The 121,896-nt window shown below is 41.2% G+C and overlaps 3 protein-coding genes across 4 annotated transcripts; 1 reads left to right on the top strand and 2 right to left on the bottom strand.

The window, feature by feature from the left end:
- The first annotated feature begins 7,719 nt into the window (after positions 1 to 7,719).
- C3H6orf58 (chromosome 3 C6orf58 homolog) lies at positions 7,720 to 22,065 on the top strand. The gene is made up of 6 exons (XM_075148090.1): positions 7,720 to 8,041; positions 12,301 to 12,387; positions 16,908 to 17,092; positions 18,265 to 18,398; positions 18,848 to 19,086; positions 21,617 to 22,065. The coding sequence occupies exons 1-6, from the start codon at positions 7,720 to 7,722 to the stop codon at positions 21,802 to 21,804; spliced, it is 1,155 nt and encodes a 384-aa protein (XP_075004191.1). The 3' UTR covers positions 21,805 to 22,065.
- A 5,075-nt stretch (positions 22,066 to 27,140) lies between these two features.
- On the bottom strand, positions 27,141 to 30,749 carry LOC142081372 (protein NYNRIN-like). Its single transcript, XM_075148091.1, has 2 exons — positions 28,740 to 30,749; positions 27,141 to 27,327 (listed from the first exon to the last, which is right to left on the bottom strand). Exons 1-2 carry the CDS (start codon positions 30,470 to 30,472, stop codon positions 27,306 to 27,308), a joined length of 1,755 nt encoding a protein of 584 aa, XP_075004192.1. The 5' UTR covers positions 30,473 to 30,749; the 3' UTR covers positions 27,141 to 27,305.
- Positions 30,750 to 38,065: 7,316 nt separating this feature from the next.
- THEMIS (thymocyte selection associated) lies at positions 38,066 to 120,939 on the bottom strand. 2 transcript variants are annotated; one of them, XM_075145808.1, is made up of 7 exons: positions 120,758 to 120,939; positions 104,715 to 104,873; positions 96,281 to 96,739; positions 92,238 to 93,283; positions 53,730 to 53,883; positions 44,224 to 44,380; positions 38,066 to 39,817 (listed from the first exon to the last, which is right to left on the bottom strand). In XM_075145808.1, the coding sequence occupies exons 1-7, from the start codon at positions 120,846 to 120,848 to the stop codon at positions 39,808 to 39,810; spliced, it is 2,076 nt and encodes a 691-aa protein (XP_075001909.1). In that variant the 5' UTR covers positions 120,849 to 120,939; the 3' UTR covers positions 38,066 to 39,807. The 2 variants fall into 2 exon arrangements, with proteins under 2 accessions (XP_075001909.1, XP_075001910.1); XM_075145809.1 differs by lacking the exon at positions 38,066 to 39,817 and having other exon boundaries at positions 44,220 to 44,380.
- Between the last annotated feature and the right edge of the window lie 957 nt (positions 120,940 to 121,896).

Below are 121,896 nucleotides of genomic sequence, written 5' to 3' on the forward strand. Positions count from 1 at the left end.
CACAGGGTTTTCATTGTGGTCCCAAGCTTGGGAGCCTTTGTGGCACTTAGTCATGTTTATGTTTGCTGTGTAATAGCAGCAGATAGCTGTCAGCTACAGGAAATGTATTTCACATGAATCTTTATGCATTGGACACTTGTATTATGGAATTTATATTGGTGTGTATGAAATCATGTCATGTGAGAAATCTCAGAAGCAGAGTCCTTGGGAGCATCCAGGTATTGGAGTTTGGGGTGCAATCTAAAAAGAAATAAAAGTGAAGTGAAACAAAAGCATGAAAAAATGGATAATGGAAATATTTATCATGTTTTCCGGAAAAATATGCTGTTTTAAAAAATGTCATCTCTCAACTTGGTGATGTGACATCTCTCCGTATACTATCATTAGGTCTCATTTCAAAATAATGTTAGCTTTGTTGTGCAAGTATCTGCCAATACCCAGTCATTTCTCTCTTTTAATATCTGTCCATGCATATGTTTGCTCCTTACATACCTTTCCTAGGTCTATAGTACCACGATTATGTTTCAGAAATGACTGATTTGGTGTAGGAAATATATGTTAAATATACATCCTAATTTAATCAAATAGGTTTGGAATTTGTTTCTAGTGAGTTATTCACACTTCTCTAAACAAGACTGAAATCTGTTTTTCTTGAAAATCACCCTTATTTCCTCTGTCATTGTGAAGGAAACAGCAGAACCAAATTACTGTGTTGTATACCAACACAGAATATCAATTAGAAACAACAAGAGTGTTATTCTTTCCCATGACAGAAGCAAAATTAGGCACTAAATGTAAGGATGATTTATACCTCCTGTCTTTTATTTTACTACATATCTTTTGAGATGCCTTGTACCAAAATTTATTTTTCCTGCTTACAAAATAAAGACTAATTTATCTCTTTAAGAAATATTTTTGCTAGCTCTCCTTTCCTTTCTTGCAAGGAAGCTTCTCCCCTCCCCCTCCCTTTTATTTTTTTCAGTCTAAGGAAAATGGCTGCAGCTGGAAGAAGATGGATCACAGTCCTCTGAAAATTTTCTCTGCAGTCTCTGAGTTTCAAGAGGTGAAAATATCTCCTGATGTAAATTTCTGAATTAAAAAGCTGTTTTGGTCCAAGTTTCTAATTGATGCTGTCATTTTACATACTTCACATCAGTTAATCTGGGCGCTAGCATCTAGCTACAGATTACTGCTTTGGATGTTCATGCCTTTTTTTAATGAATCTTTGCCATTATGCTGCTTTTTTTCTAATTAGTTATTCCCACTTATTCTCATTTTCATCTAATTAAAATGCCATGCTAAAAATATAAGTGAAGATTCAGTTAATTTGTCTTATAAATGGATGCATAATTAATGAAAGATTGAAAAAAAGCCAACTCACAATGTGATTCTGGTACTTTCTTCTGCAGTTTGCTCTTTCCCTAGTGATATACAAACAAACAGCCAAAATATTTCCTTAAATTTATAAGCAGACTTAGGGCTGTGTTTGAGTAACTATCTCTGAGACAAAATGGACATGTTATATTAAAAATTTACTATCATCTTCCTGCATTAGACAATTGTTTACAACCCTGTTGCTCTCAGGAATATATCTATCTATTTTGGTTTCACCAAATTTTATATATGTTTCAGTGAGTGGGGGTTTTGCATGGTCTGACTCAAAGGAATGAATTCCATCATGTTATGAAAATAAGGCTGATGTCTTTTATCATAAGTGTTGTTGAAGAGGTGATGATGAAGACCATATACCTGTAGGTGCTAAGTACTACAGATATCTAACTCCATGATCAGTTTAACCTTCACCTGCTGAGCTGAAGATAACAAAAAGATGTGAAGGTTATGGTACCATCTGAACTAATATATAAGGTAAATACACCTTCATAATACCATTATGAAAATGAAAAATATAGGTTAATTCAAGTTTTCCTGTTTCAGTTCTGATAGAGGGGGGTTTGTTTGGGGTTTTTATATATATATACACCTTAACATTGGTCCTGCAAGCAAGCCTGCTCAGGAAATTTAAGTATTGCCTGTACTCCTCCTCTGGAGCACTCTGATCTGAAAGAGTACATCTGGGACAGCATCAGGTACCCATTACACATCTTGTGTGTGGGTTTGCTCCTAAATCAATATTTTTACCTTGCTGGTAGTTCATCTTCTTTTAATTTTAGGAATTGGAACTCTGGAAACAATGGATTTACACTTATCTTTGCAGCCATTTATCCAGCCAGTTGATCACCCAGCCAGCCTCATGAAAAAATGACTGCTTCATCTGGGAAAGAAAAACTGCATATGGTAAATATCCCACCACAGCTATGAATCTGGTATTTCCTAAAATAGGAGCAATTGGATTGGATTTGGAACATTATTCATTATTAGTTTATTTAAATTTAATTTTAATTTTTTTTTGGTGCTACTGTGGATGCCCAATTCGGTAGATTCTTCTTCTTTGACACTGTCTCCCATGGCATTCTCCTAGAGAAGCTGGCAGCTCATGGCTTAGACAGATACACTCTTCGCTGGGCAAAAAACTGGCTGGTCGGCCAAGCCCAGAGAGCTGTGGTGAACGGAATTAAATCCAGTTGGCGGCCGGTCACGAGCGGTGTTCCCCAGGGCTCAGTACTGGGGCCGGTCCTGTTCAATATCTTTATCAATGATCTGGATGAGGGGATCGAGTGCTCCCTCAGTAAGTTTGCAGATGACACCAAGTTGGGCGGGAGTGTTGATCTGCTCGAGGGTAGGAAGGCTCTGCAGAGGGACCTGGACAGGCTGGATCGATGGACTGAGGCCAATTGTATGAGGTTCAACAAGGCCAAGTGCTGGGTCCTGCACTTTGGCCCCAACAACCCCAGGCAACGCTACAGGCTTGGGGAGGAGTGGCTGGAAAGCTGCCCGGAGGAAAAGGACCTGGGGGTGCTGATTGACAGCCGGCTGAACATGAGCCGGCAGTGTGCCCAGGTGGCCAAGAAGGCCAACGGCATCCTAGCCTGTATCAGAAATAGTGTGGCCAGCAGGAGTAGGGAGGTGATCGTGCCCCCATACTCAGCACTGGTGAGGCCGCACTGCGACAGTTTTGGGCCCCTCACTACAAGAAGGACATGGAAGTGCTGGAGCGTGTCCAGAGAAGGGCAATGAAGCTGGTGAAGGGCCTGGAGCACAAGTCTTATGAGGAGCGGCTGAGGGAACTGGGGTTGTTTAGTCTGGAGAAGAGGAGGCTGAGGGGAGACCTCATCGCGCTCTACAACTACCTGAAAGGAGGTTGTAGCGAGGTGGGTGTTGGTCTCTTCTCCCAAGTAACTAGCAATAGGACGAGAGGAAATGGCCTCAAGTTGCACCAAGGGAGGTTTAGATTGGATATTAGGAAAAATTTCTTTACTGAAAGAGTGGTCAGACCTTGGAACAGGCTGCCCAGGGAAGTGGTTGAGTCACCATCCCTGGGAGTATTTAAAAGACGTGTAGATGTGGTGCTTAGGGACATGGTTTAGTGGGCATGGTGGTGTTGGGTTGATGGTTGGACTCGATGACCTTAAAGGTCTTTTCCAACCTTAATGATTCTATGATTCTATGTTAAAAAAAAAAAAAAAAAAAGACAAAGTGACTATTTTATTATGACCATCCTTCAACAACAGGATTTATCAGGACAATTTAAAGCCTGAATTGTCACGATCTGCAGCATAGGTTACTCCTTCTGGTGAGGCAAGGTCAGCAGATAACATAGGAAGGCTTTTGCAGAGGGGAGAACAGGATTAATAGATAACACGAGAATGATGTTTTCCAAAGAAGGAGAAATTTTAGATCCAAGGATGTATGGAGGAGCCAGGATATGAGGACGCAGCACCTCCTGCTAGCTCCACCTCACACATAATGTAACTTCCCCTCGGATGCCTGATGCTCTTACCACAACATGCGTTGCTGCATTAGTGGTAGAGTCCATTCATGTGGCCATGGGCTTTGGCTGATGATCTTTACTCACAACCACTCCTAAGAGAAGTGAAGTAGCAATTTAAAATTCCATTTATAGCCCTGTCATGGGGTTTTGCTGGAGGACACTGGAGCCAGAGAGATCCTCCCTGCCAAATATCAAAGGCCTGTGACAAAAAGAAATAGAAAGTCTGTTCAAAGCAATAGCTGCAGACAATAGCAACAGAGATTGGTAAGCAACCTAAATATATTCACTGCTAAAGTTTATCCAGTGAAATACATGAAGAATACCTTTAGCTACAGTGTGGTCTTGTTCTCCCTGGAACGGTTTGCAGTCAAGCAGCACTCACAATCACTGGTGGAAGTGTCAAGGCATGAAAAAAGGGTGCCAGCTGACAGGGAGGCTCATCCAGACCAATATCCCATCTAAACGAAAACTCATTCTTCTTCCCCTTAGGACATTTGCCCTAAAAGAAAGTAGGTGAACCCTTCCTTTCAGTGCTGTTTTACATGACTGAAGGATAGTGACATCTCCAGGTTACCTGAAGGTTTTCTCACCTGCAAAGCTCTGCGTCAGTTCTGAGTTCATTCCAGTGAGGGCACTGATGCCTCTTCCTCACTGGCTTGCCAGTTCCTTCTCCATTGCGTCCCATCAGGACTGAGGAACTTTATGTTTTGATAGTTTTGGGACTTAAACATGGGCTGTCGTTTCTTCTTACTGTCATCTCAACTAATCTAATTGATGCTTATCAGCTTTTCTGCGGTTATCTTGAAGCAAACTCTGCAGCCCAGCTGAAAACTACAGTGTTCGCTCTTGAAACTTGACAACAATTACATATCACACCTGAATTTATCATCTATCACTGTCTACAATCTTTTCCAGGACTTGCTTCTGTTAAAATGTCTGTAAGAGCACAGCCATACTGAGTAACTGGTAGAGGACTTAAAGAGCGGAGAATAGAATAGTGATGCTGACATTACTAATAGTCTTCCTTAATCTTCCACTTATTTAAAATAAGTGGCATTTAAAAATTTATTTTTAAAATATATTTAATATATTTAATAAAATATATTTAATATTTAATTAAAAATATTTAATATAAAATAAAAAATTTAATAAAAAATATTTAATAAAATATATTTAATATATATTTAAAATAAGCTGGCATCTCTGAAGGGATGCTATGACTCAAGATCCTGTTGATGTCAGATAAATCCTCCCCTGGCCCCACTCAGGGCAGCAAACCAAGAGGACTGGATTCCAACACCAGCACAGAGACTTCTCGAAGGAAAAATATTGTCCTTAAAGTCTTAAAGAAACTTCAGCAACTTATTTGCCCACACAGACAACTGGGAAAATGGTATAAGAGCTATAAAATGAATTATAATATTTTGCAGGAAGAATATTTTTATTATATTAATTTTAAAAATTATTCTAGACTCTTTAAGGATTAACTGCATTGTTGAAGCCCTTTTGTTACTGCAATAAAGCAAAAGGCTCAAACTTCAAAAAGTGAGGGAATTCAGCAGAGTCTGTCTAGTAGGCATATTCTTGTTTTACTTTATTTAGTTATTATTATTTACTTTATTTACCATTTAGTGTTTAGCACAAACTTTTTTTTTTATCAAATAGCTTAAAAATTGATATAGGGTAAGCATTATGTCATTAATTTATCTTAATTCTTTATTATAAGCCTTTTGAGAAAGTATGTTTTTGCATCCAGACTAGTAATTCATGTTTGTATGCCTGCCCAGACTGGTGTTAATAGGGTCTGCCTTTCTAGAAGGCAGAGCAGGAGGACAGTTTTTCATGCATGATAAAGTTCCACACAAAAATGGAACCAGTCAATTTACTACATATAATCTGCCATGAGGATGTAAATATATGGTATCTCTGTAAAAATGAAGGTGTTTATTCTCTTTACCTTAGGCACCTAAAGTGAAATCACTCAGTGATGGTAAAAATAACCCCCACCATTACTCACTCCTTCATGTTCCCAACTAAAATTGCTGCCCTAGTGCGATTATGACCTTTGTGCCTTTTATTTCATAGAATCACAGGTTTCCTCCATATATCTTATGCGCTAGCTAATGCCTTTCAGCATCCTTGCTTTTCAAGGCCTTGTTGCCCATTACCTCAATTAGAGCCTTATATATATATACATATAAAAAACCAACACAGTTCTTGACATTTATCCTCAGAATTATTTTATAGAAGGTCTTCTTTCAAAAAAAAACAAGTACCTTGGAAAACATTTCTGAAAATATTATGTAAAAGTAGGTAAAAGCAATACTGATTTTATTTAATCTAAAAGTATTTTTCTATGTCTAAAGCTAAACTTGTAATGTCAACTTCCTCTACAGTCAGTCAAGAGCAATACAGTTCTCAGTGGTGTATTTGAACGAGTTACATTCTGGACATGCCTGATTCTCTGCTTTGGCTATCGAGGGAATCTACATAGCTAGGTTAATGTTTAAATGTCCACAGTTAGGTTAGATAAATCCCATCCATAGAAACTTAATGAAAGAACAACTTGATTATTTGAAAAATCTGTGAGGCAGTATGATTAGGAAAAGTGTTCTCAGATCTGTGCTAATATCTGTTGAACGCTGTTTTTCAAAAGCCTTTAGTTTCTTTCTCAGTAGTGGAGCCAAAAATTATGCTATTTACTAGAAAGTCTCCTTAATAAATAGAAAGGATGGAAAAATTTTGAATTGAACTGATACATTTCTTTTAAATTTACTGTCAAAAGTTTGCAGTCAATTTTGACTTGCTCTCATCCAGGGTTTAAGGTACTTTAAGCACACAAAGCCCAACCAAAACTCACAGAATTACTTCAAAGAAAATGGGCATTTGCAATTTTTCTCATGCGAAAGAAAGACTACAAAGATACGAAATGATGTGTGTGTTTGCTGAGTGCTCTTTTGTAACCATTGCTTATCTGAGAAAAAGCAGCTGAAGATTATAAAGTCCTAGAAGTAGGTGAGGTGAAGGTAGCTTGGACAGTTTCATTTTTGTTGGAGTGTAACTTAGTCAGACACCAATTTTATCAGTGGAGGGGTGGCCTTTGTATTCCCTTGGGAGTCTACAAGATCATGGAGGTTTAGTAAGAGACTTTAGGTCTTTATAATGACCATTTCCACACAAGACAAACAAACACTAAAAATACAGCTAACCAGGTGCTGCACGGCCTGCAACCAGGCTGATTTGGCTACTTCCAATGCTTTTAGGATCTGAAGGCTGCAGGCAGTTGTCCCAAGGCCAAAAGACAAAGGTGCCAACGGCAGCACCTGCCTTATGTCACTGCTGCTCCTCGGTCGGTGCCTGGACCCCTCCTCAGAGGGGTCCTCAGCCCTAACCTAACCCTGCCTGTGCCTGTTTTGGGGTGAGCTCTGTGGCATTGCTGTCCCTTCTTTACCCGAAGGAAATAGGCAGGGAAAGGGAAGGTGACAGTTAGTAAGAAACACAGGGACAAAAAGGTTGATAACACGACTGTACAATCAGTACTGTAGCACCTCAGCCTTTTGGGAGGGTGGGTATATGTCATGGGCAGCACAGATTTGGACATTTTCTGGTCAGACTGGTCCCTCTTAAACATCTGTTGCTGCTCCCTAGATCCCACAGGGAGGATAGAGCATTACTCACAGCTTGCTAATCTGGCAACTCCATGTCAGGGTCACTGGAAAGAGGGAAGGGAAACGGAGACCTCTGCGTCTGAGTCACCCTTTTTTGCCCAGCCCTCACCTTTCCTGATAAAAGCCCTGCAGCCACAAACACCTGGGTCACAAACCTTCACAATGCGGCCTTACTTTGGCATACCTGCTCTTCTTATAGTGACTGTTACCCTGAGTCCAGCAACTGCTGCAGCACAGAGCGAAAAAGATGCCACTGGAGAAGATGTCTATCCCCCTCTGTGGGACCTTGCCCCTGAAAACCTGCTGGATTTCCTAGTAAAGGACAACAAAATTGTCATCAATGCTTGGAACTATCAAGAACGACTGGGAGTGTATAAGAACTTGCTAAACTCTTCAGCCAAATATTTTACTGCCTTTGGACCCCAAAATTTTGGCAATATTCTCTGGGGATTACCGCTGCAGCATGGGTGGCAATTTCGTACAGGTATGAGTTATGTCCTTAAGCTGCTGGAACAGCTAAGTGTTTACCAGACCCACTTTGGGTCATCCTTTGCAAGGTTTCTGCCTTGCAAGCCCAGTATAGCCTCAGACGGTGTAAATTTTGACATACTGAGCTCAGCTGCCGATTTGAAAGAGAAATCCTGAATGAAGGGAACACCCTTGCCTTGCTCAGCAATAGCTGTTAAACTTCCCAATAGGAAACAGGACTGGTCAGAATCCAGAAGATCTGTGGTTTATATGGGCAATATTTCAGTTACCTGAAAATCTTTGAAAAGATATTCCCAGTCGCTCCAATTTACAGTAGGTAAATTTTAGGTCTTGCACTCTGCAGTGCTGTTCTTAAATTGTTAACTGATAGACTTTTTTTGGTTGTTAATGTTATGATCTTTTATCAGTGGTTTGAGTTTCATTTCTAATACAGATAGTCGAAAGTCCACCTCTCCCTCTGAGAATTTGTTTCCATTTGCCATTTTTGATCAGTTTAGGAGTAGCCTCATTATTTTCTAAATATGTTTTTTACAAGAATTAAAGTTTGTTCTGTTTGTTGGGGTTTGTTTTGTTTTGTTTTGTTTTGTTTTGTTTAAATTATGTCCGAATTCTAATGGCTTATTCCCCAAAAGCTGGTTGTTATCTGGGACGGTCACTCTTGTTTGCTTGTTGGCCACGCCAGGGAAGCAGACACAGAAACATGTGTGAAAGGTCCTTTGAGGCTAAGGCTGCAGTATCTTATCGAGGGCTTTATCAGAGGACGTGTTCTCCCACACTCTGCTTCACACGCAGCTTGCAGTGAAGCTTTCCGTTCAAAGCTGGAGTTGACTTGCCTTGTTCTACCAACTGGGAGAGGTGGGAAGAAAGGAATAATAGTCAATGATGTTTTCAGAAACTTGTGCCTGGTGGTAACCAGGCGTAAGCAAAGGCATCTATCTGCCTGTTGTTTTCTTTATTGGTTGCAATCTGCAGTTTCGTGAGGTGGTGGATGGCTGAAGCTGTATGTTTGGAAGAAGCAGAGGTGCTGCAGCTGGTGGTGAAGGAAGGCTGCCAGCATTTAGACACACCTAATGGAAAATTAACTGCTAAGTCAAAATGAGGAAAAGGAGGAAAAGGAGGTAGAATAAGCAAAATCCAAGAAGGCAACTAGCTGGCAAACAGACAGCAGCAAGAAGAATTTGGTTGGAATTTAGGCAACCTTTTTCCTCTTTCCATTCTTTATGAAGAGGATGGCTGGTGCAGCAGGAGAGCTGACCCAATGTGTGGCAGAGGCAAAGATGACCGGATGCAGAAGCTACACTTGAGTGGTGAGCTGCTGGAAACGGTCTAGTAATGTACTACATCCACAAAGTGAAGATGTGCCTAGTTGCAGTGACAGTTCCCAAACAGATATGGCGGGTGAGAGGAAGATTTGCACCCAGTTGCACAGACAGGTAAAGACCTACTGCCACCGGCCAAAGAGTCATAGACTGGTCCTTAGGCAAGGAGATATATTTTTGAAATTACATGATCAGAAATTTGAAAAAATAGTAGAAGGAGAAATATCACATGTCTGGAAAGAGTTTAACAGTAAAAAATGTGAGAAATTGAAAGATGAGTGGATAAGGGGGAAAGAAAGACATAATTTTGGTGCGTACAGTAGTAAGGCTAGCAACTGGCTAAACCTAATGCAGATGAGCAGCTCAGCTAGGTTAGTGAGGAATGACTGAAGCATTTGTGTATCAACATAATAAACTTGGGCAAGCAAAAGCAGGATTTGAATTCATGGTGCAGGACAGCAGATCCCTGAAAACGCTACAAAATTTTTTGCATGAACAATCCTTTCTGGTCATGAAAGTTATGTTGCTTGAGAAAATATTTTTATGGATATGGTCCTATACAAACCATAAAGAGCAAGTGAAGCTACTATTTAATAAAAGTGGTACAAAGATTTGCAATAGTCTACTCATGGACATAAAATCAGTAGTTTGCCTAAATTTACAGTAGAGAGAATGATGTTGAGACAGCATGCCTGATAGGAATGAGATTGTGGATATAAAAATTGTCACTTGGGAAATGGAGCTAAACTGAGAGTCCTACCTACACAGACAGAGGAAACTGGATAGTCTTTACTCCCACTTGGAAGACCTGACATACAGAAGTACAAATCCTGGAGCAAGAACTTTAAGAAAGATTCAGGTGGTATTGTATGTCCAAAGAGTAGGAAAGGTCATACCTGTGTTTAAGAAGAAGGAAAAATGGGATGAAGACACAAAAATATCTATTTCTCTTACATCAGCAGCAGATGAGACATCAGAATCAGTATAGAGGAAGGAGTATTTAAAGACATGGAGCTAAATAGAAAAAGGGATAGAGCACAGCTTACGTGAATTGAAGGTAGATTGTGTCAGACTAACTAGATATTTTCTTTTATGGTATAATTGATGTTTTACCATAAGTCCAGAAATACATTTCCTCCCTTTGTATAATCAAAGGATAGAATGAAAGTTTTTAATGACACTTTACAAAAAAATGAAAAGGGGAATTTCAAATCTGGTAAGGGAACACCTAAAGGAGAGTTTAGTGATGAGTCTTGCTAAGGGAAGTTTACAGCTAAATGGAAGATATGCTCAGAGTTCTTCAATTATTGTTCTTGAGAACAACTGCTTTTAGCTTTTTCATTAACAACCTTGCCACAAAATATAGCAGAGAAATCTTGCTGACGAGGTTGCACATAGTTGCTAATGACATACAGCTGGGAAGCACTGTCAATACAGAGAAAGACTGAGATAGCTTGGGCAGACCTGAAGACTGAAATAACAATCATGTTAAGCAGAGGGAATAGGAGGGAGCAGAGAGGACAAACTTCGGGTGTAGACTTGGAAGTAGGGTTAGTGCTTCCAGCTCCAAGTAATTTATACATATCTTATAATTATCATCGATACTGCCCGGGACTCTTCATTTTCCCAGAGCACCTAGGTAACAATCTCCAGTAAATCTCATGTGCAATTCTTCTGCAACACTTTGTCTTCTTTTTGTCCTTTTCCTTTATCCTTCCCATTCATCCCCTTTGCACACCAGTGAACTACTGTTGCCTATTTCTGATGCCCTGTGTCAAAGTAGAATATTGAAAAAATAATGTTTTTGTAAATATTAAAAAATACCATTTTTCATTTAAAAAATCCTGTTGAACTGCATTCGTCACCACTGCAAGTTCATGCTCTCAGTGCTCTGCTACTGAAAGATACAGGCAGGAGCAGCCAGCATGCCCCAAAGCACAAGCTCTGTCCAGTCAGGTCTAGAGGATAATTAGGATAATCTGTATGCACAAGGTTCATGATCATCTCTTCTTCTCAAGTAAAAAGTATCAGAAAATTTGGTTTATTTTTTAAAGAATGTAATGAGGCTTAGTTCTAATCTGACAGAAATGACAATGTTGGCATTCAACTGACTCGTCAGAGAGTAAGTGTTCTGCAGGGCAGGGTTTGGGAGCTTCTGGAATAGCTCAAGTCATTGGACCTGACCATGGTAATTTCACGTCATACACTTAAAGCAGACTTCCTGACTCACTATGTGACTAATTACCACATAATGTACATGTACATTATGCTTTCAGGAATTAGGCTATTTCTCCACATCACATGCTTAAAGTAAAATATGCCTTATGTGCTGTCACAAATAATTGTGAAATGTCTTGCATGTTTGCTACAGCACAGATGCTTGAAAACCCTGTTAATTAGATACAACAACGTTTGCATGCTTAGCTTCACAGTAAGGCCATGTTTGTATGCATCATTAAACTGGAAGGGATTCTGTATCACACAACCCAATTAGGTGAGACAATTACTAGCACATTTAATTTGTGCTATTCTGCTCGTTAAGTAGCTCTCCTACACTAGCTGCCCTGCATCTATTCAAAATGATGCATCAGCTATGCATATGTTTATGTCTGTATGTGCATGTATATTTATATCTCCATAAAAATACTGTGATGTCCTACTTGCAGACAGTTCCATAAATTCTCAAAATACATTTACAGTGAGGAATAAATTGAACTGTAAAACACAATCAAATTACTATGCACTGCATGAAGTATTGACTGAGAAATTCAACTACTCTAGGAACAGTAGTTTATGAAGCAAAACAACAGTAATTGTTCTGCTTCTCTGAGCAAAATTCTGCATGCTTTACTCCTGTATATTTTTTTCATCTCAGTGGGATTTCTTGTGTGAAAAAGATTGAGAAGTATTTGGTGTATTATTTCATTTGATTCAGGCAGATTAGCAGATCCTTCCAGTGTGACTTCCTGTGGCTATGAAGATGGAGACCTCCTGTGCATATCTGTAAGAAGCTGGTGGTCCTGTAAGTATACGCTATTCCACTGTTCTTCTCTGAAATATGATTAGTGTCCTAGAAGGCAATTTAGAATCTTTCTTCCCCTTAGACTTCTGTATTACAAAGTAATTCCAGTGCTACGTAATTCTCCATTGAAAACTTGCAGCAAGACAGCTGAGTGTGAGTGAGTAAATAAAAGTTAATTGACTTTGATAACTTATTTGAGGAAGGAAAAAAATGCAAATTTGCAGCCTTAAAAATGTTTTCACTGCAAAAATGCATGTAAAAACACGTGGGAAACACCATGATGGGTATCTGTATCGGTAGACGTTTGTAGAAATTACAGTTTTCAATTACTGCAGAGCAGATATGTTCAGTTCAGATGCTAGTACTTCAAACTAAAACTTAGTGTGAGAATGTCAAGCAGGAATCTTTGTGGTTCATGCATCACCCTCAGTGATACAAATCTGACAGGACTTTTCTGCCTTCAGTTGCACCTCCACAACTTCACTGTGGTCAGTAGAATGAAATAAAGGGAGACTTTGTGCCCACGATATCCAGATAACTTCATTACCTTCATTGTACTGGCAACATTTATCCAGCAAGGCTTTTAAGTACCCAGCTGAAACTCAGTTAATACTTTGATCTGGTGTACATGAGCTATCAGACAATTTCTGTTCTCTTTAATATTGGCTTTGGAGTTCTAGTAGGCTGAGATTCTGGGGTTTTTTTCATTATTCCAATAAGTAGCAACAAACTGAAAACAGAGAGAAGTGTAAAGATCTGAATTTCCAGTGTCAATGCCACTGACATTTTCAACGTTTTCCTCAATATCTCTAAAAATACACATCAAGATAATTCAGTCTTCCCAAAAATGGAAACATCCAAAATTCCTGGATACCTTTGATAATTCAGGCCATTCATATGTTGCCCTGTTGAACTGGAGGGATCAAGTTAATACATGGTTTCTCTTAGCCTGAGAGACACAAGAATTTCATTTTTAAAAATGTATATCATAGGTGTAATGGGAAAATGGGTCTATCTATTACACTTAAGTAAATATGCATTGCAGGAAGCAATGATGGTGGTATCAAATTTGGAACCACCTTTGCACTTGGCAGTGCAGAGAAAAGGCAAAGTGACAAACCCTACTGAAGGACCAGCTGTGAGATAACTCAGCCATATGTGCTGTTGGCATCACTGCTGGTAGATGTGGCAGAGGACCTTATCCTCTTGTGGGACATACGGGTAAGTCCACTGCCGGGATCATGGGAGAAATAATAATGTGTGAGACAGGATACTATAACCAGGTTTTTACATAGAAAGGAAAAAAACAGTTGTTTCCACTTTTAGCTAAGAGCTTAGCAGAAAAGGAGAGGAAGTGAGAAGGGCAACAAAGCTGGTGAAGGGCCTGGAGCACAAGTCTTATGAGGAGCGGCTGAGGGAACTGGGACCGTTTAGTCTGGAGAAGAGGAGGCTGAGGGGAGACCTTATCATGCTCTACAACTACCTGGAAGGAGGTTGTAGCGAGGTGGGTGTTGGTCTCTTCTCCCAAGTAACTAGCGATAGGACGAGAGGAAACGGCCTCAAGTTGCCCCAGGGGAGGTTTAGATTGGACATTAGGAAAAATTTCTTTACTGAAAGAGTGGTCAGGCCTTGGAACAGGCTCCCCAGGGAAGTGGTTGAGTCACTATCCCTGGAAGTATTTAAAAGACGTGTAGATGTGGTGCTTAGGGACATGGTTTAGTGGGCATGGTGGTGTTGGGTTGACGGTTGAACTCGATGACCTTAGAGGTCTTTTCCAACCTTAATGATTCTATGATTCTATATTATCTGGAATGCCACATGCAACTCAAGGGTATCCATTTATTGTTGCACAGGGCAGCCCAATGAATAACACTTGTAGCATCAATAGAAAAAGCACTGATACTACAGTGCTCACTGTCTCAAGTGCAAGAACATGTGTAGCCCATTTCCCTCTGTCCGTCTTTTTACAGTCAGTGTCTATACGGAAATAGACTCTTCAAACAACAGTGCATACCTACATTTCCACAGAGTTCATCTTGCAAAACAATTTTTTTCTGAGCCCATGAAAAAACATAAACAACAGTTAAATTTTCTCATTTGATAAATCAAAAACATTTAATTAATTTGCCTACACCCAAACTGAGTAATATATTCCACCTAGTCCAATAGAATCCCCCAAAGGATGTTTTTGTTTCCATTATTCAAAAGCTGAATGAACACATTATTTTTAAAAAACTAAAATTTACTTTTTATCTGATCTGGCTCAAAGTCAATATTTTTAGACTCCCGTTTTTTTTTCTGAAACTGGAACTCTGACTCTGGGAAAGTTTGTCTTCTATTTTTTCAGAAACAGAACTGAGAGATAGGATGGGGCGGGGAGAAGACAAGCCTGACTTATAGATTACTTGCATCTAAAGGCAATAAAATGATGGAATTTTTTTTTAAGGAGGTAAAAGGCCTTGTAAGTCCTCGAGTTTAAACCTTCTTTCCCTTCCTCGGGAAGGGAAAGCCTCACGTTATTTTTCCTGTAGCACATTTTCCCTCCATCGCTTCTGTCCGTCAATCCTTCAGCTTCCCTGTTGACCTGTCACAAGTCACCTTTCCACCAGACCTGCTGGCAGGCTGCAGCGAGCAGCTCTGCCCCTTCCCTGCCACACGAGCGCTTTCTTGTAGAGGTCCTTGGAATGAAGCTTCTGGCTGTAAGCCAGCAATTAAATGTATATATCTTCAAATGATCCAAGACGTAAGCATAGAGTAAATTCAAAATGTAATTTTAGAGTAAAACCAAAGCTCACTGTGATACTCACTACTAAGTTCAGTTTCTTGTCTCTGTGGGTGACTGGCACTAGGTGGTCCATGGAAAGGTGTCCCGTGCAGTGACAAGTAAGAAGGGTCATTGCATAGCCCTGTGCAAGCAGGGGACCTTCCTGGAACAGAAACCACCACCTTTACTTTCTCAGTGTTTGCATTCCTGCTCTTCACTTCTAAACACTGCATGTTTGCATGATACCAATTTTGTTGCCTCCAGAAAATGTATAAACTCAGCCTTGATTTACCCTATTGCAGCAGGAACATGCAAGAAGTCTTTCAGACTGCACAGAAATGTCTCTTATATCTTACATCTGAGGATGTAAGTGGTTTCAGGTGGCCTTCAGGGCTGCCCTCTCTGGCAGGAGTAGTCATACGAAGCCAGGAATGAGCTTAAACCAGAAACTCACATTTAATACACCCCAAGATGTATGAGACACTCCCTGCTTAAGAAGTTCAGTCCTTTTTGCCTAGAATAATATTCAGTATAGTCCTTTCCTGCATTGTTTTCTGCCCTCTGAGTCCCCCAGGCAGGTACAAATATGTAATATATGCAAGTCCATTTAAAAGAATGTAAGTACTTTCTGATGTGAAATCAGAAATGAGAAGGTTTCAACACTTCTCGGGAAAATAGTGAACAAGAAGCAAGAACCCAGCTTAGCAGTGACTCCCAGTGCAACACTGTCTTCTCGTCACTCAGGACTTTTCCTTTGCTCTTCTGACTGGCCATATATTTCCTCCTGAATTCCCAGCCAGGCCCACATACAGGAGGTGGAACAATGGTTTCCCATGAGTAGGACAGGGATACATGGTAGGTGGTCAGGTTTTGATGACTTTGGTCCTCACTGCTGGGACTGTGTACGAAATACCTACGCAGTCTGTGGCCCTGAGCAAATGACTTCTCAGCGCAACGGCTCAGGAGTACCCACCCAAGAGGGAGAACAGCTGGTCTCCAGGCTCTTCTTCACGGAAAGTTATTAAACTTTATTTCTACAAAGAGGACACAATTAAGAGGAGAATTTAAAATCCTCCTTTTGTATCAATATATATCAAATAGCCCTATGGGCACTCTCACTGGAGATGTGGTCTGGCACAGGTGAGAACTGAACCTGGGTTTCCTACATGCTGGGTCTGACTGCTCCAACTTATGCATCAGACCAAAGGAAGCCATCATCCTAAAATAAATCTAAGCAAACAAACTGAAGTAATTTCCAAGAAGTTTTCAGTGAACAAAATATTTTTTAAAAGCAAAATCGGTATTTTCCAGTAAAATATCACATATTCCTTTCTTATATGCCTAAGATGCATAGAAGAGGTTTTTTTAATGAAAACAATATTCATGGAGTACCCCTTTGTCTTTCTGTACTTAGTTTGCAATTAGTATTTGAAAGACTTTTGATGTCCTGTCTGTGACAACCTAGAAAGATCTAACTTTTTTCAGTTGTTTGTCCTTTCCTGCAAAGTATAGCACACTGTCAGCTCATGCAAGGCTATTAAAGGAAAATATATAAATGAATATTACAAATCATACCTAAATCAATGCAGATATCATCATTAGTGCATTTCAGTATATATGTCCCACTGCTGAACACAGTTGTATCAGTGGCAATTTGAAATGGTTGCATTTGCTGTGGGAGAGTTTTCATTTTTCTATGCAGGAATTTTCCGTTTGCTTGTGGTTAACACCTCCACCTTTTTAACTATTGCTACAGGTATGAACTACTACCTGGCTGTCATACCCTTTCTGGGGGCAGTGGAGGCTGGCCTCTTTGGGCAGCTGCAGTACGAGATAGAAATATTGCCGCCAGAGGAGCAAAAAGCTGATTTCTGCTATAGTGTTGCTGACTGCCGGTCTCGCATTCCCAAGCTCATGGATGAGTGGAAGGCCTATTTTGAAGTAAATAATTTTACTTTTTTTTTCATATTTTCTAAGAAATGATACCAGAATATTACTTTTTAAAACTATTATTACTGTTATTTGTAAGATTCAGAGAGCTTGGTTTGCTTTCAATAACAGCTTGATATAAAAGTAACAAGCAGAAAAAATGAAAAGCATGACATAAAGTGAGTCAGAGATAAGAAGGACAGGATTTTTACAGGTTATGGATTTTTTTCCTTCCTTTAAGGTAATTCTGTATTTTGGAGTCTGTCCCAAGAGACTGTTTTGTTAACAGTTATATTTGTATTCTTGCTATAATGCTTATGCTAGCAATGCAAAGTAAACATGCGAGATAGAACATTACCCTTGAGAAATGGCCTTGCGTTGGTTTTATATGGTTCATTTATTCCTCTGAACATCTAAAAAACTGAAAATGCTGAAACTACATTCAGAAGGAATGCAAGTAGATATTCTCTTTCCTCCTCATTCAGCTGTTCCCTAATCCTAAAGATGACAGTATTTCTTACTTCATAGATTCAATAACTATTTTAATAGATATTCTATATTCAACATTTTTGTTGGTAGTCAAATAATTGATAATGATCAGAAAATTTAAACCATAAGTCCCCCTTGGCAACTGTGAGTGAAGGTAGGGGTTTTAGGAGCAAGACTGGATTTGTTTTCTTAAGATTATTTTTCCTAAGCAGTATGTTTCAGAAGTTATTATAAAAGATCTACTCCTCAAACAGCCATAATGATAATCATTAAGAATAATTTTCTTATTTTCTGAAAATCTCCAGCAAGTTGTGGCTGAAAGAGTATAAACAGGATTTCAAGGAATCCAGTATTTTAGCACGGAAGCTTCCATGGCACTCAGATACAAAAGTCCACTGAATTATTGTGACAGAATACCTAGATTATGTGGGTAAAACCCTCACTCTGTTGAAGTCAAAGAACAGTTAACTTCCGTGGGGATACGTATTCACTTTATAAATCTGTATCAGTCATCTTTTTCTCCCTATGTCAGACATTATAGTTACTTACAAAGCAGCACATTCTAACTATCCAAAAGCAATTTCCCTTAGCTTGCAAACTTACTATTTTGTGAGGTATGTGCATAAATCTGAGAAATTAATTGGGTTTAAACCACCACCCCATTTCTCTGCCTTTTTTCCTCCCTGTTGCTGCAGTATCTGTTGTCTACAGAACACAGAGCCGTGAGCCCTGCAGCCTTCTCCTCCTTCAAACTGGATGATGCCCTCCATCTCATGTGGCGGGCGCACGTCGCCTCCATTGCTTACGCGCTGCCCAAGTTCCAGGACGGGTACGGGGACGAGAGAGGTGGCCGAGGGGGATCTTCCCACCTGCATGCCTCTTTGGAAGGATAGTATCTGAACGAAGTCCGTGTGAGCTTTCCTACTTTAGGCCTCTAGTCTTTAGGCTCTGCTCTTACTTCTGCTCTCTCGGAGCATGGGATGACCAGCGAGAGATGGCTGCCCAGGTTGCAATGGGTGGGCAGGCTGTGGGCTTAACAGGAGACGCTGATTCCTCTCTGGGAGCCAGGGCCCGAATCAGGAGCTGCTTCGTCTGGCCAGAGGCAGTGGTGCCAGGAGAGATTACGTGTAAAGTGCTGAAGGCGGCTTTAAGTCACTGTGGCACTGAGACCGTTCAGGATTTGATACCGAACAAAACATCTCCAGGAAAAATGATAGACTAATGTATTCTACAGTGGATTTCAATTATCTGTTACATTTTTATTTTAATCTCTTTCAGCTTAAAATATCTCTCTGATCCCGAAGCAAATTTCGGTGAAGACTGGGCTAATGCTGTAGATTTCATTGCAGCCACACACTTCTCTACAGATTTACAGACCACAAACAACTTCCAGGCTTTCCTGCCCCAGAGGATGCTCGTTGAAGGGGATGTCCTCCCATCCATTAGTGATTTCAGTCCACAGCAAAATAGCGTCCTGCTTTCACTGAGAGCTCTTCACAAAGCAAATCAATTAACAGGTACAAGCCCGACTACAAATGTCTGTAATCCATACATATTTAATATCTGGTTCTCTGTTTCTACACATTTCTCCACATGAACACACTGATTTTTGATATACAATAGGATAAACATTTCCTAGAGACTAACAATAAAGCAGTACAGCTAAAAATACAGCCATAAGTAAACAAAACACCAGAGAGCAAACGCAGCAGTGGGATACTGACAATACACAGTGAGGATTTCACATGATGCATCGTTTGTTGGAGCAGATGATCTTACTTTTTTATGTCCAGTTTTCACAGTAACTTTAAAAACGCAGACACTAGTTTGTGTTTCACCAGTTAAATCTGAAACCATTAAAGCTGTAAATGAAATTATTAGATCAGTTGAGGTCATTACAAAAAAATGGTCAAATGATCGTGAACAACAGTTTGTGTGTCCGCAAGTGCTCTGGTTTTGTTTTTTAGTTTTGCCGCAATCTTTGGTTCAAGAGAGAATATCATCTGTCCCAGCAAAACTGTATCCTTAGGCAATGCTGGCTTCATCACGTTCACTAAAATAAGTTGTGCATCACCATCCAGTGGTGAGACACAGAATTACACTCTGCTGAGGTTTCAGTTCACTCGTAGGTCTTGCTGGGTTGGACATATTTGTTTGTCCTTTGTGAAGGAAAGTTATTTTGAATCTTTAAATGAAAATACAGTATAAAAATACACTAAATAACTAACATCCAGAGCTATGGCATTTGTTTTGTGATCTTCTTCTGTCTATTTATTTCAGTGAAAATTCTCTCACTAGCTGTATTTTTAGCTGAAAAAGGCTGTTTAATGAAGCTATTCAGTGTTACAAAAGAGCATCCTCACATCACAGAGTGTTTCCTTTACACCTTCCACATAGCACGAGGGGTGCCTCGTAGTCTGAGTAAGGATCTTAACAGCTCTATCCCATGCCTGGTAGTCTATGACACAGTTCAGGGTGTCCTGACCTACCTCCAGGAGGGGAGGGGGGCACAGCAAGGAAAAGCACGACCAGCAGGGCGGCAAGGAGGGAGCAGAGCACCAGGGCAGCAGAGCAGATGAGGGCAGCACTGCAGGGAGAGAGGGAAAGCAGCACGGATGCTGAACACGGTAGAGGGAAGGAAAGAGAGGGATGAAGAAGTTTCATGCAGGTGCAGCCATAATGAAGTCCATAGCTGAAATCCCTTGCTTTGCAGGCAGGACATTTCCCTGACTCTGCTTTGAAGGGATGGGCTTTGCATTCATCTGAGAGTTAAATGCCAGCTACCTTGACCTGGTGACTGCTTTGAAGATCAGAAAAGGAGCTTTAAACTAAATTTGACCTGGGTCTGGATCCACAGCCTCAGCGGGGACCTGAAACACTAGATCTTATTGCTACAAAACTCAGATGACAAAATGTGACATGCTGTTTTTGTAGAGTCAGATTTCTCAAACTTTTAAGTACATCCTGTGAGATGTGGAGTCCTCTTCTGATGCTGCAAACTTCAGCTGCAGATAGAGGGTCTCAGCACCTCTTAGGACACAACCCTGTCCAACCCAGAGTGAGATTTGATTTCTTGATTCAGAGTTTGATTACTATCTATTTTCCTCTAGCTGCCTCTGCCAGTCCAGCAGGGACCTGTATTGAGAGAGTGCTGTGCTACCTCTACAGCTTCTCGACTCATGGACAGTCAGAAGCTTTACTTTTTATGCTCTGTCCCTCGCCGATATCCAAAGGCAGAACAGCAGATGCCTTGTTATTCAAAACCTTTCCTGCTGTCCTCACCTTTCCTGCGGTCCTCCTAGGCAAGAGGACCGTTTGCTGCCTTCTCCTCTTAACTCCTCATCTCCCGTGTACAATACTGTGCAAATTCAGTTCTTCACTCTTGCCAGTTTTATGCAAAAGCATGTTTTGCAGCACAATAAACTCTTCTTGGTTTTCTAGTAGACTTTTTTTGACCCTCAGATTTCCTCTGTGGACCCTTTATCCACCATAAAGATCAGCACTGAGAGGAGTGGGGAGCAGGCAATGACTATCTTGCAAACTGGTGCTAATACTGGACTGGTCAGGCACGCTTCCTAGCGAGCCACTGCTCATTGCTTGGATAAAAGTATCAGGATCATTTGCTTCTTTAACTTGAGGCCTTAGCTGGCAGAAGTGCAAATGCTTGGTTGATTTAGAGTAAAAACAAAGACGTGTATGATTATAACTACCAGGCCACTGCTTCATAAGCCATGAAGCTATGTGCAATTGCGGAACAAGACCTTAACATGCATCTTCAATCATTTTGACTTGTAACACTGGTGACAAGAGAACAAGTCTGGTTGTCTATCAATACAAAGGATCCTGAGCTGAATGAATGGCCCGTGTCTCCCTACAGAGTTGTAGGCAATTATTACCCCATCGGCACGCTCCACCTTTGTCTACATTTCACTGTCCACAGGAGAGTGGTGGGTGTTTGTTGCCAGACATGCGCTTCATCCCTTGTGTGCCGTGAGCTGCGTGTGTTCCATGTTAATTTGACAATGTCACGTTGTGTTTCTTTCCAAGGAGGATTGCTGCTAAAGCTCTGGCAAAAGGCTATGTCTACTGAAGCAGGAAGAAAATTGGGCCGAAAACTGATTGAAGACTTGGTTTCAAGCCAGAATTTTGACCCAGTGGGAATATATAATGATTTGAAAGGAGCGGATTTGACAGCCCCCAGCTTCTTGAGAAAAAGCAGTTCCAACATTGATTGATTTAATCTTTTAGCAGATATGTGTCTGGTAATCTGGCCTTGCTAATTTCTTACAGCAGGATTTCCTGAGTAGCCATGTGTGCATCTCTCTCACACTGAATCAATATTTTTATCCTTAACTTTCCTAATTAGCTCATTTGTTTAACTCATTTCCTTATAAATAAAATGCCTCACAGAAAATCTTACTTTATTACTTCTTTTTACTTTATAAATAATATATCATTATTGGAGACAAAATTAAATAAAGGCAAATTATATTCTGTTTCAGACTGTTTTTTTCCCCGTATACAGGGATCCCACCAGATGTGTAATTACTCAGGTCCTTGATGGTCTAACAGATGATCATCTGAAACTTTCTTTGAAGTTCTGATCCAAAACCAATTCTTCGACTGTTTCCCACCAAAGTCGTTATTTTGCAGAACAGCTGCAATCAAATTTGAAGCTTTCAGGCTTATCAGATTAAATACTTGAGTACAGATGGATGCCCTCGGTATGCTGCTTTGCAACAAGTACGTGCTCATGTGGTACTGTGGAGCCAGTCCTGAGAAGTTCTGAAACAAATGAGCTTATTTTGTAGTAGCTCTTACGTGGCCAACAGAGATTTCTGGTATTTGACTCATTTCACTTACCTCAAGAAAACATTGATCTATCTATGTATTTATGCGATTACATAGTCTGTATAGCCACAGGTTGTTTTTCTATTCCCCCATGTCTAACCCTTCTTGTTGCAGCTCGTCATACATTAGATTTGGTTACTGATGAAGAGATGCATTCATACTTTGTGTCCTCCCAGCACCTGGCACACTCAGACCCAAGTGCTGGTCCTGGTCTTCTGGGTGATAACACATACTGGGAATTAATTACAACAACTTGGCATCGGAGGTCGTGAGGAAGTGGAACAAGGCACGCGCAGGTAGCCAGGGGTTGAAGTTTCTTAGGAAATCTGCTGACTTGGATCCTCCATCCTTACGAAAACTTCCCCAGAGAGTAGGCATGGCTGGAGGTCTGTTTGCATGGTGGAGAGCAGAGGATGGCAGTACAGCCAGTGCCTGCTGCATCCGATCAGATTATAGCTTGCACTACAGTGTAGTTAAGAATAACACAAGCCTTAGACTCGTAAGTCAAAACAAGGGAAAGCAGCTTTGCTTTGCCACCATTTTAGGTCTGCCGCACAGTTTTGGCTGTACCTAGCATCTCAGTTGGTAACTCTGTCCCAACTCCTCACTCGGAAGGAGAGATGCCTGTGCCGCTTGCTCTTTTGCTGGAGCACATGCTTTCACTCTGATGCACTCACGTACTACATTGCATTTGTAGCCATCATAGCGATAGCCTTCCTGACACACGTACAAAGGTATGCCATGGATGTTAGGGTGAGATTTGGCCTCCCAGCTTTTCCCCCAGCACCAGAGTGGTGGAGAGAAGCTCTCGCAGCCTCGGTAGCCGCTTGAGCAAGGGCCCTTCCAGCAGGGCCCCTCCGGCAGACACCTTCCGAGGCTGCCCTGAGCAGCCCACCCTCCCGCCGAGGCAGGAGCGCGGTGCCGGGGAGCGGCCCCCGAGGCTGCGGCTGCGGCAGGGTGTCCCCGCGGCTGCGGCAGGGTGTCCGCTGCGAGGGAGCCATGCGAGGGACCCCGTCGGCAGCCTGAAAGGTGATGCTACCCCCGGCGGCGCTTTCCATCCGAAATGGCCAGCCGCTGTGTGCCGGCCGGGCACAAGCCCGCGGTGCCTCTTTGTGCTGCTGGTCCAGCTCCAGGCAGCGGGAGAAGCATGAGCTTCTCGGGAGTCTCCACACCTCCTGATTTATTAGCCGGATACCAAGTAAACAAAGGAAAAGAAACTTATTTGTGTCTTTCCGTGCCGCTTTGCCAGTTTGGTTGGTCCTTTCTCCCCAAACTTGCACGATATTTGCATGCAAATTAAGAAATAATTACCGAGACATTGAGCAGTTAAACACTATTCTGTCCTTTAATGTCCCGGGACAAAGGTTTTAATTATTCATTGTCATTTTATGGATAAACTCTTAATGTACCATCATTAGCTAACAATTTTCAAAGGAAATACATTAATGAAGTCTAAGAAAATGTGGGAGTTTTTACCTTAATTACCTGGTTCATAGATCAGAGTAATTAGATTCCAACAGACTTTAGGTATAATCTAAAAGTAATTACCACAGCTGCCAGCTGTTAAAATATTAAGTTAATTGTTCTCCAGAAGTTTGGAAAAAAAATTTGACCTTTTCTGTGGTTAACTTAAATTTAACCTAAGGTGCACTTCGAGAAAATAAAAACAGCCATTAATACAAATAGGGAAAACAAACTTACGAATTGCAAACTGCTGCACGACAGGGGATATTTGTAAAACACATTTTTAAAAAGCAAATATCGCCTTATCTGAATTTATGATAAAATTAGGAAATACTTTGGTATTTTGAAGAAAAGCCATCTTTCTTAATACAGCATTGGGCATTTATGTATTTCAGACACTTTTTCCTAATCCAGCATGCCAACCAGTTAGGTAAAGGCTTTAGAAATTGGCCAGTGGTTGCACTTTGGGTGTTGAAGCACACGTAAAAGTTTAGACAAAACACGGGATGGTGGATTCTTACAAGTAGAGCAGATCCAGGTATTTTGAAACAGAATAGACGCACCCTAGTAAGAAAACACACAGGTGTCAGAAAATAAGCAGAGAGGAAAGTATCAAGAGAAGGCAGTACTGGTATGGTAGGATGTCTCTAGAGAAGGATGGGAGAGCACTGGAGGAGTCTGATTGCTAGTTAGTGCTACAACTACCAAAGCAGGGGTTTGCCCAGCAAGGAAGATTAGAAAGCAGAGGGAGTTTTCTTACTCAGCATTAATCTGGGGTTTGCAGTCCTGTTTTCATGCCTTTGAACACGTATAATCTTTGCTGAGGATTGCTTGGCATTAAGCAGGGCCAGTTTCTCTTTCACAGAGGTGCTGTTAAAAGAAAGCATAACACAACTGACTGCAGCTCCGGAAAGCCAGGAAGTTAAACTTCTGTACACGCTTGCAAATAATGAACCTAAGGGTATTGAAACAAACAACGTTCATGAGGGAAGGTTAGAAATGGTAAAGAAAGAATTTAGCAGAATAAAAATCCACCAGGGAAGAGCCTGACCATCCCCAAAGCTTGGGCAATAGTGCTGAACCCTGCAGCCCTCCCACAGCTCTGCGGGGCTGATGGGGAACCACCGCCTTCCTCTCCCGGATCTACTTTACGCAGATCCCTAATCTGTGCAGATTATTTGGGCTCTCTTCCTTTCCAGCCTATGATCTCTAATGCATAATTAGTGCCTTTTGTTGGTGGAAAAAAACACTCTCCTCTACACCTGTCAGGTATGGAGGGACAGCAAAGACATTCTTGCCCAGGGCAGCTAGGAGGTTTTGCTGGGAAGCAGAAGATGTAGATTTGGACCCTCCCAGTGGGGCAGGTGCACCCGCCCTGATAAAAGAGCAGGGGCATCAGCACCGCTGCGTCCTTACTTTTCGCGCCCTTACTTTTGCGTCTTTACGGTGGCGAGTGCCGACCATCATTACACACTTTCGGTCAGTGATTATGGTCACGTATATGCCTCAGGTGAGGAGTAAGAAAGTCAAGGCCCTCAACCAGTTAGAGTTGACCACAGGTCAGATTCAACTAGGGTATAAATGGAGCCCCGCTGGAGGGCAAGTTGAGTCCGTCCTCCTCGGAGCAGCGGGTCTGCCATCGAGGACTCTCCCCTTGGGTCGGGACGCCGCCCAGGGAAACTCCTCGAGGTTGAATAGGTGAGTGATTGTGCACATTTTGGATCCTCATTTCTAAAGACAGCTGTGCAGAATTAATCCCTCATACACCATCCTGAACCTGTGGTCTACTGATGTTGTTGGAGTGTTGAACGATTTTGATGAGCCTCATTTCTAGTTAGTTTTCTGCTAAACAATTTTGATTTAAATAAAGTTTTTTTTTTTAATCTATCACCTGCCTAATTTAATTTTGTGATCCTCCATGACACCCAGATAGAATATGAAACTGAACCTAGTATAAGTACTTTAACTGTTGGTGCACAACATTAAAAAAACCCTGCATTTCCCAAAACCAAACTGCTCAGCTACTTTTCCAGACCAGAGCATGTTGCCTGCCCCCCTTGGCAGGGTATTTTGAGCTGTGGACCTCCAGTTCCCACTACTGAAGGTGGTGAGATTCAAGATGATACACTATTTTTACAACATTTCCCTCACCCTAAACTTGGTGGCTCCAGGAGGAGCACGTTGCTTTTTTCAGAGTGTCACCGAAATCGGGAAGGAACCTCGTAACACCAATGTAGTGTTAAAAGGCAGGCATTCTTTATTAGCAGCGCTGGGGACACGGGGGATCGCTCCACCACAGCGTGTCCAATTTGTTGCACCTTTCACCATAAATTTATACAACAAAATCATAAATATACATAGCATTACATCATTTACTAATACATATGCATGACTAGTCTTCGCTTCGTATTAAAATGAGCTCTCCTCCCATTTGCGCCTGCGCACTGTTGCTTGGTGGTGGTCGTCAGGGGTCTTGGAGATGAAGGCTAGTGACTCCTCTTCGTCACTGTTGGCTGACCCTTTTACTTTGCGCAGACGCAGTGGCCTTTTGGCTTCTATCCGACCTAGGTGATTTGCTTCAACTGGTTTCTTCTAAGCATCAGTTGCTTCTTACAATAGTATACTAAATTATCTTCTAATATTTAACAAACCAACAGTCCCTCATGTTCCTAAATTTATTTGTACTGTACTGTACTATAGAAACATGAACAGAACACTCTACCTGAATTTATAATAACTATTTGTTTCAAACATCTACTCCTAGCAACTAGTGATTTCTTTTGATCATTAGTTTGATTGGAATTTAACCCAATCATGGTTTGGGGCTTTACAGAGAAATTTAAAGTAGCAGCACTGCTTGGTAACTGTATGGTAACATTTCCCCCCTTTGGAAGTCTTGAAATTTTAGTTAATTTCAATACTTCCACAATATTAACTATTTACAAAGGCAGGATTCGTGTTTGCTAGATTGTAATTGTCACCACTATTTCCTACTAGTGCGAGAGTGATCTTTCGATCAACGGCAGCCTTTCTTGTGAACTCTCTTTTCAAGCAATAATAGATAAGCAATATCACTAGGGAAATAATTAACAAACACAATACAGTACTAATTAAAGATTTTACCCAGGAACTTAGGTTCCATCCCAGTCCACTAAAGATTTTATCAAACCAATTTTCTTGCATGTCTGTTTAAATTTCTTGAGTGTTCTTTTCTATTTGTCCTAACAAATCCAAATCATGTTCCACATCTTGTGTAACATTTGGGATATGTATGCAACAATGATCAATTCTATCTTTCAAATATCCACAAACTCCATGTTCTTTTAACAGAAGCATATCTAGAGCCATTCTATTTTGCAAAGTCATTTTTGAGGTGGCTTGGAGTTGTAAATTTAATTGTTTAAACCCTTTTCTTGTCACATTAGCTAATTTTTCTACTTGTCCTGTTAATTTATATAACCAAGCCCTATTCCTATACGTTGATAGGGGAGCTAACAAGGACTCTAAGGCCCAGCCAATTTTCACTCCTACTGAGGGTTCATTCCATTTTTCTTCCTCAACTTGTGACCTCTTTGCACGAACCAATCTTAAATTTTCAAGAGCACCCTTAAAAGGAGCCTTTTTCCAAATTGGGCATAATGTTGGCATTCCTAAAGTAATTTGCCTCACCTTTTTATCCATGGATAAATGGGTGGTCCAGGTTCCATCACTCATTGCCCAAACTAAATGTCCTGGACTTTGAATAGTGGATTTCTTGCAACTAAAAACTGCATCTCTTTCAAGCTTATATGGATCATTGAGAATCAAATCATTTTAAGACCTCTACACCAACACCCATATTTCAATGCAGCTGCCAAAGGGGGAATATTTTGAATTGTTTTGTCTATTGTACTACAATTATATATTTTTTACAACTCCACCAAGATACTATATTTTCCTTTTCTCGGGAAGCGGCTTCTTTATCATTAATAACTGATAGAGCTTGAAAAACTGTTCCATCCCCATTTTTGTTTTGGACTTTGTTCACAATGAAGCCCATCTTTATTCAAATTTGTCGTTAAAATTCCCCATGGAATCGACTCACCTACTGCTCTCGGAATTGGGAGGCATGCCGTTATTTGGGTGACATTTTGCAATTTAGCAAACTCCTTTATCAATCCTATCATTAGATTTCTTCCGGAGTCCTTTTGGGAATGTGTATCAATTGCTCTGATGAATCTTCAATTTCTGTTTTGTTCATTTGATTTCCTTCTTCTCCAAATAAAGTTCCCACCAATATTAATTGCCAGATTAACATACATTTTCTTACAATCAGACACATTTTAGAGTCAATTTTGCAGTTTCTGGATCCCTATTAATAATTTTCCACGACGGGGCCTTCTTTACTCGAGTGTAATGTATCCACGGCTCCACTCCTTCTACTTTGATTGCAGTGTAAGTTGTTAACAGTACCTGGAAGGGTCCCTTCCACTTCTCCTGCAGTGGTTCAGAGTTCCAGGTTCTTACATATACAAGATCACCTGGCTGATACTGATGTACAGGCGTATCCAAGGCAAGTGATCTAGTCAATACCACATATCTTCGGAGTGCTCCAAGGACTTTCCCTAAAGAAATCAAATATCTTTTCAAATCAGTTTCCCCAGTTACCTTAATAACCCCTGGGATTAAAGGAATTTGGTATGCCTTACCATACAAAATTTCATATGGACTTACACCGTCTTTTGATCTTGGTTGAATTCTAATTCTTAAAAGAGCCAACGGTAAGGCCTGTGGCCACCTCAAAGATGTTTCCTGGCAAATTTTACTTATCTGTCTTTTCAATGTTTGATTCATTCTCTCTATTTTTCCACTTGACTGTGGTCTCCAGGGGGTATGTAGGTCCCACTTGATGCCTAAAATTTTGCTAATTTGCTGGACCATTTCTGCCACGAAATGCGGTCCCCTATCAGAAGACATTCCTATCGGTACTCCAAATCTAGGTATTATTTCTTTCAATAATATTTTGACTACCTCTTTGGCTTTGTTGGTGCGGCAAGGAAAGGCCTCCGGCCATCCAGAAAATGTGTCAATCAACACTAACAAATATCTACACCCATTTTGCCTGGGTAACTCAGAAAAATCAATTTGCCAATAATCTCCAGGAGAATTTCCTTGCTTTATTACTCCTAACGGTGGCTTCTTTTGGTTCAAAGGATTATTCTTATGACAAATTAGACACTTAGCTACTATTGATTTAACTATTCCTGTCATTCCCACGCAAACTGCAAATGTTTTCAAATTAGATATCATTGCATCTATTCCCCAATGTGTCTGCTCATGCTTTTCTCTTGCAAGTTCTATCATAACCTGCGGGGTCACTATTACTTGTTTTTCCGGTGTTACCCACCATCCTTCGACATTTTGGGATGCCTTTAATTGCTCTGCCAATTGGTTATCCAATTTACTATATTTTGGTTTTGAATCAGGGAGTTTTATGTGTTTTACTGGTACTAGTGCAAGGATGCCTTGTTTTGCTGCCTCTTTCGCAGCTTTATCTGCCAATCGATTACCTATGTTTACTACTGTTTGACCAAATTGGTGGGCTTTGCAATGCATTACTGCTACTTCTTTCGGTTTCTGTACGTCTTCTAGAAGTTGGAGAATTTCTTCCTTGTATCTTATAGATGTTCCTTGAGCTGATAACAATCCTCTCTCTTTCCAAATAGCTCCATGAGCATGGATCACACCAAACGCATATTTAGAATCAGTCCAAATGTTTACCCTTTTTCCCTCGGCAATTTGCAGAGCTCGCCTTAATGCAACCAGTTCTGCTTTCTGTGCTGAGGTATTTGTAGGCAGCATCCTTGATTCCAGTACCTCGGTGGTGGTGACAACAGCATACCCGGCCATTCGCTTTCCTTCCTGGACAAAGCTGCTTCCATCAGTAAACAGTTCCAAGTCAGGATGTTCCAGAGGTTCATCTCTCAAATCCAATCTACTGGAATAGACTTGTTCAATGGTTAGCAAACAATCATGTTCTAAACTTCCTGCTGGATTCTCTGCTGTTAGAAATATTGCTGGATTGACAATTGGTGTGGTTTTCAATTCCACATCATCTTGTTCCAATAGGACAACCTGGTATTTTAGCATTCTGCTAGGGGACAACCAATGACCCCCCTTTTGCTCTAGAACAGTTATCACCATGTGTGGGGCATATACCACCATCTTCTGTCCCATAGTCAACTTTCGAGCCTCTTGGATCAACAACACTGTTGCTGCTACAGCGCGCAAACATCCCGGCCATCCTTTACTCACATTATCAAGTTGTTTGGAGAAATACCCAACCGGTCTTTTCCAGGATCCCAGTCTTTGTGTCAGTACTCCCAGAGCCAGATGTTGTCTCTCGTGCACAAACAGCTCGAACGGCTTAGTCACATCAGGTAGTCCTAAAGCAGGAGCCATCATCAATGCTTTCTTTAGTTCTTTAAATGACTTTCGGCATTCAGGTGTCCAGGTCAAATACCGGTCTTTGGATTCTTTCAAAGCCTCGTATAGTGGCTTTACATATAGTCCATAGTCCACAATCCAAAGTCGGCACCATCCAACCATTCCCAAAAAGGCTCTCAATTCCTTTGGGCTATTGGGTTCAGGGGTCTGACAAATTGCTTCCTTTCTTTCATTCCCCAATTGTCTTTGTCCCTGGGATATTTCAAAACCCAGGTAAATCACAGTTTCTTTTCCTATTTGGGCCTTAGTCTTAGAGACTCTATATCCACCTTGGCCCAGGAAGTTCAATAAACTAATAGTACTCTCGAGGCACTCCTTTTTGTTTTCTGCCGCTATCAAGATGTCATCCACATACTGTAACAATGTGCCTTTCCCTTGATTCTGTCTCTTCCATATTTCCAATTCTTTTGCCAATTGGTTTCCAAATATTGTAGGGCTATTTTTAAACCCTTGTGGAAGTACAGTCCATGTCAATTGTGTCTTCCGTCCTGTGGTAGGGCTTTCCCATTCAAAAGCAAATATGCTTTGGCTTTTTGCATCCAGGGGTATGCAAAAGAAGGCATCCTTTAAATCCAATACCGTAAACCATTTATGTTCCTCTTTTAAAGAGGTCAATAAAGTATATGGGTTAGCTACAACTGGATGCATGTCTTGCACTATTTGATTTATAGCTCTCAAATCTTGGACTAATCGATATTCTTTTCCTCCAGATTTCTTTACTGGCAATATGGGAGTGTTATATTCTGATTCACATTCTACCAAGAGCCCATATTCTAAAAATTTTGTAATCAATTCTTCTAATCCTTTCCGAGCCTCCCACTTAATGGGGTATTGTTTTTGTCTTACCGGCTTGGCTCCAGGTTTCAGGTTTACTTTTACCGGTTCTGCCAACTTAGATCGTCCTGGTTTTCCACTCGCCCAAACCAATGGAATTACTGCATTTTCCAGTTCTTCTGGAATTTGTTCTTCCTTGGGGAAATCCTGCAACATAAACGCCTTTGCCTCTATAATTTTTGACTCCGGTACTAACAATTTAATTTCCCCATCTCTAAAAGTTATCTGTGCATTTAACTTACTCAACAAATCTCGCCCTAATAAGGGCAATGGGCATTCTGGCATATATAAAAACTGATGAGTTACCCACCGCTTTCCCAATTTAAACTTTAATGGTTCTAAAAAGGGTCGGTTCTCTCTTTGCCCTGTCGCACCAACAACATTAACTGATTTACTACTAAGTCCCCCCTTACACATATTTAGTACTGAATAGGTAGCTCCTGTATCTACTAAAAATTCTATTTCTTCATCCCCTAGCCTTAACATTACCAGAGGTTCAGCTAGGGTTGATTCCTCCGGTCCCCTTCATAAATCTTCGTCCAAGGTCATCAATTCAAGCAAAGCATCCAATATCACTTGTAAATCACTCCAATCTGGATCCTGGGTTCTAATTATTGTTTCGATCACTTTAGCCACTCTTTCAGGATCCTCTCGATAAGTACCCGCAAGCTCTTTCCATGATCTCAATTCAGTGATAGAAAATGGAACTTTAACCAAAACCGGTCCTTCATTTCCTACTGCTTCTCGAAGAGGAGCTTGGAGGGAAGTAGGTCTTACTTCTCCTTGTTTTCCCCGTGTTCTACCCGAAATTGGGCTGAATCCCCCTATCCCTCCTTCTACTGGAGGAACAGGGAGTTCATCATCTTCTAAATCCTAATCTTCCCCTCCCCTCCTTCGGCGGGGAGCGATCATTAATTCAATGTCTTCTCCCTCAGTTCCATTTTCTATCCATTTCTTTTTACCACTTTTGTTTGATCCCTTCTTACTTTCCTCATCACTCAATACCATCATAGAATGATATGATCACATTCCACATCGTTTCTGCCACTCCGGATGGTTTCGCAATGCGAAAAACAAATCAACATATGCCATTTCATCCCATTTACCTTCCCTCTTACAAAATAACATCAGTTGTAGGATGGTATTATATTGCAATGTTCCATTCTCTGGCCATTTTTCCCATCTTCCAATTTATACATGGGCCACCAATTATTACAATATTCAATTAGCTGTTTCCGAGTCAAAGGATCACCCCCCAGATCTTTCCAATACTTCAAAATACATCCCAAGGGTGTTCTTTGTGGGACTGCTTTCTTGCTCGGAAAAGTACCCATCCTCCAAAGACTAGTTGAGTGTGATTGTGCACTATCACCAGTCACTAGTCAGAGGGACCCCAACCCCTGGTGGAGCTCCCTCTCCGGGGCCTCTTACCCCTTCCTTTACCCGGGTCTCTAGCCCAACCCTGCGAAGCTTTCACCGCGACTTATGGGCAGGCGTTATTACTAGGTACCTCTCAGCCCAACTCTGCGTAGCTTTCGCCGCGCCTTACGAGCAGACCGCGGGGACTCTACCCCTTTCCTTTTTAGAAAAGAATGCCTTTTTACCTGTTCCAGGGGACTTGCTTTGAATTCTTCGGTCCGGGGATCAGAGGTTCTCCCCGAGAATCCCTCGGTGCCGGCTGGAGGTCCTGTGATCCCACGGATCCGTCGAGATTCACAAGCAGGGTCCCATCTGGGTCGCCAAAACTGTCACCGAAATCGGGAAGGAACCTCGTAACACCAATGTAGTGTTAAAAGGCAGGCATTCTTTATTAGCAGCGCTGGGGACACGGGGGATCGCTCCACCACAGCGTGTCCAATTTGTTGCACCTTTCACCATAAATTTATACAACAAAATCATAAATATACATAGCATTACATCATTTACTAATACATATGCATGACTAGTCTTCGCTTCGTATTAAAATGAGCTCTCCTCCCATTTGCGCCTGCGCACTGTTGCTTGGTGGTGGTCGTCAGGGGTCTTGGAGATGAAGGCTAGTGACTCCTCTTCGTCACTGTTGGCTGACCCTTTTACTTTGCGCAGACGCAGTGGCCTTTTGGCTTCTATCCGACCTAGGTGATTTGCTTCAACTGGTTTCTTCTAAGCATCAGTTGCTTCTTACAATAGTATACTAAATTATCTTCTAATATTTAACAAACCAACAGTCCCTCATGTTCCTAAATTTATTTGTACTGTACTGTACTATAGAAACATGAACAGAACACTCTACCTGAATTTATAATAACTATTTGTTTCAAACATCTACTCCTAGCAACTAGTGATTTCTTTTGATCATTAGTTTGATTGGAATTTAACCCAATCATGGTTTGGGGCTTTACAGAGAAATTTAAAGTAGCAGCACTGCTTGGTAACTGTATGGTAACAAGAGCTCGTGTTGAGCTTTCATGTACAGAGTGTAAAGACCTGGCACCTGAAAAAGGGCTGGTATTTCCTTCAGTTTAACTTTTGAAGAAAAATCCCAGCTTGATACCACCTCTCCCACTGCCATTTCATTTTTGCAGTGATGCTGGACATCAGAGCACTTGCTGGGCTCTGTTCTATTTAAGTTTGAAGTGTTTACAGCCCATATCCACAGAGGCATTTGGGCTCCTAACACTCAATAGGATGTTTTCGATACGATTTAAGAATTCGAATATGCTTGTAAATCTGAACCTAAGCTCATTTTGGATCTAATCTTCTGTACTACAGATGAGACAAAATGGGCCATGAGGTGTCTTAAGAACAACTTGCACGGCGTGAAGTGCAGCCCTGCCCCAGGCAGGCGCTCGTAAGGATCTCTAGGAGAGCCCAGAGGCTGCAGACTTGCCAGACTGCACCAGCTGGAAAGGGCTGCTCCTGCTGGGAAGCACAGGCAGTGACTGGAAATGGGGTTCAGAGGATGAGGAATGGAGGCAGAATCACATGAAGATTTGTTACAAGGCATTTATACCTACTTAAAAAATTACTCTATTTAGGTAACATTTTTATCTAGAAAAAACATGATAATTTTTAAATGTTTTTTAACTGATTCATGCCTAACCAAACTTCCCAGGACAGAAGACGCAATGAAATAAAATCCTTAATGTCTCTCACTTCCTTCTGCAAACCATTTGTAGCTGTGGGAAAGAGCTGCACGAACTGTTTGTGCATATGTTTGCAGGAAAGGACTGCAGCAGGTATAGCGGGACAGATAGCGGCAGTATAAACCAGCGGACAGGAGAAAAACATCATTTCAGAAAGAAAGGCTGTTTCTACCTCTCCTTTCGTACAATGTTAGGCCCCAAAATACTAACAGATGTGATCACGGAACCTAAGGAGAACAGGCAGCTGGAATAGGGTGGAAAAAGGAAAAGAGTCTTTTTGCTGACAACGTAGCTGCCGTACCCCATGGGGCAACCCCCTAAGCCCCGCTCAAAGCCGCCTTCTGTGCCGTGAGGACCAGGGGGGTTATGAAGGAGCCAGCGTATTTGCAAGAAAGAAAGATCATAACTTCTGAGGCTGCCCTAGGAAGAGCTAAGCAAGCCCTGCCGCTTTCTGAGGCTGGCCTGAGCCGCCGGCTGCCGGCACTGCTGCGCCCAGAGCCTCAGCGACAACGTCACGGAGAGCACAGGGATAAGGCACTTGTAGGTACAGGCATTTCTTAAATCCTGGCGGGATCAGGCCCTCAAGGGTCCTTGTAGCCGTTTCCACATACTCCCAAGTCTTAACACACATGAGGAATTTAAAGTTACATGAGAACACAAAAATGGCCGGACTGGGCTATCCATCCCGGTACCCCCTCTCTGGCAGTGGCCGGCAGCAGCGGACTGGGGCAAGAGCAGCAGCGGCAAGGCAAAGGCAGGGTAAGCCCCCCTCCCGCCCAGCCTGCCAGCGGCTGACACTTAGGTCAGACCTGTAGGGTTTATCAGTCCCAAAGAAAGAGTCGTAAAAGGCTATCTTGGAAAATACAAAAACCCAAGAGAAGAGATGGGAAGCTCGTCAAAGGGATGTATTATTGCAAAGCATAAGAACACTCCCAGCACACAGGCACATTAAAAAAAGGAGGGAGGAAAATTAAAAAAAAAAAAAACAGCAACATCCTGCCAGTAATACGTGAAGCATAAGCAAGAAAACTCTTTCTCTTCGGAGACTATCAGTTTTAATATGGTGTCAAGGAGTCGAAAGTTAACATGGCACAGGCGCATCAAAGTGAAAAAATGTTAGGAAAACACTTGGGCAGCCTTAGAAGAGGTAGAAAAAGTATCAAATGCGTTAAGTGAAGAGATAGCAAGAATAAACAGCGGCTTCTTATTGGGAAGAGTGTGGTAGATAAGCGTTTGTTTGACAGGTTGTATTTAAACAAAAGAGCTTTTGGCATTTAAAGAAGAATGCAGGGAGAAGATTCTTCTTATCTTCTGAGGCACAAAGGCTGGATATATAAAAAATGTGCATGTTGATCATCCAAACAGAAAATGCCATCTCACTAAGGGCTTATGCACACATGGAGTGCTGCGCAGCAGCTGCTCCTGAGCAGGTCTTCAGTGAGAACACGCTGGAAATACTTCTTAGCATTAAAAGAGATAAGCCTTTAAGCTAACAAGTCTGTGCAAAAGCTTATGCCAATCTTTTGCAAAGCAAATATCTTATTATTTAAATACACTTGTATTCTCTTCAGGCATAGCGATCGTGGTCTATGTTCAGCTGAAAATGGCTTTCCCCTCTCGAATGCAGTCTTCTTGAGCAGTAATGTCTGGGATTGATAACCAGGTCCCTCAAGGATCGTGGTGACATTATAGCTTTGTCAAACATGTATTAGCAAACAGTACGAAATCACTGTGGTCATCTGTACAGCATAAGGGAATCGCAATACTTATTGAGTCTTAAATATCGAACACGAGCCTTTTACTAGGATCTTACTTCATGCCTCCTCCCTCTGCTCCACTTTCCCCAGCAAGACTGGATGTCCTTTACTCGCAGCACAGCACCACGGCCTCTCTTCCATGCCATGAACTGAATGCAAACGCCACTGTCCTTCTGCGCCATGTAAACTCAACAGCCAGGCTAGTTCTCATTTCTGTGATAGGATACGATGTTGGCTCATGTGCCTGAGTGTCCTGGTCGGGATAGAGTTAATTTTCTTCCTAGTAGCTGGTATAGTGCTGTGTTTTGGATTTAGTATGAGAATAATGTTGATAACACACTGATGTTTTAGTTGTTGCTAAGTAGTGCTTGACACTAGTCAAGGACTTTTCAGCTTCCTGTGCTCTGCCAGGTGCACAAGAAGCTGGGAGGGAGAACAGCCAGGACACCTGACCCAAACTGGCCAACAGGGTATTCCATACCATGTGATGTCATGCTCAGTATATAAGCTGGGGGCAGTTGGCCAGGGAGCAGTGACCGCTGCTCGGGAACTGGGTGGGCATCGGTCGGTGGGTGGTGAGCAATTGCATTGTGCATCACTTATTTTGTGTATTCTATCATCATCATCATCATTATTATTATTATTATTATTATTATTATTATTATTATTATTTTCCCTTCCTTTTCTGTTCTATTAAACTGTCTTTATTTCAATCCACAAACTCCACTTATTTTTTTCCAATTCTTTCCCCCATCCCACTGGGGGGGAGGAGTGAGTGAGTGGCTGTGTGGTGTTTGGCTGCCTGCTGAAAAGATACCGGCGACAGCTCTGCTACTAATATATTTACAACGTTCATAAAATCTGCCACCTTTACTCAGGTGAATAAAACTCATTGAACTCAATGAGGTAGAATATACAAGACAGGATTGTTGCATGTTACAAGGATGGCAGAACCAGACTCCTTATGTGACAGGACCTATGCAAAGAAGAGAAATTACTTCTTTGGAAGCATTTTAAAGGGAAGAAGTTGCAAAACGGCTGATAAGTCGGGTTTGTTCACGAACTAGTTCACAAATGCTTTTATAGAATGTCTGAAAGAAGCTTAGGTTTGTTGGGAAAGTTACTGCATCCCACCCTGTTCACACCCACCCTAGGGCACACCTACGGCAAATAATGAGAGCCTTGTTTTTTCTAGGCTCTCTCAGCCTCTTCTATGTCAGATGCTCCAGGTCCTTAATCATCTTCATGGCCCTTTGTTGGACTGGCTCCAGTACGTCCATGTCCTTGTACTGGGGAGCCAGAACAGGACATGGTAGTCCAGATGTGGCCTCGCCAGTGCTGAGCAGAAGGGAAGAGTCACCTCCCTCAACCTGCTGGCACCACTCTGCCAATGCAGCCCAGGAGGCTGTTGGCGTCCCTCTCCTCCTTTCTAGCTGCAGAAGTCAGGCTTCTGGTACTTTAGTGAAGGAAAATTGTGATAGTAACGTATCATATCTTTCAGACATCCAGCAGAGGACACCACCACATTCAGCAGAAAAAGAAAAAAAAGTCAGTAAAATACACAACAAATTTCATTTATTCAAATACCAGACTGCATTTGCTGGCATAACAAACTGGCTTGTTTTGAGCTGCTACAAGGAGAAATAGAGATTTTTGTGAAAAATGCTTAAAATCTATTTCAAATACCCACAGGTGATGTGTCAGCCAGTTACAAGTTTTGTATACACCTGCAAGCCTCCGTATTAACAAGTGATATGCAAAATGCTGCATGCTACATATGCGTGGAACCAAAGCACTCTGAGCGATATTCTTAATACTTCAGTTGTAACTGATTTTAATGAGGATGAACATTTATCTTGAATAAATTAATGTGAGGCAATATTGAGAAATTCTAAATTAATTTGCATTAGTGAAAATTAATCATTCAGTAGAATTTTAATAGGCAATTCTGAAGATACTATACTGTCTGCTTGAAAAGACTTTAAAGTATTTAAGATATTTTTGTGAGCATTTGCTTTTTAACTCCTCAGTAGGACTGAAAATATGGTATGTCTAGGCTCTCTAAACATGTTCCCTTTCTCCACCCTAAAACTGTCTGGGAAGTTTGACTATTTTGTGCAGCTGTCTGAGATTTCTGGATATGCCACTCTGATCAAGCTGCTGTGAGTCTGGAAACTCTTGGCACATCAACTGTGTATTGACACATCAGCTCTCGATAGTTTTCCCTGAGAGTCAAAGCACTGCCAGAGGGATATGCACTTGCCCTAGATCTAACACTTCAAGATACACAGCACTTGCTATGCACGTGCTGCCCGTTCTTATTCTTATATGCCATAAATGATGGTTTGCTCTGCCAGAACACCGGGACTAGGTCCAGTACCACCCAAAGATCTTAAGGACACTCTACCCGTGCAGCTCGTGTGTTTGCACATAGCGATCACAGGAATACAGCAGCTCTAATATCAGCACTGATGACGTGCTCACTGCCAAGCCCACTGAGATGCTCATCTGTGTAAGCAGAGGCTCTCCCTGCCGCTGCTCGGCACTCGCAGGGTAGGGGCAGGGCACAAAGGGAAGTCCCTCTGTCTGGGCCAAGGAGGCCTTGTATCCCTTTCAGATACCATGTAACCATTTGGCTTTCATTTTTCATTTTCAGAAGTATAAAGTAAAAGGAAATCCTTCAAAGCAAACACTTCTTTTGTTTAAAAAAGGAGAAGAGGTTGTGCTGCTCTCCCTGTGCCCTCTCTCCAGTGGGGCAGCGTTGGCCATTCCCACGCGATGCAGAGGCACCTGGGGCTGCCTCTTCCCCCAGACATTTGTGTGGGAATACGAGGTACCACAAGGTGCAGGTGAAGCTCTTCAGCCCTGCTTTTCCCAGACCTCTTAGAGGGAAGCGTGTGCCTTTTTCTCAGTTGGGAGGGCTGGCACGAACACTACTCTTTCAGCTCCAGCTTCTGTCCTTCCTTCCTGGCTGTGTTTTCAGCAAATTGCTGAACATAGTAGCAAAATATACCACTCACTCTAGTGTGATTCTAGATAACTTAAGCTGTGCAAGGGGTTATGGAGATGGCAATGCTATCTAATTTAGGTACCCCTGGTCTTTCTGAATAGCACTGCCCTCTAAGGAGAGTGGCATTGCTTTCCAGGGTGAATTACTTGTGGTGCAACAGTACTACTTGTGCAATAAAGCATTGCTCATCGTCTGAAAGAGTGGCAGAATCTGATCAGTTTTGAGCCTTAACCTGAAGCGTTTGTGACTGGCTAAAGAAATGGAAGTTCACCTTAGACAACCCTTCATTCCCCTCTCTACCCTTCCCTCCTCCAAAAACCAAAGGAAACGACCATATAGCTGTTTCGGAAAGGGATGTTCCTTTTGCATATGCCCTACAGTGGTTCAGAAAATCAACTGGTATTTCAGGTGCAATAAGAATGAAAGATTGGACTTGGCACCATTATCTGAATTCATGAATAAATATGTACAGAAGAACTTTGTCCCTTCAAAGGGTCATGAGACATTAGCTGGTTTGACTTCTTATTTAGGACGAGTAAGCAGTTTAGTTTCTCAGGGGATTATTATAGTTAAATTACAGCCTCATATGCTCTTCATGAGACAAGAAGGACACTTTTCATGAGCAGCTTTTTCTTACAGTTGCGGTCAATCTTAGTATGTGAAGGACACAGATTCCTATTTGTTTCCAGTTAATTTCAGAATTATTTTGCTTCAGATGTCTCTGAAAACAAACAAAACAAAATGACAGGGTGAAACAGGAAACCTTTACATCTGGATTTAAAAATTACACAGAGAGTGCAGGTGAATGAGCTCTTGAGTCAAATTAATGGCTGCCAGCTAGGGCTCATCTGTGCCGTAAAATGGTTTGTCAGTACAATTATACCAGCAATCCCAAGACTACAGCAAAAAATAAAGCTAATATATGACTCTGACACAGCTATGCCAGCAACTTTGCCTAAATGCGTGAAACTCATACGAGTAAATTTTTCTTTTACTAGTATAGCTTATGCAGTTTAGGGAAATATTTGACCTACACAGGGCAAAAGAGCTCATTTATTCAGTCTAAGCTGTGACTCCAGCAAAAAGTTTTCCCGGTGTTTCTCCAGTATGACTACGCCCATGATGCCTGTCATGTTGCTGGTGTGGCAGACATGGGAGAAGAGATAACCCCGTCTTGGAGAGAGGCTTCCAACGGGTGTGCCCTGGGGCTGAGGTAAGAGAGATGCAGGCCTGGAGGGAAGTTAATTAATAACTTAATTAATATTTAATGGCAATATGCCAGCCTGCTAAGACTTCACCAGTGGGCTCTGTTCCCAGCTCTGCCACACTACAAAAACGCATCTTTAATGCGTTTAATCTGCCCTCCAGGGGAACAGCAAGACCTGTGCATGTAGGAAGAACATCTAGATAATCATGGTAGTCTGGTGGTCTCCCCTGCCCTTAGGGTCTCTGAACCTACAACTGCTTTTAGACAGGCTGCTTGTGTCAAAGCTAAGAACTGAATTGCAGCTCTCGGAAAAACACATTATTTATTTGCTCCCTCTCGACTCTTCCTTCCTTCTGTAATCACCATTGATTGCACCCTGGGAAAAAAGCTTTAGTTTGCACATTAGGGAAAAGTGAAAACATCAGGCAGTAGAAAAATTACCTAACAATGAAAATTAGCAAAGTAGGTGATGACCCCAAATCTGCATTGAAAACTACTTAAGAGGAGAGGGACTTTCAAAAGTGCTGAGAAGCTATGACTCCAGTCAGGGATTTGGGTTCCTCACTTCAATATCCCTGAGGCTGTGAAGTTTGCCTCAGCCTTTCAGCCAAAGGCAAGGGGAGCTATGAAAGGAACAGCTAGCTTAGAGGGTCAATGCTATGAAAGCTCCAGAGAGATGTCAGAAAAACAGTACAAAAGGATTAATGAAGATGCAGTGGGGCCAGAAAGGTTGGTTTTCATTTATAGCACTGTCTGCAGCCTACTGTTATGCAGGAACCTACATCTCAGCACAACCAAGGTAAAAGAAAAAGTTCCACCTCAATCTGTTTCATACTATTACTTCTAAAAAAAGCAGTACAAATTGAAAATAGAGAAAAGTACTTTGTTCAAACAAAACCACCTCAACTGTTGAGTTCATGACAAGAGGAAAACACAGCTGTGTAGTTCTTTCATTCCCTATTGCATTTCTCTTTCTTTTCTACTTTCTAGTCCTATTTAATAAGCTTAGTCAGCTGAGACCATTCCTTTTCCAGCACTTGTGTGAGAGTTCAAGTCCAGGAAGCAATGTCCTGAAACAGCCTGACACCAGTACTTGTGCCGGGACCATGTTGTTTCTGTCCTTTTCCAGCCATGAGGTTACAAGCAGCTATCAGCGCTGGAGACAGAAGCTGCCTTCTCTGGTTTTGCTGTTGTTGTTTGTTGTTGTTGCTGCTCTTGCATGCCTCCATCTCATTTTTGTTTGCAGGGACATGGGATGAGACATTATAGCAGCACCAGAGCTATTCCAGTTCATTGCAATGAACCTTCTCTCTCCCCATTTTTCTCACACCCAGGAAAAAAACACTATTGACATCTTTAATGCCTTCTAAAAGACTGTCAGGGCTTTCCTCATAAAGAAAAAAATCCTCCCAAAAACGAACTCATGGCAGTAAAAGGAAAGAAACTTGGTTAAAAAAGAAAGCCGTGCATTTTAAATGCTTTCAGGGTTTTTTCCTACTTTCTCTTGAATCTTTAATGAAAGGTTAAAATATGTTAATGGTAGTTGTTGCTATAGCAAGCTCAGGCATCTGTAGTCAAGTCCCTTGTTTAATTGCTTATTGTTCTGGAGTGATGAGGTCATGTTAACATCATTGACCCTCTGGGCACATTTATTCTATCAAAATTAACATAGCCTCAATGACCTGAGGCAAATCTCTGTTCGTTCTTTCTTTCTCCCTCCTACTTAGGGTGAGATCTAGCTTTTGATAGTATCATCCTGGCATGCTTTGGCCCTTATTGTGGAAAGATTTTTTTGGGGCACGGATGAAACACTGCAAATAATAAATACTGATTTTCTCAAAGTACACCTGACTGTTGAGGTTTACTTCTGTATTTCATTAAAACATTTTTTTTTCCCCTTAATGACTCTATTTAAAAGTAATTTAGATCAATAGATTTAATTTTGATAGATCATATACACCAAATAATTAAAAGCGGATATTCATAAATAGCATAAATGTCCTGAGGAAGGGAGGGACCATGGGTAGGAAATGGTTGACTGATGAATTCTTGAAGTAGAACTAACATGATCGGATGTTAGGCATTTGGCACAGATGCAAGAGACAACTCATTTTTGTGTATTGTTTGCCTGTAAGTAAGCCTAAAACAGCTAATTTGGTTATTTTTAATAGCCCTTTCAGCCCTCTGTGTAGCATACATGCTTAAAAGCTGATTTTTTTAAGCTCCATCAATCATTTTACCTGGCTAGATATTTTATAGGGCTTTTGCCCACATTAAAGGTTAATTTCATATGCCCTTTATCATATGCCCATATCAAATCCATATTTCTCAAAATGCTCACAAGTGCAAGTGCAGAAGCTTGATAGAAATTTTAAGTGCTAGATAAAAGCCACAATGGAGGATTTCTGATGGTCGGGGGGAGACCAGCAGGCTGGAGGAGCTTCGTGCTCCTTGGCTAGCTAATGATTTCAGAGGGTGGATACTTCTGTCATCCACCAAGGATGGTAATTTATGGGATCGCTTCATAATCCAAGACAGACAGTGATCTCCCTCAAGGCAGCAAAGGTCCTTTCTTTCATGTTTTGCTAGAGCCCTCAAAGAAGACAACTAATAAAGTGAAACCTTGCCTCTATTGATAGGGAGTTTAAAGGGCAGGTGGATAAAGACTTAAAGGAGCTGATGCCATGACAGTAAGTAGTATAATTAGAGGCTGATCCTCTAGGCTGGCATTGCTTCTTGAAACTGTGCTTTTCCCTTAGTGCCTATAGTCAAAAGGATTATTTTAGTCAAAAGAGAGTTTCATTCTTTCTCGACTTCTGTACGTGATAGCGTAAGTCCCCATCCTCAGCAGCTGGACTGAGCTGGTGAACTGAGGAAGCAATGTATTAGGTTTCATTTTTCAGTCTTTCCCATAACTTTTGAGTTTCTGTGGCTGTGAGCAGGGGAAGAGATGGCTGCACAGATACCACACACTGCCCTGGATGTCATGTTTCTGAGGGATTTGAGCATTTCAGAAACAAATAAGAGCTTATTTCAGATTCAATGCCCTGCTTAACCCAAATAGAGTAGAAATGTTGCATGCCATTTTAAAATAAATACAAAGTACATTTTGAAATAAAATACCACTTCGTAATAAAATCATTTTTTAAATTTCTGAAACACAACATTTCAAGTTTTGCTGGATTTTCAGGGGTTTCTCTTAACAGGAGAAACAATTCAGCCAAATCAAGTGAAGCTCGAAGAAGGTTCAGCCGTGAGTGAAAAGAGTTGGCACTACACAGTTTCACTCAGACCTAGAAAAAAAGTCTAATCTGTGTTTAGCTGGAGATGATGCTTGGAGCTTTTCAGAAGCAAAGGCCCTCTTCACTAGCACTTCAAGTCTCTGCAGACTGCCAGAGCAGAACCTCGAGGATTTAGTGGAAACACAGATAATTCCTGAAAGCTTTTTAAGAGACAAACCTTAGTCATGCACAACAAGGCATCCACTTCTAAAAAGAGGAAAAGGATTCCATTTAGAGTACTATAACTTGTTACAGCAAACTGGCACAAATCAGTAAAATCAGACAGGCTTTCGGATACAAAGCCTTTCTCTGGGTTTCTGTGTGTTTTTGTAAGGATAACTGTTGGGCTGGTTATGGTTTTGTCTCTATCTGTAAACCTGGTCTTGCCTGTGCACTTCTATCACCAGAACGACAATAGCTACCGCTTTGACAAAGGTGACATCGCTAAGTGTGACAGGGTGTCACAGGCGGCAGCTCAGAGGTGCCCTTCTTGCGTTATTCACAGGACATTGGGGGCAACAGCGGCAGCTCCCAGGTGAAACCCTCCCTCGTTTTGGGGAGTGAAGGTTACCAGCCAGTCTGAAAAATCACTCTGCCCACACTTGTTTGTATCCATAAGTGATCATGAGTTACACTCACCTTCTTCCTTCAGAGAGTGCATGCTTATTTCTAATGGTGGTGTCTTGAAATACTTTTCTTATGTTTTCAATTATGTTTTCATCCACATAGTCATAGTTGTGCTCTTCTTCCTCTTCCTTTTCCGCCTCACACTTTCCAAGTGCCTTATCTGTTAGACCTGAGCAATTAGCAAAAAATAACTGTAAGGAAATGGAAGATTCTGCCCTTGCCCTGAAAAAAACATACAATTCATACAGACAACCACAAATGCAAAAAACAAAGCAAGCAGTGTTCTCCTCACTTTTCTCATTTTCACAGAGATCTTAAATGACTTGCTCAAGTTCCTGAACAATATCTGTGGTGGATCAAGAATGAAACCCAGCTGAGCATTTTATAAGAGAGTCTTCATTCTTAAGAATTCCTATTTCAGTTTTTGAATAATACTTGTACCTCGAAGTCTGCGGGCAAAGAGGATAATCTGTTGTCCACTCCCTGCTAGCTGTCCACAGATAACTCCAAGGTTTATTAAAGTGGTTAAAAAGTGTGATCACTGACAGCATAAAAGCAGGCAGATAAAATTGTCTGACCATATCAAGAGAAGAGCAGTCCACTTGCCATGCGCAGCACGTACCACCCCTATTGCAGATGTGCCCCCATGCTCTTGCGTTTCATTGCCTGAAGAGATGAGTCTCTGCAGCTAGGAAACTGTGGTGTTACTTTGGGGTTTCCTAGAGCCAAAACACCCAGTTTCTTCCTATTCAGAAGGCGATACAACAAAGATAGATGCAGGCTTGAAAGTAGCTTGAGGTTAAAACGAAAGGTTTTGAAGTACATTTCTTTATGTCCACCTAGACCAGCCTGGGGCAATACTGAGGACAAACCTTCCAAAAAGCAGTAGTCTTTTCCCACAAGGGCAGAGACCATCACGGGAGGCCTCTTTGCAGCTCCAGTGCTGGAGCGGGCTCTGCTCTGGCTCTTGGCACAGCGACAGCTTCACATTACAGCTCACACCAGTGAGCTACAGGCTGCTGCCAGAAGGCCCCAGGGTCTCCTCCCTTGCCCAGGTGGTCCTACTGCTTCCCTGGAGCTAGAGGTAGCTCCACAAGATGCATGGGACCACTGGCCCCATGGAGCAGGACCCCACAAGGATCAGTCACTGAGTGCCCCACATCCCCCCTCGGCCCAGGCTGTGGTGGAGAAGAAGCAGAGGCAGGAACCAGGAGCGGCTCATCCTTGGGGTTTATCAGGAAGCCTCAGGTATAATGGAGCTGAGAGGATACTGTGTTTCTAAAGCAAAAAGTTTCACCTGAAATGGCAAAACAGTGTGAAACTGCTTTTGGTACAGCTGTTCCTGCTTGGTTAATTTGCTGTGACATAACCTGAAACAACCTGCAAATGTGCACAAGACCTCACAGCTTATCGTACCTCCCAGCAAGGCCGTGCTTGTCAAACAGGTCCTTCTTTATGGGACTGAGCTTCTCAAACAAGAATTCTCCCAAGCTTATCCTTGCGACCACTGCGTTCCCTCCCCTTCACTAAGAAAACAGCTGAATATTCCCTCCATGGTCTCCAAACCCCACTTGTGTTCCTCCTGAGACTCTGCATGGCTGAGGAGTCTCTCCCTGAAAAACTGGGCAGGACTCATTTCTTTCTGAAGTTGTGATCCTCTCCTTTATAGATTGTTTAAGGCCAGAAATAACCATTAAGTTAATCAAGCAGCTGTCCGGCTACACCAGCACAGAGTTTATCACAGACCAATTTACTCACAAGTCCCGCTGCTACTTTTTAGGAATGAGTAAATTAGCAAAGTATTTCCAGATCTAGGCATCAAAAGGGAAAAAAAAAACCAAAAACCCAAACCTATGATGAGAAATTTAATTAAGATCTCACTCACACATGTGGCCACTATCTTGTTTAATAAGCATTTCCAGGTTTGTAGTTCATTTGCAAGTTGGCTGTGTTTGATATCAGTAAAAGTAAACTAATGAATAAAGCAGGCACTGAAAGAATAAGCTAATCCCTGTAATTCAGCAAGGGAAATATTGTTTGTGCGCTTAGACTTGCTAATACGGATATAAAGTACAGATTGCTCACGGATGGCATAGCTAGACTTTCTTCTTCGCCAAACACACGCAAATAAAATGATACGCTTCTAAGCAAGACAGCTCAAGGAGAAAGGAAATTAATGTCATCAGGCCAGACTAAATCACAGCTGTCCCCAGTCCCAAACCTGTATAGGATGCCTTCTGAAATGTATATATTTACACTTCAATAAAGCATTAAGCAATGAATGGGACAAGCTGAATGGTCCCAAGGGAATTCTGAACAGTGAAATCAATGCAATTTTCTTCCCTGTTTGAAAAAAATATCTACTAGCCTCAGCACTGAATTACTGAGTCAGATATGCCATCTCTGCCTGCTAAGAAAACAAGGCTTATGTCATCATGCTGCCTGTCCATCCATCTGTCAATCTCTTCAGTATTTCTAAAAGTTTTTTTGCCAATTTCAGTCAGATTTGAAAAGGGGGCAGAGTCTGAACATGGTTACAAAAGTGAGAGTTGAATTAGTTCCTCTACCAAAAGAAAAGCATGCAGAACACAGCTGTTATACACTCCATTTGGCAGCAGACAGCAGGATAAATCAGCGTGTGCATATTGGCTGGCCACTCAACACACACACAGCTCCAGACCTGCTCTTTTTCATTTGATAGGAGTGCCATAAGGAGAGTTTTGGTTATTATCAGGGAAGGGGGAGAGGAGCAGTAGGGGACAACAGACGTGAATACTTATTAAACCAAATTTCATTAATTCTGTTCTTCCTGGAACAATTTGTATAATTATGTCTGCCTTTATAATGGAAGGGTAATGCTCTGCAGACTAAAAATTTCCGTTTATCTCCCTTGTATCCTCAAGTGGGTAGGATTTGGGGTTTTTTTCCTTGGAATATACTTGCTGTTTTTTCACAAATTTTAAGGTCACAAACAGTTGTCATAACTCTCCATTCTGCCCTCCTTCAAAATGTAGGCAACAGAAGTAACCCAACCCATCAGGACCCTTGCTTGAATGCAACCAGTGCTAGAAACGCCAACTCATGTACATACAAGGCTGTACACCTAAACGCCCCTGGCCGTGACCATAACACAGTTTTATACCTGTGGTAAATATCTCAGTTCAGGATTTATGCTGTGTAAATTAACGTTCAACCACATAATAACATTTAGTGTTTATTTATGCCTAACTTGAAAACAATAGTTGTGAATTATTATGTGCAATAATATTGTGAACTAAACACAGTAGAACCACATCTTTATTTCTGCACATCACTTAAGTGAAAATACACAGAATTGAAGGCATTTGCATAAGCCAAATCTATTTATTTGCTGTGGGCCTGCTTCTGATGCTCCTCAGTGCTAATGAGAACTAATTCCTTAGGGAGTGCTACCGAAAGCTATTGAGTGATAGCAGAATCAGAGCCCATAAAACTAATGGACTGTTCCTTGAGCTGGTATCCATCAACCATTCTTTCACGTGATGATGAAGCATATCTTTAAAAACTGTTAAGTGCCACAGTCAAAATATTTCGTATGCACTGTAGGGTTGCAATTCATGTATGGTTAATGTTTATCTCCCTCTGGAATCTACTAACCCGTTGTTTGGAAAAGTTTAATCTTAAATTTAATTTCTTAAAAAATCTTAAATTTCCTGAAAGCGACATCTGTTGACCTCTTTCACTGTCCTTTTATTTTTAATTTTCTTCTTTGCCACTTCTTTTCTAGTCTATCTTCCTAGTTTTATTGAGTTCTTAGAGACACTAATTTCCACTGTTGCACTACTGCCTCCTTTTGTAAAATAAATCCTCAGTGTATCAACAGCTCTTGCAGATGAGAAACGGTTGCCACAATTTTTAAACAACCGCATATTTCAGGCCCCATCATACCTTCCTGCAAGAGGGTAAGGAGAAGGGCTCGGGGCACGGTCACGCACCCCACCAGGCTCCCAGGTGCTGCCCTGCGCAGGGCTGGAGGAGCGGAGCCAGGAGCACCGCCAGAGAGAGGGAGAGTGACTCATGTGAAGGCCCCTTTAGTTACCCTACACAGAACACTCCTCCTTGCAACCACTTCTAAAAGCTCCTGCCTGGAACCTCTGCCCATTACTGCAATTAAAATCAGTCAGATCTAATAAATGAGGGAAATATGTAAGGATTCAGAGCCTATGCTTTCTTTCCCCTGCTGTACAACAAGTTAGAGTTTAGTTAAGAAGAAAGTTGATTGAAAATGTTTAAATATGACTTACTAAAGTGTACTTACCATTCTACGAAATGATGTGATCTCCTTATTTTAAGTCACTTTCCTACCTCTTTTTTAAACTTATCTCAGAAGATGTGTCAGCCAAGAATAAGTTTTGTGTTCACAGCCCAAAAACTAGTAAAAAGAGCCCAATGATTTTTTTAAGAATAGTTACAGGACCATAGGAGCCAAAGGATCTAATAACAGTTTTGCCCTAATCAAAGACTGAGCTAAAGTGTGGAAAGCTGGAAAGAATTGTCGTACATGCATACAGTAAAGGATTCTTAATTCATATTGCTTATCCCTGTGAGCCTAATTCAGAACGCTAGTATGAAATCGTCACGTCACCAAAGAAGGAAGAGCTTTTTTCAAAATAATTCAGAATTCTATGTTTTGGGGGATATTATGTTTAATTCGTTTTAGTATTTGGTTTAGAGCAGAGCCCCATAACCAAATGTATTGTCCTAACTGATGGAACAGCAAGCTACAGCACAGGGGCAGAAATTTCTTAAACCATCTTCGTTGCCAAATTTAGTAGACGTTATATGTGCATCCTAAACTGCAATCAGAAGGCCCCTTCCTTTTTTAATTTCTCCAGCCTACTGGCCACCTAAATCAAGTGCCTAAAGTCAGAATATATAAATACCTTTCCTAAAATGTCCTGACATCAACAAACAAAATCAACATAAACACTTTTTTATTGCGGACTGTAACAATTCCAGAAACCTGAGCCATGACAAGAGGATTAGGTAATGTTTTAGAAACTCCACTTAGAATAAATTTCAAGGTTAAAGAAAAACTGATACAACAGATTTCTGATGAGAGCTATTATCCTGCAGATATTGCTACTATTTCTAATGAATTCAAACTCAGTCAAATATAAGAAAATAAGATCATATCTTCAGTGGCCAATTCACGTTTAATTGCAACAGAGGAAAAGGGTTCAATTTCTTAGAAACAAAGATAATAAATCCTATCTTTATTAACATGAACTCTGCAAGGAAAGACAATAGAGGCCTTAAAACTGAAAGAAAAACATGTTGCTTTTCTTTTCAGAACTATCTGGCCTTTGGTAAGAAATAGTAATTGTCTCTGTAACTGTTTTTTTTGAGAGCACAGATTCAACATCCTTATTAGGAATTTGAAACAGGTTGGTGCTTTGGAGCGTGGCTTAACATTCACCAGTAGAAGTTTAAAGATTAGTCAGTGAATGGTGCATTTCCTCCCACTCAAAACCCACAGGAGTGTGTCTGTGTTATTAGTCTTGGTATATTTTCTAATCCATTATCTTGTGAATTAGCAGAGCAGAGTATACTCTCTGGAACAGGCAAGCTTGCCGCACGCAACAGTGGACTCATGGGGATCCCTTGGCTGGCCAGGAAGAACTGCTGTATCATCTAATCCAATCTCCTGTATAATTCTCCAGTTATCTTTGAATTAAGCCCAATAATTTTCAGCTATACTAACACACATCTTTCAGAAAAACCCTTAGGTTTGATTTGGGTATGTCGGCGTACAATCCATCACTGCTCTTTGGTCTAGGTTAAATTTGCCTAGCTCAAACTCACACTATACTGAAATTTAGTCAAAGTTTGTACAGGGATATACTCCAAGGCAATTAAACAAGAAGCAATTTCCTAGCCTTGCAAAAGAAGAAACATTGTGATACCACCACTTGATTTTCTATGTGGGTACTAAACAGAGGTATTAAGAGTCTGTTTGAAAACCCTCAGTAACAAAGGCTATTCTTTATCTGATCTTCTGTGAGTAGTCTAAGCTAATACAGTATATAGGATGAACTTAAAACTAACTAATTGCAGCTTTCATGAGGAATGAGGCAGGAGACATATGATCGATGAGCTTTGAAATCAGAAACACTGCTAAAAACTGGGCCAGCTGGGAAGAGTTAGTGCTGTGAATCTTTGCAGGACCAGAGGCAAGCAAGCCTTCAGCAGCCCTAACATCATTTTTTCTCTAATACTCTTGGCCATACACCTAGGGCTACTTGCAAAGCACAGGTCTCTAGCCATAAACTCAGAGAAATAGGTAGGAAAAAAACGAACCTGATTGATACCTGAAGTTTAAAAGAAATGCATGTTGTGAAAGCAGGAAGAAGTCAGTCAGTAATCTACTGTTATGATTGATGCGTGGGTCACAACCAGCAGATAAGAAAACTCTGCTTTCACAGAAGGGATACCACAACAAAGGTTGGGATTTTAATGGAATGAAGGTCAAAGGAAATAGAGCAAAAACAGCTAAGAAAAGATAATTTAAAACTTGAAAAAGTCCCTAGAAAAAGCTTTATTCTCATTTAGAGTGTTTCAGAATTAAAACCAAATGAAGAATTGGCTGAGAAAAATAGACTTGTGCTAGAATGTGAAAAATAGTAAATAAAAAATCAAGTGCTCTTGGTGATTATGAAAAAAAGTTTATCAAGGACATATAAATAAGGCTCAATGGGATGGACAAAAGACTAATGCTACTGGCCCGGAAAGAATAGAGAGAAGGCAGGCAGACTCCAACCGAGGCAGATGAGACAGTCAGCAACATTGCCTTGTTTCACTGCAGTGCTGAAACATGTTCAGTAGAAGGTCCAAATCAAGAACATCTGCAAAAAGTCCAAGTCTGTTTTCTAGTGTCCAAAACCGCAAACTGTGTGAGCTAAAAAGAAGAGTGAGCAGAATGAAGAAGGAGGCAGAAACTTTGCTGGTAGCATGGCTAACAGAGGCAGTCCTCTGCCTAGGAGCAGGTGAAGAGCCTGCTGAGAGCTTCTGGGTCAGCATTAGCAGACAAACCAACATGGGCAGTATTGTGGGTGTCTGCTATAGACATTGTGATTCATTAATGACATGGATGATGGGACAGAGTGTACCCTCAGTAAGTCTGCAGATGGTACAAAACTGGGAAGAGTGTCTGATAATGATTGTGCTGCTATTCAGAGGGACCTGGACAGGTTGGAGGACTGGACAGAAAGGAATCTCGTGAAGGAAAATGCAAGGTCCTGCACTTGGGGAAGAATAATCCCATGCACCAGCACAAGCTGGGGCTGACTGGCTGGAAAGCAGCTTTGCAGAGAAAAACATGGGGGTCCTGGTAGACAAGCTGACCATGAGCCAGGCATGTGCCCATGTGGCAAAGAAGTCCAACAACCTCCTGGGCTGCATTAGGCAAGGCGGTGCCAGCAGAGATCCTTACCCTTCTGCTCAGCACCAGTGAGAGCACACCTGGAGTTCTGGGTCTAGGTCTGGGCTCCCCAGTACAAGAGGGACATGGAGATTCTGGAGTGAGTCCAGCAAAGGGCCATGAAGATGATTAAGAGATTGGAGCATCTGAAATAGAAGGGGAGGCTGAGAGGGCTAGGACTGTTCAGCCTGGTGAAGAGAAGGCTCAGGGAGGATCTTATCACTGGGTATAAATGCCTGATGGAAAGATGTGATGAAGATGGAGCCAAGCTTTTCTCAGTGGTGACCAGTGACAGAAGAAACATAAGCGGTAACAAATACTCTCACAGTAGGAGGATGGTTCCAATAAAAGGAATGGAAAGACTTGGACACCTCCCAGTCCTGTTATTCAGCTGAAGCCTTAGTAACGGTAGCTCCTAACTTCTTTTCGCAGCCAAGGGATCTCAGTTTAGAAACTACTGCAGAGTTCCTGTAAGAGGCACAGGAAGTGACTGTACGACACTGCTTCTCGCTGCACGAACTGAGCAGCTGCATTGAGAAAAATCTTTGAAAAATCTCGACTGTAAAACCATTACGTGACTTTAGCCTGTGTGGCTTTCCCTGTCTGTGAGGAGTCTAAACCCATCAAGTAAAGCACCTACACGAGCACTGACTCCTGTGCTTGTGAATAAACCAGCATAAACTTTAAGCCTGGCTTACTTCAGTAAGGATGCTTTGGTCAGGTTTTCTTCAGGTGCATCCCTCCTGCTTCCCATGCCTGCCTCACCCCACAGAGACTAACCCATGCAACTGGTCCAACTGATCCCTGTAACATGGACCACAGTTTTCAAAGTCACGCCCCAGTGATTTGCAGGTGGTTCCCTTGGCACAAAAGAGTACAACATTAACCCATTTTGGATTCACTTTTTTCTGCGGTTTAAACAGAGGATACAGTCCTTTGTAGCTGCCAATATGGAAGCTTCACCATTAACCCCCTATAAAATCTAATCAAATCATTAAGCAGTGGCAAAATGGAGCCTGCAGGGAGATTTTTCAAAGCCACAAAATAACAAATTGGAGATTATCTTTCAAAGCAGCAAGATACCAAAGTACCTTTCAAAAACCAGTCCCCAAATAATCAACTTCCATAGCAATAAAGATTAGTGAATGTTCAACACGCCACAGTAATTCTTCACTCTAAAAGTTGTTTATGATGCATTTGGAAGTTTCAGTATGTGTAGTTTCAAATAGGCAGTCCTTTTCAGGAGTCTCATACACTGAATGACAAGACAATAAAGAGAAACTTCACGGGAAGTTCTTATATTGATATCAATTATCAGTTAAGAAATACTGTGAGGATAAGTATTTGTGCTTTAGTCTTCCAAATGTTCCAGTGTTGTAATTAATGTGATGTGTTCATATTTCAGATATAACCTGTGACTGACAGATTAATGAAATCACTTGAATTTTTTATATTAACTGCAAAGTCTTTTGGATTTGTCCTCTTATCATCTAGCTTTTCAACTTCAATACATTTCCTTTCTGAAAAAGGAAAAACTTGAAAGATAAGTAGAAAAACTAACCAGCTATCAAAAATGCTTGGGAAATCCAAGCAAATAGTGACTTTAAAAACAATTATCGGTCAATTAATTTGCTCAATATTATTTTTTTCTTCAAAATACAAAAACGTGAGTTGAAGACATCTTCATATCTTTAATGTAAATTGCTTGCTTGTCTTTAATACCTGTTGGAATCAGCATTTTTTGTAACAGATGATGTGTAAGCATTATCCTAAAGCAAAAGGAAAGCGCATCTTTTCCACACATCTGTTCCTAAAAACTACTGAATATTCATGCTGCAGTGTCAAACAGAGTTTAATACCATGCTACTGGTGAGAGTTTGGATGAATTTGCCTTACGGCATTTATGGAGGAAGAACAGAAATATTCGCTTTTCATCTCTTTTGACTAAGCCACAGATTCCAAGTGAAATCACGCAAGATAATCCTGTATGTAAATTATTTATCAGGGCTGGGGTTAAGCTTTGTTACATTAATAACTCAAACCATAAAGTTTAACTGACCTTTAATCACACTGGTTTCCACTAATGTAGCTTTCCCAGTCATGTCCTTCTTATTTTCACGATGCACCAAATCATTTTGACAACTAACTTGTAAATCCAAAACGTCGGCAGCTTGATTTGAGCACAATTTCTTGGTGGCGTCTACACAGAAATTCTGAAATTACATAGAAGAGCACATTGACTTTATATGTAAATTGTTACTCCAAACAGAATGCTTTCAGAGATGTGACACGTAAAACCAACATTCTTTGGGTTACTTCTGTGAATTTTAACCACAAATCTTCTGTTTGTCAAAGCAAGTCATCAATTACGTTTACCATAATGCTTGTCTTTGAGGCATGTACATCACAAAATAACATGACCAGAAGGCACTCTAGGTAAAGAAATTACCTTTAAAACATATCTCCAGTCTTTCTTTTCTTTTTTTTGGGTGTGTGGAGTCATGCAAACCCAAGGAGGGAGATTTATGTATCCCTTTTCGTTGATACAGATTTCTTTCTGATTAACTATTTTTATTGTATCGATCGTTCATTTAATGAGTTCTGTTACATATAACATCACAAATTCATATAAAGTCTGACATTTCAATTACGTTTATCCAGTAACATTCATAGTGAGTATAGTTAGATGATAGGAACAGGCAATTATGGAGTCATTAATTATAGTGTTATTACATTGCAGAAAGTAAGTTCTATGGCTGCATACTTGCATTCCTTGAAGTTCAGGCTTGATATGTACATTTCCATAATTCTGTTTTTTTTTTTAATTCTGAGGTATTTATGTCATAAATACTTTCAGTCAAATACATATTTTTCATCTGTGTAAATAAGAGTCAATTAAAAATGTCAAAAAGTATATCTTAAGTGAAGCTATACAGTAGCTGCATTGTAGGTACAGTTCAATTGCAAACTTATACCAGAGTGTGTATATTTCAAAAAATAATCAGTATAGATTTTCCATTCAAAATCAAATGCAGAATTTCCTCAGCAATCAAAAAGCCCATCCTATTCAGAGAGAGAAGGTTGTGTTGGTAAAACTGACAGTAGCTACACAGTAATAGTGTCTGATCTTTTCAGAATCAACCCACAATTTGTGAAAGCACAACACGAGCCTACATTTTATGACAATCTGCCCCTTTTGAAAAAAGATATCAGCTAGCGACAAGAAAGTCACTGGTAATTGAAATAGAAAATTTGAGAGAGTATGTTAAGAAGAACAGATGAGGATGAAATATGTAAAATGTATGGACTATTTTCCTCAGTGGGTGGGTCACGATGTGACATAAGTGGAAGACCCTCATTTTTCAGTTAGAGGAATCTACAGTAGTTTTCTCCATTTTCTAAAATAAACACTGCAAGCTCGATCTGCAGGGGTTGACTGAGTTACAATATTCAATGCATGTTTGTGCAGTACTGGCTGTACAATGCTGGCTAGTGCTCTCCTTGATTGCAAAATAGCCTCTGAGGTCAAGCAAAGCTTTAAGCAGTGATATAATTCACAAAAACCTCGGGGATTTGTACAAAAAGAAATATAGCTGAGAAATATTTTGCAAAGAGGACAGAAATGTCAGAAGTTCTTCACAGCAGAGAATTAAAATAATCCAATGGAAAAGGCACCATTCAATCTAGGACGATGCTCGGCTGGTGTATTGTGGAATAACTTCACTGAGGTTACAGGCCCTTCGTCTTTCTTTCACCAACAGAGCGTGGCCTTTCTTTGATCTCCAGTTCTTTTCTCGATCATCTGCACCTAAACATGCCTATATGCACCACCTGTTTGTGGCCAATCTGGCCCGGCAATATGAACACACACTTTGCAGGTAGTTACTGAGAAATGTCCATCTTCTGCTCACTTAAATAACAATTTTTCAAAGCTGTCACTAAACTTGTCCTATCCTCAGTATCAGCCATACCTGTTTATCACAAATGGAAGGTCTTGGGAAGGGCAGGGAAACATTACTATTCATAGGTAGATTCTTCCTGTGTTCAAGTTATTTGGCAGACAGAAAGCTTTCACTTAGAAGTCAGCTTTCAGGTAACTAGAGAACCCTAATTTAAATAGTAGACTTCTTTTTTTTTTAATCATGAATTCTCTTACTTTCAACTCAGCTCCTTATTTAACATATTAATCCTAGGAATCAATACCATGAATAAGTATGTTCAGATTATTTATTTTGCATTGTCTTACCTAACTGAAAACAAACCCTGGTATCAAAACAGAAAGAACCCATCATTAACAAGAATGTAACTGAAGTTTTGTGTTAATCTTATCAGTCACCAGCAAAACCACACACAGTGATACAATGGTTACCTGGGGCACCCTGCAAACAAATTAAAATATTCAGAACTTAAATATTTAAAAACAAACAAGATTTGTCTCTTCACTATATGTTGAAATCTGATATTGCTTTAACTTTCTTGATAGCACTACAGATAACAATTATACCAGACAGCAACAGAGATAAGATGCTTTTTTAAACTATACAAGAGTGAAGTCTTACAGTTGTCTTTCAAATACTGGGCAGGCTTAACAGCACAGGGTTTCCATCTGCATGGAGTCATTGTTCCACTAATTTAAAGAAGTCAGTATATCAGCCATGGTTTTCAGTACTGTTACTGCCAGAAGAAACACTAATTCAGTTAAAAACCCATGACCTGAATCACACTCATTTGTTATAATAGCCTACTCGTGAAGAAACCCCAAATCTCAGCATTTGGAAAATCCAACCAACAGCTACAGGTGCGTAAACTAAAAATTTTACCCCAATGGCTAAGCATTGCCCATTACGTCTCTAGGTTCGCTTATTGTCCAGAAATAACTCAAAAGGCAAAGCATAAAGCCATAAAGGTAAGGTAGCGTAAGACTGCGCGCTCCGCCTCAGGAAATAGGAGGTGTTATATTGAACAGGGTACAAAAAAGTGTGAGAGCTAAGGTGAGAACTAAAGGGCTGGAGACGCATCACTTTAGTAAGAACAGAAGTTTCAGCATTCTGCAGAAGTTGTAAGTGAGTGCAGAGTTTACCTAAAATGCACAAACTGAAAACACTGCAGTACTTTCAGAGTTAACAGTTTGAATTAATTTCCCTTGATTACCTGAAGAGCTTAAAGCACTGCATTGGTGTGTGCGTGTGCATGAGCTCACTTTGACAAGCAAGGCTTCCCTCCGCTTACCCGCGCCAGAAGCAGTGAAATGTGACAGCAGTTCTTATTCTTAGGAGTGGCACTGCACTATAGCATTGCCTATATACAACCCCAGTCACACAAAACCTGTTCCAAAAATGCCAATTTTGCCTGCAATTTAAGTGTATGCTAGCATCCCCTTCTCACACCTCCAAGGTGCATTCTCCTCTGACTTGAAAAATTCTGGCTATTAACAGTTGTCTCTCTGTGAACATTTCTTTCATTGCTGTGTCTAATTGCTTTTTGAACTCATTTGCATTTCTGATATCAACATCATGTGGCAATGAGTTCCAGAGTTTACTTCTACATTGTGTAAAATTTCCTTTGGATTGTTTTTTTTTTTCACTGTCCTATCTCATAATTTCATGCTGCTGCTGTAATCCCTCTCAATTCATTTGCTCCCTGCATTCAGGTTTTTACTCTTTTTCCTGAGTCACTTATTCTTCAAGCTGGAGATTTCTAGTCTATTTAATCTTTCCTCTTACAGGAGCCAAACTGTAATCCATGATGCATCAGCTCCTGAAATTCCTGCTTCTTTGCAAGGTACAACCCAAACTACTGAAGGCAGTGCATATACCACACATACTTCAGACAGCAGTATTTGGTCACAACTACTCAGTAAGGTAAGCCAAGAAGATAGCACAGGAGTTCTTACAATTAAAAAAAAAAAACTTTGGAGGAGCCCAGCAAAACTAGTGTAACCTCTGAGATATAGAATAGCAGAAAGAGAAGCTCTTAAAGCAAGCAAGAAAAAAAAAAGGCTGTTAAATCTGTTTACAAAAAAAGAAAATAATACATGTGTTTATAATACACATTATTGTTTTGGTTGCTTTTCTTTTTTTTTTTAAAAAAAGGAAAAAAAGCCTCAGCAGCATCTAGAACATTCAGAGTAAAGAAGGAGAAACAAAATTTGTTTAAAGTACAGAACAATGTGGGAGTAAATATGAAACCAACAGCTGTCATAGTCTCTGAAAATGCTGTGAGAGATGTAGTGGCATAAACCAATCTGACAAAACTATGCTTTTCCAGACAGAAAGTCAAGCTGTTATATGATTACAAATGACTCTAGTGAAGAGGAGTACTCATTTGTCAGGGCAATCAGTGCTGGACATGGCACTACACCTTTGGAGTACATTTATTATAAATCACCCATGCTAGTAGATACAGATCATAAACCTTTTACTGCAATCTTTAGAGATAGCTTGGAGTGGCCCTCTTTGCTGCCTTCAGAAAGTCAAGCCAAAGCTCTAGATATATATCTTTGCTTTGGCATATACTGCACAAGTATATTTATCTGTAAAATGCTTAATTGCTGCACGCACCTTTCCACCAGAAAAAAAGCTCTATACGTAGAATGAAAGTGTGATGAATGATTTTGCAGTCCAAACACATTTCACTGTTTCCAGACAAAAAAGGCAATTTATGCCCACAAGCTACAAATGAAGATTCTGTAAGAGAGTCACACCGCTCTTTACTCATGGGGAAGCCCAAACCAGGCTGAACGAAGTTTTGGCTTTTAATATTTTGGAGAATATTTTAAGGAAATTATGAGAGAGGGATAGAGAGAGACATATCAGTCTAAGTGAGACAGGGTATTCATAGCTGCTGATTTATAGAGAAGAGTTCATGAGTTTCAGAGCAACCTACAGAATGATGACCTACCTATATCATTTTGTTCCAACCTTCATTGTATCTGCATGACTTTCTGCAAGGACAGTTTGAAACTGCAGTGAATCAGAGAAGAATCACAGGTTTTGATTCCCATATTGTATCAATACAGAATAAGTGCTATCACAATCAGAGCCTTCGACCATCCCGAAACACAGATCTGAATTCTTTTCCGGTTTGCAAGAGCATAAGCTGGAGTAACTACATTCTGGAGTAACTACATCGGTCAGATTTACACCAATGTTAGTCAAAATAAAAATTCACCCACTGTATGACTAGAAGTAGGAATGGGTACTTCCACCTAACAGATGGGAAACACAAATTCAAATAATGGGAATACACACATGGAAACTGCTGACACCTCTCAGAAAATTTGCATTATTATGGCAGACAGTTAGGACTGATTTATTCCACTTGAAAGGAAACAATTACCTTTAGGTTATTAGTCATTTGTATCCCAAGGTAGCCTTCTTGCATGATCTATTGGCAAGTCAACTTGTCTTACACATCAAGGTAATTTTTGCAAGGGCACAGTGTACCCATAGTTAAGGGTACTGACAAGGGTCTATGATTTTGTCGTAAAGAATTTTAACAGTCATCCCCATTGCACTGATTCCAGTACATGATATCAAGTCTTCATTTTCTACAGTCCATTGGAGTGTGGAAAAGGAGAAGAGCTAGTTAGAAGATGCTTCAGAAAGGCCATGGGCAATAAAGAGGATCCTCATTTAACCTCATTAACATACAGGACGGGAGCACTTTGGAGAATTATTATTTGCCTGCAGAACTCATAAGGTACTATAAGCGACAGATGAACTATTTTTGCCAAAGAAAGGGTCAAGGTTATATCATTTCAAAGACAGGAACAAAATTGCATTAGTTTGTGATTTCTTCTCTGCCTAAAAGGGACATGAAACATCTGATCAAATTACGTTTTTTTGATCAGGGTTCAAACTCTTAACACGTTTCTCCCTCACAAGGTACTTTTTGTACATGCCTACAATATCACAATTAATTTGACTTTCATTGTCAGCAGTCTGGGTTTTCCCCAGAATTAAAAAGGGGGAGGCTATGTAGTAAAATCATGATAGGTTGTAGGCAGACGCCACTGCAGGCTCATTCTTAGGGTTCAAACAATGTATTTAGAAAGTGGTATTTTCCTAACAGTGGGGACGGAATTAGTTAATCCTTGTTCAGAGCTTGGAGAAGAATACTTGGATTTAAAAAACAAAACAGAGCAGAAAGTCATGTTCTAGCTATACCCATTTCCACAAAAATAAAAGCACATAACCGAACGGTCTTAGAGAAATCAGCGGCACGTTTTGCCCGACACGCAGTGCATCTGTGAGCCTGAACAAATATTCCCGCGACGTACTGACAGAAAAAGAATAAACGGCGAAGGAAACGGCAGCTCTGCCGGCGCGGGGGACGCCGTCCTGCCCCGGGGGGTCTCGGTGGGGCCGGTTTGGCGGCGCAGGGCGGGCGCGGCGCCGGGCACCGCTGGGTGGCGGCATCCCCCGCCCGATCCACGCCGCCCCGCCCGGCCGGCCCACGGGCGCCCGGCTGCACGGGCTTGCAGTTCAAGGGTAAAACAATAGGTAAAAACTCAGCCTGCAGACTCTCATCTGACAAAGATTTCTCCTCCTGGCCGCCCCCTTTCACCCCGTTTGAAACCACAAGCACCACAAATTTCGCAGTTGTACCTGGGACTAGGCAGAAAGGAAGTATTCTGGATCAGGTTTGATGATTTCTTGGGGCAATGATACGTGGTGAATTGTTAAAATCTGATAATTAAACAGGCTGAGGTTTAATAATTTTGGGGGAGTCGCAAACGGGGGGAAAAAAAGGATCCAGCCAACAGGATGACCTTTAAAGAAGGACTGTTGTGTGTGCAACGTACACGCTTTCCAAGGAAATTTCATGAGGGTTTTAAGGAGGTAATTAAATACTGCCACTCTTCACCGACAGTTCCCACAGTTCGGGTAAATATTCTACAGCTGATTGAGACAAAATAAGCTGCATTATGTTATCAATAAAAACCATGCAAGAGTGTACAGCTATTACATGCTACTAAAATTCCTTGCTTGCTCCAGAAATTCAGAACCCCAAGCTTTTTGTTCTTAATCCAATGACTTTCATGTACTCATTCACTGCTCACAGTACTCATTTAATCATTTATTATTGAATGAAATCTTTTTCTTTTCCAAAATGTGTCCCAGAATAGTACAGAGTACGTCTCAAGAGACTTAAAATGAAGCTTTGCTACCAAAGGGTCTTTTATGTCAATGGGTAACCAGAGCTGTCAGCCTCTTTTCCCAGATATTTTTCTCCTTCTCTGTGTGTATACAAGCAAAAGAGAATAGAAAATTTTGTTGGGTACCCTTGAGTGCCCTGGGACAAAACAATGCTGTATTAGCCAGCACAAAATCACCAGGCTTACATCTTCAGCTATTAGTGTTACAAATCAAAAAGGGTATTTTAAATCTTTTTTAGCAATAGTTCAAATGCAAAATACAGAAGTGCATAATGCCCTCCCAGCTCCATCTCTTCCCTCTCCTCTCCTTGTTAAATACATAAAGGGGGGAGCGCTTGCTCCCCAGAGCCTCAGAGCAGAGAACAGTTTTTTCATCTTTACTGTAACGTATATGATGTTAGCGCTGCATTTATTTTTGCAGGTGTGTCTTTACCTTCAGGCCTGTTTTCTTCTGAGTACTTAGTCTTAAACAGCACTTTCTTTATTCAACACACTGTGCAATGAAAGGTAAGTATTGTTTTCTGCATTTTACATGCTGGCAAATTGAAATGTGCTCTTTTCCACATAGCTTCAAAAAGTGGGTAGGAACCGGTGAGGTGCCCCCAGCTGTCACCTTCCTATACACCCTGACTCTTCACCCTGCCTTCTCTGCCAGTGGCACTGCCTGCCTGCCCTACCCAGTGATTGCAGCCACGCTCGTGAGCACTTAGCTAAAGAAATTAGGCCTGGGCTGTCTCAGATTGGGCAATGAAATGCAGTTAGTAGCCACCTTGAAAATCCTGGTTTCCATGGCACTCATGGAGTGAGAAGGAAACCGTGAACTGAAGCAACAAGAGGACCAGGTTGTTCGATGCTTTAACCCCAAGGCAGGCTTTGCTCTTCTCCTGGGCTACTCACCTACTAAGCACTGAAGTTCTTGGCAGAAAAAAAATGTTCTAAAGATGTAAATTATCAAGATCTGCTTCTGTATTACAAATACATCTCACCTTGGCAAATGGAAGTGCTTGTTTGTTCAAAGACTCTGAAATGTTGTATTTTGTGAAATCACCACTTAAGCAGAAGATGCGAATTCTTCTCATTTATCTTAATGGGACATTAACTGGAAATTTAATTACAAGGGAGAGCTAATTATCTGCAGGTTTGCCAAACTGCAGATGGAATCTACTCAGCAGAATGAAATCTGAATGCTGAAGCCGATGTGAACATAAGTGCAGTTTAGTGTGGGGAAAATTTGAACTGAAACCAAATGAAAAGAAGAACGAAATTTCTTGTAACTCCTGACACAGAATCTCAAATGAGGCACGCCTTGCTGCATCTTCCCCCAGCTGTCTCTCCCTCAGTCCTCAGATCTTCTCTGCCCCTAAAAAAGGAAGTAACAGCCACACTGGTTCAGGGTAAAACACGTCTCGGTCGGTTTCTCTGCCGTTGCCCTAAGCAGACACCAAGGAAGAGTAAGGACAGAGCAAGGCGATCTGCTGCCTTCAAATACACTCTCAGCCTCTTACTATTTTCAGCTCAGGGAATTTCCTGAGTTTGATGTGGTTTGTCTATTAGTAACCCTCAAAGGGTCTCCCTTCCAAATATTTGTTCAGTCTCCCCTTGAACTCCTGATCCACTCCCAGCCTTGTTCTGGCTCCCCTTGGTCTGAATGTATCCTGCCCCATTTCCTCTAATTATGGCCTTCCAGAGAGTAGGGAGGGGGAGGAGAAAGGGGGGCAAGATTTTTAAAATAAATTGTTTTCCAGTTCTTACGGCTGTACTGCCCTTCCTAGCATGAGTCTGCAAGTCCAGCTGCAGAGCTCACACTGTGCTTCCTCTTACTGCATGACAGAAAACGCTGTGCGTGGCAGACAGCAGCCTCAGGAAAGCAGCGGGACACCGCGTTGGTAGGAATTAAATACTGCAGACCGGATTCGGATCTCAGAAACCAGGTGTAAATCTGGAGTCACTCCCTGCAGTTTGGAATCATTATTCTGGATTTACTCAGTCATGGCTGAATTCAGCATCAGGCTTCTTGTTTTTCAAAATCATCTGGTTTCCAGGCCGCAGTGGGGAATGTAACAGCAGGAGCGAAATGAAAAATGGGTTATTTTATTAGTAAAATGCATTCTTGTTCTAACAGGTATTTCTGCAACGTTTGGATCCCTTCAAGAATTTGGCCTTCTCACACACGTATACGCATATAAAAGTACACAGAGGCATGAGTATATAAATATTTCAGCTTGCCCACTAGAAGCTAGTCTGTTTTGGCGGAAAGAAACTATTCTGCCCCATTTTTCACTTCCCTCTTTGTTCTTTATTCTCTGACATAATTTCGAAGCTGTGACACTGAATTAACTCGCAGCTGTGTTAAACTGCACACCGGTGCAGGTTAGCAAACCTGGCCAAGTCACAGGGGGTTTTGGTTTGTTGTCAATGCTGAAAAAAGTCCTGGGGAGGAGCTGGATTCTTCCTCATCAGAAAGGACGTTCGCATCCTGGAACTTCTGGCAAATTGGGAAGTGCCTACCCCCCAGAAAAGATTCACTTCTAATTACAAGTACTTATCAAAACTGTTAAAAGGGGACTTTTTGGTCTGTTTCTATCTGTTGGTATTTTAGATTTCGAATTTCCTCAATTCAGTGCGGGGAACACAAAGTAAGGGGAGGGAAGGCTTGCCAGGGCATTTGCTCCGCAGTATCAAAATGAAACCGTGTAATACAATGTGCCCACATCTGCCTCCCGCCCCCTCCCTGAGCCAGCCTCCCTGCTGGGCACTGGAGCTGGCTGGAGCTACGGGAGCTCTGAGAGCTCTCCCCGGGTTATCTCCATGGCAAATGGCAGGCCCTAGCCACCAGCCCACTTCAGAGCCAGGCTGTAGATTCAAACCCCGAGCTGCCTCAATACCAAGCTGTGAGGATGAGAATTAAATGTCCTCCTCTGCTCATAACTGTTTTCCAGCGCTTTTGTTATATCCCCTCCATTTCTAGGTTCCCTCCAGAGAGTTGGGTTTGTAGGACAGACTTGGCAGTCCAGCGGTCTTCAGAGCTATGCCTCTTGTGGCATTTATAAGGCCTTTTAAGCCCATTCAAAAAGAGGCAGGTGAGAAGAGAGGATCTGTACAAATCCCAAGATGTTATTTCTTGGATCAATGTTAAAAATCGGCTTGCAGAAAAACAACTGGAAAGTCATCCTAGTAAGCAGCATGGAAAACAGTGATGGTGGTACTTCGCTCGTGCACTAGGGAATGTCAAATAGTAGAAGAAGGTTCATATTCAGTCACTTTACGTATTGTGGAAGTCGAGGTCTGTAATGCACATGTTCATATTAATGCATAATGGGTTAGTTTATAGGACACAGAAGGATATGCCATACCACAGGCTTCTTCCAACACAGCACCACTGTGCTTTGTCTCTTATATCTTCTTCCCAGGGGTTATGTGGCAATTATGTGTTTTCTTCCCTTGCGGTGACTGTGATGGTATCCTTGACACTCATTTCTGTTGCTCCTAAAGGAACTATTCTGGAGACAGTAGTTACTCATTTTCAATGTATTCTGTTTATTTAGGATACTATTAAAAAGATGAGCATAAAAATGTACCCACCATCTCTACTGCAGAACTATGGCTTAAGTTATAGCTAAAGTAAAATACAGGTAAACTAAAATTCTCCCAGTATTGCCTCTTAAAATTATACTGGCTTTCACAGTGAAACTGGAGCTAAATCAGATGAGAAAGGATTAAGCACAATCTAAATCTAAAATTGTTTCACAACTACAAAACACATAAAACAGTGGAAAAAGTGTATATGGGAGAGAAGAAAGAGGAAGTTAGTTAGGAAAGAGAAGTTTTTTCTTTTACACAATTCCTCAAAGTTATTTCAACTGGGAAATAAATCACATATTATTTTTGTGAATGTGAACGCTCTTGTGCAAACCAAATGCACATACTATTCCATGTTTGGAGTTGAACATTTCAGAAAGGGAGAGGAAAACGGACCTCCAAACTGTTCACTACCTCCTCCTCCTCCTCCCTCCATCCCTTGCAAATGCTACATATTTGTATTGTATGATCGGTAAACAGCACGCCTAACAAGGAAACAACATGGAGTCTCGTCAGATACGCCACACTCCCTCCCGCAGCTCCTGGTGAAAAGCGAAGGCTGTGTTCGCTGCGAGGGACTGCCAACACGGGATCTCAGAGCAGACAAGATCTCTTCAGCAGGTCTGTGAGGACACACGCCAGCAACTCGGGTGGACTGGCTAAAGCGCTGTGGTGTGTTGTCGGTTTTTAGCCTGTTACTCCAAGCATTGTATTATTACTCTTGAAGAGGATCAGGGACCTATGGTTTAAGCTCTTAGGGGAGCTGTCAGAACTGGGGTGTGGAAGCATCCGATTATGAATGTTGGGCAACGCCACCTTGGGACTTCCTGTCTACTGCTACTGCTCCCTCGGCAGGAGTTTGGAGGGGATCAATAGTGGCACAATCCTTTGCAAGCAGGTAACAAACCTCTGAGGAGTTTTGACCTGTAGCCAGTCTTCACCCTGGATCACTCAATTTTTCAAGGCTGCCTGGCTTAAGAGAGCATGCCCAGTGGTGAGACATGAGAAGGAACCCCCGACTGGTCAGCTAAAACAGGTCAGCTCCTACAGACCACCAAGGAAGTTAAGACAAACTTGAAAGTATAAGCAATTTGTCTTCATTGCTCTGATCTTTTGGATGTATCATACAGGGCTGGCAAGTACTTCCAGTTGAGACAAAAGGTCTGGGTGAATCACATGGTGAATATATAAGGTCTGTATTTCATGATCTTGTTAATGTTCTCACACAGTCCTTGGGGAATAGCAGTCTTCAAGCGTACAGCAAGGACCAACCGATCTCTTTCATTCTCAGCCCCAGGGGCAATCTCTTCCTTATGTTCTCAGTGTATGGCATTATCAGGATCCACCTTGACTCCCGGTGAGCTGCCCTGGCACGAGTGATGAAGCTGACAAAACTGTGTTCAAATCAAACAGATTTCAGCAAGCTGGTTGCCACTGCCTGTTTCACATTCACAGCCATGTTCCCAGTCACCTGTCTTGAGCAGACAGTTTCTTTGTAGTCCACCTACCAGTGACAATGTTCTTACCACAGCTATGGTAGATTGGATGTGAACAGTCCATTAAGTAAATATTGGTGCTTTGCAAGTATAATTAAGAGAATCATGCTTTTACAGGAGCCAACACCTGTGGTTTATTTTTGTTGGACACAGAGAGGTCTGTGATAAAATCTTTTAAGGTATTTAAATATTTAGATAATGTTTAGACCTTTAAGGCAGATTTTATTCGCAACCAGACAGCATGCTTGACAAATAGGTCTCCTTTCACTGCTTGTCTCTTTCTGATATGGGACAATTTCTTCATTATAGAATGATACTTCAGCTATAATAATAGTTGGCTTGCTTGGGTTAAAAATAGGAGAATTGGGATTTCATTAATCTCACTGAAGGTTTTTTCTCACATCTGTTCATTGACTGTAGTAGTTCAAAAGGAGAGAATGAAATTTCAGCCACGTTAAGTATGCATTTGTCTTAAAAACTAATGATACCCGGATAAAACCTCGGTTGTTAGTTCCGCTATTCTGCAGATGACACTAATGATTACACAGCCCTGAAAGTGGATGTTGCTTCTCCCCAGTTCACATTAATTTGTGTTCAGAATACATCCAACTCCATGAAATATTGTCTGAACTTTGCATATAGTCTCAATGTACTAAACCAGGCCTTTTAAACTACTTGTTTAATATTTTTATGGAAGACCCTATGTGCAGAAGACATTCTAAATGATAAGTATCTGCATTTCCTAACCAAAATAATGAAGTAAATAATTCCCATACTACATTTACAAAGCCCAAGAAGACATCCACATTAGTGGGTTTTTAAGCACCATTGCAACTGACCAATGCATTAAACAGCTGTTGGCATGGATAGTCTTGCTGTGTCCCGTGTCTCGGCACTAACATGGCTGTTAAATTCTGAGCTGTCAGGGCAACTACATATATCTTCAGAGGGCTTTGCCACAATGACCACAGATATACACCAGATGATAGATAGAAGATTCTCTGAGCAAAGAAATAATTGCTTGGTGGACAATGCTTCAAACTATGGACAAGAAAGCTCTTTTCAGTGTGCTCTGAGGAGAAAGATATGTGTAACTCTCATGAGTTTGATCACATAGGACTGCTTTGGTTTCCTCAGTCCACTGAATTACCTTGGGAATTTAGTAAAGTTTTTATTTCTGCAGCCTAAAATTTGATCTCATTCAGTCTTTGAACCAAGCTTAATTGTTCATTTGCTTTTCAGTTCAGCAGCCGGCCTTTAAAAATATAATGCTGTCTTCTCCTGAGGCTTCATGCTCAACATTCAGATGGTCTTCTGTGTCTTTTTTTTTTGGTGTGAATACTTTCTTCTCAGGAGATGGAAATTGAGATGACCCCAAGAAAGCTCAAAGAAGATTTTAAAAGAGATTATTATGACATCAATCTTGTGCCAGTCTTGAGATGTAATATTTGTAGTCCTATTATCTGCACAAGAAAGACAACTTTCTCACTCTTACCAACAGTAAGTAGTTCAAACGTGCCGACTAAACCTCCCCTCAATGGTATGTGTCATATGTCAGATTATTATGCCCCATGTCACAGAGCAGCTTGTAAGCAGCGTTGCAGGCTGGTCTCCCAGATCTACCAACTCAGCCCTCATGCTTCGGCTCCAGGAGCAAAAAGGAGAGCGTGTCTGATCAAACTGGCAGCGTTGGCAGCAGCAGGGCTTTTTTTTCTCAGCTGAAATGACTGCTGATCTCCAGCCTCCTCATTTCCTTCGTCTGGTTTGCGAAATGGTGGCAGGCAGGAGAGGAGGAGGCTGGGCTCTTGGCTGAAGTGGCAGGAATTAGTAGTTGCTGCCCCAGGAAACTGCCCAGCGCACCCAGCCAGAAACACGGGGCTTGGGGAAGAAAGACTCACCACAGCCAGCTGTGAGTAGACATTTCTCTCTCCAGAGCTGTTCTCTTCTGTGTCTTTCACCAAATCACAGATCGTGGAAGTAAAGTGCTGTGGAGGGACACGGCATTGAGCAGATGCAAAAATGTTCCAGCGCCAGAGAGACCGGGCTGTCTCCCAGCCCTGCCTTCGGCCAGCTACCACGAGCAGATCAGGACTGCTGTAGATCATGCAAACAAAGAGGCATGTGGCAGAAGTGAAGTTGTCTGAGCTGAAACAAAATGGCAAACCTGAAATGACACCAGCCAAGTTGCAGAAAGATGAGGTGGCCAGTGCTTGTTTCAAGCTGGTTGAAAAACGGCTTGCTGAGAGTTTAATGAAAGCAACACAAATTCTCAAAAGCATTTGGCTGGTTTTGGCTATTGTTGTCGTCTTGACCCAGTGAGAAACAGATTAATGCAAGAAAAATATCTAATCAGCTGGAGTAAATTTGTCTATTAAAATCAGTGTGCAGCCTCGTGTGAGTACAGCTATGCACATGCGTAAGTGTTTACGGGAGCAGAGCCTGAGAGGCTTTGACCCTGCCAACACGTTCACACATACTTAAGTTTACTACGGTGAACAATCCCATTTGGCAAATGGAAGATCTCACCGTGGTATTGTACAAGCCTAACAGTTGGCAAGATCAGGACCTTGGACTCAATGTTTTCTACAGCAAAGTGTATTTTTGGCACTAAGGAAATGATAGGATGTAGCCGAATAATCTATCAGATACACAAATGGTCTATGTCTTAAACCGAAAAGTATTCAGGGAAAGAACTATATTTTTCCACGGATGAGGTCAGTGTTTAACACATTGTGGGTGCTACCAAAATTCAAATAATAAATCATTGGCATCATTTATTTATTGGCTTCTTTGTGGATTTATGAGAAGGCTGACAAGAATAGAAGAAGAATGTACAGCTTGTTATCATTAATTCTGCGGTTTAATAGTCTTTTATTTATTTACGTGTAGAAAACTTCAAAACTAGCAAATCCATCTATGTTTTCTGGGTGCCTGGTGACATTTAAAAGTTCATATAAATAATGCAGATCTCAGGTTAGCCTCACCCTCCAACACTTATTTCAGCTTCTTGGATAACGAGTAAGATCAACAGCAGGCAACACTGCATGTGACAATGGCTCTTTGGAGAAAATTCTCTAATCTACCTGGAGTTGGACTAAAATCTCTCATTAATTTCACATGGATCATCAGAGAGCATCTGTGAGGTAGCAACAGTTTGTGGATGACACAACCCCGCTTGCCAGCAGAAGCCTTCCCTTCAGCGCTACTCATTTCCTAAGACATACAGTCCCAAATTCTACATTCTTGACTGAAATCATGGAAACAAAATGCTGTGCATTAAAAAGCTGTGTCATAGGCAACCTGAGGATACCCTCGATGCCTCCTTCTGAGCCAGAATTTACCGGGTCAGCAACTTCTGACTCCTCCTAGCCCATTTGGCCACCTCTATAACCAGCATGTTAGCAAGAGGGAAACATACCCCTCTGTGACAGTAACTGGCTCTCTTTTGAGGCCCCATTTTACATTGGCATAGCAAAAAGAGGCTTCAATGCAAGCGAGAGCTAGACCCAGGGAGGAGTAAGAAGCCACACTTGCAATGTAGAGCTCTTTGAAGCTCTGGTTTTAGCAAACCTTTGCAGGAGATCGTCTGTGTGGTTTTGTGACCCAAAAGTTTCATTTTAGGTTTGGGGGGTTGGGTGAAAGAAGACATTTGGGAAGAAATTGGGTGAAAGATTTACACATATCTTTGAAAGCTTCAGGAAGTCTTCACTGAACTGCCTGGTTTCTAGTCCAAAGTAGGTTTTCACTAGAATTTTCCAGTAAAATTTCTAAAAGCTTGAATTTTGATCCATTGTACATATGCTTGAGATTAAAAGAAATCAGAAAGAATAGATCTTGTATTTTAAACCAGTTTATTTCAATATTTTTAGCAGTCTCCCAGTTTTGCAGATTAATTTAGTAAATGTTGCATAAACATTTTCTAATGTCTTAGAACTTAATATTAGTTAGACTGCACTTACAAAGTTTCCTTTTTTTTCCCCAGAAAAAATGGTTTGCAACATTCATACAGTGAGAGGAAGAAAGCAGAGGCTATAAAATACTCTGCTGATAAAAGCAGTATTACTGATAGAAATTTCTAGGTTTAAATAGTCCTCATCACATTTCTCTTACAAACTTAAGAATATTCTTTATAGCAATTTCATAATGTAGCTATCTAAAACTTCTATATTAAGCCCTGGATTCAAGCAGATGTTCATTTTTTGTGACTTTACAGGTACAATTGGTACATCGCTCCTGGCAGACTGGCAAGATAGCACACAGGAATTATCTCATTTAACTGTAGATCAATGCCATGACTGCAACTATAAAATTGTAGGCAAATTGTACAGTAACTACAAGGTTATTATCAATCGCTTTTAGCTCTGCAGTGGCACGGGAGAGAGGGCAGATATCGTAATAGGCTTTCTGCTGAGAACATTTAATTAATATACTCTGTTTTCTTCCAGAGTCTTGCACGTCTCTTGCTCCCAATGGCTACTTTTCTCTTGCTAGTGATAAAAGTAGGGAAATCAACCCAGGTTCAAGTAAATACATCAGGATGAGTGATGCTTTTCTTCTTATAGATGAAAAGGTTTATTTAGTTATTTATTATTTGTTAGAAATGTATCACATAGGCATTTAATAAAATCAGCCAGTATTTTTCTGCTTTCACTTGGTAATTATTAGGTCACAGACCTAAGTGAAAGACAAAGCAAAACCAAAGATCCGTAGTGGATTTCCAGGGTAGGCAGGTGTTACTTTACTGAATATGGTAGCGTTACAGAGGAGTAAAATCAAGAGGCTGGTCAAGCCCCACTACTGTTCCTCAACAACTGATCAGATTTTAACGGATAACACATACAGGCAGGAATGGAGCCACACGCTTTGTCACTGCTGCTCATTATCAATGGCTGCAAAGTCATTTAAAGATGTAAAGCAGTAGTACAGGAGAGTAGACTTTACCCTTTGTTAAAATAACCTTTTTTTCCCATCTCAAATATTTCCTTTGAAAATTACCCTTTTAAAAACATTTATTTCATTCCTGGACAAAATCCTTCATTTCAAGTAGTCCTCTGACTTCAGCTCTCTCATGGCCATGGTGGAATTTAATGATGTTCTGGGCCAGGGAAACAGTTGTAACACACATTGTCACAAAAGGGTCTCTTGAGGATTTTAGTCCAGAGGAGAACTGAGTACAGTAGTCACTTGCTCCAGGATTTCTTCTTACCTGCCTATATTTCATCTTTCCACCATAAAGAGAGGAAGAGGAGGGACTTCCAGGAGAGTAAGGTGGCAAATTTATTCCTGCTATCAGGACAAAAGTGGTGTCATTCAAGAAAGAGCTGTCCGGTGATGGTCTCCAGCAACTTCAGAATCATCTTGCAAAAATAATACCTAACAGTATTTTACAAGGCTATTCTAACACAGAACTTCTCACTACGCTTTGATGTAGATGTATAGGGACACATTACACCCTCGTGACAAGTGCATCCTTCCAAGGACAGCATTAATTCAACCTGAACAACAAAATGTTGACTTAAAAAATACCACAGTTGTTGTGAATGCAGTTTGTAGGCTGGTGGTTTGACAAACTTTGTATCTGGAATCTCAGTCTACTTTTCTCCCCCAAAACTGCAGAGAAAAATTCCTGTCCAGAGATTTAGTTCAGGACAAAATGGTCTGCTAGCCGAGAAACCTAGCCACTAACCTGCTGAGTGACTGCAGGCAAGTCATCTGCTGTCTGTTCCCTCTGCCATGCGTTCTCCATCTATTTAGAGCATAAGGATGTCTGCTGGGACAGCCATTCACTGCGTGTTTCTGCAGGGCTCAGAGACCCCAAGACCCTCCCTCCACATGGGCCGATAGGTGACACAATGACTGTAAATATCCATGCAATACCACTACATCATTTCCTAGTGGAATTTAATTTAATCCAAATATCCCATCTTATTTTCCAGTGATTGGGCAAGGCAAGTCCCCAGGTGTGAGAAGCCCTCCAGCTGCCTAAAAACTGAAGCTACAGACAGCTGCAATAATATTAAATACCTCCCCAGGATCCTTATAGCTAGCAGTACTCCTTTGTTCTCGTCTCTTTTCATATTACTCTTATACAGTCCTCTTGTATAGCCAACACTAACACGAAAAATGTGGGAAAAAAAATCAAGCTTGCCTTAGTTCATTTGTCTTGACAAAATCGACACATGCACACACAAATATTTATGTATTTATAAAAAATACATATTTTGAATACGGAATGCTGGAAACCATCTAAATGAAGCAGAGGTCTGAGGTAACAAAACTTCCACTAAGTTTTGGTTAAGGGTGCAAAGATGAGTTGATTTAAATACAGTCTGCCAGTAAAGAAAACTGTTTTCATCTCTGTACATACTATTGAAAGAATCCTGTCTCCATCAACCAACTTGTCTATCATCAAAAAACGGTGTCCTTGCAGAATTGTGTTTATCTGAACCCCAATATATCAAAACCTCTGAGAAAACGTAAAACTGATTCTAGACAAAGAGTTGCCTTTTGTGAGGGTTCACCGTATATTCTGGTCACCATGACAATAATTACCAACCAGCTCACGGTGTTATCTGAGACACCGTGGGGACCTGACTTACATGAAATAGAAAGCAGAATGCAGTACACTGTATTCTGCTGGGCTGTAAGGCAGGTAAGCATTGATAAATATCGAGATTAAATGACAGGCACGGAATCAAATACTAGTAAGCAATAGGATCAGTTCATAGCTTCCCCCACTGCCCATAATGTCTTTACAGGCCACATAAGCTTTCCATTTCAGTTACATCAACTGTAACACCAGCCTTAATCTTGATACAGTTTTTTCCTGCAGATTATTTTTTTCAGATGGCAAACTCTTTCGGCAAGGATCATCTCTTCTTTGCTGTTTGCAAACAAGGCAGCCCTTCCTCATGTTTAGCAGCATTTACATATGTACATGGCTGTCCTGCTGACTCCAAATTAATTTTGTCAGAAGGAAAGGCTAATGTGCAAGAATGGTCCAGCATCAGAGCTGGACCAGGGCTACATGGAAGCGTAACTCAGGTACCACTAAGGCAAATACTCCAGCAATAAATGCTGAGGAGAACACTGACCGCCAAAACCAGAACACAGCCTTTACGAAATTACTAACATGAGACTTGAAAAGTAGAAGCACATCAGCTGTCTTAATTGCATGGTTCCTCTGAAATGAAGTGCCCCATTAATGGTTACATGTCCAGTGTGAAGGTAAGACTGTTGTGAAATCCGTCACTATTCAGTCAAAAACCCTAGGGTGAAATTCTGTGCTGTGCAACAAAAAACTTACAGCTGAGAAAGAGGGAGTTTTGATGGCTTAAAACAGTCTTCTTATCATCCAACTTTTAGATGCCCCAGGAGCTATAGCTGACATCGACCACTTTTATGCCCTACTACCTCGTTTTTTACCAAGGCCCTTCAGAACAGAGGGAACATTGCAATGAAGTACATAAGCCACCATCCAAGGATGTATTTATTTCAGTCAGATGTAGTGAAAAAGGCATGCTCAGCAGAGGAGAGACGGGAGATAGCAGAGAGAACAAAATTAGGGAAGTGAAGAGGAGCTGTTCAAATTAACTCATTGCATCTGTCTTAAGTCATACAAAAAGACATAATTTCACCCAAGAGCAAGCCTTCCAAATGGCAATTTATTTTCTGGAAATAATTTAATAACACTCCACTACTTGAGTGCCTGGTACTTTACATACAAATAAAAATGGCAAGTCCTTGCACTTCAGTGTTGTCATCTAAATTAGACTTTTAAGACCAAGTCCTCTGTGGGTATAAATTAGCATAGCTCCACTAATGCTAGAGGAATTATTTATGCACCAGAAAGGGAAATAGTATGGGGAAAAGACATTTTTTGACTGTAAAACACCAACTCAGTCCTGATTGATTGTTTTTATTTAAATTATTAATCCTCTGGGCATCCCCAGTGACTCAATGATTTTACAACATTTGTAGATCTGGAGAATCCATATATAGATTCATAAAGTGATAGGAATAGGCCTTTCAACTCTCAAGAAGAGGAAACACAGAGATGAGCCATGTAGAACAAGGGAATACTATAACCAAGGCTTCTAGGCTGCTTACGTAAAACCCCTGCAATTTTGGCTTTAAAGGCCAGAAACGCCAGCAGGCAAAATGGTCATAAAAATTAAATATGCTCACATTTAAAGCAAAAAAATTCTTTGACTATTAATTATTGTCAGAGCCAGTGTATTCTCTGAGCTTTCAGGTCCCTTGGTGGAGAGCGTAAATCTTTCTAAAGAGAAGTAACAAGCAGTAGAGTAGGCATGAGCACGCTCCTCACGCCACTGGTCTGTGCTGTTAGTATCCACACATGGGATGTAATCTCCTGCCTGAATGCGTATCAGTCACAAAAGAGTGGTAAAAAATTAATTTTTGCTGTAATGGAATTTAAAGCCTTGTCCAAAACGGAATTAAAGTGGTACAAATTACAGCCAGAAGGAATCGTGCCTCTAAACAATTAGAGAAGAGAATCCTAGATGCTATCCATCAAGATCACTGAACTCAACAACATGGCTGCATTCAGCACTGCCTTGGAGCCAAAGCATTTGTACTTTATCGCAACCGGTTATGATCCCTTCAAACAGAGGGACTACAACTGGGCTATTCATATTTCAGTGATACGCTGATGGTCCTTCAAAGGTGATACAATATTGCTTTTTTTTTTTTTCTTCTCAGGAGACATTAGGTAATGGTACTTTTACCTGCTGACGTGCATCAAAACAGTTCACTTGTGTGGCAATCTTGGGAAGCCAACAACTAAGCTCGTATTTTCTCAATGCTAATTCCATTTATTTCAAAATGGTGTGTTCTCTCTTCTCAAAGAATATATCCAAATGGGCCCACAAAAAGCAAATCAAAACAGCAAGAAGTAGTGATGTTAAAAACTTACATTTAATTCTTTAAAGAGGAAAAGATTTGCAGTAGTAGGAGACTAGGTAGTGCTCTGAACAGAGGCATTAGCAAGTGCTTCGTCCTCTGAACTTCTACCGAATATGCTTTGCTAGGAACATTTACTCATCAGTCATGTTCTGCAAGTTGAATGACAGTGATGTTTTCCCCGACCAATCAATTTATTAAATGGGGATTTTATATCACCCCATTTATTGTAAAGTGTAGAACACAGGCTAAGTGGTTAAAAAACTTTTTTACAGATGAGTATTGCATTTATTATTAGACTAGGCAGAAGTGAATCAAATTCTAACATGAAAAAGTGTGCTTTTTCTGGGTTTGGTTTCTTTCTCCACAAAAGTGTTGTTTGAAACGGTAGAGATGGCATCTTTCCTTAACTGAACAAGCTTTTAAATGTAGTGCAATGATAGGTGCACAAAAATGCTCTTAGTGGTTGTCTATCAGTAGATAATACTCTCAGGTTTGAAAAAGAGTCTTGTCCAAGGTTATCTCAATCTGTAAGCTATGACTATTTCAGGTAAATTAATAGAAAACCTAACTTACTAGGCTTTAGGCGAGGGTTCCCAATACGGTGTGGTGTTTTGTAAATCATAGTTCTCTATAACTTAAATCTATTCACATACATCTTCCAGATGAAAGAGAAATGTTAGTGAAATAAAGATCAGAAAGTAACATGAAAGAGAAAGAAATTTACTTTATTGCACCTATTAATGAAAATATGGACGCTGTGCGATTGGTAGCTGGGGACGCATTTATTAAATACTGAAGAAAAAAAGAATTTCAGTACAAAATTATTCTGTGGATGATTTCTGTTATCTGCCATTGAAAATTATCTAGGGCAGAAGTTCAATACAGCGAGATGCTTTGTGTAATAAGCGTGAATGAAATGGATTGATAATATTCAAAAAGAAAAGGAAAGCTCAAAAATTTTGTACTTCTGCCAAGCTACATTTGGCAAAATCCAGTGAGGAAGGAAAGGGAGAGGGAGAGAACCTATTCAATTATACAACCCTATATGTGTGGGGCAGAATTTTAGCAAATTGTTACAGTTTATGTACCAAAACCACGACACATGGATACTCTCTTATACCTGAAATGGAAGCTGAACAGACATATTGACATGTGCAATGTTTCAGTATATAGGAATCAAAACTGGTACAAACCATACACGTTTCTTCCAACGTAAATGGATTTTTCAAATGTAAATTCATGTAATTAAAGTTTTCTTTGTCACAACAAAGGTATTAAGAACTTACTGGAATTGTTTTTTTTAATTCAAGCTGGTACTTTACATCTTCACCAGCAGTGACGATGGAGTCTTCAAAAATCCCCATTATTCATTTTGTTGTAAGAAAAGCATGGGGCATGCTATGGGCTTAGACTGTCAAAATAATCAGTTTTCATCTTTTCTGACTTATTGTGTGTGTGCATGTTTGCAGAGGGCAAAGGACACTCTTCAAGAATTTCAAGACTTCAAACAAAGATTCGACCACTAAACAAACACAACCTGTTTTAAATAAGAGTTTGAAGAAAAAAAAGCCACAGCTGTCACTTCTGAGTGGTCAGTGTTTCTTATGCCTTTGAAACATGCATGGATCTTCTCATCTGTACCCTTAGTTCCTGTTATAAAAGATGCTACAAAAGCAAAGTGGGGGATGAAAACAAGGATCTGTTAGACATCCTACAATCCAGTGTGCCCTTCAATTACTGGCATTGCAAGAGCTGTGGAAACAGGAGGACTAGCTCACATTTGAATTCTTACTTTATCTCTTTGTCCAGAGAGAATCGGCATGACAATATTTAGTTTTATTTAAGGAAAACAAATCTGAGAAACACGAAATTTTTGCAGCCCTACTAAGTAATTCCGTTAAATGCTTACTTATACATTTTCGCTGAACACCTTCTCACTTCAGTAGGAATGAAATGTGCACAACAGGAAAGCATGGATCCTCAAACCTTTATTTTGAGGATCTACTTGTAAATTAAATTACGTTTATGCCTGTTTCTGTGCAGGAATGAACTTCATCCTTGATATGCATATGGCCAAACTTCCAGACCCCATGAGACTCCTGAACAAGGCTGAGAGACTAAGACACATGCCACATACCTGGGAGAGCCAAAAAGGCGAGACGCTAGAGCAGCTCATAGGCTGGGGATGAAAACAGTCCTCTCAGAATGTGATTTTTATCTCTGCAGATGGGTGTGTTGCAGGTTCCTGTGCGACAAAGGGACACCTAAGCCTCATCCTTCCCTGCCGAAGCACTTCCTTCTGAACCAGGGTTGCACCTCGTCCCTCAGACTTTGTACCTGCACAAGTCAACACAGCCATAGCAACGGGGTTTCTCTTGAACTGCTGACGGGCCTTGTGCGTACCAGCAGCCATAACGTGGTGACCCTTTCCCTATGCAAATGCACTAATCACAGCTCTATCATGAAAAAGAGATGCCTATTATTCAGTTTGGGTTAATTACTATGCCACGGGTGGAGTTCAGCTCCAGACCAAGGCACAAAAATGTACATAACTACATATACCTATCTACATGCTCTACATGTCCTTGCTATGACTGCAGTCAGGAAACCTCATCAATACAGTTAAAAAGTGATTCAGCTAACCGCAAAGTGTCTGCTTGGCTCTCTAGGCGCGGCTGACAGTACAGGCCATAACGGGAGCTTAGAGACGTAGCACGCACGTGGCCACCTAAGCAAAGGCACCTTTCTCTGGAGCTGGGCTGTCCCAGCCCATCAGTCACTGCAGCATGCTGGCCTAGCTCTGAAGAAACACGCATGCCATCTTCCTCTCCCAAAACAAATCTTCCAAATTCACACTTCTTGGAAGAAGTTTCAATTCCATTAAAGCGAATGGAGCTGTATTTCCTTAAACCAAGTCTGCACATGTCCTGTGAGGTCCATCTGTCTGAGCACAGACAGCCTAAGACAGAACATAGACGTCGAAATGTAGTCACAGCTGAGCAGCTGGACAAACAGTAGAGCAGTCGAAAGAACTCTCGTAGTATGGGTTTTGGAAAGGAAACCACCTGGCACTGCCTAATGAACGGCGTCAGCTAGAAAAAACCAAATGCTCTGACAGGCATTTTCATATCGGAGCAGAGGTTTCTTTGTGGTTACATCTGAACGACACTACATGTTGAGAGAAAGGCAAGCACGACATTTTGGTTAGGGGTGCATACAATGTATAAGCATGTAAAACATTTGTAAAGGATTTTTTAAATCACCAAACTAGTGTCGCAGACTGTCATGTTATTACAACTGTGCTGTACCTGCACTCAGGTTGAAAAGTTGCATTTACATTTGAAATTTGTAAATACAAATTACAGTTGTACATTTGAAAATGTATTTACATTTGAAAAAGTTACGAAAAATATGACAGCAGTGTTTGGCAATGTGTCTTTTGAAATAAGCTGGAAGTTCCCATTAATGTGAAATTGTTAGCATAATGTTTTATGCCATTAGGTATCAAATCTCTTTTTGTAATTACATAAGAGATCACAACCAACAAATAAAGAAAATGTGCTTAGGTGCTCAGGAAAAATAAATTAGTTTAATCTACAGTCCACAGAAATTTTAGAGTTGTGTATTATTGTTTCTGTTGTTATTTTTGAAAGCTGCTATGATTTATTACTCTAAACATATAGCCACAAATTGAAAGCATGGATTAAAATGTCTCCTACCTGACCTTTTCACAGATATCCCATGAATATAAATATTAATTTTATGCATTCAAAAGCTGCTGATCGGGTTCTATATTGTAAAAAGTATTGTTTGGAATATTAGTCCACTATATGAATTACATAGTTCCATGGCTAATTTTATGGGGTTTTTTATGCTAATAGGCACTTTACAAACTATTGCATAACCTCCACAAATTTACACTACGTGAGTGGTTGTAGAGGCGTATGATGACTTCTGGTCTATGACTGGATGATCTCTGCACTTTAACGATACAAGAAATCCCCTTTGATATCAACTCTTCACCCGAAACAAATCTTAACTTTTATTTATTTATTAAGAGGTGAGAAATCAGTCAGCTACTCATCCATAAAACTTTAAAAATGAATGCACAACAACAAAAACAAAACAAGCACTTTCCACTTTCTCTTGGAATTTTATTCCTGTTCACATTTGCAGCACTTTCACTCTTAACCTTATCCTTATTTCTCTCAGGCACTGCAATCTCAGTGAAGACTAAGTTGTCTCTGCTTGGCACAAAACAAAGTAAAAGATAGTGCTGAGATGCAATGATTGAAGACAAATAATAGAAGAAAGCACATTGTCTCAGTAGAGCTACTAAATTCTGGTATGGGTTGCAGCCTATTCTCCCTTCTGTGCCTCATCTGGTTGAGCCACTGAGGGAGAAAAGATTGCTTACTCTCTTCTTCCCAGTGTGTATATCTGCCATAGGATCAAGCACACAAACAGTAAGCCCTTACACTCACGCAAAGAATTCCGTTAAATTAAACTTACATAAGCCTTACAAGATACAGATCATGTCTACTCTGGAAAATAGATTATCTATCTCATCTATTGCTGTACATGAACCTCCAAAAATGGCATATTAGTTCAAAATACTAGATATTCCTAAATTTTGGCTAGGTTTTGGGTTAAAACTGAAAATTAAATAATTAAATAAGTTTTATTATTTCTTTTTCACACACAAAGCCTACTAGATGTTAATAGCATTATTGAACGTTTAGTTTATCACAAAATCATTCTAATTCAGCATCAGAATACTACTTCTTCTTATCATTTGGTTTGTTAGGAAGAACTTTCTCAAAAAGTATATTGAGGGAGACTAGCTTTGTTGCAGTTAGGGCTACTTGCCTTCTAGCCCCAGTGCACTTGTAGGTCATGTCATGAATAAAAAGCTCTTGGGACATGATAAGAAAGCGTTCACTGTCATTACTACAAATACTCAAATGGCTCTGATATCCCAGCAAGCTGGTGACCCTAAACTGTTTTGAAGGAGGGCTGGGGGCTGCTTGAAGTTGACATAAGTCTGCTTGCCCATCAGTTAATCAATCAGGCACATGCATGCCCAAAATGAGAGCTGCAGAAGGACTTGCCATACTCTTTACACCATCTGCAACAGCTTCCCATCGGCTACTTTGCCCCTCTTTATTTTCTGCCAGAGCAGATTGGTGATTTTTTCCAACTTCTGTTTTCCTCAGAACAAGTTGCATCAAAAATTACCTCTCTAGGTCCCGCTATGAATTCTTGTAGGGAGTGCTTACTATTCATATCTGTAAATGACAAGTTTCTTTCCTAGTTCGTAACTATTTTCTGATCTGTACATAGGCCTGATGTTGCCAGATTATTTGCTACTTGTCCTGCAAGGCAGTGAAAACAATTTGGTGTCTCTATTTTGCTGGCATTATACTACTCATTAGAAAGCTACTTTAAGTTCCCATTTACTGTAACCACATCGGTTTTACCAGTGAACAAGAACACTTTCTGGGAATTATCATTTCAGCTGCCCTAGAAAACTGCTTTCTGTACAACCTTTATTTTTTAAGTTGTGTCTAATTTATACTTACCCTGTGGCCTCTGTGTCCTTAATGAACTGTGGCCTGCATGGAAACGCACCACCTCCCTCTGTTACATCCGTGGAATCGGGGCCTCCAATATGCAATTTATAGATTTTCCCCAGAGAGTCTCTTCTAAATGACATTTATTTGATATGCTTTTCCAAGTGCTTTCAGTCTCAGTCTAAATATTCATCTGCCTTTATAGCCTTCTCAGCTGCTTGTCCTGTCTCTGGCCTTGTTTATAAAGATAGTGTGCAGTAAGTTAGGGTATGAATTTACGGTTCCTTGCCACTAACTCTCTTTGTAAACACTCCTACAGCACACTAAATTGCCTTGGTTTGAAGCAAGTTAATCCTCTCTTAATGCCACGTGAAATATCTAATACTTTCTGCATACTGAATGACCACAAAAGAGGCCATGCAGAAAACCAAATTAACTGTAAATTCACAGCCTAGCACACTTCTTTATGTATACAAACCATCTATTTCAGTTAATTCTTTGCAACTGGGTCGTAGTGATGATATACCAGCATCCCCGAGAAGAAGCTTCGTTTACTCTTCCTGCTTTCACTTTCACTGTCATGACTCTAGAGCTGGTGTCTAGTCAGTGAGAGAATCTTATTATAGCAACGTCCAAATGTGACACACAGCAAGGATTAAAGTGTTATCCAACTTGTACATGCATAAGCAGGCTCCCTGGAAACAGAATTCAGGCTGATATTTTCATTTTCAAACCTGTATTTTCCTCCATATGAGCAGTCAATGGAGCATCTTCCTTTCTAAGTAAGATCCAATTATAATGAGAGCTTGAATTGACAGGAAACATTATTATAACTGAATGAAGCTGTCAAATCCATGATTAATAAGGTTTTTTATTTAGGTTAAACAATAGCAGCATCAGACCACTGGCATATTATCATTCAATAACTCATAATATTAATATTCTTATTAATACTTTTCCATTTTGGAGGGTGGAGGGAGATCTCTCGCATTCGGGTGTTCATATGGGGCAGAAGTGGTTTCAATATTTCATGAGAGGATTTTATCTCTGTATTTTCTGAAGATGCAAACTAACGAAAAGCCTTATGCAAAATCTAAGCCTGCTGTTTAAGGACTTAGTTTCTGTTTTCCTCCATATTTTTGCATCCACATTCTTACTGCTTCAACCATGAGAACAGAAAGGGAATATCAGTAGTGTAGGAGGTTTGTAGCCTGGGTGTTCACATCGTCAGATGTTGACGCTATGGAGTATAAGTAGGAGGCAAACCAAGACCTCTAGGGTCTGTCTGTGTTCAGCGAGGTGCAAAGCAGCAGATGAACAGCAGATATTTCATGTTAACCACCGTGTATGTACACATTTTAAAATCATTGCATGTGGTTCAAGCAGAGCAGATTTTTTTTACAGTACATTACTTTTCATTTTTATGTGAGGGACAATAAGGGCAGGATAGCTACGAATTAGGATATTCACAAGGGGAAAGGAACATATTTAAAAAGAAAAATCCTCCCTTTCAAAAAAGCCTTTTTATAACAAAAATGCAATTCCCTCCATCCTACATAAATTCTGCTTTCCCATCCCATTTCACAGTTTGATAGAAAATAACTGGATATCCCATTTTTCTATTTCTCTAGTTCTCAATTTCACTTTCCTAACCTACCTCCTTAATCTGCTCTTCCATCCAAATGGTGGTGCTGCTCCATCACTGCAAGTAGTATAAATGATCTGACTGTAAAAACTGTGTGCTAGGGTTGACTTCGAAAAATGGCCTTTCAGTCCAGCATTCATTTATACATCATCAGTTACATCCCACTACTTTTTATCCAAATATGATCTATCAATAAAAAAATATACATAACCCATACTGTAGCGGTTTCTTTTCTCATTTTTTCCCCTTGATGACACCTTGCATACTTGCACAAACTAACCTTTAACATGCAACTTTTAGTTTAATGTTATCGTCTGTCACAGTCCCACAAACCGGGGAAATTTATGGAGGCATTCTGAGAAGCGTCTGAGTTTCCATCCATAACCCTTCATGTCTTGAAACTAACTGCTACCTTCTGTAAGCTGCCAGGTGAAGACAAGGCTAAGACACTGGACATACCACAGCAGATGCAGAAGGCAAGCACAAAGGCCGTGTCTACTATAAGAATAAACTATGAAGCCGTTAACAAAAGACCAAAGTTACAAAGGTGTTAGTGAGCCTCAAGGTTAACACCTTGCAATGTTAAATGGGAACAAGTTCACACCTCTCTTCTTTCTTGTTTCTTCCTCTTTCAAATATCCACACTTCAGAAACCAGCTGTCCTAGACAAGAGTCACTTGCTTTTTGCACGTCTTCTGTAAATTAACATTCAGTTGAAAATTTTTAAGCACGGGTAAAATGTACTAGTGTCCTGGAATTTCACTCTTGATATTATTTCTATGTTGTTACTGTTGTTCCTATTGTGGTAGCCAATGTACAAAATGCTGCACACATGCAAAAATTATGCTTGTCTCTATAAATATCCAAGATGGGAAAATGAAGCATTGTGTCCCTTTTCATAGACAGAAGAGACAGCTACATGAACAAGTTGCCACCAAGTAAATGAGCATGGATTTACAGCTCATTAACTACTCCATGGCAACTGTCTGTGTGGTTATTGCTCCAGAGTAAATGTGAGGTAGCTCTGACCACCCTTGCTGAAAGCGAGGCAATGTATCTTCCATTTACCTGAGATTTAAGCATCCATATAAAGTAACTAATGAGCTGTAAATCCACGCTCTCTCTTCACACACGGCAGTTCCTTCATGTATCTTCAGGCAATGATATTTATCTGATTTGCCTGGTGTCACCAAAGCAGCATGTGACAGAAGTGGGAATGTAAACCAGACCTACCAAGCTCCTGCAAACCCCACTCCTCACATGGCTGGAATTTTCTTGTAGAGCTGTTGTTCAATTGCTTGGCACATCTCCCTTCAAATGAGAGCAATTCAAAAGCAAACTCAGCCACTCTTTTCCTCATTAATACTACAGAACATGCATATTCCACTTATGTAAAACAGATGGATTGGTAAAAGTAGCTTCCAGATACAGTTTCTTCACTTCACACATAAAATATTATTTACTTCTTCAAAGACTCCTAAATTTAAAGTTTAAAAAAAAGGTGATGCATTGGGAATAGATTTATTCTGTTTTATTAATCAGATTTCAACTCTAGCTAATCTAAAGTCCGATTTACTGCAGAGTCTAAGCAGTCTTTAGCCACCGTGTTAGGTGACATCACGGTGGTGCATGGCATGCCCCAAACTAGCAAAGAGGCTTCTTTCTTTTCCTTTTTTTCTCCACTGACTCGTATCAAGTGATACTCTACTAAGACTCCATCACACTCATTCTGGTGGACCATTGATCCAAGCCACTGCCTACGGTCATTGCAAGCCTGAGATCCTTGCTCTGATTTTTCAGCGGCACCATGGAAATCACAACAGAATAGAATACCCTGTGCCTCCTCAAACCCCTTGTTACTTTCTATTAAAAAAAGAAAAGAGAAAAGGAAACCCATGGGAGGAAAATCTGAACCACAGCATCACAACATATTGCCATGTAAAATATTTACTGGTAAAATTATTTCATGTCCTGAGGTAAAACAAGAACATAACGCTGTTCAATATCTTGACAAAGTTCAGTGTAAATTATACACCTCTATCCATAAAGAAGGGAAATTAATTTTCTCAGTACAGACATTAAATACATTGTTTTTCAGCCTTTAAAAGATCCCTCATATAATAATTGATAAACCTCGCTATTCATTTTATTATCACCATGCTTTTTCTGTCATGTCTCTGGGCTAACACATTCAAAAAACAGAGCGGGAAAGGCCAGGACTCGGACTGTCTTTACAAATTTTAATGGATTTTATGAGTCTCTTGACAGCACTCTCTGTTTCCTGATAATCACTCAGTTCCTCACTGCAAGGACTCTCTGGAAAATGTGAGTCGTACCTACAGGTCCTTTGGGATTTGACCCTGCTGTCACACTGACAGCAACTTTCTCATTTCATTTCATGGGGCAATATATTTCAAAGCATAATCCCAACCTTCTGGGATGCTTTCAGTTCTGAGATGCTCAGCTCTGACAGTACTGCAAAAGCTTGAATTTCATGAAGGAAGGCATAATGTAAATGGGAAATGTCAATGCTTTCTTTTACTTTGGCCGCATACAACACTTTAGTGACTCTGATGAGCATCCTTCTTTTCTTTTTTTTTCTTTTCTAGCAGAGGCTACGTCAACACTAGTTGATTGAACAGTGCCTGTAAACATCCTTGGGCTCAGTTTCAACCTGTGCCAACTAGCGCTTTCCCAAACAGTTCCTGGCTGTGATCTGGGGGTTAGAGCACCCCAAGGCCCACTCCCAGTACGCGGTTTGCAAGCAGCCCCACAAATCTGAAGACCGAAAGAGTTACTAGCAGAGATATCGGCCACCTCACACCAGTTGGCCTTCAGAGCCCAGAAAAGTCCCTGAAGGTGTTTAAGCAGGGATGGAGTCAGAAAGCCTGGCAGCTGCCTTGGAGTTCCAGCAGCTGGCGCTACGGGAGCCTTGGGAGCTCCAGGCAGGTTGCTGCCAATCCTGCAGGCAGGCATCGCAGGAGTACAAGGATTGTAGAAATTCATTGTGGTGTAGATTATCTCTGGCCAATTTAAACTGGAAAACTCTTCGGTGACTTCCAAACAGACCAAAATACAGGCTATAATAGGTAGCACTTCAATAACCAGCTATCTATGAACTCAATTTTCCAAACTTCTTGCTGTGAGGAGAAGGGCAAACAATAGAGTGCAGCCTGGAGAACAGCGTTGTGGGAAGTCAGGCTGCTTGGAACCCCATCTGAAAAAAAAACATTTCAGATCCCCCCTCAAATTATATGTTTTGAGAGTTATTCTGCTGCAGTACTTCCTAGAATATTGGAATTTTTTTTTATTTTTTTTTTCCTGCTTCATAGTTATATATAATTATGTGATTTTGTTATGTTATGTGATTTTGTTATGTTATGTACTTTCTGCAAGAGAGAAAAAAACGTGCCAGCCAATTCTCCCCTTACTGACATGAATGGCTGTTGGCTCAAACACACACAGGATTTTTCTTCTTCTTCTCATGGGTTCCATATTTTCATGTGGTTCCATTTTTTATTTCTTCTGGGCATACTTTTTATTTTGATATTTCTTTTCTCTTTCTTCTCCAAGTAATTCATTTTTAGCTCTAAATTAAGCAATTTGCTTTTAACCAGTTGGCATTTTCATCAGTCAGCATATCCAAATGTTCATCTGTACCTTCCTTAATTTCATGTACTATATCAGCATTTCCTGTAGCAGTAATGGTTTTCTGCAATGAGACTTACACCTCAGATGGCCCTGCTAGTGTTTCAGGCAATTATCCACTGCCTGTCCTTCTGGCAAGCACATTGCTATCTTCCCCATTGTATTTTGGTTTTGAGAGTAACATCAATCCAGAGTAAGTGCCTACTACAGACTTGATGTTTCTCTGTGGAAGTTTTAAGCTTTTACTGTTTTAAAGAGAAAGAGGTCTTAATGCCAGCTCTCCATACTGAGAATATCAGGAAAACTCCAGTCATTTATTATCTGGGGCTTTAGGGTTTCCTGCTCCTCTAACTCCTTCCTGTTGGTTCATACCGAGTCCATAGGGTACCTGGCAGTCCTGGTCCCCCATCATCCAGATTAGACTGATTCTCCAGCCAGCATTGCTTGGTTTCTTTTGAAGAAAAACCCAGGACAGAGGTGGGATGGCACACATGCAGGCTTCAGCCCAGCATGGTATCAAGATGCATATAGGGTTCCCAGAAAATGATCACGGGCCCCCAGGTATGGACATAGCTGTAAGGATCTCTGCAACAGAGCACCAACACAAAGTCCTTCAGCTCAGACTGTCCAACCTACAAGAGAATTAAATGGCTTCACACTTGTCAGTACCTACAGCCAGCTCCGTTTTTGCTCCTGAAAACCTAGCTGCAGTCCGATGCCCTGCTGAGGCATGGAACAGGTGCTGCTGGAGCAGGAGATGAAAACCCGTGTGTAACTTGGGATGTCTCTGCAGCTCCTACCCGATAATGCCTGTGGCCTTGGCTTCAGCTCACTGCGTGAGAGAAGAGCAAGTGGGGGAGATATGCTGGGAAGAAACAAGGAAGAGGAAAAGACAAGCCTGTCTGAAAGCAGTAGAGAGGTCTGGGGAACCAAGGTCATATAAGCTGGGGGGGCTGAAGGGCACATGACAAGTGCGGTGCTGGGGGACCCGAGACCCCCAGGTCTGGGCGAAATCAGGCACATGTGGCACATGGGTGTTAGGAGGAAAGGGACCCTGTGACACAGTGTGGATGTGGTGCTCGGAGGAGTGAGAAGCTGCAGCGCAAGGAGTTGGAGAGATTTGGGGCCTGCCTCACCAGGCAAGGCTGCGGTGGGGAGAGGATGGCGAGAGACTTCAAGAACTTGGCCACAGTGACAATGTGGGGTGGTCATTAAGCTGTAAGGGCTGCGCTTCCAGCCTTCCCATGCTATTTATTAGGGACTTAGAAAGCTCTTGCAAAGTGACAGGGAGAAACAGTACCTGGGATGTGGAGAAGGAGGGGGAGAGAGAGGGTGGAAGGTGAGACTCCAGGGAAAGAGAAACCTCCTCTTCAGTGCGGACGGAGAAAAGGAGAGGAAGAGGAAACACGGCTGCAACCTCAGCAGCCACAATGCTGCACCTGTCAGAGAGAAACCCTCTTTCTTACATTTGCATATGCACATTTTTGCATCTGTTAATGAACCACACTTTCCTCCCTCATTTCCAGTGCCAGAAGATTATTAATTCCTGAAGTCTGTTCTTCCCTATTCCTTGCTGGCTGTCCTGCATGCATTTTTCTAATACGTATTTATTTAGCAAGGTTAGTTTCTTCCTACACAGCAGAAATATTTGTGTTAAATCTACTCTATAAAGGCCCTAAAAACATGAAAAATTATCTGGAAGCAGAAAAGAAATAGTTAGGAGGAAGGAAAGGAGGCGCTGCAGGAAAACTCATTTGCTGGAAAATGCAGCTTATGTCTTATCCATTTAATTCCAGATAAGTCTTCATTTTGCTGTGAAGACTGATGCGATAAATATGTTAATGGCAGATTTCGATAGTTCAGTTTGTAGAACTGCAAAGCCAGATGGAAGTGATAATTTCCCTTTCATTTTAATTTTGAAATAAAAAGCAAGAAAGCAAGAAAGTTCCTGATATCGTAACACTGTAATGACTTTTTGAAGGATAATGGACCTTAGCACAGAATGGCGATTAACTATCATGCCCTGATATTACTATTTTATTAAATTCCAGTTTCCCCAGCTGGAATTCTCTCAGCTTTCTTGCCAGAAGAAGTGAGCAGATTACTGCCTGTGACTGACTTTTCCAGTTCCACATTCATAAAGGTATTTAGCAGCAATCTTAACTTGAAGCTGGTGAGTATTTTACTGATTCTACTGTTGCTCAGGCTAGATACATGCCTAAGCAGACCATTGAAAACAGCATTAGATGGAGCTAACCTCTCTGACTCTTTATCAGGAGCCAAATACTGCTTTTTTAAATTCCTTAAGCAGTGCACTTGGTGCCCTTGGGGTATTAGGAGTATCTGGACTAAACTGAGGCCTTCCATACCTTGATTACGTATGGTTCCCCCACTATTAACATGCGCTTAGCAATATTTGGCGTGGGCTCTTCTTTGATTGTTTCAAATTAAAACAAAGCCATTGAGGGACATATATTAACACCGTCTTAAATCTGTAGGATAATTACAGCTGAACTGATAGGCAAAAAGAAAGCTAGAAAACTTCTGCTGCTTGAAACCCCTTGAAGGGGAGGAAACAGTAGATAGCAGGTAAAAAGCCTAAGGAAATTTTAGGAAACAATTTTCAAGCCTCTTTTGTTCAAGGTCCCACCCGAAACCTTACTCTGGAGTTACTAAGTGAAAACTTGGTTTGTTATGTTCACCGTAGTGGTTCTAACTGTGGAAAGAACAGGCACATCTGGCTTGTTCTTTTTAAATTAATTTTGATTTCAAGAAGGTGAGGTCTTGACTGGTCCCTCCCAAGGGAACTTCTCTCCAGGAACAACTTGGCAAGAGAGTGAGGCGCTCCATTCTCAAATCAGTAACATTAACTTCTAGGGTTTTATTAGGTCATTCTTATTTTTTGGCTAAGCTCACAAATCAGAAACAGAATGGCTTAAACTATTTAATTCAGCCCGGCAGTTAGAGCCCCATGAGGACTTTATTCCAATGATTCCAGTGAGGAAAATGTGGATTTCTTGTGAATGACTGCTTGTATCCTACATTTTAGCATTAGACGAAGGGTACAATCATTGTTTTGTCATCACTGTCCTCAGTTGGGGGTGCTTGTGGGTAGAGGTGATATTGGTTATTAGATAGGTATCTGCTATTTGATATTGATATTAGATAGATATCTGAAATACCAGATTAATTTCATCATTCAATACATGATATTTTGTTTCATTTGTTTAGTTTGCATATATTTTCTTGGGGTTTGTCTTTGTTTATTCAATTAGCAAATAATACAAAATTGCAAACGTATGTGGTCTGGATGTTTCTTACCCAAACAAAATGATCAGATGAGAGGGAAAGGGAAAGTCTGCACTGTACTGTGGAGGGGAGAGGAGAGATCCCCAGGCTCTGGAAGTGAAAGCTGTGTCAGCAGGAGCCAAGCCAACTTAGCCCTGGGCAGAGTGCTTGGTTAATGCAGCTATATTATATTTGAGAATTCATCTGTTGTCTCTGGACTTTGCTGAACTGTGCAAACATCCATGTCTCTGCAGCATTGCACCTTGCACGCAAGCAGAGGCAGTTCTTGCACTTATCTGAAGTTCCAGTCCATATTGGCTGCTAATCTCATACAATTCAGTGACTAACATGACCAAAAGTACAGTGAAACATACGCTGTGCAGTCCTGCTCCTGGCCCTAGTGTTCCCTTACCAAGGTCAGGGAACAGCAGGCAGAGACAGCTGGAGCCTCTCTGCCTTCACAGCCTTGCTGTGAGCTAAGAGGCGATCAAAGCACAAGCCGTAGCTAGAGGTGACCCACCCTTGCAGAGCATACTCAGGTATTGGCATAAAACAGCCAGATCTTAGTCCTCTGTGGACTCATGCAGTGGCAACATTTAATCCTGGAACACCAAGCCAAGCAGAGCTTCCCAACTGGTGGGCAAGGAAGCCATTCACCACCCTCCAGCAAGCAGCCAGAGCTCCCTAAGCACCAGGCAGGGAGCTGCCTGCAGGAGGAGCATGACAATTCATGCAGGAATAAAACTTATTCCAGGCTGCCACCTTGTCAGGCTTAAGTTCCGCTCATTAGGACGTTCGTCTGTTACTTATGCAAATAAGCCTATGCATAGTCACAAAATATGCAAAGAGGGCCATTTATCAATTTGGCACAATCTCCAACTTTCTGAACCCTCAGACATCCCTGATACATGTAGAAGAAAATGCAGTCTCCCCTATTGCTGTTGCTGGCAGAGAGGCTGAGGCAGAGCCTACCTGCTACGATCCACGTCCTCTCGGAGGATTCGCCGTGCTCGGGATAGAAGAGATAATGCATTCTGTGTGACTTTAAACCTATTATGTTACAGCTCAGTATGTTTAATCTTATGAATAAGGGATCTCTACTTGTTTCACCTTTCCAGGGAAGGAGATTTACAAATCTGCATAACTCTAAGCATTCTGACTGCAGTTTATTATTTATTTATAGTAAGTATGTGTCAAAAAATGTCCTCTGGAACAGTCTGCTTAAATACATTTCTTTGTCTGGACAGCTGCAGTCTAAGGTCGCTCTCACTCATGAATGTGCAAAGGAACCTCAGCTCATCCCTCTCCTGCACTTATTGGTCTCTCCTGATTTCAGGAAAATATAATCTTCTGCACGAGTCTAGTCTAGAGTCAGCATCTACCTGTTGCTCTCCACACACAGCCATCAGTAACTGCAGGAGGTCTGAGTCCTCCTGACAAGGGTACGGGTCTACCAGAAACACAACTTTAGGGAATTCTTCCCCAGTTCTGTACGCCAGGCCAGTATCAGGCTGACGCCTTACCTATTAGCTCCAGGGACCAGTTTCTCGTGTATCCTCCCTAGCCTAACAGGATGGCTTATTTAAGCTGCTGCAAGGGTCACCGTACAAACTAGCAGAAAAGACGTTTCCATACTACAAGTAAAGACAAAAGAAAATGACAGAGCTTCTTGCTCTATTATCCTTATCTGAGGGACCTGCCTTACCCATTCACTTCTCCTATGGTCTGTTGTAACCATCTCCCAGAACCTATGTGGAGCTGTGGACCTGCATGTGGTCTCAGAATTGGCACTGAGGAGAGGAACACCTCCAACAGGCAAGGAGAGGTAGTCAGAATGGCTTCCCTTCCGGGGTGGCTACAACTGGACCTCAATTTGATAGTAACACAAAAAATAACTTTCCCCCAAAATATGATTCCATGAGTTACATCGCATTTAAAGTGCAGCACAATCACAATGCAGAGGCCTGAAAGTATTTCCAATGTTTTTTCCTTCTTCTTCTATGGGGAATTTGTATTTGCACATGAGAATAACTGCAGCCTAAGTTAAATACCTCCTGGACAGTCTCTCTCATTAAAGTCCATCAAGGTGTCTTTCTTTGATTCTTTCAATATAATGCAAGAAAATTATGATGGGTTGACCCCAGCCAGCAGCTAAGCACCCACCCAGCTGCTTGCTCACTCCCCCCTGACATCAGGATGATGATCTCATCAGGAGAGAGAATAGTAAGAGCAAAAGCAAGAAAACTTATGGGTTGAGATAGAGACAGTTTAATAAGTGAAGAAAAGAGGAAAAAAAAAACCAGTGATGCAAAGGCAGTCACTCACCGCCTCCCACAAGCAGACTGAAGTCCAGCCAGTCTCTGAGCTATGGCTACCTTCCCAGACCAACCACTCCCTCAGTTTTTATTGCTGAGCATGGCATTATATGTCATGGAATATCCCTTTGGGCAGTTGGGGTCAGGTCTCCTGGCTGTGCCCCCTCCTAAATTCCTGCCCACCCCCAGCCTACTTGCTGGGGGGGGCAGCCTGGGAAAAAGAGAAGGCCTTGACACTGTGGGTGCACTGCTCTGCATAGCCAAAATACTGGTGTCTTATCAACACTATTTTAGTCACAAATCCAAAACACGATATATTACAGGCTGCTGTGAAGACAATTAACTCCAGCTCAGCCAGACCCAACACTAAAATTAATGAACAAATGCATTGCCTTAAGTTAACCATGAAGAAAATTGTCCTAGAAGGGGCACTTCTTTCTTAACATCAAGAGCTCTTTTAAAACGGCTGCCCTTTTTATTCCAAATCTTATGCCCTTTGGGTAAGTGCAAAACCATGCAGTCAAAAATATCTGTACAACTTGACTTTCCGTGAATTTAATTCTGCCATTTCCAGCTGAGCAAAATTGTCTTTACATCATGAAAACATATGCTTCCCCTTAATAAACATTTAAATACAGGCACTTCAAGTCTCTCCCTTCACTTTTGCTTTGGTGCAGTAAAGGATTATCCATGCAAAATTATATGACCAAGCTTTCTGCTGTGAGTCGGCATGGTTCCGTTGTTTTTCATGGATCAATTAACACACACTGGAGATTTTAGCCATTGTTGACTATAATGGCTGATTTGCCTATTACAGGGAACTGAGAGCCATCTGTGTATATGCCATAAGGATACACCAGTGAAATGGAGATTATAAACGGACAGAACATGACCTATGACTGTAAGAGATTCAAAGACAAGGTGTGATACCTTACCTTTGGAGCCTGTAGTACGTCAGACGCACCTTGCTTAGGTACTGCAAAACCAGGTTTTGGTGCAAGTGTTGTTGGCTTTTTGGGAGGCCTGGGTGGTGGATGAAGGGTTTGGTTTTCATATCTTCGCACCATATAGTATTGTTCTTCGCTGATCTCTTCCACTGTTGTCTTAGTCACAGGAGGTACAACTGTCTGGACATCTCTGCTGAGCAAATGGACCAGCATGTTTAAGCGATATACAGGAATCTCCCAGCTCTCCACTGGACTGTTGGTGCTACTGATCAGCAAGTAAGAGTCTGTGATTTCTTCTTCAAACTGCAGACCAGGCACGGCAGCCAAGACATCTTCCTCAACGGAAAGGTCCCTCACGGAGACTTTGACATTAAAAGGCAAACGAAATTCTTTGCAAATCTCAGAAAGCTGGTATTGTTTCTTGTCATGAATCACTTCCACAAAGCCACCTTCCATGTACATAGGAAGGAACACTTTCTTATATGTATCACTTAGTATTTGTTCACAAGCTAAAACGTCTATGACTTTCTTTCGTCCCTCATATAGAACTTCACTAGTCTGGCATTGCTGAACTAGAAACTGGTCTCCAACTGAAACAGAAAAAAGCTCTTTATGAGGGGAGTCAAAGGCTTTAGTTGCTACAACGTGAAGCTGTTCCTTTTCACTTCTTGCTAGCTCTAAGTCATAGGCAGTTGGAAACTCCCGAGGTCTTCTCTTGAACTTTCCTTTGTAGCTCATAGGGATTAAAAAATGTCTTTTGGGGGAATCACTTCTGATCTCAGAGGCTAGGACTCTTGCTGCCTGGTACTTTTTGTAGATGACGATCTCTTTCCCTATATGCAGTAAGTTATAAGGTTTTTTGCTTCCTGAAGGCCCCTCCATTATCTCAGCAACCATAGGAAATTCCTTGCTTGTTCTCTCAAATACATCTTCCAAAGACAGTGGCTGAAGGAAAGAGCTAATATCATAGCAGTCTGTTATATCCTTGACCTCAACATCTAGATCTGAGAGGATATGAACTATGTCCTTTCGAACTGAAAAGAGAAAGAAATACATTGATTTTTGTTTTCAAACTGACATTGGAATAAAATATACGTCCTGTTGCCCAGATACTAAAAGTACCTTCTCTGAGGTGTGCACCTCCATATGTTAACATGCACAATTAATAGGGCCAGTCAAAGTCTAACTATTTTAATTTGAGATATATGTCTATCAGATAGGAGACCACACAAAGGAAAAGAGAAACAAGAGGAGATGAGAATAAGGTGTCCAACTGAACAAAAGTTCACTTTAAGAAAAAAGAAAGGGAAAAAAAATCTAGTTGACTATATTTCTCACAGCACCTCCAAGTTTAATCAGTTATTTATCTTATCAAAGTCTTTTTCTTGAGTACAAGATGTATTTCTATTCTTTTGTTTCATAGTAACTTATGATTTCTCCAAAGAAACGGGTGGAGGAACATTTCTAATTAATAAATAGCATTTGAACCCATTAACACATGTTCTTGCTGTGGCCAATCTGTGAGAAATGAGATATTTTGATATTTATAATAATAATGAAAACATCTATAATTATTAGAAAATAATATAACTTTTTAAAAAAAGGCAAAACCTTTGTATAACAAAGTCTAAGTTTATTGTTAATGAATGAAGAAATATCTACTACAGTGGTCCTCTGTGGAACTCTTGCATCTTTTTCTGTGGTATCTGGTTTTATTCACTGTCAGAACCGAGCCATTGTGTTTAATAGTCTGACAGGGAACAACTCCTCTTTTATCACAACTGAACTTGCAAAATTTTGGATGCAAAACTTCCAAGCACAAAGCTGACTATGCAATTAAAGCTTGTTTAAGAATTTTGGTCCAGATCAGTGACACCACAGATCACTGACCAGGGCAGTAAAATTTAACAAGCAAATAATATTTAATTACTCTCTTCATTAAGACTTATTCTGCATAAAACTGCACACAAGGATACTATATCCTGGATTCACACTTCTTGTAGCAGGCCATACCAATATTTTATACCTAAAAGTCAGTATATCAGATGTATTTTATATGATAGAGTTTTATGACAGTGATTCAGGATCTGTTTATTCCAACTCTCCTTTTGTCACATTGATGCCTTCAGGCAACGAGCATCCTAAGCACCACAAGGGAAAGTCAATGAAGGAGAAATGACTAGTGAAATTGAAAGTTTTCTATGAGCATTTGGAGGAGTTCCACATACATAATTTGTTCATTATTAAGAATGAGAAGTATAGAGGGTTCCTGCCCACAGCCTGTGAAAATGTAATCTGCTTTCCCTCTTATTAGGAATCTTTTTTATTGAATTGTGGATAGTATTTCTCATATTTTATCTTGTGTCTATTTATAGTTCTTCTAAAAATGGTGAAAATCCATTTTGCATGGTCCACGAGAAAGTAGTTAACCATATACCATGAAGCCTACTTTTCAAGTTTGTATTAAATAGTTATTTAGGATATATTTAATGCTTCTTAAATGTTGAGCACACTATGAGACATAAATGGGCATGAAATAAAATCAACAAATACAACTCTCACTGGAATATCCTTTTGGAAGACAAGTGGATACCAAACATTTCTGAATCTTCTGAAAGCTTTTTAGAAAGACTAAATTCTTATTGATTCTGCACATATATCTAAATGGGTATAGGAATACACCTAAGTGAATCCAGCTTCAGGAGATGGGCTAGATTCCTTAATCTAGCTAGAGTTGTAGAAAATGAAGTATTTTATCTCATGAAGATATACTTTCCAAACCCACACATTAAATCACATAGCAAGCACAGTTGAATATCTCATGATAAGCATTTAACAACTATAGTATATTGTGCTAACAATCTCTGCCTGCTTTTATTTCCTTCTCTTTTATCCATTTACTTACATCATTCATCAGAGAAATCTCAATTGTGAAGAGATTTCCTGCTTAATAACCTCATGAATGACATATTTCTGTTAGGATTTAATTTCTATGGAGCTGTTCACTGGTCTGCTTCTAGTAAAGGAAACAGGCAGCAAAACTTTCCCAAAAGCTAAGCTCCTATCCTGCAAACTCTAACAGGATGGGTGTATCAACAAGTAGAATTGCAGCGAGTTTCCATCTACTGCCCGGACTGTCCTCAAGCAAGGGCAAACATTTTAGCTTAAGCTGGTTTTTTGCTTAGGTAGGTATCTCAGTTCAGAGAGGGTACACTATGCACGCACCCATGGGTCATTACTGCAGCTTGGCTATTCAAGTCACCATAACTCAGGAGAATTTCACTGTATGCTTATACCCTTGCACACCTTCTAATTTTATTCCCATGATTAATTTCACTAACAGGTTTAAAGTAAGGCATAGATATAGACATTGGTAAGAACAGAACCCAGCAGTTTCAATGTTTTAGTGGAACAACTAGAACAGTGATAATATGCCATGGACAAAATAATTTTTTTTTTAATAAAAACTCATAACACAAATTACAGTTTTAAAAGATATTGGTTTTCTAATATCTTTCCTCAAACCTAGAGGTTCCAGAAATTGTCCATGAGTCTTTTCTGTTTATAATCTATTGATATTTGTTTCTGCAATAGAGTGAAATAATATGGTTTTGCTTTCTGCAGTGTGTTACAACATGTATGTCTATATTCTTTTTCCACCTCCTAGCCATAGCCATAAATGATCAAGTGGCTTCTCCATGGCCAAAGTCTGAGACATGAAGAAAGAGAATCTGAGAACTGGACAGCATTCCTTAGCTCCACTTTTTCACTATGCAATATATTTTCTTTGCAACGATGATTTAATTGTAGTGATCAATAAAATGGCAACAGAACAAAATGCAAGGTAACTATCTGAATTAGCAGCTGATAAAGGAATAAAAAGGGAATATTATTTTTCTTCATCTTGAAATTACAAATATAGGTCAGGAATTCTTGAGTAAACTGAATTTTGCCTATTTTAAGCAAATTTTGTGTATTTAAGGGTACTTTGCTACTGAGACGAACAAACATTGACTTTGATTCCTACTTACATTTCATTACTGCCTGCACTTCATAAACAGGCGTGAGAATCAAACAGCCATCAAAATTCTCAGGAAGTGGATTAGAGGAGTCCCACATATGTAAAGTATTGGAAAGTTTGACAATCCTGTTTCTGCACTTAGGGATTTTCCATTCCGCAATCTCTTTTAGGGTGTATATCTGGTCATCTTCACACTCGTAGAATTTTCCTTCTTGTGAAAGAGGCAAAGTAAAGGAATGAGACTGGTTATTTCTGACCACACCACAGTTCACAGCCATTGTTCCATTGACCTCTTCCACTGAGTTGAAGGTGATCTGCTCGCCGTGTTTGATAGTAAGGTTTGCCAATTTTATATCCTCAGGGCTGTAGAAACACGGATGGCCAAATCTTGTTGGCCCAATAGAAACTTTTCTTGTAATTTCTTCAATGCTGACATATGGAGTTTTATCTGCCACAACCTTATAAAGACCTAAGAACAGAAAACTTGCGTTATAAAAAGGGAAATACATAAAGGAAGCCATGTCAAATTTTAGACTGTGAAAGGAATAAAAGTAGGGAGCAAAGCACAACAAACAATTCATAGCTGATAGTTCGGTTGCTAGAAATGTGACTCTATAAAGATAATATCAACTACATGATACAAATCATAGACGGCTGGAATTAGCCCTTTCTACTCTGCCGGTAATTTCTGATATCCAACATTTTTACGTTCATGGTAAAAAGAGAAAAAAGTTCTTTTCTTTCCTACAGAAAAAAAAAAATCTTAAATTCTTATTTGTCTTCTCAGGAAACCAACCTTTAAGAAAAAAATGCAGACATGGTATGAGGAAGAGCAACACTAATGTGATCAGTGAAATGCAGGATAAAGTTTCTGACTAAACATTGTACTATGTATTCTGCCACACACAGACTCGGGACTTCTAGACCAAGTATGTTTAAAGACACATCACAAATGAAAAAGAAGTGCCTACAGATAAGAATGAGCAAAGGAAATTGATTTTAGCATATCTGATAGCCCAGACCACCAAATGGAGTAATTCAAAAGTTTGGGTGTTGTAGCACTGTGGCCATCACAAGGCAATTAAAGTGCTGAAGTACTGCAAGGCAGAAGCTGCATCTGAGCTTCCCTATCCCCTAGGGACATTATTATTTCATGTTAATCATGCCCCTTGGAGCTGTCTCATTAAGAGTCCACATCGCCAGAAAAATATGCACATTTCTATATTTGTGTGAGTGTTTTTACAGAGGAAGATGAAGTGGACGGTTTAGAGGACAGAACAGTAGGGTTTAGCTGAACTGTATGATTCAGCTGTCTTCTTCCCCAGGCACGGCACTGTGAATGCTGCCTTGTGGAATTACATTGCAGCTTCCCGGGACAGGCATCGGCTAAGGCTCTCTTCCAAGTGAATATAAGTGAACGTAGAGGTTATTCCTAGGCCAGGTTTGCAAGCCAGGGGACCGACACAAATTAACTGGTAGCTATAGCTACAGCGAAAAAGTAGCTAAGGTCCCTGGGAGATGCAGTGCCTTTTTTTCTTCCTTCCCCCAAAGCCAACTAGCAGAAACCCTATGGCCCCTGCTGCTCCACACTTTTGCCTCCTCTGGACCACACAAAGGGCACCATATCTTTGTGGTAAAGGAATACTCCCACCTTGGCAGTCATTGAGCATGGGATGGGGATTCAAGGATTGCTGCTTGGCACCACTAGAGACTCTTTCATGGCAGCTCCATATCTCATGAGTGGTTTCTGCCATGTCTACAAAGGTTTAAGTGTCCCATCCACCTGCCCCCAGCTGTCTAGTGTGGGAACTGGGTCCACGCTGGCTATGACTCTCTTCTCATGGGAACCAGAGTGCGAGAAAAGGGCAGGATGCCCCAGCAGATACCTGGGTCTCAGCAAGGTAGGATGCTGTCAGAACACGGTTCTTGTTGGATGTTCGGAAAACACTTACTCCCTTTTCTCTAGACCTCCTCTGATAGTGGGATTGTTTAACAAATTAAATTGAGGGATGGCTTCAGTTAAAAATAACCTCCAAATTGCTTATTTTCTCCCACACTTTTTTCCCTTACCAAGTTTCACCCACTGGCCACAATCAACACAACTGAGGGGTCTGCATGGAAGGAGGGCTCCTTAAGATTGTGTTCTTTAAAAAGGATATATCAAACCATTCCCTCCACCACAACAGCCATTTTTTTTTTTGCCACAGAACTGGTGTGATTCACTTCATAGCTTTAGTACCCTTCTTGTTAAAGGAGATGGTATTATGATTCTGCCTGTTGAGTAGCTTTTAACTGAATTTATCACCAGATTGGGCATGTTTAGTTCTAGGTATTATGTGAGACCACTAGGATCTGTGGCAACTAGCAGCTCTGAGGGCTTGTCAGCAGCCTAAACAGTAATAGCCTATTTGATCTACTGCAGAGATAGTGTCTAGTTGTGCCTATGTAACCGCTTTCTGCAATTCTGTGCCTTCACAGTTGTCTGTATGACAGTTAGTTTTTCCTGTGTGAAATTAGTACCCTTGTGCAAATACATCCTCTACATATATGTCCTCACTGCAGCACTCTGGAAAAGCCTTCAGGCCTTTTTCCAGGCTGCAAGGAAGCCACATCCATGAATGTAGCTGCACAAGTACAAAGTACAACTTCAACACACTTTTCTTTCTCACTGCTATTTTTAATGTTTCTTACAGTCGTTTTTAACACAATTATTAACAAGCGAGTTAGCTACCCCAGTCCTAATCACTACAGGAGCTGTCAGTGCAGATCAAGACAAACTGGTTCATCAGCATTTAGAAAATATTGCAGTGACAAACTGGAATTGTGGAAAAGACAGCATCCCCCAGTGTTCCAGTGTCATGCTTTGCAAGCGCAAGATGGGCATAATCTCCTGGCAGTGCTGGGAGAAAGCAAATAGGAATATTCTTCATTAAAAAACATATTCAAAGTACATATGATGTATCCCAAAGGCAATAACTATGTTTACCCATCTGTGATACGGGAGCATGAACATTGCCCCTAGAAAACCTCCAGAATTGCATTAAAAACCCTCCATAAACTATATTAAAAAACCATTCCCAGTTGAAAATATTTGGCAATGTACAGGTACGAGAAACATTCTTCTCCTCTCTGAGTTTGACAGTAGACTCAGGCTCTACTAATTTTGCTGGGACTACAGAGCTATTTGGAAGCCAGCTCTTTCAGCAACGAACTGATGAGTATCCTGGGTTGGAAAGCAGGTTTCATATGGAAGCATAATTACCGGATCTCATACAAAACTAGACAACTGATTATCCCCTCGGGCCCAGGCAGACTGACGTTTTCAGGGTTGGGAGCAGAAAAATTTTCACCTTCCGTTCTGCTGGTTTTCTTAATTTTGGTAATAGAATGCTTGCATAGGCAACTAAAGAGCCATGTGGCCTTGCATACTTAGCTTCTGTATTGATGAGACCCGTGAAGTAAAGGCACCTAATAGCCACCTGTTTATGCTTATGAGTATGTAAAGTTCCATATGTTTCTCTCTCTATAGAGAAGAGGTGAATATATAAAAAGTTATTCTGGTATAATGGGCGAAAGCCGCTGTGGTTCCTATCTAACTGCCATAATCTGCCATGGTCTCTTCTCATAAATGCTCTCCTTGGTACAATATATATTAAAAAAACCAAAACAACACAAAAACCAAACAACGTTACCTGAAACCATTCAGAACCTTATTAAAATCATTATGAATCAAATTACAAAACCAAATGTTTTCCAGCCCTAAGATAGCAAGGAAATCTCCAGAGTAGGAGACATATGGTAAGTTTGAGATGCTAAAGTTTGGACATTTTGAGGTCAAACATAAATATTTTTGTACTTTTTCATAAATCATAAAATGACTGAATCAAATTCACTTAGACTTTCCTAAGAGAGCTTGGTGAACTACTGGGGGAAAGACAGATGGAAATAGCAAACTTGGAAAAAAGTCCAGCTGGTTTGTCAAGAGCTGGCATTATTGCTCTTATAGATCTACTCTCTAAACGTAATCTAGTCTACAACCAAAGTGCACTGATGCCCAACAGTTTTGGGGAAAATTACAGATAGAGACAAGAATAGCTACACATACATAGTAACTACAGGAATGTATAACCATTGTCACACTACATGAATTTTCTGCACCTAGCGGCATTTCACTAGGTGAAGTGCCTGCCTAGCCATAATATGATGATTAGTAAGGCCCAAACCTAATCAGCCCATCATTTTCAAGAAAAGTTTTAGGCATTGATGTACACATTGGTAGAGAGAGAGGGTCTGGGATTCTGAAAAAATTATTGTCACTGGTATGGGAGAGAAAACGTAGCCCAAGGATCCCCCATTTAGTCCTACGGGAAAGCATGTTTTGATAGAAGGATGTTTTTACCACCTTTTTACAGAACAGTATATGCTGCTCTCTTTTACTGGGTATAGCATGATAAAGTGTATCTGCCTGTAGCTTTATGGACGTCCCATTTTCATTCTTAATTAGAGTCCTGAAGGAAAGCAGTATCCTTTTTATTCTCTCTTTTTCATCTTTTCCCCACAGAAAACTGAGAAAACCAATAGTTAGGCTCACCTAGTAAGGCAGCAAGTAGCCTTCAAGGAAAAAAATAGCAGAAAGACCTTCGGCTCAGACTAGCAGTTTCTGTTCCCCAATGCAATGCAGAAGACTGGGAAGAGCTCAGTTCCCAGCTTCTCCGGAGCTGACTTGATTGCCATTACTCTTTTCCCTCACCTCCACCACCCACTCTGCTACCTCCTCTGCTCCATCTGCTCCAGCATCCTCCTCTCTCCATCCTGCCCCAAAGGCCATCTCTCCTCTCTCTCCATCACCTCCTATCGAGATGAGCCTTCTAGTGCCTAACCCCTGTTCTTCCACGCATGTGCTGCATGGCCACAGACAAGTCTCCTGTCTTGTGGCTCACAGAGGCTGAGAGCTCCAAGGGACAGTCGTGCTTAGCTATTTGTCTGTCAGACCACATAGGAATGAGCAGCAGCAACTGTCAGGGACCTTCTGAGAACAGGGACAGCCCAGCAATATTTTTGCAGAAGAAGGAATATAACAGAACAAAGTGAAATCATTTGTGCTGGCACACAGTTCAGGTGTTGTGCAAATTACCTGTCTCTGCTAACTTGTTAGTAGTGAAAATTGTAGTTCAAAATGCTGTTAGATGCAGCCATTGAAGTGTCTAGAATAAAAGCAGACTTCTTTTTTTATGCAGTGTACAAGCATGGAAAGAATAGCCTGGCCCTCTGAGGCATGAAAAAGGACAAATTAGAATGAGGATAACATGAAGTAACACAAATAGTGAACTTGTGGTTGCAGCGGTTTCTCTAATGCAAAGGGCAGATTAGGCCTTTATCAAGGATCTGATTTGCCAGAGCAGAAAAAAAGAATTCTGTAGACTGCAAATACGTTCACAAAGACAAAGAGTAAGGCTCGTTTAAAGCCAATGAGCCCACTTCTTCACTCACAGAGACGCTATCCTCAGAGTAACGTAAATAGAAGCATTGCTTATTTATGCCAGCATGCACTCGGTGAAAGGATACATGAGCCTGTCGCATGCAAATGATAACTCACGACAGAGGAAATGGAAAATAACATCAAAGAAAAAGATTTCTTTGCATCAAGCCTGGCAAGAGAGCACTGTACATACACTGTAAATACAGTGCCAGGCTCCTAGAGACCTGCAGATATTTTTACGCAAGTTTAAGTCAAAGGCAGTGTGAAAAAGATCATCTGCAATTCGGTTCTGTGCTTTGTTCTGGAGACAGGGGCAAGCCAGCAACGCTCTAATATGATATTTCATTTGGAGCATAGCATGTGTATGTAATAAAGTGAAAAGGAAAAAGGTCAAGAAAGAGCAGACACTGGGACATCTTGACTTTGTAAAGCTGAATCATTCTTCAGCTAAGAACTAAATCAGACAAATGACAAATTTACATCTCACCAAAAAGCTCTGAATGCATAAGAGTACATCTACAGAGAGAAACAAGAGAGCGGTGCTCCCTGTTGGGCTAATAAAAAGTGTCATTATGCCCCTCTTCAGTGCTGCTGTTCAGTAATACCCGTCATGTGGAGGATAATAATGATAAATTTCAGAAAAATGAGCTCGACTTTCTTTTTCTAGTGAAATAACCCAGTTTTCTAGAACACTTGTTGGGAGAGTTCATAAGTATGCATGCAAATTGTAGTGATTAGACTGAATTTAAAAATGTGCTCAATAGGGCAACAACAGCAAATGCCAAGTTGTAAAATCGATCACTCAAATGCAAACAAATCCAGATTTACCAGGTTCAAACATTTGAAATCACTAGTCATTCTGTTCTGAAAACCAGGAGATTCAACATTAATAAATGTATGATTACATTTATCACTCAGTTGTGTTGGATATTTTAGGATTCAAATGTTCAATCCCACCTGCCAATCAAGATTTAAAATGTGACTTTCCATATGTATATATATTTTAGAGATAGAAGAAATTTTAATAATAGCAAATAAGCTTGGATTCCAAGAAACATACCAAATACCTTGAGAGTTCACAGTACAGCAGTACTTCAATATCTCTCGATAACCACAGATAATTAAAATGTCTTTAGTCACTACATTTGGGCCCTACCAGTGCTTGAAAATGGCATTCCAAAAAAGTCTTTTAATAAGTGGTCATACAAAGGGTTCTGATTCACCAGAAAAACAGGAAAGTAAATTGATGTTCTACTGGGGAAAAGAAAATTATATATAGGACTATTTCAGAGAGAAATCTGTATTTTGGAGATGGAAAATGAAGGCATAGCAGAAGATATTGTCCTGTGGAATTCAGATGAAACACCACATTCCCATGGGCTTTTACATTTTATTTGCTTCAAGAAGTATATCTTGTCTCCCTCTGCAGAAAAAGCACACACCAGTTTGGGCACTGGCATAACCTAAACCATACATATGCATGTGCACACATTCTCACATGCTCAGCAATACCCTAGAAGAACATCAATGAGGTTACTAAGTCAAGCACTCAAACACTAGAAAACACCCATATTATGTTTCCCCATGCAGCATCAATTTAACCTCCCGTGTTCTTGCAGTACAATACAGTGTTAGTTAAATGTTTACAGTCTATTTTTTTTCTATAAAACTGAGGTCTTTTTCAGTGCATTAACTAGACTGCTGGCCAAAGTGAGTCCTGGACGTGATCTCAGGCTGTCGAGGGCTGCTGTGTCCTTGTGTGTGCTTTGTCCCAGTGTTTCCTACTTGCAGGTGTCCCGTAACTTCTCTCCCAGACCTACACAGGCTCCCTCCCACATCCCACTGGCCGCCTTGTGCTTCTTTCCAGCCCACTCATCTCTCTCCCCAAGGGGCTCCCATTACCTCTGCTGCCTGCAAGACTCCCAGCGCAGGAAATGCCCTACATATATATTTCTGTATGGGCGCAGTCCTCCTCTGGTGCTGCTAACCACCTCCACCGCTGTCTCCAGTCCCGGACCTTCACATATCAAGTCTTCATCCTTCTGCCCTGCTCCGAGGTCCAACCTTTTTTTATCACTTTCCTTGACTTGCGGAAACTGGACTCCTAACCTAGTTCGCCTCCTCCACTTCCCACACAAGGATACTCACAGTCCTGCACTTTTCCCTCTGCACTCCACATCACTTCGCTGTTTAACACAGCTGGGCCCTAACAGTAGAGGAATTGAGATGAGAGCAGAATTGAAAAAAGAATAAATATGACATGTGATGAACGAGGTACCCTGGGTACAGTACTTGGCCAGTTCTCCCTAACAAGGCCACATGAACAGAGGAAGATATGTTTCAAATAACAAGTCAGTACCACATGGCAAATTTCAAATCCATCCTCCAAAATATGGATATTTTGGGACTTCTCTATAGAACAGCTGAAGTGTTTTTTAAGCAGAAAAACACATCCATTTTCCTCTAATCCTGTTTCCAGGCATGGAGCAGCCACTTTGGCCACTGGAATTAAAATAAATAATTAAAATAAAAACAAAATGTAACAAAATATTCAAAATATTTTATATCCAAAATAATACAATAAAAATATAGTAATAGTAAATAAATTATAGTCTGAGCACACAGCAAGGAAGATTTCAGCTCAGAGAAAGTTTGGCAAAGTCATAAGTAACTGAAAAGAAGATTTTTGTAATAATTCTTACACTGAGTGACCTCAAGTATAGAAAGCATTACTACCAAACATTATAACATTAATCATTTCTATCCAAGCTTGAAAAAGAACTGTAAGAGTTGAAATTTAAAAATGAGTTGATTGTGTCTTGTGCCATCTGATAAAATTGTATCCTTGACAGTTGAGTTGTAACCTCAAACAAATACCAATCAAGACCGCAAATCAATAAAATGAACAAAGGTGATTATTCAGGGTTATAATTCCTCAACAACATGTATTCATGAAATACTATACCAGGAAAATTTAGTGGTAATTCCACTTTGGCTGAAAACCGGCTGACTTCATTATTCTCACAGATACTTGCTATGAGCTTATTAATTTTGAAGCCAATAATTTTAATGATTTCTCCTGTTGACAGGCAGCATTCATTTCCAAACATTTCATAGATGGAGCCTGAAAAGAAATACAAAAGGAAAGAAAAGATTATTCAGCTTTTTCTCACTTTGTCAAGTGTCTTTACCTCTTTGAATGAAAGCAAAAATACTTAAAATAAGTTATATGAAATAATACTTATCCTGCGATAACTAACCTAATTTTCATTTTCTTCCTTAGCGTAACAAGAAAATCCATCCTGTGACTCCAGTGATCTCTAGATCAGCTCTATGTGTATGCTGTTCTTAGATGCACGTAAGGAGAACAAGGTCTGAAGAACCTGCATTTCTGAGTTATTAGACCAAAACGGAACGAGGCAGAGCATAAGATCACCTGGGTCATCAGGAGCTGCCTCCTGAAATCCGCAGGCAGTGGAGCTCGGGCAGGAAAGGTGCCTGTACATATCCCATAGGAAACAACAGCCTACAGCAGAAGGCAAAAAACCATAGACCCCAGAAGGCGCCCAGGGAGAGGCCAGGAGACATCAAAGTGCAACCAGCATTTGAGATTTCTGTAGTAACAGAAAACCTGAAGAAAGTACAAGAAATTGGGAAACTGGCAGATTAACAGTGGTAATCCCTGCCACATGCCAAAACGAGCCTGCTGATTCTGACCTGACAGGAAAAAAATTCCTTTTTTGTCCGTGATGTTCAGAAGTTTGAGTGCAGGAACAAGGCAATCCAACAAAGCGTTTCAGTGCTTCCTCAGCAAAACCTGGAACTGCAGCTTGCCCTGCCAAAAAAACCCTCCCTTCTCCATTCTTGCTCTGACGTTTCAGAAGTGGGGGCAGTGGGGAAGAAAAAAGCAAAGCCAAAACAAAAGCCAGGTTATGCAGAAGGAGGAAAATTCTTCCTGGTCCCTGCAGGAGATTAGTAGAAGCTTTGAGGCATGGGATTAATCAATTATATATAAAGGCAATGCAGCAAACACATGCTGATTAAGTCTTCTTTCAGTTCCATTTGTAGAAGGAATTACATTGAAGACAGAACGCCAGAAATGTTGACTTTAAAGCTAGCTTCTGTTCTTCTGACGCTGTGCAGTTCCTTCCAAGAACTTACCAAGCTCTGTCCTGAAGCGATGTGGAAGTACCCTTTCTGGAATCATGTCTCAGAATTTCATTTCCCTCGTAGTGAGAAACCTTATTCTCATTTCCACTCCCAATGGATTGGCAAGTGTATTCATTTGCTCTGCTACTAATATTGCTCTGCTATTTAAAATATTTTTTTTCTCATTTCCATTTCTCCCTTCCCCAAAGGGTTTGCAAGGTTAATTTTGCCCTTCTCTGGTCACGTTTTTGACAAAAATCTAGAAGAAACAAATTCTCTTTATCTCCTCTGAGGAGACAGATTTTCCTTCCCACAATCTCTCTAACAGCCCTTTCTTGCACCTTATTCAGTTTAGTGTCTTTTCTTTTTTTTTTTGTCCTTTTAACATAGGTAACCAGAATGGTCTCAGACAATGAGAGATATTTAAAACCTGACCTCTGGCTATATAGTAGCAATTGAGATGGCCTGTACAGAAATACTGCCATTGCCTGCAGAACTCACTTCCCACAGAAAGTAACATTCTTTACCCCACAGCTCTCCTTGTAGCTGGTGGGAAGAAAAAATAAAAAGCGCCTTTTTTTTTTTTTTGTCAGGCGTCATATCAGAAATGCAATTATTAGCCAAGTGATTTTCCTAATGCTCACTCAAGATCAATTCCAGCCATGACCATAGCCTGGGCTAATAAGCATCTCTTACTGAGTCTGGGATATATTTATCAACCCTGCTGCAGCACTTGCAGGTGACAAGCACTTGGTTACCACCTTAGCCTGACTGTAAGACATTGGGAGACCAACCTGAGCAAAGTTTGCTCTGGCTTTAGCCTAAACCCAAAGCCGCAGTAGAGCACCACAGACCAGCGGGTTTGTGTCAGGACAGGAGGATGAACAAGCGCAACACTGAGCAACTGGTTAAGTTTACCCTGTTGTGAAGACATGTCCAGGCAACCCTGTCTGTTGCTCGTGCAATGCTCTCACAATTGAGATGCACACCAGAAAATCCCCAGCTGCTCTCCTGAAGAAGACAGGTACTGGTGTACCTTTTTTAACCCTGTGTAGAAGAATCTATGTTAAAATAAGTAATTAAAAAATCATGTGGCAGATTCTTTCGGCAGGCTGGATATGGCAACATTGCCTGGTTTCCCTTGCTGAGAATCCTACATAGGATCAAGGGGACTGTTGTACTTGGGCTCTAAACTCCCCCAGCAGGCTACTGCCTTTCTGTTGCACACCAGGATGATGATTAACACAGACATATTCCGGATTATAGTGCCACACAAATATCAATATCACAGTCAGGTGAAAGAACATGCTGTTTATGCATCCTTTCAACCAATCCGGTACTAAGCAGAAGACCAAGAGAGCTGCTGCCCTTTAACTGAAAAAGAACAATCTGGTTTTCTTATTGTAAAGATCGTGCATCGTTGTTTGCTCTCCCTTTAGTCCCTGAGCAATTCAACATTGACTAACTCAGATGTCTCCACTGGATGTTGCCACAGCTCCCATCAGTAGGCTGGCTGCTGCTCTAATACACACATGAGGAATTATCATAGCTCTCATGGCTTTAGCTGAGCTCCATAGGATATTTTATGACAGTCAGAAAAGTGTATGTGCAATACTTATTTCATATTAGAGTGAGAGGGAGAGAAAGATCGAGCAGCCATGAAGAGGGTAATATTCCTTTTGTGCTGCACCACCTCACTCCTCACATCAGACACAAGCAGCCATGATATTATTAGATACAGGGAATCCCAGAGGACCCAGCCTGATGAGCTCTGCATTACAGAAACATGGAAAGATGAGCAAAGAATTCCAATATTCTCACCCTCGAACAAATATTTGCGAAAACCTACTCAAAATGGGAGCTCGTGGCTTCTAGAGGCTTTTTTCCTTCAGTGCAGATTTAGATCCAGATTCTCCAGGTTACCTCACCTGAAAACAGACCCCTAGAAACCATTTAACGTATGAAAGTAACCACACTGACTAATCATGGTCTTCGGGCACATTTGCTTTCATCTCTGCTAGACAGCCTTGGCAAGCGTGCCCCTCGAGGCAGCCGGGCCCCGCCGGGCACCCGCAGGCGGGCAGTGCTGCTCCGTGCCAGCGCGGGCACTGGGCCACCCAGCTTCGGTGGCCTTGCTGGCTGTGGCCGATTTCCAAGTAACATGGTAGCTGGAGTAGAGCAAACCAAGCAACGGCCCTGAGGGGAAGAATGGAACTGTTAAGAGGCTGAACCTCTCAAAATAATGTGTGATTGAAGAAGATTTAACCACTACTTCAGTCTATATCCGCAGCAGACTGGTGCCACCAAGAAATAAAGAGGGGAGTCAGAGGAGGGCCCTGTTCTGATCATGGCTAGTTCTGAAGGACTTACTGCTTTTATTAGGTTTGCTTTTCCTCAGGCACAATAGCTTAACTACAAATTGTAAGGCAGAGAGTTTGAGAAGTCCTGCCCTCCATCACAAAATAAAAAGTATAAACAGAGCTTGCAAAAAAGTGAAAACACTCATCGGTTAGTGATGGGTCCAAGGCTGAAGATCCAATCTGGCAATATCCATGAGAAGAGCAGCTCTGCCAAACGCTCAAAAATAGATGCTTGGATGACACAAAAATTAGCCTTTGACAAAGCAATCAAAATTTGCAAAGCATGAGAAATGCAGATAACAACCTACACAGGGTAAACGGTGGCCTGGAACTGTAGAGATGGCAAAGAATCTAAAACACTACAAGAAAAGGGTAAAATATACACAAGAAAAGAAAATCTGCACTCATAAAAGAGAGAAAGTACCTGAAGCAGACAAGCATATGGAGTTCAAGCTGGAGTCTACAAAAAGCATTACAAGGAGCTGCAGGCTCTGTTTGAAACATCAAGGGCCAAGATAATGCATTCAGAAAAAAGATGGATTATAAATGCCAGACTGCAAGCCACAAGAGTGTGCACAGAATAGACACACAAGGTTGTCACAGCACCTTAACTCTCCGGGTCTTTCGTCAGAGCAAAACATAACATTGTTGTGGAAAACAAATGGATCATTCATCTAAATGAATGAATGATCATTCAGGAAAAAGTGAGATGAAAATTAAAACTTAAAAAAAAAGTAATGGTTTTAATTAAAATTAAAAAAAAAAAAAAAAGAAAATCAGGGGAGCTGGTTGTTCTACCGTCAAAGAAAGAAACTATTTCATGGGTACATAATCTTTTGGCAAAGATAATGCTTTGTAATAATACCAATAAAAGTGAACCCCTTCTTGAATTAAAAAAAGAGGAAGAAAGAAATGATGTATTTTTTGGCATCGTCAAGGAGGGAAAGGGTATTAAGCAGCTAGGAAGGATGCTTTAAGTCTTCTAGAAGAGAGGAAAGCTCTTAGCAGAATAGAAGTGGAGAGTGCCCAAATATCCTGGGACTCGAGGCCATAGAACGATATCTTTCATCTTAGAAGAGAAGTTGGATAAATTGCTCGTATAACCACTGAGTAGTGGAGGTATGCCACCACATTTTCCATCCACTTAAGGAAGTCAGAGACTAACCTTCAACAGTTTATCACTAGTAAAACTTATATATATATGAGTGGATAGACAGATAGATAGTTGTGTATATATGTATGTAGATAGATATCTACCTAAATGACCATTTTCATGGATAGCTTGTAGGACTGTCGTGGTTTAACCCTGTCCAGCAACTAAGCACCACACAGTTGCTTACTCACTCCCCCCAGGTGGATTGGAGGAGAGAATCGGAAGAGTAAAAGTGAGAAAACTCGTGGGCTGAGATAAAGACGGTTTAATAGGTAAAGAAAAAGCCGTGCGCACAAGCAAAGCAAAACAGGGAATTCGTTCACTACTTCCCATCGGCAGGCAGGTGTTCAGCCATCGCCAGGAAAGCAGGGCTCCATCACGCGTAACAGTGACTTGGGAAGACAAACGCCATCACTCCGAATGTCCCCCCCTTCCTTCTTCTTCCCCCAGCTTTATATGCTGAGCATGATGTCATAAGGTATGGAATAGCCCTTTGGTCAGTTGGGTCAGCTGTCCCAGCTGTGTCCCCTCCCAACTTCTTGCGCACCCCCAGCCTGCTCGCTGGTGTGGGGGGTGAGAGGCAGAAAAGGCCTTGACTCTGTGTCAGCACTGCTCAGCAGTAACGAAAACATCTCTGTGTTATCAACACTGTTTTCAGCACAAATCCAAAACATAATTTCATACAAGCTAATATGGAAAAAATTAACTCTATCCCAGTCAAAACTAGCACAAGGATTTTAATTACCTCCTCCTTTATCAGATTCATTTGAAAGAGACCAAGAGGTTGAAAGATTATGAGGGTGAGCGGCTGGGAGGAGGATGGCTAACAGACTGAGACTGTGATTGCAGAAGCCTCATTTTTAATGATACCAGGATAAAAAAATCATTAAAAAATGAAACTCTGCCAGCTATACAAGAACAGATTCATTTTTGGGGGTGCAACTGCACATACGGTATTGATTGTAATTACATATTTGTCTGCAGCTAGATTGCCTTAGCCCTGGTTTTAGCCCTGCTTGGCAGTTTGCCTGGAATAGTACAACGAAGATTACATTCCGACAAGAAAAATGTTACCTGTGTGATTTGTCATCTAGGCATTTGCAGCAAATATTTGTGCTGATAAAAGGGAGGGAGGGAAACTGCATGGTTTTCAAAAGGGACAATAAAAATTCTTTTTCCTTTAAAAGCCATGATAATTAGTCTTAAAACATTGTGAAAATACCCACTGTGTGACAATGTGACCCTGAAAGATTTTACTTCAGCTGTGTGATGTGGACCCACACACAAAATATATTGAAAAAATTGAAATTAAAATGGACCTTTTAGTACCTTTTTTGTTGTTGCACAATAGCAACTGTGTTTTTGCCACTCAAGCCACAAAGAAAGTGTGAGACGTTGAAAATGTAAATCAAGTAACCTTAAGGACTGAATCTTTTTGATTTGAGAAAGATGTATGCAATATAATGCAAAAAACATTTTAGCAGAACCCAGAATAAAGCAGCTTGTTTACAGTGATCAAACAATGCCCCTGAAGGCTGTAATTAAAGAGCTTGTTGCCTTTGAATCCACCTTTTCTGGATTGTTACTTTGTTCAATAAAAAACATATTTATACCCTTTCATAAGCTCATCTCTAGTTTGACAATCCATATTAGCAACTGCTGTGATCACATCAAAGCAACCATAACAAATGGTTCAGTATCTCTTTCCTCCATCTTTCCTAAAATGCTAAGCAGCCACACCACCATCCTCCCTAACATGAGCCCTTTATTTGATTTATTTCTCATTATAGGTACAAGAAGAGTCTTTTTGTATTAAAAACAGCAATATAAAATATAAATACGGTGAATGCCTGAGATGGAGAATGTCATTCTTCATGTCAGGCCATATGACAGTATCACCGAGAGAAATACTTTATAATACAAGATAGAATAGCAAATATCTCAGTAATTTTTCCCTTTTTCTTCCCAGCAGCTTAGAGCCCCATTCAGTGACTGCTCTCGGAGTGAACACTTCACTGATGCTGGTAGGAAGTACGGCTCAAAATCAGGTCCATGACTAAACAGCAATAATACATCACTCGAATGTAACTCCCTTTTGTCGCACGCCCCTGGGCAGTGTAGCAAGGAGGGCTGGGGAGAGCAACGCAAACAAGACAAAAGGCTTAAGTAAGGTGGCACAGAAGACCATTCAGCAGGGCAGGAGCTCAAGCCCAGGCTGGCAGACTCCCAGTTTAACCGTCTGTCTGCTGTGTGTGCAGGGGGCTGCTAAGCACTTCCAAATATCCCCCATTCCTTTTTCTTCTTTTTTTTTTAACAAAGACCAAGCTTTTCTCCTACAAAAACAAATGACTTTGCAGGCCAAACACTAGGCATTGACTCCTTAGCCACATGAGTTTGAATCCTCGAAGGAAAAATTCTCCCTTTATCTCTCAGTAGCACCCACTGAATTCATTGCAGCTGGCAGGCTGAGCGGTCTTTGAAAAAAGATCCAAAGAACTGGGAACCTGGCTGCTTTGCAGGGAGATGAAAGATCTCCCGACATGTCCTGAAAGAGTGGAACTTTGTCCCAACGTCCTTTTCCCAGTGCTCCTTTCTCCACTATTATGTTGTCATCGGTTGCCCATATGGGTGCTGTCTTCCCAGATCAGAGGTGACTCTGTTTCAGGAGCCGGTGAAATGATTCTGCTTTCACATAAAGGCACAACTCCCTGGTGCAGCCATTCAGACAGAATTACAATAGCCTGCTTTCCCCTACGACATAGCTCAGCTGAAATCACAGGTTTATTAAGGCTGCTGCGGGCTCCCAAAGTAATATGAAGGGCATAATGTATCTATAATTAGTGTCAATAAAAAAGATATCATTCTTTATGGGCATTATTTGGGGGTTAGCCAATTGGTCAGAGTTTATGCTCTTTGGCAAGACGAGAGATCTATTTTAAAGTTGCAGGGAGGAGAGTTTTGCTTAATAACTTTAATCATATTATACTCTGATTAAGCAGTAGGAAAAAGCAACCAATTTCTGATGGTGAGAACTTAGGTGTCTTTTTTTTTCAGTCAAACACCTCCTGAGCACTGAAGATGCTAATATCAGCCTGCTAGATTTTCGCCACTAAACTCAAATAAACTAACATCTTGTGGGGAAGGTACAAAGAGGCTGAAATTCATATGCACAATGGCGAGCAAAGAAGGAAGCATGCCCCAGCTTCTCTCTCCAACCCCAGGCTGTGAGAGTGGCTGCAAATAGTATAAAGCACCTGCATGGCTTTAATCCACCCCTTCCTCCCTACCCCTAGAAGGTGCACCCACGGAGGGCGGGTGAGCCCAGTTCCCCCGTGCCCACAGGGTGCTCCAGAGGCCCAGGGGTAGCGATGGTCACAAAGGTGGCGTGAGTTTGAGAAGATCCTCTATCAAAAGACAGAGCAACTTACTGGGCTTTGTAACAGCTATTCTCTCTTTAACATGTCCTAAACAACAAAAATCTGCAGGTTTGGTCAGTCTGGGTCACAAATCCTCCAGGGAATTCAGCTGCTGAATTGCCATGGAGGTAAACTCCCATCAAAAGGCTCTGTGCAAAGAGGGCATCTTGTCTTGATCGTACCTAATTAGGCTGCAGAGGGTCTGATTTTTGCCAGCACGAAACCATCAAAAAACAAAAGCTGTAAGATTTATCTTTTGCCATATAAAGTCAAACTTTAAATGTCAAGTGCATTAAGCCATTTCAATCATAATGGAATTTTCTAAAAAATTACTTCTGCAGTTTCTGATTTATTTCTTTCTTGATAGGTTTATGGCCTTTTTTTCTTTTTTTTTAATACCTTCTTCTGATTCTCATCTATCCAGAGGGCTTGCGCTCTGCATGTGGCAGCAGAGTTTTGTGTGTGCAGCACCCACTATAATGGAAAGAGCAAGTGAAACCACAGCTCCAAAAGCAACATCTTTGACCTTTTGTTTGGGTTTACCCACACAAGTCAAAATTACTGCAGCAATGAAGAGAATGCCAAAAGCTGCTTTTGAACAGTATTAGTCACTGTTTTAGCTGTTCGTGATTTATTTAGTTTTATTCATTTTCTTTGCAGCATTAATTACTTTGACTTAAGGTATGTTTATTACAGTGTATGTTTAACAGTAAATGTCTGCTTTGTTGGACTGGGTTTAATTAAATTAATTTGCTTAAATTAATTTGCAAGATCAGTCCAGAGTGTTGAGCACTTTACAGGTAAAGCCCAGAACTGGAAACATGTTCAAGCATCTTCCCCAACTGAGATCACAGCACGCTGCCCCTTGTGCCATTACTGTGTGTCCAATGGAGCGAACCAGAAACAGTGAACCTGGACTAATGCCATGTTTCCTCATGCATAGATCACTGGAAGAAAAAATACTCCACAAAAGCCCTGTAACTCAGCAACGGAGCATGGTCATGGGCTTGTGTATCATGAGAAGTTTACCCCAGGATCTTCCCTCCCCTCTCATTTGCTATAGCTGTCCCCTTATCTCCCCAGAGCCCGAGTTTGTGAAAATTGTCTTGGTATTTTTTTAGGATGGCAGGTTCATGTGTAGGAAAAGAGGGCTCCTGCTGCTGCAGACCTCCTCACATCCCTGGAGGCCCAAGTGCAACAGCGGCCGGGGAGCCCTCTCCGCTGCAGGAAGGCAGCACGTCGAGGGCAGCTTCAGCCAGCCAAGGCAGGGGCTTGACCCCTGCGTCGAGACAAGCCAGGCAGTTTGGGTATTCTGCCCGCCTCCTATGCCATCCACAGAGAGGCTTGGAGCTGAATGTCATGGAAAGAAAACCCCCACAAAGAGATCCTCAAAACAACTTCGCCCTCAGCACCGGCTATCCAGGGTCAGATTTTGCTCACTCTGTTGGGATGAGTCATCCCATTGAGGGCAGCGGCATGAATAAAATGAGCAATATTTGACCCATAAAAGTCAGGTTTTGTTCTTATATTGCATTCACTGAAGAGCACTTTCCTTCTTGTTCAGAATAAAACATGGTTTTGAAGCAGCCTGAACAAGTACAGGAGAGTTTCAGTGGTACATATTAATAGAGAAAATTTACTAACATGCTCTGACTACTGACCACAAAAGAGAATCCAAACTATCTGTTACTCCTGCTGTACCTAGAGCTCTTGCTCCTAACTGCTCAATCAAGGGGAAGGGAAACAGCTGTGTTCAAGGGGAAAAACTTCAATTTTTACAGGCAGATTTGGCTTCTATCTCTGTAAAAAACGAGACAAATTAGCAAGTGCAAACACTATACTACAAATTTCACCAATTTCATGTGCAGTGCTGCCTTTGGCATGCACTCAGATGAGACTCCAGCCAGTAAATGCATAGGTCATTTTTATTGATCTTCCACCTCTAACAAATACAATCCTAATTATCTTCATCAAAGCTGTTCAAAGCTGTCCATGCTTTAGCCTCTGTTTAAATTGTCATGTTGCTTTTTATAAGAAAAAGTGCCTTTATTAATCCTGAAGAGGTGGCTTGCTTGTTTTATTCATACATGTTATAGACCACATATCCTAGCTTTCACCGACTCATTGGCTTGTCACACTGATAAGGGAGCAGGATTTCTTCCCTCTAGGTTGGCTTAAAAACAGTAAAAAAATTATTCCATCCTATATGATCATTTTCTAACTATTAGTGTTAAGAGAGATTTCTTGTCTAAATTAGGACTTGGGGCAGCTGAGACTTGATATACAAGGATTCCTCTTCTGCTCAGTTTGCCCAGCTGCAGTTACGGGGTTAACAGGACTTTTCGTAAGTGGTTCCAGCGCTCTGCTGCAGGCCAGCCCATCGCTCCCCTGGAAGGCTCACAGTAGCGCATGCTGGAAAGATGCTGTTTCCCAGTAACAGAAGCAGAAAGGGTGAAATTGAAACTGTAGAGACGGCGAGCGGGCGTGGGTACGCAGCCAGCAAAAGAGAGCCAAGGCGAACCATAAGGCGAAGCATGTTCATTTTCTTTATGGTTCACCAAAGAGAGTTTTGCAACGGAGCTATTCACGTTCACCAAAGAAGAAGCAAATCCCAAAGGGCTTTGTTTGGCATCACCCCTCAGGCATCTGTCAGAGAGCACCAACCAGCCACCCAGAGAGCACATCCCCACCTGGCACTACTGAGCATCTTTAACTGCCTTAGGTCTGGAAGGGCATTAACCAGGGATGTATGTGTGACCCCTCTGTTGTCTCTTCCCACCATTTTCTCCCTCCTTGCCTGGAGACCTGGCACTTTCCAGAGCCCCAGGAGAGGGAACAGAGAGGGGAGCACTGCACTTACAGCGTGCTGCTTCACGGCACTCCCAGCCTGCCGAGGTGGAGGCTGCTGGCTTACAGATCCCTTCTCCCCAGAGAAAGAGCACACAGCATAAACTTTCCCGATGAGTTTCGCGGGTCCATCATAAAGAGGAGATGTCCTGGCGCTACGATTCACGCAACACGTGCTGTTTTCGAACAGCTGAACTGCAGAGAGGAGCTACCAACTCTCCCTGTAATCTGGCAAGTCCCAATCCTTGGAGTTCTAATCTCATCGCTGATGTGTGCATTTTGCTTTAGGGGAATTAAAAAAAAAGGCAATGTGGGATTTCTATTTAGGCGGAGCAAAAATGGGAAGGCTGCAGGTAGGGAACATGGCTAGTGGCAAGAAACACCAACAGAATAGGTGCCTTGAGCAGTCCCACATTTTTCACAATTAGAGTTTGACACTTTTTACTGTCCTGCCACTGGTTAAATTAAGCCTGCAGAATATTAAATTCAATTACCCATAAAATAATTATATCAGTATTAAAACAGACATAATTTTTGCAACATAAAGATGAAAGCCCGTACTTGCATGCTATCTGTAAAAATCAGTGGTCATACAGTACGTAGCTCACTAAGCATCAATATTTACTAAAATGTTCAAAGAAAAATATTCAATCAATCAAATCAGTTTCCAATGGAGTTTCAGTATTTTTTTAATTTTTAGTAACGGATTTTAATAAGCTATTAAATTGTCAGTTACTTCAGTCTGCACTGTAGCTCCTTTCTAATCAGTGCTGATTACCAAGATATTTGTATCTGGCAAACTTGCTCTCATTTTATAATCGTTCTTATTCCCTTCAGAGATTCAACTCAACAGAGAGTCCAGTTTCTGTAGCAATGACTGCAGAGCCCAAAACAACTGCCCCGAGAGGCATCCCTGGGGTTTGCAGAACCACCCTCTCCTTCCACTTGTGTTTCTGCTTTCAAACCAGGGATAAGGGTAATTTCTCTGCTTCTGTATGTTCCTTTGAGTGTGATGAATGAAAAGCACTTTAGAAGAACTCGGGTCTGTTACTAAAACCCCGTGTTCCTGACCCTGCATAGTGTCGGACAGTCATAGACAGTGACTGCAGGTTGAGGCTCTGACTATGCAGCCACATGCTGCTGGGGGAAAAGGGAACTGGAAACACGGGAGTACGAACAAGCTCCTCAAACCTTGGCTATCCTGCCTGAGGCAAACTGAGCAAGGCTTCAACCAACCCCAAAGTCCTGCTGTAGCACGCACAACACTGATATCATCCCAGGGAAACCCTTCCCTCTGCTTCAGGCCAGGAACAGAGAGGTGAACAGGAACATAGCTTCCTCAGAAAGGTGTATTCACTACCAACAGCAAAAGTTCAATTGCCCGTAGCTTCTCTAGCTGAAAGTATTCTGAATGGAAACATGGTCTATAAAGTCCTGTCCATTTGCTGCTTGGGGAGCTGCAGTTAAATACGTCACATTCCCATTAATAGCAGCAGGAACATAATTTTTTATAGGCCAGTAGAGAGACTGATTCTGGAATGGGTGCACACAGCATATGTTTTCAACTTACTCTCCACCAGGAACTGCAGCAGGCAGGCTTGAGTCTGAAAAGAGACCTAGATGGCATTTGGTGCTACACGGGTACAAAGGCAGAATGGGATTTTTTAGAGCTTTTACCTTGCCCAAGGGCAATCAAATTCCCACTCTTTCTCTGGATCTTGACTTTGCAGCCTCTAGTAAAAATACCTTACCACATGGAAAAAAATACATCCATCTTTACAAAGACGTATAGCATTATGCTTTCCTTATGCTTCCAGAGGTACTGAAACTCTGTCAAGAGCAGTGAGGCTAATTTGCAAGTCACATATTTACTTGTAAAATCATCTCTACCTAAAAGTGCAGTGTGTGCAAAATATTGCTTCCAGATAGAGTAAATGAAGAGTTTCACCCCGACAGCACACAGTGCACCACAGAAGACCAGTGAATGAATTAGCTCCATCGTCTCCTTACCACCTAGATAGCTATAGCCTTCATTGGTTGGCTGCCGCAGCTTTGATGTGACAGCTCTAATGGATTTAGTAGATCGTTATTTACTCCAGTAGCCATTCTATGCAACTGGTTAAGCTGACATTAGGAAAGCTTGCACTTTTTTCTGGAGTTGTGGAGAGGGGGAATATACATAGAATGTACATAAGTACAAATTCTCGCTATTTTAAATTCTTACATCAGAAAATTAATCATCCCTTGTGATTGACCGGTTTCAAACAATTCCATGTAATGCTTTAAAAGTAAATCTTTTCCCTTACTATCTGTACGTTGTGCTGAGAATGGCTAAAGATTCCTATGAAATCCAACTCCATAAAACGGCTAGTCCAAGTAGGACTCAGCTGACCAGGCTGACTTTGTAGCTGGTTGGGAGCTACTACAATCAGTGTACGAATGCTCTGATTTGGTCGCTGCAACCATAGCAATAAGCCCATGTTCCCTGTCAATAGACCTGCCATTACCCACAATGTGATTGCTGGTGTACTGCATGTGGTAAGAGAAATTTTGATTTCTCTGTTGGGGGGGCGGGGGGATCCCTCTGAGGAAGGACGGAAGAATGGTTGTCCTAATGGAAATTCAAAGTGCACAAAGTGGTCCACTCTCCTGTTTAGCAATATAACAGGAGTTACTTCAGACTCTGAAGCACTACTCTCGCTTCAGAAAATGCAACATAAATCATAATGCAATCACAGAACAGTGTGTTCACCCCTGCTGCCAGGTACGGAGGGGAGCAAAATGTTCAGGAAAGATCTGACACAGGCAGAGAGCTCAGGGAGGGAGGGAGGGAGAGGAAGGAGAGTCTGGCCTGAGAAGATCTTTTGTAGCCCTAGATCCTGCACACCTCTCAGGCACAGCGTCTCGAGCATCTCTAGCTTCCTCTGAAGCAAGGAAGAAGAAGAGAGAGGAACCAACACAAGCCCGCTGGTGGACATGGGTGTTTCTAGGTACCTGCAAGTAGTCTGGGGATGTGTTGACTGTGAGGGGAAGGAGCCAAGTAGCACGTCTGTATCTGCCTTGCTCGTTGTATAAGAAACGCTTGCAGGTATGTTAGTGCTGCATCTAGCCTGCTGATGGAAACACGTATGAGTGCAACTGAGAGGAAACCACCGGGAGCAGAGGACAGGAAGAGGTGGTGCTGCTGAAGACTGAAGAAGCATCAGAGCAGCACAAGGGCTCTCGCGTTTAGTGCAAACATTCCTGGGTCTCTATAGCACATACCACCCCCTCCCCAAGGCTGTGCAGGCTCTTTTATTATAGACAGTCGTCAGCTAATAACTTTTTTCTCTCACATGCGAGGATGTTGCTGCAGAATGATCTGTGGGTTAAGTCTCCGTGGTTTTTTTCTCCTGGTGTGGAAAGGTTAACACAGTAAATAGAAGCACAAGCTGAAATACCTTGGCTCCAAAGATGCACTGGTATGAGTTTTACCATCCACCAGCAGCAGGATGCAGACTGTAGGAACTCAGAAATCTGCTGACAGCTGGGCTAACGTAATTTTATCATAGTATTTTGCATATACATATATATCTCACAGTATTTTGTGTACCCATATACATACATATATATACACACACACACATATACCTGTACATGTACGTACATGTAAATATATATAAAACTTGTATTTATGTTACCTCTGCTTCCTAGATGTGTGGAAAGAGGCAAAGACAGTGGCTACTCCAACTTAAGGAGGTGATCTTCCCATTTTTACTTTAAATTCCACGCTTCATCACTTAGGTAGTAGCCTCCTTATCAAGAACTTAATTTGGTTCAAGTTCTTGGGACATTTTAAAATGTAAAACTTGAACAGGCCACATGTCAAAGGTCAGAAAAAACCATATTTTCCAAAGTTTCTGGTAATTTTGGCCAAGTTCGTTTCCCAGAATGCCTTTTGTCTATCACACTATTCATGTGTCCCAGGCAGTTTCCAGAGCAGCTAGAATGGGCAATCAGGAGAACATGGACAATACAACACCATCACAGCTTAAGTACGCCCTTTCCCATTTTCCTTCAGCCCCAAGAGGCTGTTCTTGCCGAGGGAAGAGTCGCCCACCCCGGCCACAGTACCGCGATCACAGCTCAGACTTTCCATGGCCACAGCTAATGGCAGCCACCTCCTCTCCCCTCCTACTATGGAGCAGCATGGGGATTTTTGGATTAACGTAAAGATAGATATTGTGGATCCTGAAGCAGGTATTCCGCTGAAGCTGAAGCAGGCTTCAGCTCATTTCATAAAGCCCCTTCTGTTTTATCTATTGTGATCCCAAGTTTTCCCTTGCAGTGGCAGGGGGCTAACTTTCTTTTCCTAGAATAATACATGGGCCTGACATGGTGTTTTCACTATCATTAAAGTCCATGCCCTGACCAAGTGCAGAACTTTTCCCTCCAGTGCAAGTGGCTTTATTGTCCTTCCACTGTGTTTTGTGCACATGCAGAGCCCAGCAATAAAAACAACATAAAAAGATCTGCTGCAGGAAAACCCAGCAAAATATTGCCCCTGTGATGCTCTTGTCTGGCTCATACCCGTCCCTTCGTAGTGTTGCACACCTGAAGTACCCCTAAATGCAGAGCAGAACTTCAGGAAAACCTTGTGGTCCCTCACGGTCACTTTCCAGGTGCTCTGGTTCTTTATTTTTGAGACAGAGAGCACCTCTCCGAGACAACCCCAGAAGAGCAGAGCTAGATTTAATCAATTAACTTCTGTGAGGTGATTTGCAATTGCTGGATTGATGGCTCTGTGTTAGTGCAAAGCAAATTCATGACTCATTCCAGTCCTCTTTCCAGGATATAATGAGGAGTAACTATAGCTCCTTCTTCACTGCCTGTGAGAAGACCAGATGCACACCATATCAAAGACATCTCCAAAGCCATTGATCATTACGCTGGTTCTTCAAAGGGAAAATTGCAGCTGGCGGGAAACTGCTGGGAGACAACTCTGTCAGCATCCTCCCTCTGCCTCCCCGCATCCCGGTCCCAAGGGGGACCCGACGTCAAAGCCAGACTTGCAAAGCCCTACCAGAAAGCACCCAATGCTCACCTTGGAAATAGAAGCCTGACTGGATTTGGAGGACCCTGGGAAGGGCTCTGGGATCCAGAGAATGAATGAACTTCTCCAGGGTAGATGCCATGGTCCGCAGCAAAGCAGCATGTGGGTTTGGCACGTAAAGACCAGTGAAAAGCTTTTGAGGCAGCAGCACTTGCAGCCTGGTGCACGCTGCTCTCGGGAGAGCCGCGGGGCTCCGCGGTGGAGGGGAGGAGCGGTATGGGGAGGTACTTCTGCTTCCTCCCATCCGTGGTCGCTTCCTCCCACGGCTGCAGCTGGAGTGGGGTGAGGGGGGGATGCTGAGCCGCAGGCCCTGCCACCAGGCTGGGGTACCCGTGCCCACCGAAGGTCCGCGCCAGGCTGGGAGAGGTGCGGGGGTGCTGTAGGTTACTGGGCTTCAGAGGGGGCAGGGGGGTCTGCCACAAAACTCCATCTCGTCGGTGGTGGTTATTGGCCCTGTGAAGAGAAGGTACTGAATATCAGCCCTGCCTAAAGAGGGGAAAAAACATCATATCTGGGTGGTTTTTGTTTTGTTTTTTTCTTGGAGCACGGCAAAATAGTTTGGTATTTGTTCTCTTCATAACCACAAACAGCCTTTGAAGAAAAGAAATGAAACCATTTTGTCCTGATGCTTTTTGCTGCCTTAAATATTGTATCTGGATTTAAGACATGCAAATAGAATACAAATGACTTAATGTAAATGGACATTAAAACACAATGTTGTTATGCAAAATGGCCAAGATTTTTTAATGTCACCAGTGACTTGTGGGGCTTTGAATTTAAGATGCTGCAACTGGGAATGAATTTTAAGAGGCTACTGCCCAGTACCATGTGAAAATCAGACTGCACTGAGGGCAAGGCCACCGCGTTGGTCCCAACTCTGCTGCTCTGAGCCTGATCAAGCACTGTTATTGCAGCAGCACCCCTCTAAAGAGCGAGACCACGTAGCAAATAAGTGGCAGACTCAGATCACCAGGAAAACTGAAGTGACTGTGATTTCATGTTCCCTTACACCACTCTCCTGTCTCTCTGAGGTGTCAGGAAAAGTAGGAAGCATGACGTGTGACCAAACGGTGAGCGAGATAACCAACTGTTTATTTTCAAAAATCCCGGTAGCTGCATTTCATCTATAT

The sequence above is a fragment of the Calonectris borealis genome, chromosome 3, assembly GCF_964195595.1.
Source record: "Calonectris borealis chromosome 3, bCalBor7.hap1.2, whole genome shotgun sequence".
Classification (NCBI taxonomy): Eukaryota; Metazoa; Chordata; class Aves; order Procellariiformes; family Procellariidae; genus Calonectris; species Calonectris borealis.

Coding starts and splice junctions, on each gene's coding strand:
- THEMIS (XM_075145808.1), bottom strand. CDS start 120,848: ATGGCATCTACCCTGGAGAAGTTCATTCATTCTCTGGATCCCAGAGCC. Junction 104,874..120,757: donor GTCAGGCTTCTATTTCCAAG/GTGAGCATTGGG, acceptor ATTTCTTTTCAG/GCTCCATCTATGAAATGTTT. Junction 53,884..92,237: donor ACGTACTACAGGCTCCAAAG/GTAAGGTATCAC, acceptor ATGTAATTTCAG/AATTTCTGTGTAGACGCCAC.
- C3H6orf58 (XM_075148090.1), top strand. CDS start 7,720: ATGCGGCCTTACTTTGGCATACCTGCTCTTCTTATAGTGACTGTTACC. Junction 18,399..18,847: donor CTGCCCAAGTTCCAGGACGG/GTACGGGGACGA, acceptor AATCTCTTTCAG/CTTAAAATATCTCTCTGATC. Junction 19,087..21,616: donor CAAAGCAAATCAATTAACAG/GTACAAGCCCGA, acceptor TTTCTTTCCAAG/GAGGATTGCTGCTAAAGCTC.
- LOC142081372 (XM_075148091.1), bottom strand. CDS start 30,472: ATGGTTGGATGGTGCCGACTTTGGATTGTGGACTATGGACTATATGTA. Junction 27,328..28,739: donor CATACCCCCTGGAGACCACA/GTCAAGTGGAAA, acceptor ATAAATTAACAG/GACAAGTAGAAAAATTAGCT.